This window comes from Desmodus rotundus, chromosome 5 (assembly GCF_022682495.2).
Source record: "Desmodus rotundus isolate HL8 chromosome 5, HLdesRot8A.1, whole genome shotgun sequence".
Classification (NCBI taxonomy): domain Eukaryota; kingdom Metazoa; phylum Chordata; class Mammalia; order Chiroptera; family Phyllostomidae; genus Desmodus; species Desmodus rotundus.
Genome location: NC_071391.1, coordinates 64442474 through 64586652, shown reverse-complemented (window position 1 = coordinate 64586652; position 144179 = coordinate 64442474). Strand labels below are relative to the sequence as shown.

At 38.4% G+C, this 144179-nt stretch overlaps 2 protein-coding genes and 3 pseudogenes across 9 annotated transcripts; 4 read left to right on the top strand and 1 right to left on the bottom strand.

The window, feature by feature from the left end:
- Positions 1–15643: 15643 nt before the first annotated feature.
- Positions 15644–19228, top strand: LOC112317523 (PAT complex subunit CCDC47-like; annotated as a pseudogene).
- Positions 19229–38358: 19130 nt separating this feature from the next.
- DCUN1D5 (defective in cullin neddylation 1 domain containing 5) lies at positions 38359–103882 on the bottom strand. 8 transcript variants are annotated; one of them, XM_024574583.4, is made up of 10 exons: positions 103741–103882; positions 87393–87451; positions 67352–67856; positions 65388–65479; positions 60888–60958; positions 60385–60476; positions 42013–42121; positions 41821–41925; positions 40146–40248; positions 38359–38702 (listed from the first exon to the last, which is right to left on the bottom strand). In XM_024574583.4, the coding sequence occupies exons 3-10, from the start codon at positions 67435–67437 to the stop codon at positions 38647–38649; spliced, it is 714 nt and encodes a 237-aa protein (XP_024430351.1). In that variant the 5' UTR covers positions 67438–67856; positions 87393–87451; positions 103741–103882; the 3' UTR covers positions 38359–38646. The 8 variants fall into 8 exon arrangements, with proteins under 8 accessions (XP_024430351.1, XP_045039499.1, XP_045039500.1 ...); XM_045183564.3 differs by lacking the exon at positions 103741–103882 and adding an exon at positions 68738–68873 and having other exon boundaries at positions 87393–87424; XM_045183565.3 differs by lacking the exon at positions 65388–65479.
- LOC112317507 (tripartite motif-containing protein 5-like) lies at positions 46506–47738 on the top strand (annotated as a pseudogene).
- Positions 103883–106117: 2235 nt separating the features above from the next.
- On the top strand, positions 106118–107248 carry LOC112317522 (kelch repeat and BTB domain-containing protein 3-like; annotated as a pseudogene).
- Positions 107249–123506: 16258 nt separating this feature from the next.
- On the top strand, positions 123507–124815 carry LOC139440947 (putative nuclear envelope pore membrane protein POM 121B). Its single transcript, XM_071221598.1, has 2 exons — positions 123507–123697; positions 123798–124815. The coding sequence occupies exons 1-2, from the start codon at positions 123507–123509 to the stop codon at positions 124813–124815; spliced, it is 1209 nt and encodes a 402-aa protein (XP_071077699.1).
- The last annotated feature ends 19364 nt before the right edge of the window (positions 124816–144179 follow it).

The following is a 144179-nucleotide window of genomic DNA, read 5'->3' as shown; positions in this document are numbered from 1 at the left end:
ATTTCTATAAAATTAAGATATCACCCTCCCCTCTATTACAGAGGTGCCACGGAAATCAAATGATTCTTTGTGTGAATGCACTCTGTAAACTCTCCAGTGCCCTACGCTGACTAACTTGGTCACGTGGCATCTCTGTCAGTGAGGACAGCAGGGGAGGAACTCACCGAGGCCCCTCAGCACATTGTACTTGTATCTTTTCTAGGCAGAAGGGATAACCTTCCTTCCTGGGAGGGTCTGAGGCACAGAGCACAGGACAACCAGAAACCCTCAAAGCACAACATTCATTCCGGTCTCACTAAGAACTGACATAGGAGTAATACCTCAAAAGAAACAAAGCCTGTTTCTCTAGATAATAAATATATAAACTTCAAAAAGAGATTAAAAATTGGGTGTCCAGTTTGAAAAGAGACTTCATCATCACTTAAGAAAGAGCAGTACAACCTGGCAGAAAGCTTACCTAGTGGCAACAACACTGCCCACAAAGTGAGGAAACCTTGTGGTCTTGCCTCCTGCCCCCACCCCCAGGCTTCAGGATCCTCGGCTGTAAAACAGACTGGCTTGGGTCAGCTCCTAGTTTCCTTCCAACTCTTCAGTTCCATGATCCCAAACGCCCTGAAATCCAACAGTCCTGCCCAAGATTGCCTAAATGTTCCCAGCAACTAGCAGAGCATAAAGTGGTTTCATGCTTAGTTGAGAAATACAAAGATGTGTCTGTTAACTGTGGCCAGAAAAACACATCACTCTGACACAGAGACAAGACCGAGGGTGAGGAATCAACCCAGTGCAGTGAGTCTAAATTGCCAAACCAGAAATGATTTTCCAGTTCAAGGTTAGAAACAAAGCAGTCTGAGGAAGTTACATGATGGCTTGTCATTCTCTCACTCTCTGGCTTTCGCTCTGTGACAATGAGCGCCTCTTCTAGACGCCCTGGGAAGATGGATGCCAAGAGCCCTAACTTGTACTTGAGGCTCTGTTACCAAATTCTCCCATAACCCTAGGTAAGTCATTTAGCCCCTCAAGGCCTCAGTTTCTTCAACTGTAAAATGGTTAAATTGAACAATTAATAAATTTATTAATAAATTAGGTGAAAATTAGGGGACAGAAACTAATAGCAGCAGTATACTCTGCAACATGTTACCATGATGTGATTTTTATTCATCATGGTACATTTACTTACTGTGCCAAGCATTAGAGATTAGAGGTGCTGTGGATGAGGGAGTAAAAACAACAACAAAACAAACAAGAAAACAACAGGGATATATATCCTTGCCTTCTTGGAGCTTAAAGTCCTGGATACACAAATAAGTGAAACACATAGCCTGACAGGTGGTGATGAGCGCTATAAAGGAAAAGGGCAGGGAAGGGGCCTCGAGTCCAGGAATGGGTGGAAGTGTAGGGTGCTGCGATGCCTGGAGGAGGAGAAAGTGAGCCAGGGCTGTTCAGGGCTGTGGCTCGAGCCAGTGAGCAAGGCAGAGAGTAGTAGAAATGGGTCACAACTTAAAAGGGGACAGACTGTATAGAGCTCTGTAGGACTTTGGTTTTTACCCAGGGTGAAAGAGGAGGAATTGGAGGATTTTGAGCAAAGGAACAACTAAACAAATTTAATTTTTCAAAAACAACACTCTGGTGGAGAACAGACTATAGGGAGACAACAAATTGCAGCAATGGGGGCACCGGAGAGGTTATTGCAATCAGGAAAAGGATGGCACCGGGATCAGTGCAGGGGGAGGAGGGTCAGATTCTGTGTACCTCAAAAGCCAAAAGGATTTGTTAATGGATTAGATGCAGAATTGAGAGAGAAAGAGGAGTCCAGAACAAGGGCAAGTTTTTTGGCCTGAATACTGGATGTGGTATGTTACCACTTCATACCTACTAAAAAGGTTATAATCACTAAAACAAAAACTAACGAGTGTTACTGAGGACATGGCTACATTGCTGCTGGGAATGTAAAATGGTATAGCCACTATGGAAAACATTTTCCTGGTTCCCCTAAAAGCTATACAGAGAATTACCATACTTTGCTGTGTACAATGCACACTTTTTTGGCCAAATTTTTGAGGGAAACATAAGGATGCATATTATACATGGGTATTACTATTTCCATATCTATAGAAATGCTTGTACTTCTTTTATTTATGCTTATGCATTAAAGTGTAACTCTAGAAAGCAATAACAATATCCATATGTTCAAAATTAAATGCTAAAATTCCTTTATAATACAAAGACAAGTACCCAAATATAAATTAATTAATTAATTAAAAAATTAATACAAAAGTTTTTTTCCTGAAAATTTGGGCCAAAAACGTGGGTGCGCATCATACACGTCAAAATGCAGTACCATATTCCACAGCAATGCCCCTCCTAGGAAGGTGCCCAATAGAACTGAAAGTAGAAACCCAAATAGATACTTGTACAGAAATGTTTATTGTAGCATTATTCACAACAGCCAAAATGTGGAAACAAGCAGTGTTCATCAACAAATAAATGGATAAACAAACTGTAGCATCTACATACACAGAATATTATCAAACGATAAAAAGGAATGATACATAGTACAATGTTGATGAATGTTGAAAATATTAAGCTAAGGAAAATAAGTGAGACATTTAAGGCCAAATATTGTATGATTCCTTTTCTATGAAACATCTAGAATAGATGTCAAATTCATAGAGACAGAAAGTAGGTTAGAGGTTACCGGAGGCTAAGGATTGAGGAGAACAGAGAGTTACTTGCTTCATGGTTACAGAGTTTCTGTTTGCGTTAATAAAAACTATGGAAAAAGAAGATGGTGATGGTTGTACAACACTGTGGATATAATTAATGCCACAGAATGGAATGGTTAACATGGCAAATGTGGTTATATATATACTGACCATGGTTAAAAAATTAATATTGTAATATGCCCCAAACAATTGATTCATACACTTTAAATGGGTGACTTGTGTGGTGTGTGGTTCATATCTCATTAAAGCTGTGTTCAAGTTAGTTATGCAGGAGAGCGAGGGGAAAATTTGCTAGAGTCCTGTCCTTGGGAATGCAAGAGAAGATGAGATCTACTACATCCCTGCAGGGGTGTGGCTTAGATGGAAGTGTGGATAATTCATTCATAGTGACAGCATGTAAGTCAATGAATATGGACAGGAATGCAGGTAGTAGTTGGGGTTGGGAGCAGATTTATCATCTCAGCTACCTTAAAGGTATTGTCAAGTTACACCTTTCTTACAGTGTTCATTTCATTCTACCTAGTGGATCCTTCCTTAGCTGATCTTCCCCTTACCTATCATCGCTCAATTGCAAGTTTCTTAAAGGTGAAGACAATGACTTATCATTTTGAATTTCCATAGAACCCAGTATAATATGTTCTTAAAATATTTATTTTGAATAAACGAGTAAATTATGGATACACTAGACAACTGACTCCCAAGAGTTCAGTGGTTTTCATTTCCCATCTTCAGTTTAGTTCATATTCTCTACTTCCGTGTCGTACATAAGCCAAATGTGCTTGGTGAGAAAACAGCCCCCACCCAAACATAGTTGTGTGACACTATTCTCCCATTCCTGTTTTTAAAAAAATATATTGTTATTTATTGCAGGATCTTCTGTTCTTAACTGGAATCTCATTAAGTGATAAGGAAAATCCTGGGGAAAAAATGACCCAGCCCCTGGAGAACTGGGTATCTGGCTGGAGAGAGAGACTATATAAGGTATACTTAAAATATTTATGAATATTATGATGAACAAATACTAACTGGTATAAGTTTCAAAGGGCTTCTACCCTTTGAGCCTTCACAGTTAGGTGAAATCAGAAAAAATTTCTTGAACAAGTTGTTTAAAAAGGTGATGAACATAGATTTAAGCAAAGGAAGTGAAGTTCTCACTAGGGTAAGCGGCTAAAGCATACAGATGTGATGAGAAAGCCAAGTGAGGGACAAGGGCTAAAGGGGGTAAGTAGAATGCAGGTAAGTCTTCTTTTAATAAGCCTGAAAGTTAATGACTTAATGTTTTAAACTTGATGTCATCATTCTTGTGAACAGTACATTTAAAGTATAACATTGAGAAAATGGATTCAAAGATAATTCACTATTCAAATGGCATAATCCACAAAATGTTTTGATATATTCAAAGAAACTTATTGAATCTTTCTTATTGTGCCCTGTGTTCTTATAAAATCTGAATGTCCTCACATCATTCTTCGGAAGTGGTATTAGAGCTAACATTGACTGGGTGCTTACTATATTCCATACACTATTCTGTATGTATTTCAGTTAATTTTTGCAACCTTCCTATGAAACAAACTTCATTAACCACCCTTTTCATAGTTCAGGAAATGAGGCACAGAGAAAATAACCAAACTGTTTCAAGGTCACACAACAGGTTAGGATTTGAATCTAAGTGAGTCCGTGCCTCCTATGCTACGTGGCACCTCTCCTTCAAAACAGCAATCTCAGTCAGGTGAACTTTCCCTGTCAATAGTCAGCAAATTTATGCACCAAAAGTGGCATAGACGGTAGGAGAAAAACAAAGTAGGGGAAATAGTCTATACTTCTAAAATATATCATTACTGGGAAAGTATTATTAAATAAAAAGGGCACTGCATATGGTAACATCAGATAATTCACTAGGAGTATTATTATACAGTCACACACACACACAAGGTCTGTCCAGAAGGTACCCAGACATGTAACATAAAAATAGAGACATTTATTGAAGAAGATACAAGATGCAAGAAACATTGTATATAGGACAATGACACCTCAGTCCCCTTCAAATTAGGTACCTCAGGACCTCACACAGTTCTCCCAATCATCATCAGCTGCCCCATCCTATTTTCCTGAATCCCACCAACAGTCTGAAATCTCTTCCCTTTCAAAGATGAACTTAGTTTTGGGAAAAGCCAGAAGTTGCAGGGCACCAAGTCTGGGCTGTAGAGGGGCTGAGTCACCCGTGTGATTTGATGTTTTGCCAAAACTCTGCACAAGACGTGATGCATGAGCAGATGATGAAGCTGCCAATCACCAGTTACTCTTCGCTTTGGCCTTCTGAATCATCCGGATAGTTTCCAGGGAGGAATGTTCAAGCTTAACACAAAATTTTATGCAAATTTGTTGCTCCACTTGCTCATTTTGAATGCAACAGCCCCAGAGTACACATATTCACTCAGCGACATCTGCCCCCACTGACTAGTACAGTGAAGTCTTCATTGTTCACACATGTGCATTCCAGTCCACCCTCCTTGGCTGCCAGGTTACATCAATGTCCATGAACTCTTTTTGTTATATTAACAATGGTTGGATTTTTCTGGACAGACCTCATATGTACATGAAAAAAAGGTAGAAGGGGCTTTGCTCAAGAGAAAAACTATTAGCAAAAAGAGTGAAAAGTGATACACCTACAATAATAATCTGTTAAATTTAACTGTTTATCCAGAAAAAAATATGTAACAAAGGAAGACATGTACAACATAGAAACAACAGAGAGCCTCAACCCCCCGAAAATTGGTAGAGCTGGTTTGAATCTTGCCTCCACCACTTTTATCTGTGTGATCTTAGGCAAATAGTTAACTTTTCTGAGCATTATCTTTTTTCATCTCTTAAATGGATTCGATACCACTTCCCTCCTAGAGTTATTGTGAGGATTAAGTGGGGTGGCCCCTATGAAGTTTTCAGCATGGAGTCTGGTGCAAGTTAGGAGTTCAGAAATGTCAGCTGACTCTTCGCCTTTGTAAGCCGATTTATAGAAAGCTGGGTTAAGCTGATACATACAAAGAAAGAAACTAAAGGTAGTCTTGCAATTTATGGGTAAATGCAGACAATGTGAAAATAAAAGGGGTTGAGGGAGGGGCTCACTAACACAGCTAAGTAAAATACTGGCTAGTGACTGGCATACAGATTTCAAATTCCTTTCAGTTTGCTCTTGCCGCACCCTCCATCTTTGGCTCTCCCCCTTGAACCTTGATTACTAAGCATACTTTTTAGATCTTCCCCAAAAGGGAAGGAAAAAGGGAATTCCAATCAACAGGGACTGGAATGCTTGTCTTAATTGAAATTTGGCGGTATGATTGCTAAGGTCACCTAAGGACTCTGAAGACTTTTTCCAACCTTGAAAATACAGTACTTATGTAAAAACCAATGCTGATCATGTGCATTTTAACCCCCACAAGTACGTTTTTGCTGATGGAGCCTTTAAATATGGAAAATATCACAAGTCTAGTTTGTGGCAGAGCAGTTATTTTTGGGAAAACTTTTCCCTTCTAACCCATTTTCCACAACTTTCCTACCCAGGTTTTCTCCCCTCACAACCTTTATTTCTTCTCTGTATTGTCAACATAAAAACAAAACAAAACAAAAACAACACCCAAACCTGAACGAATTTTGTGAGTTTGAGTCAAGCTGACAACTACCAGGAAGAAAAATCTCAACTGATTGAAAAATACTCCAGAAAATGGCAGTTTTGCACCTTATTTTATGCATTGCAATCGAAAGAGAAGGCATAAGTGGGTTACATGAAATCCATTGGTGATAGATTAGGGAGGCAGGAGAAACCAAGCGGAGAAACTTCTGGGACTCGATAAAAAAATAAAATGGTAGACACATACTTCTTTTACACAGGTGGGTACAGGGTAGTTTACTGTCAATATTAACGTGATAACAATAACAATGAGGGGATTTGTGGTCTCCCTCCGGTGCAGTGCCCGGGCTTTGAGGGGTCCATAAAAAGGAAATTTGACATTCCAAACGTAGGCTATTGAAGATGCAAAAAGACAACAGACAGGAGCAATTAAGGTAAAGGCTGACTTTTGTCAGGGAAGAGCTGAGCCTAGGACATGACTATGTTCATGGCCTGCTTTTAGTTAGAAAGTTTTTTAACTTTACACCATCCTGTGTGGCTGCTCTAGGTCTCCGAGCTTGCAAGGCCATCACCCAGGCTTCCCTGGACTTGTCAGGCTTAGCATGTGGCCCCCTTTCATCCACAGTATATTCCAACTAATGTCATAGTTTCATTTATTCATTCATACATTCATACATTCAACAAATACTAAGTGACAACTAAATTATAGGCAGTCTTCTAGGCACAGAGGATTCAGTAATGAGTAAAATCAAGTCCCTGCTTCCACGAAGACAAAGGGGACAGAATAAACAAATGAATACATGAAAATATAATTACTTGTAATGGTAAGTACCATAAAAAATAATAAAGCAAGTGGTAGAGAGTCATGGGAGGCAGCTACTTGCTTTAGCATTGCTTTTATAGATTCCCAGATGCTCCAGGCTACAAGACTGTTCCAAGTTTCAGTGCCCCGTCCCAGCCACCCCTTACAGAGACTGCAGCCAAAATGTGCAAAGGTGAGGTGTAACGCCCCTACTATCCAGTCCACCCAATTTTACTTAATCCCACAAACTGATATGAGAGCTGAAAACTTGACAACAAATGAACATGTGTTAAGTTTCTAATCAAAAGAAAAAATAGTTTATATTTAAAAAATCAGAATGTATTACATTAAGATATGAGAGAGAGTGTTTTCCTGCCTTTAATGCTCAAGTGCTCTTAGTGACTGATGGTAAAAGGAGACAAGGCATAACCTGGATAAAAAGACAAATGGATAACACCAACTCCGAATACAGATAACATTTTGACACCCATCTGCATTAAATCACTCACAGAAACATCACACAGAGAACAAAACTTCCACACCACGGAAATTCTGTACCAGGCTCAGAGAGAAGCAAAGGAAAAGGTCTAGGTCATCCACCAAAGTAGATCACTGGCATCCAAATAACTGGTTTTAAATCAACTAATAACTGCTGAACTGTGAACTGAGGCAGCATGAAGTGAAGAGCACAGGTCTCAAAGACAAATCAAGGTTCAAAACCCATCTCTATCCTTTAATGGTGGGGTGACCATGAATAAGTCACTTAATCTTTCTGAGCCTCACTTCCCACAGTTTTGAAGTTACAATATAATGATGCCCACTTAATAGGGTTACTGAAAGGATATACAGAGAATTTTGGTGTGTCTGGAACACAGTAACTGTTAAATGAATAGTAGCAATTATTAATATTATTAAAAGTTTTCAGATTCATAACTTCAGTTCAACTTTACTAAAGTAACCTTTTAAGATGACACTAACATTAATAGGCTACATTTTTTATGATTTTTCAATTTGTTTAAATATATTTTAACAAAAGTATTATTGTCAGCTCACTGAAAAGATATTATGATATCCACATAAATCATAAGAAGGAAATGTTAAAAATCAGTCATCTCACTTCTTAGAGACAACCAGTTATATATATGTACTATATATATAATATATATATAGTACATATATAGTATGTATATGTACATATATATACTATACATATATAGTGTGTATATATAGATATATATGTCTTTTAGATTAACTTATAAAAATGAAGTCATACTGTTCATACTGTATTATAATTCACTTTTTTCTGTTTTTAATCCTCATCCAAGGATATGTTTATTGATTTAGAGAGAGAGGAAGGGAGAGAGAGAGAGAAGTATCAATATGAGAAATATCAATTGGTTGCCTCCCATTTGCTCCCAGACCAGGAATCGAACCTGCAACCTTTCTGTTGCACAGATGATGTCCAACCAACTGAGCCACCTGGACAGGACTGTAATTCACTTTTTAAATTTAATAATGTACACTGAAGATCTTCTCAAAACTATTCATCTAAAACATTATTTTAATGCTTGAATTATATTTCACTGCATTAAGAAACAATTTACATATCCAGTGCCCTATTGGTGAACATTTTTAATTTCTACAAATGACTAGATGCATGAAAAATCTTGTGGATAATTTTGGTGCACACATTTAATATTTTAATATAATTTAACACTTACAATTGTTTATGTGAAATTTCTTGCCAAAATGGTTGTAAAATTTCAAGGTCTTAAAAACATATTGCTAAATTTTCTGTGAGAAGGAGGTGCGAGGTGTCAGTTCACACTCTCAGCAGCAGGCAGCGTGTGTGAGGGTCTTTCTCTACACTCGCTCTCAGTCATGGATTACTATTTTCTCGATAACTTTGACAGTTTGATAGGTAAAAAATATGTTGTTTAAATTCAGTCTTGTGTATGTTGATTGGCTACTTGATTTTTTTCTTCTTTTGTTAGCTTAAATCCTTTACATATTTATAAACTGCAGTGTTCACCTCTTATAAATTATAAAAGTTTTTATATATTAAATAACCTTTGTCTATCTCACATTATAATTCCTTTTGCCCAATATGTCATTTGGTTTTTATAATATTTTATCATATTTTAAATTCAGGCTAATTGAGATATAATTTAGAAAAAAGTGGAATTTCCCCTTTTGTATACATTTTAACAAAAGCATACACTCATGTAACCATCACCACAAAATATAGTTTCATTATCCTCAAGAATTTCCCTCTTGCTCCCTTCTCTCCCATTCCTTCTCCCTGGTGGTTCTATAGGGACAGAACCAGTGATCTGTCTTCTGTCCCTATAGTCTTGCCTTGTCCAAAACATCATATAAAAGAGATTGTATAGTACGTAGTCTTTTGAATCGGACTTCGTTCACTTAGCATGATGTATTTAAATTCATCCATGTATCGGTAATTGTTTACTCTTTATTGCTGAATAGTTTTCATTCTATGCACGTCCACAGTTTTTATCCATACACCTGTTGATGGACATTTGATTGTTTCCAGTTTTCAGTGACTGAATTTTTTCAAAAGTCTCCACAAACATTAATATCCAAATTTTTGGTAGACACGTCTTCATTTCCTGTGGTTGAACATCCAGGAGCATGGCAGATGTATATTAAACTTTGTAAGAAATGCCAAACTGTTTTGCAAAGCAGCTGTGCTCCATTTTGCATTCCCTCCAGAGTTCCAGCTGAGTACGAGAGTGCCGTCGCCCCGTGTCCTCGACAGTAGTTAGCATTGTCAGGCTTGTTTTCTTTTTCCTTTTCTTTCCTTTCTTTCTTTTTTTTTTTTTTAATTTTCACCATTCTAATAAGTGTGTGGTAATATCTTATTGTGGTTTTAATTTGCGCTTCTCTAAGAAATAAGGATGGTAAACATTTTTTCATGTGTTTGTCTGTCTTACATCTTCTTTGGTAAAATGTTTAAATCTTTTCTTATTTTTAAAATGAGGTTGTTTTCTTACCGTTAAGTTATGAATGTCTTTACACACTGTGCATGCCAGTTCTTTATCAGGTATTTGTTTTGCGGATATTTTTTCCCAGTCTCTGACTTGTGTTTTCATTCTCCTAACCATATCTTTTTGGAGAACTTAAGTCTTTAATTTTCATTAGGTCAAATTTATCAATTATTTCTTTTATGATTCATATGTTTTGTGTCTTGCCTAAGAAATATTCTCCTATCCCAAAGTTGCAAAGATTTTCTCCTGTGTTTTCTTCCAGAAGTTTTATGATTTAGGTCTATAATCGCCTTTCAGTTATTTTTGTCTCTGGTTAAGTAATGGGTAAGGCAATTTTGGGGGCGAGGGACCGGACATCTGGATGGTCAATTGTTCTAGACAATTTTTTAAAATACACTATCTTCTCTCCATTGAATTGCCTTAGCACCTTTGTAAAAAATCAGTTAACCATACATGTGTAGGTCTATTTCTGTACCGTCTTTCTCCATTTTGGGGGGGTTATCTTTTTGCCAATACCATATTGCTTTGATTCCTCTCAATTTATAATAAGTCTTAAAATCAAGTTGTGGGAATTCTTCAATCTTGTTCTTATTTTTCAAAATGGATTTGACTCTTAGTGTTTTTGCTTTTCCATATGAAATTTAGAATCAACTTGTAGATTTCTACAAAAATGGCATGCTAGGATCTTATTTGGAACTGAAGAATCTATAACTTTATGTGGGGAGAAAATCCATCCTAACAAAATTGTCATCCAACCTGTGGATATCATGTATCTCTCCATTTATGTAGGTCTTTTTTTCTCTAATGAAGGTTTCATAGTTTTCAGCACATGTTTTTTACATTTTTATGTAGGTATTTCATACTTGTTGGTGCTATTATTAAGTTTTCCATATCTATAGTATTTTTACTCATATATTTACTCATATATTTTATAAGTAAAAGACAATGCTTCATCTTTCCTATTTTTTATTAATATTTTCCCTGATTTACCATTTACTTTTTAATATTTATAGCCAAATATTTAAATCTTTTCATTTTTTAAACAAATTCTTTATATTTCAAATTACTTTAATCATTTTCATCTGTATTACTTCATTTTATCTTTATGATAACTATAATAACTACAAAAAGGACATGTTATTATGCCTCTTTTATAGCTTATTACAGTGACATCAAAAGGTTAATTTCTCAAAGTTACACAGTTCATTAGTGGCATTGTTTAAACTAGAGTCTTAGGTTCTCTTTTAAATAGATTTTACAGATCTGGAGTGCAAGAAGCCCACAGTCTAATAGGAAAAGCATAAATAAATGAAATTAATAAAGCTTCAGTGGTGGCCTAGGGGGACTACAGCACTTAACATGTGAGGTGTGGTCAGGGCAGAGCTCGGGAGCCTCTCAGAGTGTGCTCAGTAGTAGATGCAGTCCCTGGGCCACATGTTAGTTTAGTTCCTGATTGAGGCAGAACCTATGAAAGTGCATTTTAAGACCTCCTTTCTGGCCTTTCTGATTCATGCATTTTTTTTCCTACCAGGTGAAGACTTAGAGATTACATCCTGTCCTACAACAACTACCAGATGGAGTAAGCTGATACTCTAACTATAAATTCATCTATTTCTTAAGTGAAAAATAAAAAGCTGCACTCAAAATAACTCAAGTATAAAAGATATTATCATCATGGACAAACTTTTAAAAAAGCTGGCAGGTATCAAAATGTAATATACTAATAATGGTACCCATGGAATTCCCAGTAAAGACGATTGGTAAAGTGTATTAAGATACATAAAGAAGTGCAGCTACTAATTACCTTCAGATTAAAATCAGATTAAGCCTTTAAGGAAATGACACATATTTTCCAACCCAGAAAATATTACTATTTATCAAAATACAGGAAATAGCAGAGGATTGTGTATCCAATTTCAGTAAACAGGGAGATATTTCCTCAAGCTAAACACAAATGCTGATCAACGGCCTCATTTGACTCTATTCCCAGAATGCCAGCCTAAGGCAAAACTGCCTTCTCTTACAACAAAACCTCAACAGTGTGTGACTTAAGAGCTAAAGGCTGATGGTAAATAGGACAGAGTTCACAATGATTTAATACAATATTCTCATTCTTCTGAGGGAAATAGAACTAGCCTTACAAAATACCACAAATCATAATTTTTCACAAGAGTCTTCCTTGGATTTTTGTTAATCGCCCAAATTGCAGTAAGTCCTCTAGAAAGAAAAGGGTCTCCATCTGAGAACCACTGGACCTGCTCATATATCAACAGAATTTAAACAACATGTAATTGAATTGGTGTCAGAGATTTTATTTTTGTTTAGGTAGAGAGAAAAGGTGTTTCTTTCAGCTTTTCATAAAAAATAAAATTCAGAGACACAAAATTTTATTTAACACATTGTATTTATTCAACTTAGTCCAAAGAAGGGAAGAATCCAGGTAGGAAGGGAGAGGGGTAAAATGGGAGAACTGAAGATAAAAAGGTGCCTATTCTCAACAATGCATTAAAAAAACTGTTTAACCTGAAAAGATTGATGGAGCTGAGAATGGAGCAAATATGGGGGGCAAGGAAGGTGTTGGAGGAGAGAATATTTGCATGGATGTACCTCCCACAGGGAGGTACACATGGCAATTAGGTTGGGAGAGGATAAAACAAAAGTCTAAAAACTATAATTAAACAGAAGATCTGTGAATACGTAGGAGAGAAATAGGTGTTAACTATAAATAATATGGATGAGTTCACTAGATTCATGTCATGTTAGTGGATCTAATTTCCTTCCATAACAGGGTTATTAAATAATTAGGTCAAAGGAATGTTTCCATTGATTTGGGATATATCTGACCAACTCTTCCTACTACTTTTAAGAATTAAAAAAACCCCAAAAATGTAAGTTGGATGTTGGCCAAGGTAGATGGCTGGATATCTAGTTGAATAACCATACCCAAAGCATATTACTTAACAGATTAATGTCAATTCATTCATTCATTCTCCAATTACAAACTCTTTGAGTAGCTACTATGTTAAGCCGTACAGATACTAAGAAGACCAAGATGTGGCCTCACAATCTATGAAAGGAGAAACAGTTCTATCACAAATAACTGCAACAAACTCTTCAGTAACTATGAGAGTAATCAACATTCGAGGAAAATCTTTAATGAGAAGACAGTGTTCTTGCAAGCCTTTTCTTACTCAACATTTTTACCAATAATATATCTAATGCTAGAAAGGACTTATTTATCACTTTAGCAGGTATCATAAAACTTAATGGAGGTAGCTTTCATTGGTAGGTAAAAATAAGAAGTTGAGCTCTGGCCAAGTGGCTCGGTTAATTGGAGCATCATCCCATACACTAAAAGGTTTCAGGTTCGATCTCCAGATCCCCATTTGGGGTGCGAACGGGAGGTGACCAATCTCCCCAGTCAGGATGCATATGGTGACAACCAATCAATGTCTTTCTCTCTCTCTTTCTCTCTCCCTCTCCCTCCCTCTTTCCTCCGTCCCTCTTCTTCTCTAAAATCAATAAACATATCATCAGGTGAGAATTAAAAAAAAAAAAGAAGTCAGATTGTAGTGGAATCATTGGCTAAACCCAAGATGAATTAAATATAAGCACATTCAGTGATCTATTATAATTTAGGTTAAAAAATAGAACCACACAAATCAGGACCTGAAAGACCTATCTTGACAGCAGTTAATGTGAAAAGAACCTGAATTGTAGTGAAACACTAATTTGACATAGCTTAGCTATAAAATGTAATAAATGAAAACACTCGTGTAATTTGAGGTTATATTATCAAAGCAATATATGTAAGCCAAGAAGTGTTATGATACTACATTCTCTGCTGGCAAAAATGATTCTTTAATGTGACAAATTAGAGAAGATTCAGCAGGAAGCAACCAGGAGGCATTTTTATACAAAACCCATACATTTTACATTTTTTAAAAACGTAAGGAAATGGAACTCTACAGTCTACACAAAAGAAGATGAAATGAGACACTAATTGTTTCCCTTTAACAATGAATAGAATTGTTCTATGAAGTCTCCGAGGGTAAAATGGAAATAACTAACTTTTCTGTTGGGATTTATTCTTTGCAGAGGACTGTTTTATACATTATAATTTGGTTCTTATTATGACCCTGCAAGTTTGGCAATACAGACACAACCCATAACCACCATTTTGCAGATGAGGAAAGGGGTTCGGAGTGAAAACACTGGGATCCAAATTCCAGTTTTCTAACCCCAGACCCATGCTTTTCACATAATACCATACTGTCCTTCTACCTACAAGCACATTTCATCTCAGTATAAGGAAAGCCTTTCTAACAATAAGAAGAAGAAGAATTATCCTTCTGTGGAAGAATAAAAGAGACAGCCTCACAAATTAATGATCTCTCTTTCCCAGAAAAAGGCAAACAAGGGCTAGAGGACTTTGTGTCAAGGACATGTTGGGGGTGACTTCTACTCATAGAGGAGGTGACTCCCCAAATCCACTCCAATAAATGTTTACCATGGGGAAAAGAAGGAAGCATGGAAGGATGGAGGGAGGAGGGAGGAAGGAAGGGAGGTTTTCAGAGATCCAAGTCATCCATGGAATCCATTCATTTAGCAAAGGTTCACTGACCGTTCACTATGTGATACCAGATCCTGAAACAGTGATAAGCACACCAGACTTAAAAATAGAAACCTTGGTATTTAGTACTAGCTCACTCAGTTATCATCTGTGTGCCTTTTTGCGTATAAATTTTCCCTGTCAGCAGAGGATTATAAAATCCACCTCAACAATTGAAAGGATTGGATGAGATAATATTTCTAAAGTACTAAGCTTATAGTAGGAGCTCAGGAAATATTAGTTCCTTCCTCCTCTTTAAGTGTGAGAGTGAGAGGTGCCTGAAGTTCTCTGGAGATGGTTTGTATGAACTGAATATGACAAGCAGGCAGGACCTGGATAGAGAAAGAGGAGGCCAAGAAGACCATCTCTTGGTGTTCACGTGATTTAGCGGGTCTGAGGGCGACCATTCTGCCTTAACTGTGGAAGAATAGGACAGTGTTTTAATTCACAAGCCTAAAGTATGACATGTTCTGAAACTTTATTTGAACTTGAATTCTCAATCTCAAATTTATCTTTTTTCATTTTTGTCTTAACATTATTGAGCAAATTGGACTAGTTTCTTATTCTCAGACAGAATCGGAGAAAAAGAGATATTTGTCTATTAGATGCTTTTATGATAAAATGAACAGAGAGAACTTGCTTTATAATGTTTTATGCATCCAAAACATTATCCATCTAACAGGCTTATAATCAGAGAAAAATAAATCATTTGACAAAAAATAAGGAATTTTCCACTTAGTAGATTTATCAGTTACACATTTCTGTTTTCAAAATCAAGCTTCTTGGCTATATCTAGAGTGGTTTCGAATGTAATGTTTTTGATAATTTTGCCAATCGCATGTTCTGGCCAAAATAAGAACACATCAGGAGACAATGGCTCAGCTGGTTATGCAAGATGTGGGGTTTGTACATAAGCTTACCCAGCTATGGAAACCAAGTGTGTAAACAAAAACTTGTTCAGCCCTGCTGAGCTGTTCTTCCAGAAATAAGACTGGGCAAAGTCTTGTTCTATTTTTTCCTGTTTTGTTTTAATATATAAATTAAATATGTGCCCAGTTCTCACATTAAAACATTAACAAAAACTGAATTCTTATTGAATACAGCCTGGTTTACTTACTTTCATCTCCTACTATATGTCCACAAGGGTAAAAGATACCAAAGAAATGTAAGTAAATCAATGTTTAGATGTTGCCCATGATTCCCATGTTAAGAATATATATTTAATACACATGATACTTCATATATATTAAATAGCAATATCAACTACATTTCATGTTTATAACAACAAACATTTACTATGTACCTAAAGCATTATGTAACATGGACACCCATTTTTGCTTGAGAAACTTATAGTCTGGTGGAGGTGGGGGGTGTCGGATATAGACAGACTCGTAGTTAACAGTATAATGTAAGACGGGTTTCACTAACATTTAGAGACTACAGGACTGTCAGCTGGCTATGGCAAGATAAAACTATGTGTCTGTGTACACACACCGAAGTTTCCAGATTTCAGAAAAAGCTGTCTTATTGAACCAAGCAATATCCTATCCAAATAGCTTCAAAATCACACAATGCAAAGTTTAACAAGAAATACAAAAATAGGAATTCACTTTCTAACATAGTAAGAACCAAAACAATAATTTTCAACTCTCAAATGTCTAGGACTTACCTGGGAACATGCTTCTTTAATCACAGACTCCATAGTCTTAAAACTCCTCGAACAAAAAATATAAATTCCTTTAAAAATCTTTATGAAATGACTGTTTTTAAAAATCAAAATAATTAACCATGATCATTATCACATTTCCTACTTTCATTTGATGCAGATGAGAACATTAACTGCGAAAGGAATGAATTAGGGTCATTTCTAAGGCAAACTTTCTGACAAAAAGAATATAATTTGGCTGGTAGAATAAATTATATATTAGAAAAGAGAACCTTTTTTTCTGGTATAATTAGGCTATCACTACATGATGTCAAGACAACCATTTGAATTAAATAAAGGGATCCACTCATTGAGCATTTTCTAAGGAGAACCTGTTATGTGTATAAGCTTATGGCAGACACTTGGTGGCAGTAGGAGACACTTGGTGGCAGTGGGAGGGGCGATGGGGTGACTGCCTGAGTGAGGTCTAAGCCACTGAGGAAACTAAAACATCACCTCAGAGAAAATACAAAAACACATAAAATATACACAAAGGAGACAAAAAATTTATGGTATAGACAGTAAGCATTGGCTTAGTTTAATGAAACTTAGAGTGCTCTGGAAGGATCTGAGAAAAGAGCAAGAGTTGGCGCATGGAGAATAGACACAATTTGGAATATTAGAGATAAGAGGAAAACGGTATTAGCGAAAGCACAGCACGCTATTTTGTCTCTCAGGCTGCTAACCTGTGGTCAGCTTCAACTGAGGTGTTTTTTGGGGGTCCCCAAACCAGAACAATGAAAACCAGTAAAGAAAGAAGGATAGGACAAAGAGAAAAGATATAGAAAAATACAGGGGCAAATAAATTTCCATCTAGAAAGAAGGATAATTTCTACTGTTGGGCAGACAAAACCCATGGGTTTATTTAAAGTAATAATTGGAAGAAAATAGCAAACATTTACTGAGCACGTATCACACATCAGACACTATCTTATTCCAAGCACTACAACTATTAGTTCCTTTAATCCTCTGTCAACACTGCGATGTAGGAACTCTTTCCACCTGTCATCAGGGTTCCTAACAGCCCATGGCACTCTAAAATTAGGAGTTTTAAATCAAAGATTAATTTCATTCAGTCATTTTCAATAGTTCCTGTTTTTCTGCATCAAAGAAGTCTGCTTTAGGAAAAGAGCCCTGAACAGGTGGCGGAGGCTACGTGAAGAGTGGCAGGGCTGACTGAGCTATCTGGTGCAGCTGTGTCCTAGAGGCGTGGGGAAGTAAAACCCAGGGACTGTGCAGGTGGCAGCCAGGCCGAGAGGCAGCAGCAGGAGGGCCGGGTTGGTTTCTAGCCCCGGACACAGGCGCAGTGAAAACCTTCCACGCTGTCGTCCTTTCGGTGCTCCAGAGCGTCTCTGAAGCGAAGTTGGATGTTTCACGGCTGAGGGAGGCAGAGAGTATGATGATGACGACTAGGCTGAATTTGAGGATGTCACAGAAGACGCTGTTACTGAATCTCCTCAGTGGCACAGAAGATGATGAAGATGAGACCACTGGGGAGGTGGGAGGGTAAAATGAAAACCAAGAAGGAGATTTTAAAGATACAAGTACCCAGGAGGGAGATAGTGAGCCATACAATGATAAAGAATTTTAAGGTTATGAAAACAAATAGATAGTTCTTCTAGATAAAATAAAGACCAAGTAACAATTGTTGATGTTCCCACACATCTCCAGAACAGTTGGGAGAGTTATACTATCTAGAAATTTTGATGGTGACTGCTCTGCTTCCCTATATCATTGAAAAGAATAAAAACAGTTGCCTTCCTGGTTGCGCCTGGTTTAACACTCATAGCTTTTGGAGAGGAGCTTTACCTTAGCAGAAGCCACAAGCACAGGGAAGTTGGATCAGGAGAAGGAGCATATCTACGACCTGGGGTATTCTGGTCAAGTGCACTGTGAGGGGATACTTATCCAGCTCAGGTTCCTAAAGAAACAGAACTTACTGAGTCTCCTGGCCCAGATGAGAGGTCTGTGAGTGACCAAGTGCAACTAAAAGTAACCATGAATGAGGAGGACATGGATACCTATGTGTTTGCTGCTGGTACTTGGATAGCCTTGGTGAGACTGCAGAAAGAGATGCAGGAGTGAGTTTCGTAGCGACAAACGTAAGTCTGGAGCAGAGTATGGACTGCCAAACTCCTTGGCCAACCCGTCAGAGATGAGAGAAGTCATAGAAGGAACAAAGGATATAAAGAAGGTTCACTTTCTTACATACTGTGCTGACAAGACTGAATCTGTCCATTTTTAGACCAGCTCTTGTGTCCAAAAATCATGCAAGAGGAAGGCCAACCTTTAAAGCTACCTGACACTAAGGGGGCGCTACTATTTATATTGAATATGCCTGGCTCAGGTGACATTTACCCAAAGGATATGGAGGCTTTGCTACCTCTGGTGAACATGGTGATTTATTCAAATGACAAAGCTTAAAAGTCTCTCAAAGGGGGAAAAAAAAAAACCCGGGTAAAAACAGAGCTCAAGTCAAAGAGGATTTCTTGAAGCTGATGCATGTACAAAGACAGGAAGTGGCAGAGTCTCAGCATGAGGAGAAAAAAAGGGCAGCGAAGGGGTGAATCCTAACTGAGGAACATCCTGAGAAAGGGCACAGGCTGCAGGGAGCTGCCTCCAGGAGTGAGCAAAAGACACTGGGAAAGGAGCAAAGGAAAATGAAACAAATCAAGGTGAAAGCCATGAGAAGTCAGCCCAGAGATCTGAGTCCTGATGCCACCTGTAAGCTCTAAACTCACAGGAAGTGTGAAAAATACGCCATTTCTCAACCTAAAGTTCATACACTTCCAGTGACTGGGAAATCCTTATTTCATCATCTGTTTTTCGTTTGGGGTATTATAGAGGTTATATAGAGATACATTGGCAGGACTCTGCTTGAGTAATTGTCTTCCAGATAAGCAAATTGGTGTGATTATTTTATGAAAGGAATGATATATTGAACTCCGTGTAGTTTTAAATGTTTTTAAAATTATAACATGAGTCACCAGTGCTTTTAGTGTTGTGATATTTGAAGAAATATAATGAGTTTATAGATATACAATTGGATTACTGCTTCTTGCCTAAAATTAGGCAGTTAAAATGGCTATAAAAAATGACTCTAAACCAAGATTCCACAAATAACTCTTGGAACATCACAATAAACATTGCTTAGTGTCTTTTTTTTTAAGAAAGACAATAGCTCTTATTTTCCATGAAGCAGTATTTTCAATCAGCTGAAATGTAAATTTTAAGTGTTACCATTAGGAAATTTCCACTGAGTTTTCAATACAAACTTTATATATATATATATCTTATGTATACCTTTTAAAAGTATTAACATTGATGAGAAACAAAGTATATAAACTTAAATCTCAGTGTAAGAGAAGGAGAAGTCAAATAATGTGCAACAGAGGAAGCACAGAGAGCAGTATCAGAAGAAAGTCACTCAAGACTTTAATAAGCAAGGCCAATCAGAGTACACTAGTGATCTAATGCAAAAATGTAGCTACTATAACCTTGCATTTATGGTAATAGATTTGATATATAGGTAACAAGCCAAGTGGTTTTAGGAATTATAGTTTCTATTACTTAAACTTCCCAGAAGTTCAGAAAGTCAACATAATCTTTTTGGCAATCAAGTTTTTTGTGGCTCTTTTGGATGATACTTACAATTCCAAACATCTCTGAATTCTCCTAAATTTACTAAGCAAAAATTAAGGACTTAAATGCAAATCCCACCCTTGTTTAGTAATTACAAGTTTCCCTCTGACATTAGCAAGAATGTCTTCCTGGAAGATTGGTTTCCCCACATCTATACCAAACAAGTTGTCTCTTCTGACTGAATAGGTTCAAACCACCAACTGGCTTTAAAAAAAAAGTTCATTAAAAGGTCAGTAATATGTTAATCATAGGTGTAGAAAATCTAAGGTGACATATTTATTAGACTAGTTTCCAATCACTTCTAACAATCAATAAGTTTGGAGTTCTATAAATTCAGTTACACACACATTTCACATAGTTAATGATGGCAGTATTGATGTTGTTAATTGTTGGGAGCCGTCCTGCCTGGTTTCAGAGACTGTATCCTCGTTAATGGACAAAAAGGTCCTATGGCTAGAGCTGAGTGAAAAGGCCTTGGGGACACGAGCCACTAAGGAGACAGAACATTTCCTCCTGCCAGGAGTGCACCCCTTGCCTCCCCCTGCTTTGCCCAGGTGGATGAGAGGTTAGCTAATGAGGGGTAAGATCCTTCAAGGGAGGGACAACCTAAGACAGGCACAGTTGTGAACGGACATCAGGGAAGGACTTGGGGTCTACAGAGAAGGGGCAGAAAGACCCTCACCCCTCGGCTTTGTCATAGCCTGAGTCCTCATTCTATCTGTAAAAGTCTCCTAATCTCTTGACTGCTTTGCTTCCCCTGCCTGACTCAGCGTGGAAAAAATGCCAGAAGCAGCTTCAGCCTTGTACTGGAATGAATGGCTCCCAGGGGCAAATCTGGCCTGAGAAAAACATACGTTTTGTCCTTTGAAGCCTGCTCTGCCTAGCATAACCCTGTTGATTACAGCGGCACCAGTACCTTTGGTTATGCCGCCATAACAAAAATGGGGGAGATGTTGGGGACCACTCTGTGTGGTTTCTGAGATTGTAGCCCCGTGAGAGCAAGCCTGGAAGGGGCTAGTAAGTCTCCCTGGAAAACCAGGTAAAAACGCAGGGGGCAGACATGACCCAACTCTGACACTGAGGGTTCCCATGGGAACCAGGCCTGATAAATACATTGTATCCTTTGAAGCTTGTTCTGCTTTGTTTTCTATAGCCCTGGTGATATAAACCTGATGTTTAAGCTCAAGGCACAAGGAGTAAACTCTTTATCTCATGAAACACGTCTTAAAGACCCTCTGGTGTCAGTATGACTAACAGGCCCAACCTATGACAAATCTCTGAGTCCCTTTAGTTGTTATCTATAGAGAATACCTGCTTTTGTATGACTATGGCCTTTTGACATTGATTGATGAGCTATGCAAGTTTACACCTACACATACCATTCCCAATAAAAGCCATTTTGGAGAATGGCTTTGGGCGTTCTCCACTGGAGGGAATCACCACCCCTTCCTGCCAGAACAGCAAGATTGTATCCAGGACCACTTATTTACCAACCGAGGCAGACAGGAGGATTCTGCGGGCGGGAGTTTCTCCCACAGTTAATACCACTTGAAAGTAATGAATAACATTTTAGATTCTATACCGTGTTTTGCCATGCCTTATCTTATTAGAACCTTATGACAAACCCAGGATTTCAGGCAAATCATCTAGCTTCTAATCCAGAACTTTTTCTACAGCTAATAAATAAGGGTTATGAGAAGTCAAAGAGAACAGTGGACTCTCAGTCATTAGTGGACAGATTTTCTAGTCTATATGAACTGGTCTTCTCTAGCCTGACTTTTGGAAGGTTCCGACCAACCCATAATGTGGATGTACAAATTCCCCTGACATATTTGTCTCATCTGCCATAAAAACATGAAAAGACATTCTCCCAAAAGTATATAGAGATTAATATTTAAAATATGTAGTTATTGACTGAAATGCTGATTTCTGCTGATCTAATTTACTGTTAGGTATCATGGGGAATTTCTTGACCATTCCCATTTTTTAAGTCATTGATTTTTCACAATTTACATTTTAAGTTGAAGGCCATGTTGCTGCTAGAATCTGGCTCATTATATTCTCTCCCTGGTCGTCATTCTTTCCACTTAATTACTCTCTGGGAATTGGGTTGCAGAGAGTATACAGTTTTCCAATAAAGTAATGCAATGAGTATTTGTTTATATTTCTGAAGTCTTCCCTGTTTTCTTTCACTCACTTATGCATGTCCATCATGTTCTGGGTACTGTGAACGTCAGTGAAGATCCCTGCAATCACAGTGCACTCAGATATGTTTAAAAAACAAAAACAAAATACAGTATAAAACCACTGTAGTGAAGAGTATACAAAACATAGTAAAGCATCTATAAAGCACAGAGCACAGAACTGGAAGAGGACACGGTTTAAAGTGGGCCTTGACGAATGAGGAAATCAGGGTACGGGACTGCTGGCAGAAGAACGGCATGTGCGAAGCCACTAAGGTGCAGACACACAATCAGGCTGCAGCAGAAATAAAGAGCAATCTGGTCATATAAGAAATCCTTAAATAAACTATATATATATACTCTCTATATAACCAAAACACTCTCCCTCTCTCTCTCTCTCTCTCTCTCTCTCTCTCTCTCTCTCTCTCTATATATATATATATATATATATATATATATATATATATATATATATATATATATATTTAACCTGGAGAATAAGAGACTCATGGCTAGGGTATTACTATTGTCTTCAAATATTTGGAGGAATGTCATGTGAAAAAGAGGAACTGCACTCCATAGGGCAAAACAAGAATCAATTCATAGAAGTTACAGAGAAACAAATGTCAAGAGAAACTTGCAATGAGAGTTGTTTCATGCAGAATGAGATGCCTTTTGTGGAAGTAAGATCAAACTACAGAAAATATTCAAGCATGGCCTGAACAAATCAGCGGGCAACAGAGCCAACTCCCATGTTGGGTTGGGCACTGACCTTTAAAGGCAAGTGTAATTGTTCAATTTCGTTGAAAGCTAAGATTGGGTCTCAGTATTCTAAGTGAGCACGGCAGAATTTGAGAGAATCCTGGAGAGTAACAAGACCTTAATTAATAGTGAATCCAATGCTTTTAATTTACCGATGAGAAACTGAAGCCCTCAATAATAAATGGCTAAGGTAAAAATGCAAATCAGTGGCTATGTTTGGACTAGAATCACATCTTCAACTTCCTGTGTGTTAATCATTCCACCAAATCACACTGTTGCTCTGAAATGAATCTAAGTATCTGGAACCAAAACTCTCAGTGAATATACACACTTTTTAAATCTTCACCAAAAGATATATTTATTGATTTTAGAGATGAACATGAGAAAGGAAGGTGAGAGAGGGAGTGAAGGAGAGAGGGAGGGAGGAGGAGAAAGAGGAACAGGATGTGAGAAATATCAATCAGTTGCCTCCTGTACACACGCCGAGTGGGGATCAAATCTGCAACCTAGGTATGTGCCCTGACTGTGGGAATTGAACCCACAACCTTTTGGTGTACAGAACAATGCTCCAACCAACTGAGCCACCCAGCCAGGAAAGTGAAAATATACATTTAATAACCCAAACATAACCTGTAATGTTAAGGTAAAGATAGAAAACAAGCTCAGTTGCTAAAGAACTGGAAAGGGGATACATTTTTCCTGATTTTTCAGAAATAAAGAAGGGGCTTCTGGAGATTTTTATCTCAACCCAGGATAAATATATACCAGACCAATGAATAATAATAAAGAAATGGTAATCACAAGAAGCCAACACAGAACAATTCATTCCAAACTAAGCTTTACTTTGTAACAGCTAAGGAAATGTATTTGTGTACGCCATCACTCATCTCCTCATCCTAATAACAAGGACACATGTGAGTAGATGTTACGGGTCTCACGCTGCACTAAGCACATCAGGAAGATAAAAGACTACATCTCTGGTTTCAAGAAGCTCAGAATAATACAATGTGACATGATCAATGCCATAAAGGTAAGAGGATGTTGGCGTTTTGAAGGGCAAGTGAAGAGGTGAGGACTTTTAGGGTGGAGAGAGTAGCAGGTGAAGGAAAAGTGCATTTGGTAAACCGCAGGTAGTGCAGAGCTGTACTGTTTTTGTACTGTATCTGTATTTCAGCAGTTGACAAAATCTACATAGTAGCCTTCATGCATAATGTGAATGTTAGGTGGATGAATTATGGAGTGGTTGAATGGCCCCTCCCTAAAGGAAAGCAGCAACCATTTGATGCAGATGGCGAGGGGCGGGGCGAGTTTAATAGGCTTTGCCCAATTTTGTGACATTAAAATAAAGTGAATGTATAATTTGAGAGAGAAATAGCTTAAAAATGACTGATATAAAGATTCATAGATATAAATCTTTAGTTAACAACAAATTCTTTGAGGCAAAGTAAAGTAAGTCAAGGTTACTAATTAAAGATATTGTAGGAGATACAAGCATGAAGATTTTTTTTTTTACTTTCAGAATCTATAGTGGTCTATACAACTCTAAATGCCTTACAAAACGAGAGGCCCAAGTGACCAGAAAAAGTACGAGACTAGAAAGCAAATTTCTGAATTCAGATCTAGAGATGTTACTTACTCTCCATTCCATCTTAGGCAAATACCTGGGATCCAGTTTCTCTATCTCCAAAGGGAGGTTTGGACTAGATAGTTAATTGAACTTTTAGTTTAAAAAATACAATTTAGCCTTCAAGAACTTGACACTTATCTTTATATCCCAGCGTCCTAAGCCACAGTAGGGCCTCATTAAGTATTTCCTGAATGAATGAAGCAGTGTTACCTCTGTATAGTGCTCCACTGTATCTTATGAATGCCACAGGCAACTTAGGTGCTCCAGGCAGGGAAAAAGGTCTGCTGCGGTGGGTCCAGATGAAAGCCCCTTTTTTAAGGTTGGTCCCTCTTCCTTCACCAAGAGTATGTGTATAATCAGCAAAGGAGAAAGTATGCTTCTTTATAAAACCTTTATTTACTTTTTTAAGTTACAAAAGTAATACTCATTGTATTACAGAAATAGAGAATGAAGTAAAAACTAAAACTCCTGGTAATTCTATCACCAAGAAGCTACTATTTTCCCCTTTTTGGTATACAGCCTTTCAGTCTTTTTCCTCCACATTTACACATACACTGGAGTAACTAATTGTACATTCTGCTGTTCCCCGCCACCATTGATAATACAGCATGAATTTTTCAAGGCAGTGTATTCCATTGTATTAATATACATACTATAGTTTATAGCCAACTTCTGGTTATTTCCTTTTTTGCCTATTAACTACATTATAAATTACATTTTGAAAATTTTTCTTATTTAGGATAAATTCCTAGCCATTGAATTACTGAATGAGAGGATATAAACATAACAAAGGCTTTTGAGTATATCTTTCCAAATGCCTTCCGGAGAAGTGTCTGACAATTTACATTCCCTTCAGCAAAATATAAAAATCTGTTTCCTTGTACTCTTATTGGCAATGGGTATTAACAATTTTTAAAAATCTGTGCCAATTTGAAAGGCAAAAAGGTCATAATTATTTTAATATGCATTTCTTGCTTTTTTTTTACATTTGTTTTATAACTTCAATAGATCAACATTTGAAAATACGGCTGCACTGGAATGTTGGCCATCCAGCGGGGAAAAAAATACATAAAATATTGACATCTTACACAGGCAAAATCATTGAACAGACCTGTTAATCTTCATTTATTCATCTGTTCTGTTTATTGAGTGCTTCCCCTATAGTTCTGAACTCTGGAGAAATAAAAGGCAAAAATAGTTCTGAACATTGCAGAAAAACAAAATTTCGTAATCCCTACTCTCAGTATCAGAGTTAGGAACACAAGTATGTAAGTTTCACTTTATAATATGGTGTTATCAACACTCTAATAAAAGTATACACAGAACTGGCAATGCTCAAAGATGAGCAGAGAGGAAAGAATGTCTCTTTAAAAACAATCACATCCAGAATAAGGAGGCAAATCCTCAATGCCTACAGTAGGCAACAGAAATACACGGTATTTCAGAGACAAAGAAAGGTGCTATGACTTTTGCACATGACGGAGAAAATTCAATAAATACTATGTTACATCATAAAGTTACAGATCAAGCTTACTACCAGCTTGCACATTCTAGTTCAAAAAGAATCAGATCTCCCTATTCAGCTGGTAGACTGTCAACCTTTTTTCAATTACTTTGTAACATAGACCGTCAATGTAACCATCGTAGGACCAAAGTTAAAACAATTATCAGTTATGGAAAAAGGTAACTCATTAGTAAGTAAAGATGCAAACAGTTAAAGCAAATGAAACATGCATCCTTCAGGAAGCTTTTTTTTTTTAAAGCTTTTCTGCATGGTTAATCTTGCGGTTTGCCTTTTCCAATAAATAAGACAGCACCATTAGAAATGTCAGCTTGAAGAGCTCATGACTTCTTCACCTCTGACGTAACTTTAGAGTCTCACAGGAGTTTCCAACTAATCCGTCTTTCTTCTGATCATGAGATTCAGTGGCTTCACGAATTTACTTTTCTTCCCAACCCATAACACTTAACAAGTTTATTGGCAGATGTAGGAGCTGATATTCCAGTGGCTCCATTCTTCTCCTTAGTCAATATCATTTATTCTTTGTCATTCAGAAAACATTGGGAACCCACAGCATTCAAAGCGTATCATTAGGTTTTACTCAGCACTTCACCAACACTTTGAAGTACAGAGTCAATACACACATCAGTATTACCTCCACTTCACAGAAGAGGAAAAGGCAGCTGGAGTCATCTCAAGGCCACAGAGCCAGTAAGCAGCAAAACAAGGACTCAGAATACAAATCTCTGCACTCCAAGCCCAAGGCTTTTTCTACATTGAGACTTCATTACTGGTCAGCCTGTCTCCAGCCTCTTTCTCTGCTGCTAACTCATGTTCTTAAAATATCAAAGTACCCCCCTCCTCTCCATCTTCCTCAAGTCTTACCAGCAAGCCACCTTGACCATTCCAATCCACAGAATACCATATTGCTCATGTTTTTCGACTGGCACCAACTCAGAAAATGCTTAGTGGATCTCTGTCTCCAATTATGAAATAAATTTTTTGTCTGTTTAGAAGACACTGGTAGACTTTCCTAAAATCTCACACAGGCAGCATCTGGCCTCAGCATGCCCTGTACCTCTTGCTAAGTGGCCCCAGGGCTGGCACTAGTGGCAGCCAGCCTTAGTTCGTATCTTGGCCTCTCCTGGGCACCTCCAAGCCCAGCACAAGTAGCAGCAAACTGCAAATTGCTTTGGAGCTCATGCTGGTGACCCCGGGCAGAACACAGATGGTGGCTGACCCTGCCCTGCACCTCATGGGAGGCCCCGAAGCCAGCACACTCAGTGGACAGCTTCAGACCACGTCCAAGCACGACCCAACCACCACAAATGACACACTCAAGGAGCAGACTCAGCAGGCACCAGAGCCCCACTGAAGTAAGTCCTGCTCTGTGGTATGGGCTCCTGCACAGCTGATCCTCAACAGTGGTTGGAGGTCAGTTGTTGGGGGTCACAGCCAGTCCTCACAGCTGACTGGCCTGAGGGTAAATCCCTCCCATTGACATGCCAAGAGCGATCAAGGCTCAAATGCAACAGGAGGGTGCACACAGCCCACACAGGGTCATACCTGGAGTGCCTCGCTCGTTATTGGGGAGGCTGTGCCACTGGACCCTATAGAACACTTACTGTATTAGGCCACTCTACCAAGCCCTGGAGATATAGCAGCTCTACATAATATATAGAAATGAAGACACGGAGGCTGCCAAAACAAGAAAACAAAGAAACATGTCCCAAATGAAAGAACATAACAAAACTCCAAAAAAGAATTAAGCAAAATGGGGACAGGCAATCTACCAGATGCAGAGTTCAAACTGGTTATAAGGATGTGCATTGATCTCAATTAGAACTTCAACGAAGAGATAGGAAACATAATAATGGAACTAGAAACATAAAAAAGAACCAGTCAGAAATGAAAAATACATTAAATGAAATGAAAAATACATTACAGGAAATCAACAGTGGAGATGAAGGAGAGAATCAAATTAGAGATTTGGAGGATAAGGAAGCAGAAAACACCCAATTAAAACAGCAAAAATAGAAAAAGAATTCTAAAAAATGAGGGTAGTGTGAGAGGACTCTGGGACAACTTCAAACATACCAAAATTCCCATCATGGGGGTGCTAGGAAAAGAGAGTGAGCAAGAAATTGAAAATCTATTTGAAAAAATAATGACATAAAACTTCTCTAACTTGGTGAAGGAAATAGACATACAAGTCCAGGAATCACAGAGTCCCAAACAAGGTGAACCCATAGAGGCCCACACTAAGACAAATCATCATTGAAACGCTAAAGGTTAACAGTAAAGAGAGACTTAAAAGCAGCCAGAGAAAGTTACCTAAAAGGGAGGTCCCATAAGACTGTCAGCTGATTTCTCAACAGAAACTTTGCAGGCCAGAAGGGAGTGGCAAGAAATAGTCACAGTGATAAAAAATAAGGACCTACAACCAAGATTACTCTACCTAGCAAAGCTATCATTTAGAATAAAAGGACAGATAATTTCCCAGACAAAATATATCTAGAGTTTATCACCACCAAACCATTATTATATGAAAATTTAAAGGGTCTTCTTTAAGAAGAAAAAAAATGGGGCCCCAGCTGGTGTGACTCAGTGGACTGAGTGCCAGGCTGCGATCCAAAGGGTCGGTGGTTTGATTCACAGTCAAGGCACATGCCTGGGTTGCGGGCTGAGTCCCCAGTAGGGGGCGCTTGAGAGGCAACCAACACATTGATGTTTCTCTCCCTCTTTCTCCCTCCCTTCCCCTCTAAAAATAAATAAATCTAAAAAAAAAAGATAAAAAATATGAAAGAAATGGCAATAAATACATGTACATCAACAATTGAATCTACAAAGTAAATGAAAAAGTAGAGTAATACAAGAATAAACTGTTTCACATACTCACAATTGTAAATGTACTTTTTGCCCACCCCTGTATATCTCTGTATTGTGACTGTACCTAGTATTACATTTACTTTGGAACATTCCTTGAAACACTGCCATTTGATGAAGATCACCTATTGTTACAAAAGTACAAGAATATGGTCAACCTAATCTCCTCGGGTCTCTTGTTGATACCCTTCTTCTATTATATTGTTGTAATTATTAAAAAATTAAAAAAATAGACACACTGTGCCAGGTTATGTGATACTACTCTGGTACTACTGAAACTTAAGTTCCACATACATTTTTGACAACCTACTATGAGTCAGGCACTATGTTAAGAACTGAAAATATGGTTTCTTCCTTCAAGAATCTTATTCTAGTGGGAATGTATATATAAGGAGGGGGGCACAAGTAGGTTTGCAGTTGGAACCTACAGTAGGTTTTTGTATGGAAAACAACACAATTAAATAATAATGCAAGAGTAAACTCCTGTTTCATGTACTCACAACTGTAAAACTTTTTCCCTACCCTGTATATAAATTTTTGATGTACATATGTGTACAGTTGTCTATTCATTTGTTAATTAAGCAAGCAAACTCTTTAACTTACTGGCCACATACTGCCACTGGGCACTAAAAAGATAAATGGAGCATGCTGTCTTTAAAGTAACTTACAGCTGAGGAGAGATGACAGACTTGTAAATACCTTCATTCATTCAGTAACATCTGTTAAGCCCTTATTATGTGGTAGACAGAGCAGGGAACAAATGACTGACATGATCCGTGCTCACAGAGCTGTTTTTCCTTTGCAGATTATATTCCCTCAAAGGCAGAGAACTAGAAACCAGATTCTTTTTTATCCTATGTTGTAAGGAGCTATGGTGACTCCATCTGTAGACATTCACTCATTCATTCTTGTACTACTCCAAATCTCTCTTGGCAATTATCACCCTTTTAGACCAATTCTAGATAATAAACCTAAAATAGAATTATCATAAACTTTATAGTTCTCGTATAAACACACAGAATGATGCTTGAAATATATCGTATTTCATCCTAAAATGTTGGCTGCTTTTTAAAAAATATTTATTTTTAGAGAGAAGGGAAGGGAGGGAGAGAGACATCAATGTGTGGTTGCCTTTCGCACACCCCCTACTGGGGACCTGGCCCACAACCCAGGCATGTGCCCTGACTGGGAATCGAACCAGCAACCCTTTGGTTTGCAAGCCTGCACTCAATCCACCAAGCCTCACCAGCCAGGCCTGCTTTTTTGGCTTTTATACAGAGAATAAAATAGAAATTTCTGAAGAGAGAGAATTTTCTCTCTTTACTTTGTTCACATGTTTGGCAGGCCAAGGTGCAAATTTGTAAGCAGTGCTTTTCAAAATATTCTAGTCAGAGAGGTAGGGGTTTCTTTGAGGATTCTCAAAATAACAGTAGCAGTGAGGGTTGTGAGTAGGGAAGGACTTAAAGCTTCCTACTTTAACAAGAGCATGTCAGTTATCTCTGTTTTAAATATCGCACTTCTATGTAAAACACCTTTGGGTACTTAAAAATAATCAACTTTAACAGAATCAGACAATGCAATAAGACATTACATTATTTCAGCTTTATAATTTTTAATATGTCTTTTTAAAAAAATAGATTTCTTCCTATGAAGTCAAACTGATCCACTTTTACAGACAACTATATCAGCTAATGTGAGCAATCATTACTTGGTGCAAGGGCACTCTGAATTGATCATCTCATTTAGTTAATATCCCTTTGAAGAACCATTTCACTATTCTACCCCGTATTAATGGAGCAAATAGAACAAGTCAGTTTATATCATTTATATTAGAGACTAGATTCCTAAGAGATCTGCAATTCTAAATACATTTGATTTAGTGAACCACTTTCTTTTTGCCACTTTTTACTATGTAAGAACACTTAGTGAACATAAGTCCATCCTACAAAGTTCAATTGATCTATTTCTCTAGAGAGCAGTGTAGCTAATATTTACAGCATGCATTATTTGATTTCATCCTCAAAACAATTTTAATGAGGAGAGGACCATTATTCTCATTTATAGATAAGGAAACCGAGGAACTATTATGTAGAAATAGGGATCCTAAAAGGAATAGAGGAGCCGAAGAACCACGTGTGGGCAAAGTTTCTGGGTGAAAAGTGGGAAAAGGAGTGCCTGCATTCCAGAAAGCTTGATTTCACTTCAAACTTCTCGAACTGATGTAAGCGACTGAAGAGTTGTCCCTCTTGCACATTTCTCTCTCTCTTCCACTCCGGTGACCATAAAAGGCTACAATACCCTCTCTGGACGCCTATAGGCTACTTCTACTAAGTGCTCTTGATTATGGGGGTAGATAAGACTATAAGTGGGAATGAAGACAGAGAATTGTAATCATCTCCATAACCACTTTTAAATGATTTTAAACTTTTAAAATGTTTCCATGTTTGTTAACAGGAGGTCCTTTGCAAAGATGCTTGCAAAGACCCCAATTCCCTGTGTTCTTACGGGTTTTTTTTTTTTTTTGGTAATTTATTTATATACTATAAACTAACCTAAGTACCAGGCACTATGATGGGCACTGGGCGGTACCAAAGATAAATGAGTTAGGACTTCTATTACAGAAGGAACAAAAGACACTTAAACAAATACAGCACAAGATATTAAGTGCTATAGATGCTGCACCGAGCTTATTTGGCAGGAACTACATTTTACTCATCTTTGAAGCCCCCAACTCTTACTGCAATTGACAACTCCAAGTTAACAGCTCTATACACATCTCCTAAATAGCTGTTTTCATGTCCAGGGTTTATTCTGACAGGCTTCAAATTCTCTCACGTGCATATCTTTGTATCAGATGTCAGTATAATTGTAGTTACACTTCAGTTTCCCTGGACTTTATATACAAATACTATCAACCACCAGTCCCAGATACACTAAAATCAATCAGTAGCCTTATTTTATGCTTTCCTAGAAATAGGAAAGTATATTAGATACTAAACTTGTCACTTGAAAAACAAGTACATTCATTAAATGGGATTAAATATAGGTGCTACTTTAGGCTATAAATCCATTTACTGCTCTTGCTCCTAGAAGCAAGCCTGCCCTCTAGTGCTAAAACTGTCAAATTGAAACAGAATAGCAATTTCCAACTACAAAAAGACCTAGCTCTTCAGATATACTCTTAAAATGTAAAACTGTATTATCTCCAAAAAAAAGGCATTCCCCCAATCAATGCTTCCATAACATTTAGAAATCAATAATTTTTGTGTAGTAGAAAATGTTAACATTGCATTTCTTGAAAAACCGTTATTAACCCTTAATTTCACTAATAATACATCTTAGTTCTAGTTCCTGACTTAAAACAGGTAAACGAGTACATCAATGACTTACACACACACATATATCCAGCTCAGACATCGCCCCTGAATTCCAGACTCGAATATCCAACTGCCTACTCTCTCTTTCCTTTGGTACACCTGATAGCCCTAATAACTACAATATGTTTAAAAACAAGCTTTTGATCTGCCCCCTCAACCCCCATCTACACACCAAACCTGCTCCATTGAGTCTTCTACATCTTAGTTAGTGTTGCTTCCCTCTTGGAGGTGTCCAAACCAAAAATCTTGGAATCATTCTGTCTCATACCCCACAGCAATCCATCAGCACCTACTATTAATTAGCTCTATCAAAATGTTCATAGGACCACCTATTTCCATTACCCTCAGTCTCATTCAAACCATACCATTTCTCACCTCGACTACTACAGATATTACCCTACTCGTACTGCCCACTTATAACCTTGCTTTAATCAGAACCCTAATAGCTTCCCACTTCAATGAAAGTCTAAGTCTTTAGAAAGGCCTACAATGTCCTATATGACTACCTATGAGCAGGCACGATCATTACTCCCAGTCTCGCTAACCTCACTTCTAATTCTGGCAATACTCCTCTTAGTCATTATGGTCGCAATGATCTTGCTGTTTCTTGAAAACACCAAGCACACTATCAACTTGGGGCCTCAACATGTACTAGTCCTTGTGTCTGGAAAGCTCTTCTCCCAGATATGCGTAAGGCTCAACTGTTCGCTTCATCGGATCTCTGCTTACTATTTAAAATTGCAATATCATACTCGTATACCTCCCGACTTCTTTTCCCTTAATAACCTTGTTACCATATGATAAAGTATGTATTTTACTTATCAACTAAAATGAAAATCCCGTAAGGATCAGAAATAATTGTCTATTCTGCACCTATAACACTTCCTGGCATATAATACATGTTTGGGATTTATTGAAATTCTTACTCCAAGAGGAATATAAGTCTGATTATAAAAATAAGTGGTAGAATAAAACAGGAAATACAAGAAATTTCAGTTTATACATAATAGAAAAATTTGTTGTAGAGGACAATTTTAGCTAGTTGTTTTTTTATTCAAATATTAAGGTGTATTCAACATTTACTAAGTGTTGTGGATAAAATCCCTGTTGAACTTCATAACAATGTGGGACATATTATTATCATTATTTTATAGAAGATGAAGCTGACGATGACAGAGGTCAAGTTACATGTCTAAGCAGTCACATAACAAGGATATTGCAAAGAGGAAACTACTTCAGGTTTCTCTGGTACTGCTACTATAAACTCTCTCAATATTCAAAGTACTTTCAAGGAATGATATAAATTCAAAACAGGTAAAAATTCTGTATTTGCAGATAAAAATATTGTGTATGAACTTGCTATAAGCCATTTCACTTGCATGATAGGATAATACAGGTAAAGTACTAGGTAAACAAACTTCAATGAATTCAATATTCACAAGAATTAATGTTCTAAGTTTAATAAGGTGATAATATTAAGTCTCAAATCTCAAGTTGTTCAAGTAGGTATCAGTCATCTACATGGAAAAATCATGGGTAACAGTAATATTCAACTTATATACACACACAGTCTGGGGTAAATCTGGCTTTATAATACATATGTATTTGGCTTATTTTTGTTATCTTTTAAAAATAATTATAGGTATGGTTATTTGAATATATTAAAAAATCCACAATTTTATCTTAATACTTAAAACAATCCATGAAGTATGTAGAAGAATTTTCATTATACTTCAAAGCTGTGAAAGCCAAAATGCAGGATAAATCTTCTTTAAAGTGATATAATTTGGGAGAAAAAAACATTTTTAATCAAAGTATTTAACTGATCCATTAATGAACCATATTTCCATAAAATAAGTATGACAAAGCTCCAATAATACTGGCACTGTAAGACAAAATTCCTTATTCATATTAATCTTATTATTAGATAAATTTTAAAGACTATTTAACACATGGTAAACTAGAGCCCAAGCAAAAATGGCTATTATAAAAGGTTCTAATAAATTGCAAAGCACACACACACACACACACAAATGGAGCATGCACTCTCTCTGAGCACGCCCATGCCTATTCCCCTCTCCTTCCCCCAGGTGTGTCTTGTCTTTCTTTCTCCTAAGTCCCCAGGGCCCTTCTTTTGCCTCTGTAACTTGTTTCCTGTGTCCTCACAGCCCAACTGGCTCACTTCTACCTCTATAACTTTCTAAATAAACTTTTGCCTGTATTTGAAAAAATAATTTTAAAGATTTCATTTACTTCTTTTTAGAGAGAGGGGAAGGGAGGAATAAAGAGAGGGAAAGAAACATCCAAGTGTGGTTGCCTCTCATGCTCCCCCTACTGGGGACGTGGCCTGCAACCCAGGCCTGGGCCCTGACTGGGAATCAAAGTGGTGATGCTTTGGTTTCCAAACCGGCACTCAATCCACTGAGCCACACCAGCCAGGACTGTATTTGAAATTAAAAAACAAACAAACAAACAAACAACCACCACAAAACACTGGTTAAACCAATTTCAACTACAAAAGGAGCAAAGGAAGTACTACTTACATAGGATACAAAAGATTGTGAGGTGGGCAGAGCAAATTTATGGTTTGTTATTAAGCTTGGTGTTTGGAAAAAGGAAAATAAATTGTGCTTTAAAAGCCCTAAAGATACGCTCCAGTGAAGTAAAATCACTAGAACCATCTGCACAATGAAAGAGTTAAGTAGTGATAATTCACCTAAGGCTTGGACAGAAATTCATCTTTCCACAATCTATAATCTATACAAATTTACCATAAAGGTTAGGTAATTACGTCTTGTTAAACAAAGGTCAATTCTTAAAAGTACTTTTTTTTTTTTTTTTGGTCTGGCTATTACCTAATATTTATGAAAGTAATAAAACTACATTCATTAAACAAATTATATGATCCTGAATATTTAGTACTTCAGACTAGCCTTCCCTATTGAAAAATCAATGAGAGTTTGCTGTTATTTCTTCTTTCCCCTGAAGAGAAAATGAACCATTCTTGAAAATGTCCCCTTGTAATGATTTCCAGAATAACTCAAGAAGTAATACTTTCTCAAGAAGGGAGAATTCCTCTTTAAGAATAAAAATTCTTCTTCAGGAATAAGATTAAGAGAGTATCTTGCCTTTCTCTTAGTCTAACAAATGCATTTAAATCATTAAAATGTATTACATTGTTGCCAATTTATATGCTTTAGACATTTGGTAAGCACATGAAATATGCTACAAAACATGAGGCAATAGGAGCCTTAAAAGCCCAAACAAAACTTTATCTGAATATGAATTATTATCACAAGTTTTAAGTACACTTCTACAAGACAGCAGTAAAATTAAGTCAACATTCTATTTGTTTCTCATACTGAGCACAAAATAAATTCCAATAAATCCTTTCACAATTTTACCATTAACGATTAGGCAGGAAGAACACATTCTGTTGAAGAAACACTTAGTTCAAACTAAATGTTTCACTGTTAATGCACTTCATGTTCCAAATCTAAGCTATGCTACCTAACGTGTATGATGCTTTAAGAACTCTAGTTATCTTAAAATTCTATACTCTTCCTCTTCTCATCACAAAGTGATGACAAACATAGTTAGATAAATTTTTGGTTTACTTGGTGAAAGGGCATTTTTACTAAAAAGAAATACTCCTGAGTCAATCTAATATCCCCCCTGGAAAGCCTTCAAATTATAATTTAAGAAACACTAAGGCCAGAGTACACTTCGGTAGAGTAAAACCCAAATCAACAAACCCTATACATTATATATAAAAATACTACCTGTCAAAATTGTATTGTCAATAATTTTACTGGCAGGATTTAAAAAACAAGAAATCATTAGAAAATAAGAACACTGTAACGCAGAAGAAAATTCAGCACATAACAATACACCATTTTTTATGACCGATTTAACACTATGTTACCTGAATTCCTTCCAATGACCTAAGAATACCGGCCTTGTTCAAACTACTAACTCTGAGGGGTTGGGGAAAAGCTTCTCTATCCTTTCACAGCTAAGAATCAACACCTGGCTCTACTTTCTTCAAGTAGTTTTACTACATTTGTACGCTACTCTGTAAGAAGCAGGTCATTTCCAATTATAAAGCACCATCGAGTATTTTATCCTATACAAAGAAATCCTGAAAATTTTACAACAGAATTCCTGGAAAGGCACTTAAAGCTAATTAAACAAGATGGACAACATTTAGGAGCCTTCTTTTTTATACCACAGGCTCCTTAATCCTATATTCTTATATCATTTAATCATAAATTTCCCAATAAATTAAATGCTGTTCAAATATAAATTAAGAAAAGTCACGACAAGAAGGGACAAGCCCACATCCTGACTGATAAATAAGGCAGAGTAATTCTGCCTCCGAAGTAAGTGAATGTTTTGTGACTCCAAGGAGGTTAACAGAACAAGAAGGAGCAAGGGAGTAAAGAAAGCATGGCCTGGGTAGGATTAGGCTCTTTGACTTAAGGGGAAAAAAAGTTTCATTTTAGTTTTCAGATTCAAAAAGTCTTAAAGGTATCTTTGGATAAGTAAGTGAAGTAAATAGTTTCCTGTATTTTTGTTTTATAAAGGTCATCTATAAGTCTTAAGTGTTTTGTTTTTTTTTAACTCAAATAGTGAAGATGACAGAGACAGTACCGTTAGTTTAGGCTATAGAAAAGTTGTTTCCCACTATTGCATCACTGTTAGACAAAGTAATTTCATTAAGAAGGCAAGTAAAACAACAATCATTTTCTCCCAGCTTATGAACCAAAATGCAAACAAACCATAAAAATCTTTATAATGCTATTCTCCCCTAAGTGATCCATACTGAAAATCACTCATTAAATAAATTCACCATCAAAAATCAACCTTCACCTTAAATCCCAATAGAAATGGCCTTATTGTGGAAAAATCACTCATACAATGAAACTAGAAATGTTACTGAGGTTGTGACTGGACTATGAATGTGAACAGTTTTCACATAATTGGGACACTGGATGGTTTGAAAAGCAATGTACAACCCCGCTGCTAGTGCAAAAAATGCTTCCTGTGTGAAATAGAAAAGGCTATCCTTTCCTCAAGATACTTCACTGCCCATAGTCAGAAAACTGTGCTAATTAGCAGTACTGTGATTGTAAGAATGTAAATGGCAACTGTGAGATGTGCACCATTATATCCAGAGTTCTCTCATAATTCCTTTTTCTATTACCTTCTTTTCCTATATCTATCTTAAATAAACCCACAACATCGAGCTAAGGCTCTCTTAAGGGGAGGGAAAAAAGCCTTCAACTCAGCTCCCTGTATCACAAAATGACAGTTAAATGGATACATATGCCACTAATAACAACAGTGATGATGATACAACTTCATTCAATATTGATCTTCATTCTCTCATAAGGCTGTCTGATTCTGAGACCATTAATATATGAGCCTTGCTCGTTCAAATATGAAAGGTACTTGTAAAGTGACAGAATACAGAAAACTTAAAATTCACATTAAGAATATACATGGAATGCTGCTTTATGCTTATTGACAATACTAGTTAATGGCTGGAAAAGAAAACGACTACACATCATCTTTCTAATTCTAAACTTTCCAGATAAAGTATGTGCATCAAACCATGGCAGCTTTCACAGAAAACCAGAGCTGAAAGTTGGAGCACTTCCAATTTCCAAAAATGTACTAGCTGTATCAGAGTATTATTATCCCAGAAGTCAAGGCCGATAAATATTCTTCCTAAGTGAGCAGAGATGAAGACATTAAGCCATACCATCAGCAGACTACACTGTCATATATTAAGATGATTTAAAATCTTTAAAGTTCCACAAATTCATGGTGAATAGAACCTCTAAAGTTCAAGAATTAAAATTTACAAAAATAAATACCACTCTGACACTCAAGGGACATCTTCACTTTAAGGCCTTTATCACAAATCGGAATCTTTATTGTTCTGAAATAAATGTAATAAACATAACTCAAAACAAAAACTGAATATTCAGTCTCAGAAGAGGTGTGGCACAAGGCCCATCACATGTAACAAGAAAAATTCCTTTAAAAAAAAAATGGAAAAAAAAAAGTACTATGAGAAGTCTTTCATATGAATAAAAATGCACCCTTTGGATTTTTTTTCTCATCTCATTTAACTTGTATACACATAGGAATCAAAAGGTTTGCATTTTCTTCACAATAGTTCTTGCTATGATGTTTGACGGATTTTTTGCCATTCAACAAATTCATCGAGAAGAACAGGCCCTAGAAATAAAGAAACAATTTTTGTTAGAATTCAGTGAACTCATCTAATTTGTAAGAGAAAAACTCCTCACAAGCTCTGTGAGGATCATAAAGAAACTGACCTTTCCCTTATTCAGGTGTTTTGCTTCCAGCCTCCCTCTTCAACTTAATGGTGCTGTCTTAGCTTTTTCTTTTGTTTTAAATAAGGGACTTTTACACAATGGGTATCTGTAGCAACTTCTCAAGTTTTAAGTGTTTCATGAACTCTCCAATCACTAAATCAATGTTAACCTCTCCCTTATTGCAACTGCACATGGAACTTGCCATTTCATTATTAAACAATATGAGAAGTGTTAAACATAGTATTTCTATGTTACCTCACCTAGAAGTATGTGAGGTTGTTGAAGGGGCAACCATATTAGGGACTTACACAGTTCTCGTTAAATCTCAACATAAAGTAAATAACTAATAAATTCCTGACCTAAGAACTGAAGACATTTTTATAATTCAGGGGGTTCAAACTCAATTTACCTACAGAAGCCAGACACTTAAGCAATTTAAATGAGCCCATTCTTTACTATTTTTTATTTGCTTGATTTTATTTTTAATGTTGACACTACTACAGATGCCCTCCATTTCCCCCCTCTTCACCCAGCACACCCTCCCAGGCTTCACCACATTGTTGTCTGTGTCATAGGCTATGCATGTATGTTCTGTGGCTAATTTCTTCTAGTTCTGCCCCACCCCCTCCCCCTGAGATCGGCCAATCTGTTCCAGGTATCCATGCCTCTGGTTTTAATTTTGTTCGAAAACTCATTGCCACAAAGAAATATGACAGCCCTATTTTTCTTAAAATGAACAACCCTGTGGTAGTCTCTATTTTTCTCTTGCTTTTTTATAGACTGTAAAATAAATAGCAAACAAGCACAATAATAAATGGCAATTGAAAAACAACCTAGCTTTGGAATACCAGCAAACTGGAAAGCAAGCCCAACATAAGCCACTACTTGGCTCCGCCCACTAATTCCTATGAAAGAATACAGGTATAGTTTTGTCAGATTTTAGAAAAAGCTTTCATGTTAATATCATAAGCTTTTTCTATTACAGTTGATGTTTTGCTTTCCTTTTTAAATCATGAGTATTCTTTTCTTCCACAGAAATATGCCAGGAAAGGCAGACATGAAGCAGAATTTTAGCTTCCAGATACAGAGAATGTAATTTAAATTAAGCTTTATTATGCTGTTACTGAGAAACTAAAAACATTTCATTTATCAGCACAGATTTTATAATATTGCTCAATCTAAACTCTCTGCTTACCTTCTATACCTGCCTCCCCTACACTTCCTACATGATTAAATAAAAGTTACTGTTAGGAAGTTTAAATCCTTTATGGTAATGTTACACAAATGCATATTCTCATTTAACAGTTCAAAAAATTTTATTTCCATAGGAAAACATACTTACAAGCACCATCTTCATCATAGTTACTAAGATCGGCATGGACTGTTCTGCTGAACTCTAATACATTGTACCATTGATCTTTGTTCATAACACGATACTTTGATTGCTGAGGAAAGTAATATAAATATTTGGATTATAGAACAAGCATTATTTATTAGGGTCTGACTTCTATAAATCTAGTCATATTTTGTCATTTGGTTGTTCCTAAAACATTTATTCCTCTTTTAAATTATTTGTGTATCTAAGAGAATCCTCAGGGGCATTTATATTTTAATGCCACCAATTTATTTCTTCCTTATTTTTCTTTCATTTTTGAAGAATAACAAAAGTATCAGGGTACTAATGAACAGTTTACCTATGTATATACTTGTGTAACCACAAATGAGATCAAGATATACACTATTTCCTACATCCAATTAATTCTCTTCTGCTGACTCCCAGTAATTCATTTTTTTGAATGAGATTTACTGTTTAGACACATTTTCAAGTTGGCACCTTTGGAGGCAATAGAAAGACTATAGACATGGGTTCAAATCCCACTCTACCACTTAAATGAGTGACTTTAGGGAAGTTACTTAACAATAGAACCCATCTCCTCATTTGCTAATGGGGATTAAATGTAATTCAGAATGGTGTTCTAAAGATTTTAAAAGATAGTAAGTATGTCAAGCACCCTCCACTGGATAACAAGTGTTTGAAAATATTTAGTCCTCTCAGTTCTTTTTGGAAGTATTTTTATATTCACTTATATTTAATTTTGCCAAAACTACTAATAGGAGGAAGATTGATAACATCCATCAAAAACATCTACTTTATTAGGTTGAAAGATTTAAGTGTGCACTAAATCCATTCACACAAGACCTTTCATACCACTGTCTCTTATCACAAGCTTTAAGCAAAATATTCTGGAGAACTTTCTTTAATAAACAATCAGCTTTATGAGAAATTATTTTCAAAGCAAAAGCTGTATGATCTGTAATACAAAAAATGATGATAACTATATAAAAGTAAAACACAGAAACTGAAAAGGCACAAAAATGGATAGAAAAGGAAGCAATGGGAAAAAAAAGTATCAGTATCTTCTTAAAACCACTGCCTATAGTAGATAAACCTTTTAAAAGAATACTTTCTTCATAAATTCAGCATACATTTTTAGTAAGCAGTATGTACACCATTATAGCCACCCTCATATTTGTGGGTATCAAATATGAAAAGCTTTATTCAAATTCTTTAGATTGAGCCTAAGCGAAAAGTCCTATTACTATAACTGGTTCTTATGTGGATTTCAGCCTAAGACCTTGTATAACAGAAAGAAATCTGACTTACAAACTCCAGATTTGTGCACTAACATTAATGTTCTCCTGCCAAAAGCCCAAGAAATCACTTTTGTGTAAAAACTGTGCTAAAATTATTTCTTGAAGTTCCTTTTTTAATGGAGAGTCAGGGAGCATGGAAGACATAGAATTAAAATAACTATGTACAGGATATATTACTGAACATGAACTTGTATCTAAATATGACAGCAGGTATATATACATTTTAGAAGAAATTTTCTACTAAAGCAGATTTTTTTTTTAAAAAAGCACAGTATTAAAAATCTATTTGCTTTTTCTCAGATATATTGTCAATCAGATTAAATTTTAAAATAATATTTTCAAAATCAAAGAAAAACTCATACCTCCAGGTACTGGTAAAATACTGAAAACAGTGGCCATGTCCTCCCAAGCAGAAGAGCTAACATAGATTTAGCAGTATCAATATCAAGGCTTCTCTGATCTTTATCCTATGAAATAAGTAAAAAAAATTTTCCTAAGTGTGGCCTCAAGATTAAAAATCTATTAGAATTACAAAACACGAATATCCCACTTACCCTTGCAAAATCAAAGGCATATCTGTAGATATTCTTAAACGAAGAAATATCATTCAAATGTGAGCGCAAAAAGTCAAATTTGTTCTGTAACTTTTCTGTGCAGTCACACCTTAAATTTAAAAATCAAACAGATTATATAATCAAGAAAATTAAATAAAAGCACCTTTAGAAAGTTTAAAGGAATTCACTACAAAGAAAGTAGGAGCAAAACAGTTATTTAGATTTAAAAGTCTCTGATTCAAAATTCAGTACAACAAACAAACCTGATGCCTTGTATCTACCAATGTAATAAAAAAGGGAAAAAACCCCTAGAAACCAATTAAAGTTCACTCCAATGACAATTACTAAAAAAAAAATCTCAATAAAAAAACTCCAATAAAATTAAAAATGTCTCTTAAAAAAGAGATGTATTAAAATCTGCTTTTACCACATAGTTAGCAAATGACAGAACAAATGAAATTACTCAGGCCTTTGTCACATATGTCACTGGAAAGTTCTTAGGCACCTGCTTGGTTAGAGATCAGCCATGAGTAGTTTTAAAAGTTTAAGATACTGCACTGAGAAAGTTAATATATATTAATGTTTCAGTCATCAATTCAGACTCCTACATTTTTAGTGAACAAAAAATTGAGGAAAATCAGTGGCAGCACCTGACTTCAAGTAAGGTACATATACACGCAAAAGAATGCAAACCAGTTATACATGTTACTTCTAAAGACAAGACATTACACATAAGAAGCTAAATAAATGGAATGCTCAAAAATCTTTACTTTGACTCTCACTGGGTTGATATATTCCACTGCTTAGCAAGAAGCAAGGCAGACAAAGCCTTTCACAATTGGCCCAAATCTCCTGTTACATCATCTGCCAGGTCCCAATATCCTTAGTGTGCTCTACTTATATGTCACCATACCCAAACGCCACAACGATGCTTTAGTACATATTACTTTCCTCTACTTGAAGTGCTGTTCCAACATTTTCACTAAATATTACTCACCAAAACCTCATTCTGCCGTCTCTGTGAGACCACCTGACTCCCTTCGGTCCAATCAGTTGTGCTATCTACTGTGATCCAGTTATTTCACTCAAAACTGAATTTTAGTACTCGTCATGTAGTATAGACACCTAGCATTCTGTTTTAACTAAGATGTTCACTATTCTAAATCAATAATGTGACATGTGGTAACTTATTTTATTAAGGTGTAAATATTTTGATTAAATTTCCATTGTTCCTTAATCTTGCATACCTACAATAAGCCAAATTTGATGGTGTTACCAGTTAACCCATTGATAGATTTTTTTTTGCTATGTTCCTGTGTGAGACTGGCTTATATATTTCATTCTGTTACATTCTCCTTGCTAGTGTTGATAACAAATTTGTAACATAAGCTTCAGAAAAAATAAAATGAATACTAGTATTATTTCTTTTGAAAAGGTTTAATGACCACTGGAAATAGCATTTGTCTAAACTGTAGTGAAAAACCAACTGGGCCTTTTCATTGAGGGAGGAAAAGACTTTTAACCACTAAATCAGCCTTTTTAATGGTTATAGGCCCATTCAGATTTTCTAGTTCTTTTTCAATCCCATTTGGTCATATTTGTATACTTTTCAGATAATTTGTATACTTCACACAATTTTATTTAAATATATCAATTAAAATTATTTATAACTTCTAATATGCATTGTATTTTTGCCTTTTCTTTGATTTTCTTGACCATATTGTCAGAATTTCTTAATTCTCTCAATTTTAGCTTTGCTTTTAAATTTACTACTAAACATTTTTTCATCTCCTTTTGCCTTCTTTCTTTGGGTAGATCCTTTTTAAAACTTCTTAAATTAGATACTAGCTCATTCAGTTTCAGGCTTCTTTCCTCTAAGTATAAATTTAGCTTCAGCCAGTTTTGATTATCACTGCTTTGATTATTCACTTGTAAATGATGCCTTGCCAAGTGATTTCAGAGGAGGGGTAGGGATAAAAGTCGTATTAGAATAGGTTTAAGAGAAGGAGGAAAGAGGAACTGGAGAAAATAAGTATAGACATATGCTTCCAAAGAATTTGGTCCTAAAAGGGGACATAGAAATGAGGAACTAACTAGAGTGGGATTGGGGCGGCGGGGGGGGGGCACAGAAGGTTAAAAAAAAAAAAAAAGGTAACTTCCACTTCCCGGAAGATGAAGTAAATGTACTTTTCCCTCTCCGGGTAATTCAACTAAAAGTCGTAGACATTACATATAAAACAAGCATAAGAAGTTGTTTGAGGAACAATAGTGAGTTCCCTGGGTTTTCGTTCTGCCTCATCTCTCCTAGCTAAAGGAGTCAGCAAACCAGAAATACTAATGGGGCGGACAAAAGAATAAAGAAAAACCCACCAAAAAAGCCCCACCATTGCCAGCAAAGACTGAATGGAGACCTAAATGGTCCACCCTCACCATGTATAAAGATGCCCTGCTCTCAGCTCCTGCATTGTCAACGGAAACCACATGGGGAATATGAACTTCTCCTCCCACCAGAGAGTAAGGAGTAGCCAATACTCCTCTGCCCTTGGGTAGTGTCAAAGGAGGACTTGTGAAAAGTCAGGGCTTTCACCCTAGTCATGTCAGTGGAGACTTTGTGGGAAACAAGAAGGTGTATCAGTGGAGGCCTAGTGGGGATCTACAACTGTCATACCTGCCAACACTAATGAGGACCTCCCTCCTCAGATATCAATGGATGAAGAGTAAAAAACTTCACTTTCTACCTGCAACTGAAAATAATGCCGAAGTCGTGTTATAGGAAGCTAGTTAAAGCAGTAGGTTTAGCCCTCATTGGTGTGGCTCAATGGGTTGGGCATCAAACCGAAAGGTCACCAGTTCGATTTCCTGTCAAGGCACATGCCTGGCTTGTAGGCCAGGTATCCTGGTTGGGGGCGTGCAAGAGGTGACAACCAACTGATGTTTCTCTATCACATCAATGTTTCTCTCCCTCTCCTCCTCCCTACCTTTCCCTCTTTCTATCAATAAATAAATAATTTCTTTAAAAAAACAGGTTTAAATAAGATCCAGAATTTCATTAATATTCAAAATTTCCAGGTTTTAATAATAAAAAAAATCACTTGTCATACTAAGAGCCAAGATATTAAAGAGAATGCAAAAAGATAATCAACAGATGCAAACACAGAGGTGACATTTAGATTTGACACAGATTTTAAGTTATAAAAATGCTCCAATAATCAATTGTGAATACAATAAAAAAACGAAGATAGAAAGTGTTAAGGAAAAAACATAACATGTAAAAGAGAACCAAATGAAAATTTTTGGATTGTAAAATACAGGACAGAATTAAATCCTTCACATTAAATGTCAGTAGCCTAAAGGTTACCACTAGAAGACAAAAATGGGCATTTAAAAAAAAGACCCAACCACATGCAATCTAGAAAAAAAAAACTGTCTTGAAGGCAGACTGAAAGTAAAATAATGGAAAGTGACATATTGTGGAAACAGTAAGAAATGAGGAGTGCCTATATTAGTGTCAGCTAATGTAGAGTTCAAAGCAAAAAATTATCACAACAAAGGGGAACATTACATGTTAATAAAAGAAAAAAAAAGGTCAATCCATCAATACACAACAATCCTAAATGTGTACGCACCAAGCAAGAACTGCAAAATATGAGAAGTACTTTTAGAACTGAAAGGAAAAATATAAACAAATCAACAATTACAGAGATTTCAATAACCCCTCTCTTAGCAACTGACAGTACAACTAGACAGAACATCAGCAAACACAGAAGAATTCAGCAACACCACCCACCAACAGGCTCAACTGACAGTAATAGGACACTTCACTTAATGACAACAAAACACATTATTCTTTCCCAGTGTCTTGGAGCATAAGACAAGAGACCATATTCCTGAGCCATAAAACAAAAGTCAAAAGATATGAAAAAACTGAAATAGCACAAAATATGTTCTCTGACCACAATTAAACCAAACTAGAAATAGCATAAAGATGACAGCAAAATCTCCAAACACTTAGAAAATAAACAGCAAAGTCCTAAATAATCCACAGATGAGGGCATGTCTCAATGAAAAGCAAAAAAAGTTAAGCTGAATGAAAATGAAAACACAACACATCAAATTTTGTGAGACAAAAAGCAGTACTGAAAGGGGTAATACTAAATGCAAACATTAGAAAAGAGAAAAAGTCTCAATCAACAATCAAAGCTCCCAACTTTAGAACCTAAACAAAGAAGAGCAAAATAAACCTAAAGCAAGCAGGAGAAAGCAAATAATTAAGAGCAGAAAATGATGAAATTAAAAACAGGAAAACAAGAGAGAAAAATCAATGAAAGAATTGATTTTTTGGAAAAGATGAATATAACTGACAAGTCTTTAGCAAGATGACAAAGAAAAAAAGAGAAGACAAAAATTACCAACAGGAATAAAACAAAGAATAGTATTACAGGTGGACAACGGGCCCCTGGTTTGGAGAGTGAATCCTGCCCACAACTGCCCCTCGGGCTGGAACTCCAGAACAAGTGAATAGGCTTTTTTCCCCAGGAAGGTTGCAGAAATCTCTTTGAGCCTGAGGAGCCTCAGATCAGGACAGATTGTGATGGACTCAGGAATCCTATTGAAATTAAAGGAGAAGCTGACCTGCTCCACCTGCCTAGAGCTCCTGACAGAACCCCTGAACCTGGACTGTGGGCACAGCTTCTGCCAAGCCTGCATCACTGCAAACAACAAGGAATCCACAGTCAGGGAAGGAGGAGAGCGCAGCTGCCCTGTGTGCCAGCCTGGGAACTTGCGGTCTAATCAGCATATGGCCAACATAGTGGACACACTTAGGGAGGTCAAGTTGAGCCCAAAGGAGGAGTAAAATAGAGATCTCTGTGTGTGCCATGGAGAGAAACTCCTGCTGTTCTGTAAGGAGGACAGGAAGTTCATTTGCTGGCTTTGTGAGAGGTCTCAAGAGCACTGAGCTTTCCTCATGGAGGAAGCTGCCCAGGAGTACAAGGAAAAGCTGCAGGCAGGTCTGGACAGGCTGAGGGCTGAATACCAAGAAGCTGAGAAGTTGGAAGCTGACATCAAACCAGAGAACTTCCTGGAAGGATGAGAATGGCATCATGGAAAGGAGTAAGACCTTTACTCTCAAGTCAACCATCTCCAAAAAACAAAGGACAGTGTTCCAAGCTCCTGACCTGAGTGGGATGCTGCAAGAACTGTCTGATGTGCACTGCTATTGGGATCACATTACCCTGGACCCTCCCAAGGACAAAGAAAATGTTGCCATTTTTGCAGATCTGAGACAAGTGAAATGAGAACCGTCTCAATACAAATAAGAATGCTTCTACTGTACTCAGTGTACTGGTTATCACATCAGGGAAACATTACTGGGAGGTGGATGTGTCAGAGAAACAGGCCTGGGCCTTGAGGGTGTATGGTAAACAAGACTCTTGTTTCCTCTAGTTGTGAACCTAAAAAATGCTATTAGAATCAGTTTGAGTATGTTTTTGTGTTACCTTCTTCCTCTGATCCCATGGAATTAACCCTCAGTCTGACTGTTCCTCCCCGTCGTGTTCGGGTTTTCCTAGACTACAATGCTGGCACTGTCTCATTTTATAACGTCACAAACCGTGGGTTTCTCATCTGTAAATTCTCTTCATGTTCCTTTACTCAGAAAATGTATCCAATTTTTCAGTCCTATGACATGTACTGCCCCCATGACACCGTGTTCTCCAAGCTCTTAAATCTTACACCCTCACCTATTTCTTTGAAGTGCCTCTGGCCTTGGATGCACCTCATGCCCTGAGCTTATCTGCACCATTCTCACCAACTTTTTATTGCTGCCTCCTTTTTTTTCATTTCAACACCCTTCATTCAACAATAGGGTTTCAATTTGCCTTGTGTCATGCATATTTTTCCCAATGTCCAGTTTGCACAGTAAAGAATCTTAATTCACTATTTTCTATAATCCCAAGTAAAACGACTAATACATCATAAAAAAGCCCTGTATGGAGGGAAATCTATGCCAAATATTTACAATTTCATTTCCTGTGCCACTGAGAAGAATTTTCAACAACTTCTTTTATATATTATTCAAAGTCTTGTACAGGAATCATTCACTACAAAGAGTCCTCAGGGGTATGTCAGTTCAACCATGGTGTTCCTCTCATCAAGGAGTGAGGGAGACAGTATCATAAATAATAGGTACTAAGTGGAAGGTTTGTCTTCAGAGTGTCTGAGTTCAAGTCCATTCTCTCAAAATACGTGCAGTATAACTTTCAATGAGATACTTGAATCACAGCTTCATTTACTAAAAATTGTCCTGGTATTAAAAACACACCATAGTTAGGATCATAATGAGAAGAAAAACTTCATTAAGTATAAAACTGTGTCTCAAATTAATAAACATTTTCTCTACTAAAAAAATGAAAGAACAGTATTACAGACTTGCAGATATTAAAAGAATATAAATTTGACAATGTAGATGAAATGGACCAATTCCTGAAAAAAACAAAAATTACCACAATATACACAACATGAAATAAATAAATCTTTTAGAAAATAAAATATAAGAAAAAACTCCCCAATTCATTTTATAAACCCAGTATCACCTTGACACCAAAACCAGACAAAGACAGTATTTTAAAAAAAGAAGAAAAATCACAAGAAAAAAACTATGTAACTGTGTATAGTTATAGATGTTAACTAGGCCTACTGTGGTGATCATTTTGCAATATATACAAATATTGAATCATTATGGTATATACCTGGAACTAATGTTAGATGTCAATTATATCTAAATTAAGTAAATAAACAGAAAAATTACAGACCAATATCCTTCATGAATCGTTAACAAAATGCCAGCAAACAGAATTCAGCTTTATAATAATTATACACCATGAAAAAGTGGGATTTATTCCAGGTATGCAAGAATGATTCAATATTCAAAAATCAAAGTGATCACAATATTAACAAGATAATAAAGAAAAACTACGTACTTACATGATTTAATGCAAGAAAGCATTTAAAATATTTAACATCCACTTATGTTAAAACTCACAGAAAAACAGAAATAGAAAATAACTTCCTCAACTTGATAAAGAGCATCTATATACAACCTACAGCTAACATACTTAATGGTAAAAGACTGAATGTTTTCCCTCTAAACTGGGGAGCTGGTAAGGATATCCACTCTTACCACGCTATTCAACATAATAGTATAAGTTCTAGCCAATCCAATATATGAAGGAAACAAAATAAAAGGCATACAGCCTAAAAATAAATAAATAAATTGCTCCCTATTTCCCTATTTTATGGCATAAGCATATGCCATGATTATACAAGTAGAAAGTCTACGGAATACACACAGACATACACAAACCTTAGAGAAAGTAAGTTCAGCAAGGTCACATGATACAACACAAACATAGAAAAATCAATTGTATTTCTATATATTAGTAATGAACATGTAAATGATGAAATTAAAAATATTTGTAATACTACTTACAGTGGCTCAAAATACAAATAAAACATTAAGATATAATTCTAAGAAAAAGTATACAGGACTTGAATGCTCTAAACTACCCAAAACTAATGAAAGAAATCAAACACCTAAAAAATGGAAACCTATCTTCCATGATTTGGAAGACTCAAATAGTAAAGGTGTCAATTCTCCCCAAATTCATATGCAGTTTAACCAAAATCTCAGAAAGTTGTTTGTTGTTTTTGTTGTTGTTGTTTTGTAGATATAAAAGATCTGGTATAGTTATAACAATTTTGAAAAAGATAGATCAGTATAAAAATAGTATACACAAGAATATACAATGGGGAAAAGGCAGTTTCCTCAATGAAAACTGAACAGACATATGCAAAAATTAAAAGAGAACCACTTTCTTACACCATCTACAAAAATAAAATCAAGATGGATGAAAGATTTCAATGTAAGACCTGAAAAACCATAAAACTTCTAGAAGAAAACGTAAGTTGTAAATTCTTTGATATTAGTCTTGGCGATATATTTTTGGATGTCTCTCTGGGAAAGAGCAACAAGAGCAAAAATAAACAAGTGAGACTACATCTAACTAAAAAGTTTTTGCACAGCAAAGAAAATCAGCAACAAAACAAAAATACAACCTACTGAATGGGAGAAGTATTCACAAATGTTATATCAAGTAACGGGTTCATACCCAAAATGTATAAAGAACTCAACTCATAGAACTCAACACAAAAAAAAGTTAAAAAAACAGGCAGAGAACCTGAAGAGACATTTTTCCAAAGACATATAGATAGCCAGAAGACATAAGATGTTCAATATCAACTAATTTTTCAAGGAAATACATATCAAAATCACAATGAGATATCTCCTCATACCTACAGAATGGCTATTATCAAAATGTCAACATGGGCAGAGGACCTGACAGACACTTCACTCAAGAAGAGACACAAATGGCCAACAGATAAATATATGAAAAGATGCTTAACTTCACTAGCTATGAGAAAAATGTAAATCAACACTATAAGGAGATACCACCTCCCACCTGTTAGAATGGCTGTTATCAACAAAACATTTAATAAGTGTTGGAGAAGTTGTGAAGAAAGAGGAACCCTCACTCACTGCTGGTGGGACTGAATATAAACTAGTATAGCCACCATGGAAAACAGTACAGAGCTTCCTCCAAAAATTAAGGATAGAGTTACCATATGACCCAACAACCCCTCTTCTGATAAACAAAAATTTGAGAACATTTATTCCAAAAGATATATGTATCCCTATGTTAATTGCAGCATTAGTCATGGTGGCTGAGACATGAGAACAACCTTAGTTTACTTCAATAGATGATTGATAAAGAATATGTGTTACAAAATATAACCAGAGACATCGAAGTTAAGAACAATCTAACAACAGTCAGGGGGGAGTGGGGAGGGGACAGTGAGGAGAGGGGATTACAGGAACTACTATAAAGGACACATGGACAAAATCAAGGGGGAGGGTGGAGGTGGGGGGGGGGGTTCAGCCGGGGTGGGGTAGAGGGATGGGGAGAAAAGGCATACAAGTGTAATTGAATAACAATAAAATTTTTTTAAAAAAGAATATGTTACATATACATACACACAGTGGAATACTAATCAGCCACAAAAAAGATGAAATATTGCCATTTGAGACAACATTAAATGGATCTCAAGAATACCATGCTAAGTGAAATAAGCCAAGAACCATATGATTTCACACGTAACTGGCGTATAAATCTGAAAGCAACAAATGAACAAACAATAAACAAAACAAACAAGATAGGCAACAGCATGGTGAGTACCAGAGGGAAACGGAGCTGGGGTGGGGGGCGTAGGGAGTAGCAAACGGTAAAGGGGGTGAACAGGAGATCTGACTTCAGGTGGTAAACACACAATGCAAGATACAGATGATCTATCATATAATTGTACACATGAAACCTATATAATCTTATTAACCAATGGTCACTCTGATAAGTTTAATAAAAAAAAAATTAAGTTAACAAATAAATATTGGTGAGGATGTTGAGAAAAGGGATCCTTTGTACATTGTTGGTAGGATTGTAAACTAGTGTAGTCACTATGGAAAACACAATGTAGATTCTTTAAAATATTAAAAATATAATTACTATATGACCCAGCAATTCCACTTCTGGGTTATTTATCAAAAAAACTCCAAAACACTAATTTGTTTAAAAGATGTATATACCCCCATGTTCACTGCAGCATTATTTTCAACAGTCAAGATATAAAAACAATCTAGGTATCCACTGATAATGCAGTATTATTCAGCCATAAGGGAATGACATCTTGCCATCTGTAACAACATGGATGGACCTAGAGGGTAGCATGCTAAGTGACGTAAGTTAGAGAGTGAAAGACAAATACTATATGACTTCACTTATATGTGGAATCTAAACAAACAAATGAACAAACAAAACAGAGATAGACTCATGGATACAGAGAACTAATGGTTGCCAGAGAGGGAGATGGGCGAAAAAGTGAATGAGAATGAGTAGAAAATTTCAGTTACATAATGAGTAAGTCATGGAGATGTAACACATATAGGGAGTATGTATACATATATGGCACAGGGAATATAATCAATGATATGGTAATAACTTTGGTGACAGATGGTTACTAGACTTATTGTGCTAATCACATTGTGAGGTATATAAATGTTTAATCACTATGTTGTACACCTGAAACTAATAAAACACTGTACATTAATTACATTTTAAAAACAGAAATGATTTAATATATAACTACAACAAAGCAGACTGTGGTGTTGGCAGAAGGTTAAGACACAGATTAACAGACCAGAATAGAGGATTCAGAAACAGGTCCAAACAAATATGTCCAACTGATTTTTGGTAGAGTTGCAAAAGCAATTCAGCAGAAGAACTTTTTCCACAAATGCTACTGGGGCAAGTGCACATCCATAAGCAAAGAAATAAACCAAAACTTGTCCCACACCTTTTTAAAAATTAACTCAAAATGCATACATTTATTTAAATATAAAATGTAAAAATATAAGTTTCCTAAAAAAAGAGAGAAAATTCTCAGCGTCTAGGGAGAGGCAAAGAAATCTAACACTTGTCACCAAAATCACAATCCCATGAAACGAAGAACTGATAAATTAAACTTCACCAAAATTAAGACCTTTTGCTCTGCAAAAGTCCTTGTAAGAGGTTCAAAACACAAGCTACAGAGTGGGAGAAATTATTTGCAAGCAATGAAGAACTTGTATCTTGCATAGAGAGAAAACTTTCAAAAGACACCAGTAAAAGAATCATCCACTGTCTCTCAGTCTCTCTTTCCTATTTTCCTCAGATACTGTAGGCCACTGATTCCTACTTCTCTACACCTCCTTTGTAGTTCATCCATTGAATTTTAAATCTTTTATATTTTTCACTTTTAGAAATTTAATTTGGTATCTGATCATCTGAGACTATTCCTCTTTTTAAACACATTAAATGTAGTTATTTTAACTGACACTGTGATCACTCACAATACTTGTCTTAAAAGAGTCTGATTCCGAAGTTTAAGATGGTTCCCAATATGGTTAGTGACTTTTTCTTGTTAATTGTTAAGTAATGATCACTGAAACTTTTTCTGCAGACATTAAGGCTTCTGTTTAAAATACATTCTTATACAGAACTACTTCCATTATATATAAGAGTACTACTTATCTGGGACAATTCTAAAATACATCTTTACTTGCATCATACAAATAATGAATTTCATCCTTCAATCTGTGAGACAAAACCTACTGACTCAGAATTTCTCAGGTGGAAGCCTTTTCACCTCCAAATGTATGCAGAACCGAGCAAAAGCAATCAAGTCTCTATCAATTAGGTAGGTTTTGCACTAATGACCTAATGTGGAAATTTTTGTTCTGATTCCAATCCTACTCAGAATGTATGTGCAATTTGTCTCCTGTTCCCAACATGCATGATGAAAAGTTCATAGCCAGACCGTGACTAGGAGCAGATAGTATCCTCCCATAGATCTCTATGAAATCACCACCTCTCACCATTTCTGGCCTGATTATTTGCCTTCATTAACAGTCAAGTCCAGGTATGCTTTTCAAAAGATGTTTTAATATTTTACCTGACATTTAAGTGTCTTACATGAGATACAGTCTCTGCACATTTAGTCCGCCACACTGCTAAAAATGGAAATCAAAATTTGGTTAAGTTAACTTTTGTGTGGGGCCTAGTTCCTTACATATTAATCAGTGTACAATGTGTTTCATGGAGAAACAAGAAAGATTATTCTTATTATTCATTAAAAGTTCATTACTATTTCAATAAGTGGCTTCTACCATAGCAAAAATTCTTCATTAAGGGAAAAATAAAGCTTTAATGAAAGCTGAAATGTAGTTAACTTGTACCAAAAGGATACGCAAAAGAAATAAATTTTCAGGTTAAATGCTACTATAACACTGTTTGAAAACTTGCACACGAAGTCTTGTAGATCTCCAGTTACCAGCTGAGAATAGCATTTTAATGAACTAGTTACACGTACTCCCTTCCTTATCATGATCCTTTCTAAGTACAAGATATTTTCCTTGTAGCATCTGAAGCAGTGCTTTTTACATATATTTAGTAATGCAGTTCATATTTTCACACAAAATCTCAAGCACAATCTTGTTAGACTTGAAATTCAGGTCTAAACAGGGCAAAACAGATAAAGGACACCTCCTCTCATTACCACCAGAGTTTAAAAATCATTCTCCTACCACAACGTAGGGCCTGGCATAAAGAGGCATTCAAAAAGTGTCTGTTAAATAAAAGTATGAATAACAAAAACCACAAAGTAGATAATATATCTATTTGATTACAAGAAGTTCCAAAATTCCTATCTGGGGAAAGGTTAGTGAATAATTGTAGTTCAAACAAAATTGTAAAGTGCATAAACAAGCTGGTAAGTCACTAAGGAGATAAGAATCCAAGAAAGTACAATCTTTTCCAAGTATTTTACATTCCGTAGGTATACAAGGAAACAGTATCACTAAGGATGTGATCTTAAGAGGCTTAAGACAGAGATAAAGTGAAAAAATAAGTTTCAGGTCAAAAAGACAGTGTTTAAAATTCTAACTTCTCCATTTGCAGCCATGTAGCTTTAGCCAAGTTATTTAACCTTTTTCAGTCTGTTTTCTCATTAAAAACAATACATTAATAGACAATCTGTAAGATTAAATGAGCACACATAGAGAGTTCTGAGTGTGATACGCTCCCTTTGAGGCAAATAACTTTAAAAGTCACCTACACATGGTGGCTCTCTCCAAACTGTTTCATACCACTCCTAATGGTCTACGTAAATCTTGAGCAGCGAAAGAATCTATTAGAATAACTGACAATTTTTTCACTCTACTTGAAGAGTAAAAAAAGTAAGCACAAACTTCCACAACTGTTACCAGCATCATTGAGACAGTGAATAGACCTAGCAAACAGTGAACATATGCAAGCAGTCACTACCACAATTCTTAGATTTAATATAGCCCAAAATAGACTCAAAGGAGTTAATGTCAATACCTCACTCATACTTGGGAAGTTTAGAAAGAATATTTCCCCTGAACTAAAAAGAAATAATGAATACTTAACTATTACGTCATGGAAAGCAAAACACAGTCTTTTGAATAACAAAAAAACCTCACAGATTTTAGGGAACACAGACACCGTATGTCACCACTCTCCAAGGCTACTGCAGTTAGAGTAAGTGAAAATGATTTTAAATTTCAACATCAGGATTTGGAATTGATTTCCTCAATATAGGTATCCCTGCTTTTTCTGAAGTTATCATTATGTCACTTCACTACTGCGAAAGGTCTACATAGTACTGTTTTCAATAACTGAATGAAATCTGAAGAGGATATTTGCTTTTAAGAATCACACAGTATTTGTTTTCTGACAATCTTTTATAGAGGCAGCATGTACCCCAAACAGTGCCACCAAGCTCCTTCCCCAGCAACTACACTTAACATCTCAGCTTTAGGTTGCCATAGTTAAGACTGTGTGTGGTACCATTTGTGCTTTGACTTATTCTGTGCACCCACCTATTAGCAAGATATGTTCTAAGTATCAGAGAAGTCTAAGAGAGCTCATAAGGATGTTAATGTTCAGCATAAAACTCTACATAAATAAGTGTATTTGGTATGATCTGGCACATTTAGGTGGACGGGGAATGCTCAAAAACTTTTCCATATAAATTAATGGTAATTGCTTCTTTGCTTTATGCCATTTCGGCTTCCAAAAGGTTGCACAGGAATGCTCTACTTTTGGATAGCAGAGTAAACCTGTATTATTAACAAGAGAGGCTTTCAAATTTCTTCTTCATTAGAGACCTTCAAAAGAAATTCTCACTTATATATTAGGTCTAAGTGAGGTTCTCTTTCTTAATCAGTAAGTCCCAGTAAGTATGTCTGATAGAGTGATGTGTAACAGTAAAAATTTTATTCCCAAAGTCCTGGATTTAGAACTTTCTCTGAATCGGGTCTTTTGACCAAAACAATGTAATCCACCTCTAGGGGGGTATTTGGAAATGTGGAGGGGGCAAATTTTAAAATTGTTATGATGACTCTGGGGTAGAGCAGAAAGAAAGGATACTAATTACAATCAGTAGTTAGGCCCCAAACCCTCAATGAATGATAATGACATACCACATACACCATAACTTCCCACACACCCCACTCTTCCACACCCACCAAAAGAAATCATATACATGTTCCCCATTCCTCACTCCCCTCAAGAAAGTCAAGCTAGATCATGATCTTTAATCTTTGATTTCCACGGCTCAATGTGGAGATGGTATACAGTTTGAAACCTGACAGGCAGCTTAGTTACTACCATTCTTGTCAGATGCTGCTTCCTTGCCTTTTTTTACTATTATAATATCAACTACAGTCTTTTCAACATTGCATGCTCACAGTTTTCTCCACCATCATGGTATTTCACCCTTGCTCCACCACCAAAGCTAGCAAATATGAGAAAACTTCTCCACTGTAAATTTGCAAGTACCCATGGAACACTGAATCCATAAATGCAAGGAGAGGAAGATCCATATGCAACATTTTGTATGTAATGGCACATGTGCAATTAATGGAAATAAGGTCCACAGTTTTCATAAAGTTCTTAAAAGAACCTATGACCTTAAGACATTAAAACAACTGCTCTACTGAAAACTATCCCAAAAATCTTGATGATTCCTATGCTCAAAAATTTCCTATGGCTTCCCAGTATCTACAACATATGCTTTAAACTCTCAACATGTTAGCCAAAGCCCTCCATAATGTAGCTACTATCCCAACCATCTGAAATTTAAACCTATTTTATCCATTTTCTCCATTTACCATTTGATTTTAATAACCAGAATACTTCCTTCAAACATGCTTTCCTTTCTCAAAGCTCTGATCACAATTTCCTCTTTAGAAACATTATTTTCCTATATTCTCAACCATCAAAATCCTAATCATCTTCAAGGTCCAGTTCAAATGCTACATTTAGAAAGATCTTCTTGGCTGTTCAGCTAAAATTAACTTTATGAGCAGATATGCTTCCATAGTATTTTGTGTTTTTAACCTCCCACTTGTCACATTCTACCTGGATTTGTGGTTTTGGTATTGTAATGCCTCCCTTGCTCTATTAGAATGTAACTAGAGAGCATGAGCCATATTTAAGCCTCAATGAAATCACCAGTAAGCGGTACAGTACCTTACATAATACAGGTGTTTAATATAAACATCTACTAAATTAAATCCAATCTGATGAAAACTTTGAATACCATTAAATGATGAAAACTACAAAGAGCACAATACTTAGAAAGAATACTTAGCAATTACATCCCCTAGGCCCTTCTAATCTAATTATATACCAATTAAACATAAATTCTTTCACACAAAGACAACTTAGTTTTGAAAAGTCTGCATGAATAAACAGGCCTAAAATGAATGTAAAAAAAGTTATTCTAAAAGTTGTTAAGCATTATAAAATTAATTTTAATTAATCATGATTAATCAAGTCCACTATCCTTGATCATGGTATATGCTTTAACTACCAGACTGTTTCTACTCTTTAGCAGAGCTCTAGTAAAGTTTTCTAAGGGTTAAAATTAATTAATTTGAAACAACTGACAACTACAGTCAGATAATTTAGGAACCATGCCTAGGTTAAATTAAATTCTAAACCTATGAAAAATCTATAAATGGAATCAAGTCTGTAAAGTTTTACATTTATTATATAAAACCAAACATACTAGACATCTATAAATTTAAAACTTTATACGTAGATTCCTTTGTCTCTCTTATGTTAAATTTTAAACTATTTTTTTCTCAGCAAGCTTTTTTTCTTTAACAAGATTCAGAGCATAGTAGGATTAGCCAATTGACCCATGACCAATATGGACTTCAACTGTGCAGGTCCACTTAGATGCATATTTTTTCAATAAACACGTTGGAAATCTTTTTGGAGATTTACTTACTACCGTGAAGTAATTACACAGATTATACTAGGCTACCATAAAGAAATCATAATGATGCTTCTGCGTTACCAATGCATAAATTATTATACCTGTAAATAAGTATGAATTTCTTTTTTCCATTATCTTTTCATTTTTGATGTCTAGTATAAGTAATACATATAAACACCCAGTGTTTTGTATCATATAAGACAATATTGATGTAGGTAGTAACAGATAATTCAGTTGTAAATCAATGACATAGCATATGGTATAGAGTAATGTGTAGTAAATGTATTCTCTCTTCCTTATAATTTTTATAACATTTTTAATGTAGCTTACATTATAAGAATACAGTAAATAAATAAAACTGACAAAATATGAATTGATCGACTGTTTATCAAAGAGGGTTCAGTTAAAAGTAGGCTACTAATAAAGGTTTTGGGGAGTCAAAAGTTATTCACAGATTTTTGACTAACCCCGGCGCTGTTCCAAGGATCAGCCATACTTCACATAGCAATCTAGATCATGGGGAAAAAACAATTATTTTTGCAGTCAAGTATACTTGCCTAATTTGAGTAATTTTAAGGTTATACAACAAAGAGTTCTAGGCAGATGGAGAGCAAATAATAAATGAAACAGAAACCTCTAACTCAATTTTAAGTGCCATATAACTGTTCTTATTTTGTTAGCTTGTGAACTGCCTATAGGAAAGATGTGCTAATAAAATAATGTTCATGGGTTAGTCAATTTTCATCCTTGGACCCAAGACCATATGCCGGTAATTATTCAGGATAAGTATTAGAAATAATTTGTGTTCACACATTTCTGTTATACAAAGTTGATATATATTATATCAAGTTATGAAAAACATAAATTAAAACCTTTTTGTTTTAAAAATATACAAAGACTTGTTAGTTGGAATATTAAAAACTACAATAAAAGCAGTAAACCGTACTACAAAAAGCAGTTATAATGCTAAATAAGCCATATTAAAACTGATACACATTTCAATAAAACAGGCTGAGCTATGTGAAAACTAGTTTATATCCTTTGCATACTCTTTTTTTGTATATGTATTTAATCTTTCTCTATAAAGTAAATTAAAGGTGGGAAATAGGCCAAAAAATTTCAGAATCAACATTGTTTTAATGCAGCATTTTATGACACCTTGATAAATGACAGAATTCAGTCTTGGCTGTAAATACTATGATTTAAAAAGTTAATAATGGCTTTCTGTTTTATAAAGAATGCTAACACCAATACAAAGAATGTACAAATGAAAGGACAGTATGGAAGACTGGTAATTATGAAATTTAAATTCTAGGTCCTGGCCCTGCCATAAAGGAGCTATGTAAACTTCAGCAAATATTTTCTTTACCTCTCCGAATCTCAGACTCATTATCTCACCTACACATAATGGAAGTGAGAGGGTTGATTTTATGTTCTATTCTAAAAATTATTATTTGGTTACATGAGCAAGGTTTTTACCTAATCTGTATATTAATGCTGGTTAAAATAGGAAAATTACAAAACATTAGATACTAAAAATTCAAATGGGAAATTTTAAGTTTTATATGAACAAATACACTTAAAAATAATCAGGTACTTTGAAACTTAAAGACAGGCAAACAAGGAGTAAAGAATAGTTAAATGTGTTAATAAAAGCATAGTCAGAACAGGAAACTATATAGCTAATAAATGCCCAGTTTGGGGCTCAAAAATACTATAAATTAATGATTCCTCTATTTTAGGATGTTGATAATTAGTAACATCCTGCATGAACATTAGAAGCATGATAAAAAATTACCACATGTATTACTAACTGATTCTGAAACAGCCTACTTTACTCTGGAAAGCAAAAATCAAATTATTTTTATAAAGAAGCAATTCTATTGCCTATGAAAGTATGTAAGCATGCTAATACTACTGTAAAATGGCTACAAGTTGCAGAGGACCCATACAGCATTACTTTCGCTCTTTATGAGATTTGGCCAAAAAGAATTAGTAAAAGTGCCGTACAGCTCTATATTCAAATTTCATTTTTAGATCAAGTATAAAATTTAGGATGAGACAGAGGAAACCCCAAAGCTTAGCACTGCCCCCCAAAAAACTCCTTATATATTAGAATTCTATATTCAAAGAAAATCCTTTATTGCCCAAACAACCTGTGAGCAAAAAAACATTCATCATGGACCTCTAATTCATCCACCAAAAGAGTCAATAAATTTTAATAGGACTGTATTGAGGTTCTTTCTTAGACAGTATGAAAAATGGGGTAACTGTTCATTTTGCCAAACCAAAGTATAAATTCTATCAATTCGATTATATAAAATGAAACCTTACTCCTGAAAATTACAAAGCACAAAATATTAATTAAGATCTTCAAACAGCCCATCATATTTGTTTTTTAAAAAAATATCTTACTGTAATGAAGTCATTCCCTTTAACCATTCTTCCTTGGTAAAAAATCCCATGCTTTCAGCCTCCAATTTCCACGCTAAAACTAACATAATAATCTGGAAAGAACAGAACATAAAGGATAGGGGAAAAGTCAGCATAGAGATAATCATGTCTATATTTATCATGGAGAGCATTTTTATAAACTATTTACTTCTTTCAAATATTAAAGAGTACAACCTTTGGAATTATTAACTATAAAGAAATTTAGATGGACAAATTTCTTAAAAGTAGAAAGTTCTAACAGTTTCTGAAGATAGAATCACCCTCGACTCTATTACAAATGGCATTTCTATCAAGAAAGAGAACTCGTGCCCAATTTAAACTGATTAAAAATATCCTAAATAAAAATCTACAATAAACATGGAGACACAAAATCTTCATGTAAAATTAAAGTGACTCAATTTTTAGAATTTTATGAATGTGCTATCCCCCACTTGTATCCCATTCTACTCAGAAATAAAACATACATTTTCAGGTTCAACACCAATGTCTTCACAAAATTTTTCCATTCCTTCTGGCCCTACAACTTCATCAGGACCTTCAAAGACAAAAATAATTTATATATTTTATTGCTGTAATTTAATATCAACATAAAACATAAGCCATTGTGCTAAAGGCATCTATGAATATACCATAACATTTCCACAAATAACTAAATTTGAATTTTGACATATTTTTGATAAAGTATATTTGCTATAGAACTTAAAATTAAAAAATTTTGAAATGTTCTTTACCACATTACAAAATAAAATTAAGAAAATAAAAAATGAAGCAGCATTAATATCCACTGTAAAATATTTACTGAGAGCCTTCTCTAATGAAGATGTTTGGCAATGCATGAAGAAACCTATGAAGGTTTGAACTTTTTACTCTGCTAGAATGTGCCAGTACCGATACACAATTTAAGACAATAATCAGAGAGTATCTGTTTAATTATTAAAACAGAAGGCCATCCATTACCCTTTTGAATATACCCAAATAAAAACTTTGATAAAAAGATATACATATTATAAAAATGATGCCTTAAGGAAATTACTACATTCCAATTCTAGAATGACATATTTTCCTTATCATTGTGCGTCTCAGACAGTAAAGCATTAGTTATGTCACTTCAATGCAGAAACAAATGTTTAATCCTTCAGTTAGCTTGACAATCATTTGTCCAAAAATTACCAACACTTGTTTCTTATTTTTCTCTCTCAATAATACTAAATGTAAGTCAATATACCCATTTTCACATATTTTGTTATCAGATTCCCGAAATACAGAAATTACATTATTGTTAGGTTCTTTTTGTGACCAGGTAAGATTTAAACAAATTTGTGACAACATGGATGGACCATGAGGACATTATGTTAAGTGATATAAGTCAGAGAGCAAAAGACAAATACCGTATGAGTGATGAACTTATAATGTGAACTATACACTAAAAAAAAAAAACAAACCCACAACCTCAAAAACCAAACTCATAAATACAGAGAACAGATTGGTGGTTGCCAGAGGTGGGAGTGCAGGGTAGACAAAATGGGTGAAGGTAGTCAAAGGTCCAAGCTTCCAGTTATAAAATTATAAGTCCTGGTATGTAATGTATAGCATAGTGACTATAGTTAATAATCCTGTATTGTATACTTGAAAGTCATTAAAAATGTAGATCTTATAAGATCTCATCATAAAAAAATGTTTTTGTAACTATGTGAGGTGATAGATGTTAACTAGAATTATTTTGGTGATCAGTTTGTAATATATACATATATAGAATCATTATGTTGTATAATTGAAACTAATGTTATATCTCAATTTAAAAAGACTACATCAGCATGAAATGTAATAAAAATATGTTTACCACACTTGGCTTTGAAAATATAGTTTTGAAATATTATTGTGAAATTAGCCAAGACAAACTTGTTTTCCTTTCTTAAGGACTAAAACTACTCCAGCTTTATAAATTACAGACTAAACCAAGGCTGCTCAGGTGGCATTTTACATCACCATCATTAGTTCACAAGCACAACATGAAGCTAATGTCCTCAAGGTTTTTCTTAATAGAAGAATGTAGTCAGCCAGTATGTGGCCAGTATATTCTTACAGTTTCAGATGAGATTCAGGCTGCTAATCTCAATGTGTTGGGTACTGCACTTATTTACACAAAGAGGTATTAAATAGGGACGCGGTGACAATTATAGAAAGCTTTCACTTCCTAATATATACCTAGAGGATTTTTTCTTTTTTAATGAGAATGTGTTAAGTAATTTAAGAAGCACACATATACAATAATGCTGTTAAAAATATATCTGAATATGTATCCTTATGTTGTATTTGGTTTGGATGAAATTAACATTAGATAAAAAATTTAGTAGAACAAAGGTTTTTTTAAGGCATGATAGGAATATATTCTGAATTTTTCTACACAAGTTGACTTGCCCTTGAAGCTGCCATCATTAGTAATTAGAAGAGAAAGCTGAAAAGTATGTCCAGAAATATCAGTTATTGTTATAAAATATAGCTTCCCTAGATACTGTGAGGTTAGTGATTCAAATTAGATTAGAACCAAGTTAAAATATATACTAAAATATATAATATACTAAAATATATAACATATATATTATACTAAAATAGATAATATACATATAAGACCTCTCTGTAAATGTTACGTGACTTTCCCAAAGTAATGCAAATAACTAACAGATCTAAATCTAAAACAAGGTTTATACCAATGTCCTTTTCCCAGATTGCATATTACTGGTTCTTCTTAAAACATACTCTTCCAATAAACTACTCCCAGGGAGCTGAATTTAGCTAACTTTCAGACAAAAAAACAGGCTTCCAATCAATTTAAGAAGCTGTGGAAATGATTTAGTTTACTCTACCGGCTGGATACTTTATTAGTACTGCAATTCTATCCCTATTTTTGATTCTTTATAAGACTTTAAAAGTGCCTTTTCATTTTCCATGTTTTTGTCCAGTAATAGGCCCAGCATATTATTGAATCCTTGCTAATTTAAATATCAGTCAAGATGAGAGGTTTTGTGAAAGGACAAAACCACTGGGCTTATCACATATGACCTATTAATATTATATTAACAAGGTCAGTGGTAAAATATTTTAAAATAAGAAAATCATAAAACTGATTTTTAATAACCATAAAGAAATGTTCTCAGCTATGACCGTAGAGCCTAAAACCAAGACAGCCATAGCAGATGATCAGGAAAAAAACTAAACTACATGAATGACACAGCATCTTCAACATGAGCTACATAGGAGCTACACCGGTAATTCTGAAACGGTATTGCAAACATACACAATCAGTAAATCTGATGTGATACTATTATTCTTTTAATAATAGCTAACAGTTATTGAGTTCTGATTATATACTAGGTACAGTGTTAAGTGCTTTGCATGTGTTATCTTAAGCAAATTACTTAATCTAAGCATCAGTTTTCTCATCTACAGAACAGGGATAACACTGTCTACTTAACAGAACGGTCATTGGAAAAAGTTATATAATTAGCATAATTTTAAAATAAAGGTAGCAATTACTATGCTGGCAACTACAAAAATGCTAGTATAGGAAACAATTGTTTAACTAATTATAATCTTCTGCTAACCAGGAAAGTCTCCTAGGAGAGGTAAAACAAGCAAGCATAAGTGGGGGAAAAAAAAAAAGACTAAATTTATGATATCTAGTAACTTTATAAGTAAAATAACATGAGTGACCTTTTGATTCTACATCAATAACAATAAAATGGGCATTTTGAATAATGGGTCAACATTTTAAATGGAGGTCAGTAATAAAATGAATTCCCTTTATTTAATTTGGGTTAGTGGTTGTCTTGGGATGCCAATAATAGCAGTTTTTCTGGTCTAGAATCTGTTCTGTTACTAAACAATTTTTAAATTGTACTTTTGGGATCCCAGCAGTGAAGTTACTGCCCCATCTCCCGCCATAGCCTTACAGTTAGCCTAAGCTTACATTTCAAGTTCAGAGTACACTTGAAGCCTTAACTTGATTACACTACATATAACACAATGACTGCATATACATTGTTCTACTTTAAACAAACACTTAGAATGATAATACACAAGGGGAAAAAAAATAATTAAGAGAAAAGAAACAAGGTGAGAAAAACAGCTTTAAAATCACTAAGACCAAAAGCATTGCATTGGGGAAAAAAATTTCATATATGCTTATGAAGACATTAGTAATAAATGGGAAATAAATGTTCTTTTTCATATTATTTGTTTAACACTTCAGCTTCATCCCTGACTTTGATTTTCACCCCACTCTAGGCCAAAAGCTTTACTTACATCCACCACTTACAGGATTTGGTTTGTTAGCTTCTTCAAGAAGCCTTCCCTGATACTTTCAAGGCTGCGTTACATAGTTCTCCTAGGAAATTTCATAGTGCATCATCCTAATACATTATTTATCGCACTGTATTAGTATCATCCCGTTTATTTTTTATTTATTATCTCTCATAGTAGTGCCTAAATAGCAATTATTAAAGATGTGTTATGCAATGATATGCCTGAGTTTTAAATCTCTTACAATACTAAAAGTTTCAGAAAAAGTTTCAGAAAAAGTCAGTTTCTGCTTCAAAAAATTTCAAAAGAATATTGAAAAGAAAAATACGGACTATGTATAGTATAAAATGTTTTATCACATACTTTATGTTTTACAGAATACCAACTCTGCTTTAAGTAAACCAAGAAGTGAATCTGTTTATGAACTGTATTAATAGTAAATGAGTTTCACCACTCTCACTAAATATACACTGAATTATATATTTAAACACCAAGCCTGAAAGGGCACCAAATTCTTAGCCTACCCACAATCCTCAGTCTTGACCCTGATCCCAGTGCACAGCACTAACACATAGCAGGCTGAAATAAATAATCTGTTAAATCAATGAACCAAAAAAAAAGTTTTAAAGCATGTGACTGATATCTTGTTACATTATTTTCATTACCTGCATACTCATAAAACCAAGCCAGGCACTTCTTGCTTGAAAAATGTTCCTCTCCACTTATTAGTCTACCAGGGGGTTGGGATCTGCAATAGCTTAGAAAACACACAAATGCCTAAGAATTTATCATCTCAACTTTTAGTGAAAAACTAAGTTCAACATGAACTATGTCAATTCAAACTAAACCCAAGTTTTTTTGTTTTGTTTTTTTTTTAACAGCTTGTGTTACGGGGAAAATAGTGTAGTTAAATATTTGCAATTTAATACAGTAGTCCATACATAAAAACTTGTAGCTAACAAAACACCCAAATTCTACTTTGCTCACTATCAAATTCCAAAAATAGCAGCAAAAATTATTTCCCCACATTTCAAAAGACCACACAGAAGTCCAACCTAATGGTCTCAGTGTAGAACTGGTAGTTGGGAAAGTATTAATCTTTAAAATGATTCTTCTGAATTCCATGTAATTTATACTTGTATATAATAGACATACATTTGAAAACAAAATCTTGCAAAGTATATTTTAACAATCTGTCAGTATTTCAAAATAAAATTACATATTTACAGTTGTTTATCATCTACCAAGATTAAATAGCTATTTAATGGTAAAAGATGATTTAAGACCTAAGGGTATAATTAAATTCCACCAATTAAAAAGAACAAAAAAGCCCCGAAAAGATAACATTAGTACAAATAATTGGGCCAAGGTCTTTAATCCAATTCTATTTATCTTTTCCATAAAGCCATTTAAAGCTGAAAAGTTCATAAATTGCCTTTAGGATATAACGAACTTCCGAGAATCGTTTCTCCACGACCTCAAATAGTGACACTATACCACAATGACATAGAAATGCTGTCACTTCTGCAACTGAGCACTGCAATGTAAATGAGGGAACCATATTTAAAGGTTTAAGTCGATAGCAAAGTATCACCTGAGTTCTACTGACTGCTCAGCTATTTCAAAGTGTTTAATTTAAATAACTATATGCTTAAGGTCTCTAAAATTTTATCTACCTCACATTTTAAGCAGATCTTTAGGGAGAGTTCTAGCATTATCTCCCCTTTATAACGCCAGCTAGTCTTCTTTTAATGGTAGCACCTGAAGTTGTCATACCAAGTGCCAACCACAGATACAATCAAAGACACTCCATAAGGAGATTTCAAAAATCCACTTCTCACACCTAAATGGCAGTAATTTTCTGCAGCATACAATGTTGCTGTGAGGCCTCAATGACATGCTACAACGGGATCAAAGAGCTCTATCTACAGCTCTGCTTTGTTTTCTTTTTCTCCAAGAAGACAGAGTACAGTAGCTCTCAATTATTAATATTTATGCTGAGAGCTAATAGTATCCTGAATACTGGAAAATAAAACCCATGGAGGGCCTTCCCAACTCGGCACAGAGGGACGTGGCGCAGGTGGAGGCACTACACTTCCAGAAAATGGGCCCCGGAGATTTAAAACAACAACTGCCTGGGTCCTCCAGGTTAGACTACGAAGTCTGGAGGCCAATTAGAACACGCGGAGCTTTCCTTTCTATCATTCCCACGGCAGCTGTCAGGTCAAGATACCTCCCGTCCCGCTCCTTTCTTCACGCTCTACAAAGCAACTCTAAAAGTGACCCTTCGCGGATCTGTTCGGGGAGAAGGCAGAGGAGGGGTTAAGGGAGTAGGGTGAGGGGAAAGCGCAATTTACGTGCGCATTCCTGGTTCCCCACCCGCCAGGGCACGCAGGCTCTAACGCGAGGCGACCCGGCTCGTCCCTCCAGGCGCCAGGGAGCACACGCACCGAACACGAGGTGGAGTCCGACGCAGACACTCGCGGTGCTCTGCGTCCACCACGTAGCTCTACCCGGGGTGCGGGGTGGTCACCTCTCCCCAGCTCCAGCCTCTGAGACCCAGCCCCCCTCCTTCTCCTCTAGCCATCCAGCAGAGGAGGAAAGATTGAAGGGTGGGGGAAGGAGGTACCTGGAGATTTTACACTTTTTGAGGCCTCCGTCTTCCGCTACTGCTGCTGCCACCCCAGAGGATTTTCTCTTCTTCTTCACCGGCATCTTCCGCCCTCCCCGGCAGGGCGGGCAGGGGAGCCGGGGAAGGGGGTTGCTGTCCGCTGAAGACTCCTCAGTGCTGGCACCCGGTTCACAGAGACAGCAGCAAGCGTAGGAGCAAAGTCTCCAGCCCGTACCACAGCGGCCCAGCCCGGCGTCCGGCCGCTGCTAGGTCTCCTCCTCCTTCTCTCTTCTGGGCAGGGCGGGTCACTTCTCGCCGGTGGACACTGCAGCTTGGTCACACCGGGAAGGGAGAAAGCGGACAGCGCGACACCTCCACCACACTCCCAGAGCTACGGGCTCAGTCTGACCCGGATGCACCCGGCCAAGGGCCGGAAGTGACACTACCAGAGTCGGTCGCCGGGAGGGGCGTGGCTCCGGTTGCAACTAACTAGCCGGCTCCTAGACAGGAGGATGCTGTGTACCTGCCAGGGGTGGAGAAATCGGATTTTGTTGGCCATTTGATTGCCTTTGTTGGTAACCACTAACAGTCTACAGTTGGCCTTAACAATAACCTGGTACAGTAAACCAAGTTAAACTTCTGAACCTTTCCAGAAGCTAACGTGAGGTAGCCTCACGTTAATTGTTACCCACCCCTTAAAAATGCACATTTTCTTTATGCGCCACGATCAGCCCTCCACTCTCACACCCATTCCTCGTCGTCCCTGACGCTTGCCCTTATTAAAACCTAGCTTTACCATTTCTCACCTCTCAAATAAGAGACAGTAGGTGGTTGCTGACCTAGTAAAAAAAAAAATTGGAGAACGTTTCTAAGGGGTCTTCCTCCAAGCTTTATTACCCAAAACATTTGTAATCACTCCTTCATTTCAGTGAAAGTATTTTTTTATAAATAAAGATTGTTGCGTGTAAAGATTATATAATAAAAAGTCGCTTTTGTCAATATTTAAGTTCATATCTGTAAACCAAAGTGTGATTGTAGAGGACGAAAAGTTTCTTTAAATTCAGTAACAGTCTATGTGGCTCTAGTTAGATGACCTCCATCTTGGTGCTCTCATTTGTCCAGTCAGAATTCCCTATTTCTTTAGTGCCATTAATTAGTTCACATGGACATATGACCTAAACCAGGTGGATCAGTCAGTGCCAGTGACATGAAACTGAACCATCAAGAAGCAACTTATTTCCTATGGACTTGAACCTGAGAGGATGTTGGAGAATGAAGCCAAAACTCAGACGAGACCAGAATCAAGCAGAAAGGGAGAAAAAAAACAATACATGATTTTATCATATAGTGCCTGAATCCATGATATGACCTGAAAATGCCAGTTACATGAGCCATTAAACTCACTATTTTGCTTATGCAGTATTCTGTTATCACCAAAAGAATGTTGTTCCTGAATGCTGTAATTCTTCAACTCAAAAATGTATGAGGCCAAAACATCAAATCTGAATAAGATCAAGTCTCAAAAAAAAAAAACCACCATCTGTAAATACGAACAGAGGAACATGTTAACACTCAATGCAATCAGTAAGATCCAGACTGTCAGAAAATCTTCAAGAAAAATGATCCAGATTATGCAACAAATTACCGTATTTTGCCATGTATAATGTGCTCCCGTGTATAATATGTACCCATGATTTTGGCCCAAACTTTCAGGAAAAATGTCTTTAATTTTTTACTTCAATTTCTTATTTATTTATATTTAGATACTTGCTTTTTATTTTATAAAAGAATTTTATTTTTGTATTTTATAATAATTTTAAAGATTTACACTTTTAATGTATAAGCATAAGCCAAAGAATTAAAAACATTTATATAGATACAAAATAAGTACTACTCATGTATAATGCATACTCGTTTCCCTCAAAAATTTGGGCAAAAAAGTGTGCATTATATACAGCAAAATATGGTAGGAAAAGAAAGAAATTTTTTATCAATCATTTTCCATATGTAATTCTTATTTGAATCTAGAGCCAAACAATTTGAACAACATTATGACACTGACAGGACAATTAGAAATTTGAACACTAGCTGAATATTTGATGAAATTCTAAAACAAAGTTATTTTTAGGACAATGTATTTAGGCAATACTTAGGGACCAGGATGGGATGGTAATTGAGAGGGAAGACTGCTAAGAGACACAGTGAACTATTTTGGATAAAAGACATATCTATGTCTTGACTGAGGTGGTGTATATACCTGTCAAAGCTCATTGAACTGTACAACAACAATATACACCCTTATTATACATTATTACTCAGTAAAATTGATACAAAAAAGTGCAAACCAAAATAAAACAAAAAATAAGACAGTATCAGAAACAACAAGGCTTATTTCTTCAAGTCAGCTATAAAAGCTAAATATCCCTTTTCAAAAACAGAACAAAAGAAATGGAATGAAATCTAAATGATGAAGACAAAGACCTCAGAGGACAATGTTCAAGGGATATCCTTCCAGAGAGCAGAATTAAGGCTGAATCAAAGGGTAAGGACCCTTTATAATGCCTGTGTAGCAGGATACCAGCATTGCTATGACCCAATTGACTATTGTGTATCTTCCATTCTTTTCTAAATAGGAATATTTATTGTGATTATCATGTCCCTCCTCCACTATCAATTATATGAGAGTGGAGATCAGATAATTAATTCTTTCTTAGTTCGTAGGCCACCAGACCATAAAGAACCACTTCCAGAGATAAAGAAGAAGACCCTACCACACATGAAGATTCTGGAGATTCGGCTGAATGCAGTGACTGAATGCAGTAACTGAACACAGTGACTGAAAGTAGGATAAGAGCCTACTTGTACATATAGAATTCTCTGGAGAAAAGGTAAAAGGCTGGGTCTATGTATGGTATTCATTCCTTTAGTTTGTTATTCAAACAATATTTAATGATCACTTAAAATAAACCAGGAACTGTTTTTGTTTAGGGATAAAAAAGGCAGGCATGAAACCTGCATTCATGAAGTTCACAGTCCAGAGGGGGAAGTATACACAGCCCACTTGCATTTGAGAGAACTTTGTGAACAAAGAATAGGGTCAATCATCTATGCTTGTTAACGATAATAAAGGGATAGTGATTTCCTTTATTATAGGTAACACACATAACTTCCTTTATCCTTCATCTTATCCTACTGTTACAGAGAAGGATGTAGAAAAAGTGATTAAATAATATTCATCTATAACAGCAGCAAGCATATATTTATGCCAAATAGGGCAGAAGGCATAAGGACTGAGACTGAGCCATAGTTTTGCCATCTATTTGACATGTTGATTATACATGCATCCCTCAGCATTGGGGGCTACGGAATGAAGCTATGAAAAAGATCCTTTAAAATAGGAGTATCTGTATCAAAGCAGCCAAATATAGTGCCCTAAAGTGTGTTGATTGATATAGTCCATACATAGTTCATATTTTAACACCTCTTTAAAATAGGGCATTTCCACTTGCCAGAAAAACAAGGAACACAGAAATTCAGTGATTTGTGAAATGCCACGTTATTGTGGTCCTCAATTTATACAAATACATCCCAGACCATACATTAACATTGATTTTCAAAACAACCCTGTAGGTCAAAATTTTGTAAAATATTTCCATACATGTAAACCCTGAGAAAGACAACTCTTAAGAAAAGGGATGTTAAAATAGGACCTTCTGTTTCTGATCATCAGCAAAGCTCACTGAAACTCCTAGTGTTTTAGAGAGGCCCAAGAGTTCAGGACTATGTAACACATGCCATGTACCCCTTACCTCCTAAGCAGTGTGCTAGAGCACATCTATTGCAGCCTGACTGGCTGTGGTTCACTCTGGTACCCAGACTGAGGGAGTGGCCACTCTCTGTAACATTACTTGTTACCATGATGAAGGGAAAGGAAAAAACATGGTGAGCCCTATGCTGGCTGTTAAAGGTTCTGTCCTGAAATGACAAAATATCACATTTTAAGTCATACATCTGAGTTCCTCGGGATAGGAATGAATCATTCTCCTGCAGAGAGAGAGGCACTAAAAAGATATGGGATTGGAAGGAAATTTAATTCAGGATCCAGGAAAGAGTGAATTCACAGAGTAATTTTAAAGGGGCCGGAGGGAAAACCAGAAGATTGGTATCTGCTTATACCTCACATTGACACATGGTAGTTTCCAAAGATGGTCACAACGATATCTCTCAACCCACTTGTTCTTCTAGAACCTTACCACTCCTACTTAATAAATGGAGTAATCATTATCATCTTCATAATCACCCTTTATCATCAATATTGGTTCACTAATTGTGAAGAATGTACCCTCCTAATATAAGATGTTAATAATAGGGGAAGTTGGGTGTGAAATATGTGGGAACTTTCTGTATTATCACTGCAACTTTTCTGTAAAACTAAAATTCTTCTAAAATAAAGTTTATTTTTAACAAGTCAAAGTGAACAGAAATAAAAATTTAAAAATAATAGAGTACAGGAAGAAAGGGGCTAATAACTCAAGAAAGCTACCTTGATATTCATAAAATTTTGGATGTGGGATCACTGGTAGAAAGCACTGTCTTGTCTATCAAGTAGCCAAAAGCAAAGCACTTTCAACTTGAAACTTACCAGAAGCACTAAGAATTAATTTTCAGGGGGGAATTAGTGCTGGACACCTGATTTGCTTTCCAGTACATGAATATGTACCCCAAATGAAGAAAAATAGCTCACCAAATCAAATTACTACTGGAAAAGCGTGTGCTGTGTTGATGACCTGCTACAGAGGAAAACTGTCTTTGGATGAGTGGTAGAGAAGACCAAAAATGAGTACAGGCAGGTTGTGTTTAGGTATGTTCTTACAAGCATTTGCATATTTTTAAGCTTAGATGGGTGGTGGTCACACTTTCCAAAACAATATGGAAAAGATGGCATAGTGGAATTAGTTTCTTAAAATGAGAACCATCATTGGGCTGATGGATGCCTTTTTAAGTTTTGCAATCTTGAATAAAACATTTATCATGTGACTCAGTTTAATCATCTGTATAATAAAACATATGCCTTATCTAGACACGGCAGCATGGCATTGTTGAAAAAATAGGAACAAATGTGCCTGTGTTATCAAACTACTAAGGAGTACATAATTACTTATCAGCTGGAGTCCTTGAGTCATACCCTATAAAAATAAAGTTCTTCTGGCCTAGAAAGGGGATTTATTTAAGGTTACTCACAGGATCAAAGGATGGGATTGCAAAGAAGGAGACATGTAATTCATCTATTTCCACCCAAATTCTGCTAATGGGTCTTTCCCTTCATATCATCACCACCTTTATTGAATGTCAATGACCCTGTCTATATTTTTAGGGAAATTAACCAAGTTCTAACCATTGAAAACAGGATGGTCTACACAGGGCAGTCTGCATGGGACTCGGCAAATTCTCAGGCCATAGTTAGGCAACACCTCTTTAGAAAAATCCATAGGTGACATGTGGGCAGTTACTGAAGTCCCTCGCTATTCAGCACAAAGCAGATTACTTCACATGACTGCAGCATAGGCAATGATTTCTAGAAATAGAGTGGACGATCTGCAAATAGTCTCATTTACTTGGCACCTACACGGCTGTGGTCACTGGCAATGGCAGTTTTCGTGTTTCTTAATGCTGAGTCTGCTCTTCTCCATGTGTTCCTTGCAGATCTACTCCCTCCATCTACAGCTTCACAGAGATCTCTGCCAAGTTTGAGCCCTATCCAACTCTTGAACCCCTTCCTCGCCAAGATGATCTTCAGTTGTTATGGCATAAACTCTATGCTCTGCTTCTTTCAGGGCCTGTACTTTTAATTTGCAAGAATCTTCTTGTCTCTAAAGTAAATACGGCTCATGAGAATAAAAAATTTTGGCGTTCCATTGCATTTTTTTAATATCATGGGGTTTCAAAGCATATTTTTAAATTAAAAAAACTAAACATCAACTATTTTTCATTTCTGATTTTACAGTCAATTCTTGAGGCAATGAAAATGACACTGGCTATTAAGGTCATGAGCCAGAATGTGCAGGAAAGAAAACCACACAAATTTTTTCAAGGTATTTTCTATCAGCTAAGCAACAAGACAATTCTCAGTCTTCACTGAACCTTCCACATTCTGTATGCAGCTAGAGCTTCCATCTGCACATCCTTCTGGTAAACTTACACCTAGGACCAGCTGCATAATTTGTGGGGCCCTGAGAAAAGTGAAAATGCCGAGTCCTTTGTTCAAAAATGATTTAATGACCTGTGAGAGCAGAAGACCATTAAACCCAGTGCAGGGTTCTTCTAAGCATGGGGCCCTCCAGACTGCACGGTCATGAAGCCAGCCCCGCACACACCTTAAAAGCAAGCCAAGGCCTGGACGACCTACAGTTTCATTCAATGGAGCTCCAGGCTTCTGTGTCAGAGTGCTTATGTTGTAAAAGTCATTATTTCATGTTTCAGAGATACAGATTACATTTCTCACCCTATCTTGCAATCAGGAATTGCCATAACAAGGTCCTATGTAATCAATCAGCCAGATTCAAAATAAACCAGGAGGGAATCCTGTCATTCTAGGGGATAGTGGAGCCACAGAATAGAAGAGGTCTAGATCCCTGAATCATCACATGGAAGATTGCCTGCCAAATACTATGCTGAACTGAAGGAAATGAAGGAAAGGAAAAAAATACAATTCTATTATGTAAAACCACTGAAATTTTGGGGTTATTGTTAACATTTGCCATACTGTGACTGTGTGTCAGGACTAGGCTATGTTAAAATAACAAATGGCACCAAAATCTCAGTATCTTACAACAAAAGTTTGCAGCTTATCTATGGTATGCCATCCAGAAGGCTGTGCCCATAGCTCCTCGGGGAACTAGACTTCATCATGACTTATGCTTCAGCTTCCATGATCATCACGGCAGTGGGACTGCAACCATGATTATACACTGACTTTTAAGGTGGCTGTGTATATGTGATACATCACTTCTACTTACGTTTCAAAGATCCTAAGTCAAATGGTCATGCCTATCTTTAAAGAGAGCAAAAAAGCGCAACCCTATGTGCCAATAAAGAGGAAATTCAGACATATTTTGTAAATGACAGTAATGAGTACCACATGAATACAGATGTTGGTTTTTTGAAGAGAATGCTATCATACAGAAACTTAAAATATGTTCTATAAAGTAAGTAGTCAGGCAGCAAAAAAACAAAAACAAAAAAACACATTAGCAGGCTGATTAGCTAGAGACCTCGGTAAAATACTTAGTAAACCTGTTCCCCATGAGAAGTAGAAGGTAGACCATAACATAACTCTATTTGAAGTAGATGGAGGGAGGGTAACTGTGTGAAGTGATGCAATCTTTTTGCCATCCAAACTCACTGTTTCAGATAGCCTCAAGGCAGCCACCACTAAGTGGAGAGAGGCATTTGTATGAGGAAGAAAAGAAATAAATCATTCTTAAGAATTATATATAGGAAAAACTAGAAGGTGAAGTTTAGAATTTGAAACTAAAAGCAAATGTATCAGAAAGCCTACTAAGTTTTTAAGGGAATTGTATTGTTAATGAAACTATCGGCCTGATCTAAAAAAGACTGAGCAATCATCAAACTCCCAGAGCTTCCCCAGCAGAAAACCCAGGTTAACTTATCTTTGGTTTATAGGTTGTACCTTGGGGACCCACATTTGAACCTGATGGAAAGGTCTGTGTATCACATGGAGATGATTCACTGACTTCATAGCCCCACTCCTGACAAGTACACTAGACGCGTGATAGGAAAAACTTTCATTGGTTTCAGTGAATATGTTTCTTAATGGTGTACATTTTCAAATATCATATTTGTTAGATATCTTCAGGGATCAAAGAGGCCAAGGCAATGCATGAAAAATGGGAATTGTAACTTGGCCTCTTTTCCTTTAAATTTATCCTGAGCTACCCTGTTGAATATAGTGACACTGCCAATTTTTTGATGTTCTATTCTCATGGCAACAGGCTATGATATCATAAGGTTATTTTATCATATAAGTTATCCAAAAAAAGATGCTAGGCTGTAAAGCAGAAAGCTCTGATGTTACTCAACAATCATTTTACATAAACAAAAATAGAAACAGAAACAGAAAGACTCAAAATAAAAGTTTATGTGAACATTTTTATTAATAGTTGCCAAGGTATTAAAAAAGCTTTCTTTTAGCTCTTGACATCAGTGGTTACGTATTTTTTAAAAATACTATTAAAAAGCATTCAGTTACAAGACTCCTGCAAATAAAAGGTAAGCTAGAACATGAACAGAGTAAAGAAAGCGGCCTCAAAGCATCTAAAAGAATAATCCTCATCACGATAAAGGGAAAAATTACCTACTAATATGTTTTGAAAAAAACTTCATACTGAGAACCCAGCATACTTCATTACACTGAAAGGCATAACTAGAAGCACTGTATGAGACAAATTATCATCACGTAATTTGGTACAGGTGCAATGCATTAGGACAGCATTCTGTAAAGCATTGTCACAAACTCACAAGCCTACAGGGTCTGGTAGGTTATGTAAGGTAGTGAAATGGCCTGGATATAGGACAGTGCAGCGGGTGAGAACAAGTGCTATCTGTAGCAGTCTGGATGGGATAGGTTAAGCCAGAGCAACACAGAAGCCAATAGTTCAGTTGTTGAAGACAAAATTTGTTTAATTTGTTCACACTACATGTGGTCAAGGACCAGCTGGGAACTCTGTTCTGTCATTAGAGCAGTCACTATGTAGAACATTACTGGTTACTATGCCAGATGAAAAGTATAGCTTACTTTGCTTAGTCCAAGCAGAATTTTTTTAATTTGAAAGGTATTAGAAGATATGCTAGTCATTAAGACTGTTTTCAGATATTCTAGAGCACAAGGTATTTACCTGCTCACCTGCAGTTATACTGACCATGTGACTTGCCTGGCCAGTAAAATGTAAATAGAACTGACGTGCAGAAACTAAGAGCCAGTTAAGTCCTTTGCCACATGGTTTCTTTTCCCTCAATACCAATAAGACATACTGTCAATTTAAAAAATTATGACTATTCAACAGAACTCTTATAACAAGTAACTGTAAGAACTTTCATTTTACAAGAAGTATAAAACATCACAAAACTATACTAAAAAACATTCTCCCAAGACTGGTGTTCTCTTTATTTTAAGATAGAGCAGGTGCAGAGTACTGTCTCCGTCATACCTCTTGCAATCCTCACGATTCACAGACTAAGGTCAAGGAATAGAACATTGTTAGCACCCCAGAAGCTCATTCCCCATCTTAATACAACTTCCCCCACATTCCCATTCCTAATCACGACTTCCTCCCTCTTCCCAGAGGCAACTATATGACTTTTATGGTAATCACTTCATCTTTTAAAAATACTTTTTATTGTTTAAGTATGTATCCTCAAACAATATAGCTTAGTTTCTGCACATTTTTGAATTTTACATGAATAGAATGTGTTCTTCTATGTCTGTTTTCTTCCATCAACACATACTTTTAAAAATCATTCACCGTGTAGTACACTGGTTTTGTTTCTGTATAGTATTCCACTGTATGAATATTTTATAATGTATTTATCTATTCTACCTTTGGTGGACATTTTGGTGTTTCCAGTTTGGGACTTTTAAAAGCAATACCGTTATGAACATTCTTTTAGGTGCATTTTAGTTTATAAGTACATGAAATAGAGTGAAATTTCTGGATCACAGGATATATTTATTTATGTATTTATTTTATTAGTTATTTTTAGGGAGAAGAAAGGAAGAATGAGAGGGAGAGGAATGTCGATGTGAAAGGGAAACATAGATCCACTGCCTCTCATACATGTTCCGACTGGGGATCGAACCGTAACCCAGGCACGTGCCCTGACTGGGAATTGAACCAGGGACCTTTCGCTTTATAGACAACGCCCAACAAACTGAGCCACACCAGTTAGGGCAGTATATATTTATTTATGACCTCACTTAATAATTTACACACTACCAATAGTATATGAGAGTTCCTACAGTTCCATATCCATGTGTTATCTTCACAGCACTTATTGCTACCTGAACATTTGTTTACTTGTTTAATGTCCATCTTTCCCCAGGGTAGACTGTAACCTCCATATGAGCAGAGACTGTGTCGATCTTGCCCACTATTTTACGCCTCGCACCTAGAACAGTGTCTGGAACAGTGCTTGACATACAACAGGGGCTGACCAAGTATTTGTTGAATTACTAAATGAATAAATGAAAATTCCAGCTCATTAGTAATTTCAGCCAGGGCTAAGAAGAAAGACAACTGGCCTTGCTTGGTGACTCCAAAAATACTTATTATGTTATGTAATAAAAAATGGATATATAATAACTGTTTGGAAACTGTATATATACAAAGAACAAAAGTAGAAGAAAGCAATACAAAACTTAGAAATATTTGTCTTCAAGGCACTAAAGAGTTTTATTCTCCCTTCTCCCCACTTCACCTGTTATATATTTTCCAAAATTTCTTCAATAAATTTCACTTTTGTGAAAAAACGTTAAACTTTAAAATATGTAATTATAATGACAAAGAATGAACTGCTGATATATAGAATAACATGGATGAATCTCATGGAAAAAAAGGTGGAGTAAAAGAGTATTATGCCATTTATCTGAAATTTAGAAACAGGCAGAACTGGCGTGTGGTGACAGAGATAAGACTAGCGGTTACTCCTGTGGGGATCCAGACTGGGAGGGAGCATGATGGAGCTATCCAGGGTGACGGAAATGTTCTGTGTTCTGTCCTACGCGATAGTTACCTAAGAGGGGTACATATGTAGAAAATTCATCAAGCTATAAATTTAAGATTTGTATACTCTAATTGTACATAAATTATACTTCAATTTTAAAACCAGGGACAAACATGTAAATGAAGAATGGATAGGAACAAAAATTAAAATGAATTTTTTGAATTTCTAATGTTTTGCGCAAAATTAATGATTTTTAATTTTTAATTAAAAAAATAATAATAGAGGCCCAGAAAGCTTCTTAAGGGTGTTAGTCAAGAAAGCAGTACTAGATTTGTAAATCAAATTCCCCATACCATGTAGAAGCAAAACCTTCTTATGACAGTTTCTGAGTCTTTTAGCTTTCTTCTTCTTCAGAGCCCCTCATATTTTGCAGCATGAGACATATTGTACATTTAGAATATGTTTGGAAGTAAACTAACAGGTGAGTATGTAGCAGAGCTTTTCTCATTCTAAGCAAATTTGAATTTTCCAAAATCAGTGACAACAGTACTGTTCTCAGCAACAGAATTGCTGAGAGGACTCACTTAGAAAAGGAAATATATGCCAGGTGGCTAATATGTTAGAAAAAATTTTCCCTTTTACTCAGTTCCTTTTAGGAATAGGATATTCTATATTTAACACTGGCAGACATCAAATAAAGTATTTACAAATAGCCTAAGGGTTATTTTAGCAAATTCATTTGCCATTACATGCTCCTGCTGCCAGATCAGAAAATTAATATCCTTCAGAGATAAGCACCAACTGTTATATAAGAACTGGAAAACAAAAATTACTCAGATTAAATGCATATGCCACTATTTACCATTACATAAGGGAGGTGTGGAAGAAATAATGTAAGTGTAGGGTGGTAAGTACTCAAAAACTGCTCAGTGCACTAGAGTAAGCCAGTTTTCTCCCTTGATTCAGTTAGTATTTCCTCATTCATGTTTATCTCTGGAATTTGCACCAACAGAAAAGTTCTTTCAAAAACTGAACAAAGAAATACCTCAGATTACTTAACCTGGCAGTGTTCCCCTGTTGGCTTCATTATAAAAAGCTGTGTATTATTAAGTCCTCAGAAGAAGCTTACAATCTAGTGGAGATAAAAAGGTACACATGAAGACTTTAAATAACAATGAAAGGCAGTATATAGATAAATTCTAAAGTGAGTTGTGCAGGGGAGAACTATAATGCTCTTCTAAGAAAAATCAGTGTGGATAGAATTAATTCAAAAAGACTTTACTGAAGAGATGGAACTTCAGGGAAGCCTCTAAAAAAAAAGATTTGAATATGTGGAGAGCAAAGGGCTTTCTAGGTCTCCAGACAAAGAGATGCACAGATTTGGAACCAGAAATTTACAAGTTCTATTTTGAAAACCAATATGGAGACCAGCCTAGTTATGGGGTTTGTGGACATTAGATCAGATTTAGTCATTAGATCTGGGAATAAATAAGCCCACTGGTCCGTTTCCAAAGTACTGAAGACAGGGCTCAAGGGCTTCCTGCATCTATTACCATAGCAGACAAAACTATGACATGTTTTGCCAATTTCTAGTTTTTATGATAACATTAAATTAATGGTATTTCTCAAGATTCAATTCAATTAACTGACATGCTTAAGGGGATATAGGGAGGATAGAGGATCCTTCAGGCAGAAGAAAGTAATGTGCAAAGTCACTAAGACAGAAGAAGCTTGTAAAATTCAAAGAACTTTAATAGGTATATAACAAGTTAATACAGTAGAATTAAAATCTCAGCCTTTGAAGCCAGACAAAGGTTTAAGTCTTGGTTTTGCCACTTACTGCCTTACTTGCTCTGTGACTTGGGCAAATTGCTTAACCTCTCTCTCTGTGCCTCAGTTTTCTCTATTGTAAAATAGAGATATTAATAGTTCCTATCTTATAAAGTTTTTGAGAGGACAAAGTGACACAGTGTATGTACAGGACTTAGCATAATGCCCAACACATGGTAAGTGTTCAAGCAATGATAACCTTTACTGTTACTGTATTTAAGGCCGAGGTGCACAGAGTGTAATCATCCTTGTTGGCCTTGTTAAGAATCCTGGACTTCATTCCAAAAACAATGGAAGTCCCTGAAATAGTTTTAATCAGACATTTGTTTTTTTAAATATTTACTTATAAGAAATCCCAAAGAAAAAATTTACTACTAACAAAAGTTTTGCTTTCTTTGAGAGATAGGCCCCTGTCTTTCTCTTAGACAAGATTCTGTGTGTAACTACATATTCTTTCACTGTGACAGTCAGGAAGCTTAGAGCCAAATCTGAAGCTCTTGGGCCTAATTGTCTGACATATAGGTCCCTTTCCCCCACCTTTAGTGATTGTTTCCTACCGTTCTATATATTTTCTGAGTCACTTCTTTATTCTTATTTACGTTTTAGAATTATTGTTTCTGTATTATTCTCCTTTAAAGGTGTGCCAGCCACTTACGGAATAAAACGCAATCTAATTACCAAACAAAAATGAAGGGCATACACAGCACAGCCTCGTATGCCTCAGTCCTGCACTGCAGATGCAGTCCCAACACGTCGCCCACTCACTCTTTTGCAGTAAACCTGATTAGATGGAGCAAGAAAACCAGATGGCACAGGAAACCTCTCTCTATGCAAAGAGCGAGCAGCCGAGGAGAGTGGAAAGACCTAAGACCCTTCCTGAATTCACAGGGCAATTCAGGCGGTCAGTGCCAGCCTCAGAAGAGGACCTGTAAGTAAGTGTCAAGGTCCTGGGAAGTTATGTACAGGATCAGGTTAGAGGGGTTTTTTTGTATATAGATGTTTTATCCCAAAAGTACCTCACCTTCTTCATACCCTTCGTCACATCACTGTACTAGTTTTTCAGCTCATGAAACCAACCAACCCCTTTGTTGCTTCACTTGTCTCCCTCCTGAACAAGGATCCCATCGTCAGCCATTTCAACTCTCACCTCTTGGGCCACAGCAACTTCTAGATGCGTCTGTCTGTTCTCCTACCATTCCAATCCCCAACCTGCGTCATTCAGATTCTCTACTTTTCCTCCCCCTGGGTTGGACATCACTCCTGACTCTGAGTCTATCATGAATTTCCTCATTGCTAGTTATCAATGCTTTTATTCATCCCTTGACTAACATATGACCACCACCGGCTGCTCTAAACCTTTCCCCCCACACTACAGTGTCCAATGTACTGCTCTCTCCTGATGTCTCATCTGCTACATTACAGAATGGACCAAATCTATTCTGTAAGAACAAATGCATCTTCCTTCTTGTTTCACTCCGAAGTGCCTTTGTAGCAAAGTGCTACTTGGTTTTCAGAATACTGCATTCTCTAGGTTTTCTTCTCTGACTCCTTTGCTGGTTCTTCCTCTTTCCCCAATCCTTTAGTGTTTGAGTGCTTCAGAGATCAGACATTGATATCTTCCCTAAACATACTCACTATTTAGGTGGTGTCATCTGTCAAAAAATCCCACTGATTCTACTTTCAAAACATTGTAAGTCTGACCACTTAGCACTAGGTATGGAGTACTACTACCCTGGTCTAAGCCATCCTCATCTCTCAAGTGGACAACAGCCTCCTACCTTGTTTCCCTGTTTCCACCCTAGCTCACTACAATCTATTCTCAGCACAGAAGCCAGAAGGATGTTTTTAAATGTTAAATTAGAGGCAATCACTTCTTTGCTCAAACACTGCTAATGGTTCCCTAATTTTATTCAAGGTAAGAGCCAAAGTCCTTACAATGGCCTGCAAAGCCCCCAAATCTGCCCCATTCCTGTCTCCCATTTACCTTTCTGACTTTATCTCCTATTATTCTTTCTCCTTGCTCACTCTTGCTCTTCCCTCTTGCTTGCTTCTCTCTAGCCATACTGACCTCCCTGCTATTCTCTGAACACACCAAACACACTGCCGCCTCAGGACCTTTCCTCTCTCTGGGTCACCTTCTTTACCCATATCTACATGACTGAGCTGGTAATCTTTGCTCAAATAACAGTGAGGCCTTCCCTGACCACTCTATCTAATAATGTAATCAACTTCCCCACTCCCCATCCCCCTTGTCCTTGCTTTATTATTTCCGCAGCACTTACTGCCATCTAATATACTACATAATTTTCTTTTTTATTTATTGTCTCTCTCTCTCTCTCTCTCGCCGCACTAATATGTAAAGTTTGTGAGAACAGGGATTTTTGTCTGTTCTCTTCATTGTGGTGTTCTTACCACACAGAACAGTGTGCGACACAGAGTTGATTTTCAATAAAGGTTTCCTGAAAGACTGACTGACTGATTGACTGAAAGAAAGAAAGAAAAGGAAAAAAGAGAAAGAACAAAAAGAAAGAAGAAAGGAGGTCCTGGCTGGTTACTCAGTTGGTTGGGGTATTGCCCCAATATGCCAAGGTGGCAGGTTCGATCTCTGGTTAGGGTACATATAAGATGCAACCAATAAATGCATAAATAAGTGGAACGACAAACTGATGTCTCTCTCCCTCACCCCTCACTTCCTCTCTCTCTCTCTAAAAATCAATAAATTTTAAAAAGAAAAAGAACACAAAGAAACTTGTCCAAAGCACAGCAACAATTACTATGGTGTAGACAATATTTCCGAACTTTATATGGAACCAAATACGACTCTGAATAGCCTCAGCAATCTTGAGAAAGGAGAGGAAAGTAGGAGGGATCACAATATCTGGTATCAAACTATACTTACAAGGCCACTGTAATCCAAACAGTCTAGTACTGGCATAAAAACAGACACATAGAACTATGGAACAAAATAGAGAGCCCAGAAATAAACTCATGTCTCTATGGTCAATTAATATTTGACAAAGGGAACATGAGTAAACAATGGAGTAAAAATAGGCTCTTCAATAAATGGTGTTGGGAGATCTGGATAGGTACATGTAAAAAAGATGAAACTAGACCAGCAACTTAGACCATACACCAAAATAAATTAAAAGTGGATAAAAGACTTACTTATAAGTCATAACACCATAAAAGTCACAGAGGAAAACATAGGCAGTAAAATTTCAGATATCCCATGCAGCAACATTTTTGCTGATACATCCTCTAGAGCAGGGGTGTCAAACTCATTTTCATGGGGGCCACATCAGCCTTGCAGTTGCCTTCAAAGGGCCAAATGTAATTTTAGGACTGTATAAATGTAACTACTCCTTAACTAGGGGTAAGGAGCTTGGCGCTGCCACTGGGTAGAAACAAGGTGCCAGGCAGGATAAAACAAGGTGGAGGGCCGGATTTGGCCTGCAGGCCTTGTGTTTGCCACCTGTGCTGTAGGGCAAGAGAAATAAAGGAAAGGAAAAACAAATGGGACTACATCAAATTAAAAAACTTCTGCTTGGCTAAAGACAACATCATCAAAATGAAAAGGGATCCAACCATATGGGAAAACATATTTGCTAATGATACCTCAGACAAGGGTTTGATCTCCAAAATATGTAAAGAACTCACACGACTCCACACCAGGAAGATGAGCAATCCAATTAAAAAAATGGGCAAAGGACCTGGACAGTCACTTCTCCAAGGACGACATACAGAGGACCCAAAGACATATGAAAAGACGCTCAGCATCACTAGCCATCAGAGAGATGCAAATTAAAACCACAATGAGATACCACCTCACACTGGTCAGAATGGCCATCATAAACCAATCAACAAACAAGTGCTGGCGAGGTTGTGGAAAAAAGGCAACCCTAGTGCACTGTTGGTGGGAATGCAGACTGCTGCAGCCACTGTGGGAAACAGTATGGAATTTCCTCAGAAAACTAAAAATGGAACTGCCTTTTGACCCAGCAATTCCACTGCTGAGATTATACCCTAAGAACCCTGAAACATCAATCCAACAGAACCTATGCACCCCAATGTTCATAGCAGCACAATTTACAGTAGTCAAGTGCTGGAAACAACGTAAGTGCCCATCAGTAAAAGAGTGGCTCAAAAAACTGTGTTACATTTACACAATGGAATACTATGCATCAGAAAGAAAGAAGGAACTCCTACTCTTCTTGACAACATGGATGGAACTAGAGAATATTATACTAAATGAAATAAGCCAGGCAGCGAAAACAAATACCATATGATCTCACCTATAAGAGGAACCTAATGATCAAAACAAACAAGCAAAATAGAACCAGAGGCGCGGAAACAAGGAACAGACTGACAGTGACCAGAGAGGAGAGTGAAGAGTGGAAAAGAAGGGAAGGGACTAGTCAAGGAACATGTATGAATGACCCATGGACATGGACAACAGGGTGTGGATTGACTGTGGGAGTGGGTGGGTGGGCGGGGCGGATATCAACAGGGGAAAAATTGGGACAATTGTAATAGAACAATAAAATATATATATGGTGTAGAGAGATCTGCTTGGCTTCAAAGCCCATACCATTCTGTTATAACATCAGTTAAGAAGCCTCTAGCTGAAAAAAAATCTTGAGAATTTAAATAAGCTCAATAAGCAGTAACATAAAGAAAAAGAAATAATTAAAGAAGCAAAGCGAACTATCTTTCCTGAACAATTAGAAAATAACTGAATCAAAACTATTTACTTAGATTTCAACTATAAATAACATTTTTTTTCAAAATCACATATGTATATGTAATTCCTTCTTTTAAAAGTAACAAAGTTAAAGATAAATTTAAAAGGACTGGAGACTTCTGCTTTTAATCAAGATGGAGTAACAAGAACTAAATTTACCCTCCTGCCTGAAACAACACTCCTCTTTCAACAAACAAAAACAGACAAAAATATACAAGACATTGGGTTATAAAACACTGAACATGAGGCAAAACAGGAGAGTGATCCCTGAGAGACAGACATAAATGAGGTGTGACCAGTGAATGCATTGAGAAAGTATGGAGGCCAAATCATAGTGAGGGGGGGACCCAGGCTGAGCCCAGCAAAGTCCTTGAGTTGAAGAGACAGAGCTGAGAGTCTAGGAATAACAAGGCGAATAGAGGCTACGAAACAGTGTATCAGAGAAGATAGACCTACACACAGAACACTCCCTTTAGCATTCAGAAGTATACTGATCTGTGTGTGTGGGAGAACTACCCAAGGCCAGACAAATAACCATCTGAGCGGATTAGAGAGAGCAGTGCTGGGTACCAGTACCAGTGCCTGCTCCTACTGGCCAGGCTAGACAAAAACAAAACCTAGACAGAATTCATTAGGCCCTGGGGAAAGTACCCCAAAGTGGGAAACAGACCTAGACTAAGCACTGTTCCCATCATAAAAGGAAGACCCGAATGGATCAAACTGTTTCCAAATAACTACACCCCACAACAAAGATAAAGATGAGTTATAAAATACAAAACTATTTGGCAAGCAAGAAGGGAAAACTGACAATGTCTGCCATCCAACAAAAGACTAGCAGGCATGTTAAAACAACAACAACAACAAAAATAACAGGAAAATATAACCAAAACTCAGAAGAAATGTCAACCATTTAAAACTGATCCAGAAGTAAGAGATGCCAGATAGGAGACATGGAAATTAAAAGTAATTAAAACTGTATTCTGTATGTTCAAAGAGCTAACTAAAGACATAGATGGTGTTTTTTTTTTTTTTAAAAAAAGGCCCCAGTCAAGTTTATGCACCCGAAAATAACAATGTCTGAGATGAAAAATAAACTGGATGAGATTAATGGCAAATTAGACATTGTAAAATAAAAGATTAGTAAACTTCTGCTAAATATATAAGGTTTTTAAAAAACACTGAAATCTCTTTAAAACATAATTGACTTTTGAGACAAAAATAACAATGCTGTACTTTGTGTTTTATAAAATAGGTGTAAGGAAAATGTTTGACAAGAACATAAAGACCAGAAAGGTAAAACAGAAGTATATTATTCTAAGGCTCTTGTACTATATATGAAGTGCTAAATATTACTTGAAAGTAGACTATAAGTTAAAGACCTGTACGTGGATATCCACTGCTGCTCATGTGCACTAACCAGAAACTGAAGCCAAGCCAAATGTCTATCAATACACGAACAGATAAACAGAGTGGGGTACATGCATATCATAGGATTTACTAATAACAAAAAATGACCTGTTAATACATACAAAAAAGTGGATGGATCTTAAAATAATTACACTGAAGGAAACCAGACAAAGAGCACAGAGCGTAGGGTTACATTTACATAAAACTCTGGAGGACACACACTAATCTGCAGAGTAGGAAAACAGATGACGATGGCCCGGTGGTGAGGTGGGATGAGATGGATTACGGAGGGCACAAAGGAACTTCTTCTTTTTCTTTTCTTTTTTTTTCTTTTTTAAGATTTTATTTATTTTTAGAGAGGGGAAGGGAGGGAGAAACAGAGGGAAAGAAACAGCAATGTGTGGTTGCCTGTCACATGCTCCCTACTGGGGACCTGGCCTGCAACCCAGGCATGTACCCTGACTGGGAATTGAACTGGAGACCCTTTGGTTTACAGGCCTGCACTCAATCCACTGAGCCACACCAGCCAGGGCGCACAAAGGAACTTCTGAGAGTGATGGATATCTCGATTGTGGTGATGGTTTCTTTTACATATGTGAAATTTATTGAGTTTTACACATTAAAATATGTGCAATTTTTTGCATGTAAACTATTCCTCAATAAAGCTGTTTAAAAAACAATTTTGGACTTCAATTTAGGTAAAAAACCAAAAAATATTTAGACTACCTAGAGTGCTCTGGCTCCACAGAGTAAAAATAAAACAGATGAAAGCTAGAACTAATAAAATATTTGTAATATTTAAGGTTGGGATGGAACAGAGAAACCAACTACTCAAATACTTTCTTATTTGAGATAAAAGAGTTAAGAGTCCCAGAAAAGTACAGTGACTTGGCCAAGATCTGACAGCTAGAGTCGAGGGCTTACTACACAGTTTAAGATCCACAATGGCAGGGATTGTGTCATGCAGGTCACCACTGTATCCTTTATACATAGTACAACGCCTGGGACATAATACGGGCTCAATAAATATTTGTTAAAAGTGTGGGTAAAAACATGAAAGAAAATGTCCCTTGAAATATGACTGAAAGTTTCTCCCTATCTTCGATTCTTCAAACTCTTTACACACACAAGAAAATTAAGCAGTGCCTTTAATATCATAAGTAGAAGATAATAAATTATACTCCATATTTTTATCTTACTGGATATTTTATTATATTCTAATGCTTAAAAATTTTTAATTCAGGCAACCAACTCTTAAACGGGCAGAAGAACAGAAAACTCTCCATTCATGAAGATTAGTGACATTTTCAAATTTTAAAAAAATTAAAGAAAAGTGCTTACCAAAATCTTCTCCATTTTTGGCATATCTTCACAAGGTGCATGTTTTTGGTCTCCATCACCTATTGATAAAAATGCCGTATCAGTCTGACAGGAAAGAATTTCAACTTACCACAACATTGTATTGAGTTACTTATTTTAAAACTACTAATAAAAGTATCGAAATTATGAACAATTCAAAATTGGCAAAATTTAGAAGACGTGATATGCAGACCCTTGCTCTTCCAAGGGCGCCCACCCACAGAACGGCGGCAGCGGCACTGCCCAGGGGTCTGTCAGAGGGGCCTCCGCCTCCACCCCAGACCCAGGGACACAGAATTTCATGTAACAAAATCCCCAGGGGATTATAATGCACATTCAAGTTTGAAAAATATTAATATAGGTAACAGGAGTTTTGGAGATCAACTTTTTCCCACTTCCTCACTGACTTTTTTAGCCTTGTTCACATGGTAGACTCTGATTAAGAAAAGGATAATAAAATACGGCTCAGTTTATTTGGCCTGTAGCCTAGCTAATATGGCCAATGTGACTTTTCCTACTATAATATTGTAACATAGAATTATTATTTTAAAACACTGTTTAAAAGCTTCTTCGTAACTCCACTGTTCCATATTTTTACTTAAATTAGTTTTTCTACGTTCAGAAAGGAAGCCTGTCATTTTCATAAACTTGATTTTTCAAACTATGCTGAACCAAAAGGAAATGAATTTATAAAATTCAAAAGGAGTGAATTTTAGATCACTTCTATATACTGGCCCATGCTACTAGCATAAGATGGAACTGCTGTGTCCTGAAAGGCTAACCTAAATTTGCTCTCACATGCAGGTCCGAACTATTCCCTATCAGACCACGAAACTAAGAACTACCTACATTTTGGGTCTAAACAAGTCAAACAGTAAATCATTTAACTAATTATTTAGTTCAAATAAACATAGAATTGTCATGTGAAGCTTGGTAATTTTAATCTGAGTTTAGCTTTTGGTTCATCAGAGACTTCTAAGAATGTGATTATTTTCTTCTGACTATCCTCTTTAGGAACTTTTTTTTAAAAAGCTTAACGGGAGAAATACTCTGGTATAAAGTTGACCAAAGAGGTCCTCTATAGTTTTAGAACTTCAGAAATTGTTTTGAGTGGCACCCCACACTCTCTCATTTTCAGCTAATTGTAATGCTAATGATCCCCACACCTTTAACTGCAAATTTCTACCAATAAAATGTTGTTTAAACAAATACAGATATGTATGTACTTAAGCATGTACATGTATTATGTACATAAAATAGGTACATGTATTTATGAATATATGCATAAAGAGACAAATTGCATACTTCTGCCATGGTACAAATATGTTATATACATTAAAAATGTACACAAGGAGATAAATCTAAAAAATAAACATAATCAGCAGTTCTAATATTTTCTTAAATCCCAATGGCACTGTGCCCACAGTGGTACTAGGGCTAGGTCTCACAGGAGGGAAAAAAGGCCCTCCCTTGTAAACCAACTTCTGTGGTGTATATACTGCAGAAGTATATACACCACCACCAGCGAATCTGAGGTGCTAACATGATTTAATCAACTCGCAGATTTTCTGAAAATTTAACAATCTGCTCTCGCCAGCCAGTACAGCTGATCCCAGCATACCACTGCGCGCACACATCATACTTAGGATATCAAAATCATAGGCTACCATACTCTAACATTTTAGTTAAAAACTAGTTTTTCTTTTTTTAAGTATATTTTATTGATTATGCTGTTACAATTGTCCCAATTTTTTCCCTTTACCCCCCTCCGCCCAGTACCCCCACTTCCGCCAGCAATCCCCCCATTTAGTTCATGTCCATGGATCATGCGTGTAAGTTCACTGGCTTCTCCCTTTCCTATACTATTCTTAACATCCCCATCTATTTTGTTCTTACCAATTATGCTTCTTGATCTCCACATTTCCGTTTCTCCCCCTTCCCCCTCCCAGCTGATAACCTTCCAAATGATCCCCACATCTACGATTCTGTTCCTGTTCTAGTTGTTTGCTTTGTTTTTTATTTTTTAGATTCGGTTGTTGATAGTTGTATGTTGTCATTTTAATATTCATAGTTTTCATCTTTTTCTTAAGTGCCTTTAACATTTCATATAGTAATTGCTTGGTGATGGTGAACTCCTTTAGCTTTACCTTGTCTGGGAAGCACTTCATCTGCCCTTCCATTCTAAATGATAGATTGGCTGGATACAGTAATCTTGGATGTAGGTCCTTGCCTTTCATGACTTGGAATACTTCTCTCCAGCCCCTTCTTGCCTGCAAGGTTTCTTTTGAGAAATCAGCTGACAGTCTTATGGAAACTCCTTTGAAGGTAACTGTCTCCTTTTCTCTTGCTGCTTATAAGATTCTCTATCTTTAATCTTTGGCATTTTAATTATTATGTGTCTTGGTGTGGCCCCCTTTGGGTCCAACTTGTTTGGGACTCTCTGTGCTTCCTGGACTTGCATGTCTATTTCCTTCACCAAATTAGGGAAGTTTTCTTTCTTTCTTTTTTTTTCAAATAGATTTCCAATTTCTTGCTCTTTCTCTTCTTTTGGCACCCCAATGATGTGAATATTGGAATGCTTGAAGTTGTCCCAGAGGCTGCTTATACTAACTACCCTTATTTTTCTGGATTCTTTTTTCTTCTTGTTGTTCTGATTGGTTCTTTTTTGCTTCCTTATGCTCCAAATCATTGATTTGATTCTTGGCTTCATCCACTCTACTGTTGTTTCCCTGTAAATTGTTCTTTATTTCAATTAGTGAATCCTTCGTTTCTGACTAGATCTTTTTTTATGCTGATGGGGTTCTCATTATGTTCTTTGAGCATCCTTATAGCCAGTGTTTTGAACTCTGCATCTGACAGATTGTTTATCTCTATTTCGTGTAGCTCTTTATAGTTTTGATCTATTCTTTCACTTGGGCAATGTTTCTTTGTCTCCTTGTTTTAGCAGCCTCCTTGTGTTTGTTTCTATGAATTAGGGAGAACTGTTTTGCCTCTGTCTTGGTAGTGTGGCCTAAGGTAGCAGGTGTCCTGTAGGGTCCAGTGGCAGAGCCTCCCCTATCACCCAACCTGGGTACTCAGGGTGCACCCTTTGTGTGGACTGAGTATACCCTCCCCTTGTAGTCGAGCCTTGGTTGCTGTTGGCAGATCAATGGGAGGGATTTACCCAGACCAGTCAGCTCCAAGAACTGGCTGTGACCACTAACCACCAACCTCTGCCCTCCATGGGTATCAGCTGTGTACAGGGGACAGGGTGGTGGTGCTCCAAAGTGGTTTGTAGTTGTCCACTGGGTGCGTTGGCCCTAGGGGTTCCCGGGTGGTGCAGGCCAAGTTCAGCCCCCACCTGTGCTTTGCCTGGGGCTGCCCTTCCTAAGCTATAAAGCAATCTGAGAAGGCTGCTACTTGTGCTGGGCTTGGATATCCCCAGGCGAAGCCAAGCTGTGAAACTAATCTGGCTGCTGCTATTGACTGGCCTGGGGCTCACTGAGGCCAGCTGTTGCTTGTTTGATAGGATTTAGAAAGCTGTGAAGCATGAGCCAAGACCAGTTATTCACATGGAAAAGCAGCTAGGGGGATCTCTAAGACAGGTCAAACAGTGTTAACCAGTTTGATGGGAGCCTCCAATACCGTACCAGCCTGCAGGCTTAGTGGCTGTATGGGAGAGGGCTAGGAGCAAAGACAATGGCCTCTGCTTGCCCTGATGCCAGACACTTCAGCCTCTCCCAGTATGCCACTGGTGCCCTTCAAGCTGCCACCCTGCACTAGAGCTCAGACGGAGTGAGTTTGAGTAGGTTAGTCTGTGTGTGGGTTTTTTAAGAGGAACTGCTTGGGGCTTCAGAAGTTTCTTCCACCAACTCAATCTCCACTGCTTTTTGCAGCCAGAAGTTGTGGGGACTTATCTTCCTGGCACTGAAACCCCCAGGTCCGGGTGTAGGGCTGGGACTCCTCGCTCCTGAAATTTCCCTCCCAAATTTTTATCCACCACACGTGGGTATGGGACCAGCCTATTCAACATCTGCATCCCTTCTACCAGTCTGGATGGATGTGGTTTCTTTAATTACATAGTTATCAGACGTCCATTCAACTCAATTCCTGAGGTTTCTGGGTGATGGGTTGTTCTATATTTTAGTTGTAATTTTGACGTGGTTGTACAAAGAGGTGAGCGATGTCCGCCTACACCACCGTCCTGACAGGAAGCCAACATCAGGAAATTCAAAAACTAGTTTTTCAATACAAAAAATTCTACATATCAATAAATAAAAACATTACAAGCATTTAGTATTACATTACCATTCCTAATCATGAATTACTCTCTAAAAATCTGAGAAAATCTTCCTTTTAAAAAACATAACTTACACTTAAAATGGGTGCAGTTTCATGTTATAAAAATTATATCTTAATAAAGTTGCTTTTAAAAAGAATGACTCAATTACTTTACCTGATAAAACCCAAACAAAATTTTGGATCAAGGTATTACAAAGTATGTCACTAGGTAATATACTATTTTTGGCCTTTGCATTTCATAAAACAATAACAGTATATTTTTTGAATAAGCAAAACTCCCATGTCCTCATTAATGGTACCACCACCCAAACCCAGCAGGTTTAAGCATAGTATCACAAATACAACTATCAGCTTTTTAAATAAATAACTTACAATCTGAGAGACAACTTGAAATTAAGCTTCTAGTAGTTTTTACCTTCCTAATTTTTTATTTAAATATAGAAAGATGGATGTATGCAACTTAAGCAAAGCATGACATTATCCTTTTTTATACGCTGAAAAAACTAACATAAAAGAGAAAATGATGATGCAAAATAGCAAACTGAAGGTGAGAAGCATGGAGATTTGTAAGGCTAAGTAAGTCATACCTGACAAAGTCTGATTAAGTGAGGATGGCCTAACATTTTCAGTATTATACTTCTCAATAGATTTGCTCAAAGTTCACAGCATCCAGCTGAGATTTAGCTACAATTTTTACCACCACCCAGATCCCATAAACAAATAAACCCAGTTAGTATGTAATGGTTAACATTTTCCAGTTAGAATCTTTTTAGTAAGTGACATCTGAGACTTCGCCTCAAGGTTCCTGTGACAATCACGATAGCTAGTTTAAATTCAATGCTCATTCATTCTACTGATATGTCTGAAACATCTGTTTAAGACACTGTGGTAGATTGTGAAAAGCAAGTGATTGTTCCAAAGATCACACACCTACCTTTCTGATAAAAAGCTAAAGTATTAAAATCCTTCTACACAAAAAGATCCAATTGTGTTAAATTTTGTTTTCAAAATCAAAGTGCATAAACTCAAATGTTAGTAATTACACTAAATTTTGACTTCCTTAAAGAAATTTGATTTTTTAAAATGTGGCCTGTTCCTGTCTTAACTAGATGGGAACTCAACCATCCCAAAGTTAGTAATTTGAAGGAACTGCATTTCAAGGTGAATAACTAGGTAAACAGAAATCAACAATCATACTTTTTTTCATGCAGCCAAAAAACCCTGATTTAAAAAAAAAAAAAGTAGATATTTGGTTAGGAAATACAGCATTCTGATTTAAATAAAATTTTCAGATAATTAGACAGCACCCAAATTTAATTATAGTAAGTTCTGAAGAAACGCTAAAATGTATTTCATAGTCTATGTACATATTCTGAACATAATTTAGTTTTGTGTTGTTTCAGGGTGATTTTTAATATTAATTATTGTATGTGTTATGATAGTTCAAGACTCTTATGAGGTATCCAACAAAACAAGACTCAGCTTGTCAACTCCCTCAGACTCCTGTCTATACAGTTAGTTTTTTCTTCTTTCCTTACCGCTACTCTGTCCTTTGCTGTTATCTGTACTGGAAGGTTTATTTCTTACTTTATCTCTATTACAAATTTGCTGTCACAGCTTGTTTCCTGATTTGAATTAACTGTAACTCACAGAAGAACTCAAGTTCCCAAAGCAATCAGATTACCAAACATAATGTGTAAAATTAAGTTTTTGCCTAAGAAAAGTGATGATACCTTCTTAGCGAGGCAGTAAAGTGCACAGGTTTTGTGACAGCTATTTTGATTATGATTGTTAGTGTTTTGCTTCTAAAACCAAAATATCCTGGAAAGTAAGAAGTGCTAAACTTTGCTAGAAAATAGAATACAACACAGTATTATCTTTTTCCTTAACTAAAAGTTGACAGATAAAAAAGTAAGTGTATACTTGAATCTCCTCACATTCCTTAAGAAGGTAATGTAAGTGTATTTTGAAGAAACTGTGTGGCCCTACAATTTCTGGAGTGTGTACCACTAACCCCTGCCCAACGAAAAGCTTTAAAAACAAAGTGGGTCAACCCATCCACTGCATTTCGCCACAGATACTGCCCTCCCATGTACAATGTGCAACCACGTGGTTGTGCACATGATACACAGGATTACTATGCCCATTGTTATGCCCAGGTATAATGCGCATCTTTCTTTATTTTTTCCCTCAAAAATTTGGGCAAAAAGGTGTGCATTATACCCGGCAAAATATGGTACAAATAGAAAAAGAATTGGAGTTGAAAGAATTATGGTTTTTAAAATTGCAGCATGACTACTGTCATTAAGAAAATTTTTTATTCTATGTAATATGAAGGGAGACCCAAAAACCCCAGAATTATCTTCTAGACAGTGGGACCCCTCTAGCCCAGGCTTCCCCCACTGAGTGAATGTTCCAGGAACCCATCTGTGTCAGCGTGCCAGCTGGCGCTGTTGAGAGGCTGTGTTCAGCTTCAGTTAATTTTTTTCGAAGACTTTCAATGCATTTGCCCATTTCATGAAGCGCACCGGCCCACACCACACTGAGTGTTCAGCAGTTTTTGACCAAAAATGGCATGACCCTGGTGCCCCACCCTCACCTCAAGCAACTTTTGTTTCACCAGATGGAAAAAATCCTCAAAGGGAAACATTTTGCCATGTGGAAGAGATGAAACAAAAAACTGCAGAAGCATTAAAAGGCATCGAAATTGATGAGTTCCAAAACTAGGTATTGCATCAAATAGAGAGTACTTTGAAGGTGACTAAAGTTTAAACATGTAAGAATAAATACACAATTTTTTCATAAATAAGTTCAGGGGTTTTTGTATCCCCCCTTGTATACTGAGTATCATATTTAATGGTAAAGAAAAAATTTGGATACTAAATACCAATTAAAGCAAGGTATTACCCAGAGGTATTGCATCTTTCTACATGCTTTTGGAACCATGGCCTCAAATAATTAAAAAAGTGAAAAAACAGAAATTATCTAATTCTCTCCTCAATTTTATCTTGGTTCAAAGATATATGTATCACAAGTCTATATATTTATACTTTTATATTGTTACCTCTTGTTTATGGCTGCTATAATATTAGGAAAAGGTAAAAGACTAAAGAAAAAATGGAGCATGTGTTAGCATACTTCTTGCTTATAATAGTAGGAGTAACAAGAAGACCCCAAAAGTAATTATTCAAACATGAGAGTTTATTTCTTGCTCATGTAGCAAAACTGAATGGGCGAAAAGTTAGAACATGGCCCTCCTCCATGAAGGCGTACAAGATACAAGGAGGCCTACTACCTTCAGTGGGTAGCTTCCCTGGTTTCCCTGGATGTTGTCTGCATTCCAGACACACAAAGGATAAAATCTTGGAGGATCCCTCATATGAGGTTTTTATGGCACAACTATTTCTGTTTACTCCATTAGTTAGAACCTGAGTTTAAATAGCTAGTTAAAGAGTTATGTCTAAATATAAGAGCCCCCAAATACACACAGAAAGCTTTTCAGTGAAAGAAATCAGTGTTCAAAATATCCTTGGTATCACTGTTGCATTCCATGTTCTCTTAAGGATAAGTAAGTAGCCAGCACCTAGGTGCCATTTTAATAAGATAATTTTCACCCTGTGAAATGTCTTTAGAATTCCATGGACCACATGTTTACGTGTTCTTTAGCTAAGTAATAGAGAGGAATCATACTAAGGAAAACTCAATTATCTGTCATGGAAAAGGTCTGAAAATAACTAATGATAGTTATCACTGGGTAGCCATACTACAGGTAATTCGTTTCATTTATATGTACTTTAAAATTTCTCAATAAACATGATAAACTTGATCAAAAATATGACTTCCTACCATGACTGCAGACAACTGTAATTGAACAATAAAATAATTTGAAAAAAATAAAAATATATGACTCTTCAATATAAAAATAACCTTATCATTTGGTAATTTCCCTTCTAGGAATTTAACCTCAAATCTTCCTTCCTAAAAAAATTAAAAATGCAAAGAGAAACATACACAATAATTATTCACTGCAGCACTGGCCGCTGTGGCTCAGATGGTTGGAGCAGTGCCCTGTAAACCAAAAAGGCCACGGATTCGATTCCCAGTCAGGGAACATACCTACGTTTCGGGTTTAGACCCCACTAGGAGTGGGAGGCAACCAACCGATATTTCTCTCACATCAATGTTTATGTTTCTCTCTCTTTCTCACTCTCCCTCCCTCCCTCTCTCTCTCTGGAATCAATAGCTATAACCTTGGGTGAGGATTAAAAAAGTTATTCACTGCAAATTATTTACTCTAAGTCAACATCATAAACTATATTATGTTCAATAAGGAAATTATTAATAAAATAAGATTCACCTGTAAGGTAGAACACTGGAACTATTAAAAATGTTTTATAAAGTTACATATAATAAGCAAAATGCTTAGGCTATATGTGAAAAAAGAGATGCAATTTAGATAAGTGAACCTACCATGTGATTACATCTATGGAAAAATGCATTAAAAAAGATGACTAAATTCAGAAAGATGGCAGCCAAGTAGCTGGAAGCTGAGTCTACTTGCTCTTGCCGCCAACTTGGATACTTGGCTCATCTTCCAAACAATAAACTGAGCATTCAACGGAATCTTAGCTGATATGAAGTTTGGAAACTGAGGAGTACAGAAGATGCTTCACAATGGGCGGTAAGGAGATTTTACAGGTTAAAGGGGAAATACCCTGTGCATGGTGCCTGCAGCTGCACAAGGCCTGCTTGGAAATCATAGCTTTGCAGCTCCCTACCCTCCCAGAGGACCCCCACACCCCAGCTGGGCGTGACTTGGATACACAAAGTTGGGGGATCCAGGCTACACACACACACAGCAAGCAGTATACCCATAGCTGCAGGGGCAAATGCCAACCAGGAGAGTTCCAGAGAGAGAAAGGGATTCTATCTGCACCTGGGTGGGGCAGAGGAGGTAGACCATGGCCAGCAGTGACTGTGAGAGACTCTCGGCTTTTCAGAGAGGTGATGTGTATGGAAAGCCGGACAGTGACTCAGTGCTGCAGTGGGAGTGCCTGGAGAAACATTTTGAAAGTGGAACAGGGGCGTGCTGGGCAGGGACGCTGTAGCATCTGCCCTGCCAGCAAGGGTAAAGGACTTTGGACATGGTTTGCTCCCACCAAGTGCAGCTGGACAGAGAGATCAGAAAGGTGCACAGCAAGGGGATTTCTAGGCCCCAGCCCAGTGCAGCTAGCAGGGCTGAAGCTGTGCAGAGTGGAGTTCAGGACACTGTCAGTTTAACGACTGATTAGTTTAACTAAGGTGGAAAATACAAAGCAGCCAAAATGGGAAGACAAAGAAGCAGACCCTCAATGAAAGAAAAAGTGAATTTTCCAGAGGAACTAGATGAAATAGAGGCAAGCATTTTATCAGACAGAGAATTTAGAGTAATGATTATAAGGATAATCAACAGCATGAAAAAAGACATAGAAACCATAAAAAAGGACCAGTCAGAAATAAAGGTGGCAATATCTGAAATAAATAATACGCTGTTGGGGGTAATAAACAGTAATTTAGATGACAGTGAGGATAGGATGAGTGTTTTGGAAAACAAGGTAGATAAAACCACCCAGGAAGAGCAGCAAAAGGAAAAAAGAATTTTAAAAAAATGAGGAGAGCCTAAGAAACATTTTGGACAACTTGAAGCAAAACAATATCCGCATCATGGGAATACCAGAAGGAGAAGAGAGTGAGCAAGGGATGGGGAAGCTATTTGAAGAAATAATGACTGAAAAATTCCCTAATCTAGTAAAGGAAAAAGTCACACAAGTCTTAAAAGTTCAGAGAGTCCCAAACAAGTTGGACCCAAAGAGGTCTACAATGAGACACATCATAATTAAAATGACAAGGTTTAAAGACAAAGGAAGAATCCTAAAAGCCACAGGAGAAAAGCAGGGAGTCACCAACAAGGGAGCACCAATTAGATTTGCATCTGATTATGCAACAAAAACATTTCAGGCCAGAAAGGAGTGGTGTGAAATACTCAAGGTGATGAAAAGCAAAGACCTACAACCAAGGCTACATTATCCAGCAAGGCTATCATTTAAAATTAAAGGATAAATAAGGAGCTTCCCAGACAAGAAAAAGCTAAAGGAGTTTCCTAACACCAAACCAGTACTACAACAAATGTTAAAGGACTTGCTTTAAGAAGTAGTGAAAAAAAGCAGAGGAAAAACAGTCTAACATTAAAATGGCACTACATACATACATATCAATAATCACCTTAAATGTAAATGGCTTAAGGAACCAATGATGGCGGCGTAGGTAGACACACTGCGCCTCCTCGCACAACCAGAACTGACAGAGAATTGAACAGCAAGGGGGACCAACACCAAGGAAATAGAAAATAACCATTCATCCAGACTGGTAGGAGGGGCGGAGACGGGCACCGGGGTGAAGAGGACTCTCGTGGCTGTGGCGGGACTGAGACTGGCGGAGTGTGGGACAAATGGCGCAGGCAGTCCGAGCACTAGCAGACCCTGCGGCCCCACATTTGCACAGATAAACCCAGAGGGCCGGACTCAAGAGTGGCGGAGAGTGGGGCAGGCAGAGTGGCGGGTAGCACCCTGCGGCACCACATTCGCCCACAGATAAACTGGACGAACGGTGGGCAGCGAAGCAGACCGCGCAACCCAGGGCTCCAGCTCGGGGAAATAAAGCCTCAAACCTCTGATTGAAAGCGCCCCTGGGGGTTGGGGCGGCAGCAGGAGAGACTCCCAGCCTCACAGGAGAGGTCGCTGGAGAGACCCACAGGGGCCTAGAGTGTGCACAGGCCCACTTACTCGGGAACCAGCACCAGAGTGGCCCAGTTTGATTGTGGGTATCAGAGTGAAAGATTGAAATCCGGAAGAGAGTGAGGCGGGCGCCATTGCTCCCTCTCGGCCCCTCCCCCACGTACAGCATCACAGCGCAGCGACCAGCATTACCCTGCCCCGGTGAACACCTAAGGCTCCGCCCCTTAAAGTAACAGACTCGCCAAGACAAACAAACAAACAAAAAATGGCCCAAATGACAGAACACTTCAAAGCTCCAGAAAAAATACAACTAAGCGACGAAGAGATAGCCAACCTATCGGATGCACAGTTCAAAGCACTGGTTATCAATATGCTCACAGACTTGGTTGAATCTGTTCGAAAAACAGATGAAAAAATGAAGCCTATGCTAAGAGAAACAAAGGAAAATGTACAGGGAACCCATAGTGATGAGAAGGAAACTGGGACTCAAATCAATGGTATGGACCAGAAGGAAGAAACAAACATCCAACCAGGAAAGAATGAAGAAACAAGAACTTGGAAAAATGAGGAGAGGCTTAGGAACCTCCAGGACACCTTGAAACGTTCCAACATCCGAATTATAGGGGTGCCAGAAGGAGAAGAGGAAGAACAAAAAATTGAAAACTTATTTGAACAAATAATGGAGAACTTCCCCGATCTGGCAAAGGAAATAGACTTCCGGGAAGTCCAGGAAGCTCAGAGAGTCCCAAAGAAGCTGTACCCAAGGAGGAACACACCAAGGCACATCATAATTACATTACCCAAGATTAAACGCAAGGACCTACATCCAAGATTACTGTATCCAGCAAAGCTATCATTTAGAATGGAAGGGAAGATAAAGTGCTTCTCAGATAAGGTCAAGTTAAAGAAGTTCATCATCACCAAGCCCTTATTATATGAAATGTTAAAGGGAGTTACCTAAGAAAAAGAAGATCAAAAATTGGAACAGTAAAAATGACAGCAAACTCACAGTTATTAACGACCACACCTAAAACAAAAACAAGAGCAAACTAGGCAAACAACTAGAACATGAGGGTTGTCAATAAGGGAGTGGGAGGGGGAGAGGGGGGTAAAGGTACAGAGAATAAGTAGCATAGATGATAGGTGGAAAATAGACAGGGGGAGGGTAAAAATAGTGTAGGAAATGTAGAAGCCAAAGAACTTATGAGTATGACCCATGGACATGAACTATGGGGGGGGAATGTGGGAGGGAGGGGGGTGGGCAGGATGGAGTGGAGTGGGGGGGGAAATAGGACAACTGTAATAGCATAATCAATAAATATATTTAAAAAAAAAATGTAAATGGCTTAAATGCTCCAAACAAAAAACAGAGGGTAGCTGAATGGACAAGGAAACAAGACCCATATATATGCTGCCACCAAGAGACCCATCTCAGATCAAAAGATACACACAGACTAAAGTAAAGCATTGGAAAAAGATATTTCACAATATTGGAAAAGAGAAAAAAGCTGGGGTAGTGGTACTTATGTCTGACAAAGTAGACTTTACAATTAAGGCTATAGTAAGAGACAAACAAGGACACTATCAGGGGTGTCCAACCCATGGCCCACGGGCTGCATACAGCCCAGGATGGCTACGAATGTGGTCCCACACAAAATCGTAAACTTACTTAAAATCTTTTTTTATTCATCAGTTTTCATTAGTGTTTGTGTATTTAATGTGTGGCCTAAGACAACTTTTCTTCTTCCAGCGTGGCCCAGAGACGCCAAAAGGTTGAACACCACTGCACTACATCATGATAAAGGGAACAATCCAAGGGGATATAACCCTAGCAAACCTTATGCATCCAACACAGGAGCACCTAAATATGTAAAGTAAATCTTGATGGACATAAAGGGAGAGACTGACAGAAATACAGTCAGAGTTGGGGATATTAACACCTATTGACTTCACTGGATAGATCTTCCAGGCAGAAAATCAACAAGGAGACAGGAGCCTTAAATGACACACTAGCTCAAATGGATTTCATTGATATTTTTAGAGCACTAAACCCCAAAGCACCAGACTTTTCAAGTGCACATGGAACATTTTCTAGGGTAGACCACATGTTAGGACACAAAACAAGTCGCAATACATTTAAGAAGACTGAAATCATTAAGGATCAAGGATCTTCTGTGACCACAATGTTATGAAAATACAAAGCAATCACAAGAACACTGAAAAACATGCAAAGACATGGAGGCTAAACAATATGTTATTAAACAATGAATGTGTCAACAATGAGATCAAGGGAATCAAAAGATATCTTGAAAGAAATGCAAGTGAGGACACAACAATGCAAAATCTGTGAGACACTGGGACAGCAATCCTAAGAGGGAAAAATCATAGCATTACAGTCCTATCCAAAAAAAAAAAAAAGCTCAAATAAACTATCTAACTCCACACTTAAAGGAACTTGAAAAAGAAAAACAAAGCCCAAAGTGAGTAGGATGAAGGAAATAATCAAGATCAGGGCAGAATAAAATGACACAGAGACTAAAAGATCAATTCAAAGGATCAATAAATCCAGGAGCTGACTCTTGGAAAAGATAAACAAAACTGACAAACCTGGAAAAGATAAACAAAACTGACAAACCTTTAACCAGACTCATCAAGAAAAAAAAGAGAGGACTCAAATAAATAAAATCAGAAGTGAAAGAAGAGAAGTAACAACCCATACCAATGAAATACAAAGGATGGTAAGAAATTACTATGAACAACTATATGCCAAGAAATTGGACAACCTGAGTGAAATGGACAAATTTCTAGAAACACACAATCTTCCAAAACTGAATCAAGAACAGGCAAACTGCCTGAATAGATCATAACAAGTTAAATTGAGGCAGTAATCAAAAAACTCCCAGCACACGAAAGCCCTGGACCAGATGGCTTCACAGGTGAAGTTTACCAAACATTTAAGGAAGAACTAACTCTGGTTTCTCTCCCTCTTTCTCCCTTCGTTCCCCTCTTTCTAAAAGTCAATAAATGTGCTTGGGTGAGAATTTTTTTTAATTAATTAAATAAAGTAAAATACTACTGGACACTTAGAGCTAGCAAACTAGCAACCACTACTGCCTGAAATAGTTTAATAGTGTAAATACTACTATTCTTTTCCCATTATGCTAATTTTATAAAATTACCTACTCTAATTCATAAACCACAAACCAATACTACAAAGCTTTAATGAAGTTTTATGTTAAGAGGCTGGATTTCACCATCACCTGCCTTCCCTTTTGTGTGCAAAATTTACAGAGGTCTAACATGAGAAACAAAGTGGCGGTATCAGCCCCACTTAAGCAGTGCCCAGATACTGTATGGCCTAAATTCACCTAATAAAGAATAGCTAACTTAATTGAATCTTCCTACTAATACTGATAAGAGCTGGTGAGAAAAAAATGTTATGAACTGATGGGTTTGGAATTCAACCACATAACAATATATAGTTCAACAGTTCTGTAGGAGCTCTCTGTAAAATGCAATTTGCTTGATTGTGGGGTATCGTCGTGCAAGGCAACAGGTGGTCAGTCGGATTCCTGGTCAGAGCAGCGCCTGGGTTTCCACAGGCGGTTGATTGATGTTTCTTTCTCACACCCATGTTTCTCTCCTTCTCCCTCCCATCCCTCCTCTTTAAAAATTAATTAATTAAAAATATATAAATAAATAAAATCTTTAAAAAATGCTAGGCTCAGATTAAGTAATTTCATTATGGTCATATTATTTATCATTACAAACTATCTAAATTGCTAACACAGAAATCTGTTGAGAGGAAAACCTGTGACCTTGGTCCTGATGCTAAAAAAATATGTCTCATGTGAGTACTTCAGGATCTGTAGGGACGTGGGAAAGCGAGGATGACCCAAAGACATGGACCCCTTCTTTTGGGAACTGGATTCCTTAACAAAAACAAAGCAAAAGCGAAGTTAAGCAAAACTTCTAAGAAAAAGAGCTACGAAAATCACTCAAGTTTTCAAATGCCCTTCACCTTACACTGCCATTCTAAAAAATAAAAAGGTCCTAAGTTATTCCACATTCAGGGACATCCACATTAATATGGGGGGAGGATGAAAAGGATGAAAACTGGAAACAAGCAAACTGAAAAAGGATGCAATTCCAGAACTACAATAAGGCAGAGCAGAGTACGTCAAAAACACTTGATTTTATTCTAAAGAATGGCTTTGTTTCTACCGTTTTTCTGAAGTGTTTAATTTGCACGTCTAAAAGTAGAGACCCTAAAGAGAGCAGCTTGAGGCAGTGGGAGGAGGAAAGAACACACTTGTGAGAAAATATGTGCGGTGCATTAGAATGTGCAATGGAGTGGGGGACGCTGAATTCACCGTCGGGAAGCAGTGCGGGCTTTATGAGCAGAGTGTAATCTGCAGCAAGTTAAAAGAACGCGTTATTCGCAGCCAGAAGACACACCTGGTTAAGGGACAACCCAGGATAATAAAGACCAACCCTCCAACCGTGCAAAAGCGAAGACGGCCAATTTAACCAGTTCCATTGTCTGGAGTGTTAGATGAAAATACCTCAGGCACCGGATCTAACTAGCCTGACACCAAATCGTAGACCCCGTGGAGCTAAAGGAAGCTGAGAAGACGGGCCGTGGCCGTCTGGGCATTATCCGCAACGGGGGTCCCGCAGGGCCGTGGGGGACGCCGAGGTCACGAGGAACACGCGATGCCGGGTCTCGGGAGCCCGAGCGCGGGCTGTACTCGCCAAAGGGCCGGCGACGTCTCTCACCGCGCAGCCCAGGAGCACCGAGACTTCCCCTCCCACCCTACTCCCAGGCGAAAGCTGAAAGGACGCCAAACTTGGGCTCCGGAGCGGAGGCCAGAGCCCGGGTAACCTTAAGGGTGGAAAGCTCTGGACGAAATTCCGCGTGGCCACCGGAGAGGCGTAGGGAAGGCAAAGTCCCCGCTGGTCGGGCTTCCAATCGCGCGACACTCGGGTCCAAGCGACCGGCCTCGATCCCCTCGGCGCTCACCGATCCCCTGCACCGCCTGAGTCCTAATAGTCCTAGGCCCTCTCGCCTCAGCTAGCGACCCGGCCTCTCGGGTCTCCCCACGCTCCTGCTGCAGCCGCCCCTTTCGGTAAACACTTCCGTTCCCGAGCCCTCGCCTCGGATGCTCCAGCCGAGCCCCGGGCCACACCTCCGTGTTGGTGATCCGGGGCCGCCCCAGCTTCACCACCGCGAAGCTGCCCTTGCCCAGTGTACCCTCCAAGTCGTAGAACCTCACCCGGACCCGCCAGCTCAGCAAGTGCCTTGGGCCATCCTCCATGACCAAGCTGTACCCCGCTGCTAAACTCAGCAGACTAGAGCTCGGGCGCCTGCCGCGGGGCTAGCTCCTCCGCTCTGTCCCTCCAACCCCGCAGGGCCCAGCCAGGCGCGCGCAGCAGCTGACGTGTTCCTACGTCACGGGGCCGCGGTAGGGGGGGGGCGGGACCGGGGCCTGGATTGGTCACCGTGGCGACCGGAGCAGCGCCGAGGTCACGTGCGGGAGAGAGGCTGGAAGCCCGGACGGACGGGAAGTGGACAGCGCGTTCCTTCCGGGCTCTGGTTCTCTCGGCTGTACCTACCGCCTGGCCGCTGCCAACTGCTGGGGTACCCCAGGCTAAACCAGTTCCTTGTCTTCCCAGCCTAAGGCCAAGAGCGAGCCCTGGTGGGCGGGGCGGAGCGGAGGGGTTGCAGCGCTGGGGAGTGCTGGGCAAGCGGTCTCCTTCCCGGTCCCCGGCGTTTGCCACCCGCTCCGGACCTTTCGGCCGAAACCGCTCACCTGTGACTACAGGGTGTCTTAAATTTGGCAAGGGCAGAGAGCTGGGGCCGAGCAATGCATGGCTCACAGGCTCCTTTCTTTGTATCCTTTCCCATTTTGTTTCTATATAAATCTGTCCACAGTTTGATGTCTGAGTAATCATTCTGACAGCAGCGTGGTCACTTGTAGATTAACAGAAGGTTAGCGTTGAGATCGTTCAAGAGATTAAGAGGTTAGTTTAAGAGATCGCTTAACTCATGGGTGTGTAACGTCAGCTGGGCCTGGAAGCCTCAACCCTCCTAAAACGAATGCAAACTTTTGCTTACTTGAGCTCGTCTCTGGGGATTTGGGACTATAGGTTTTAGAAGATTCCCAAACGTGCAGGTGATCCCGAAGAGGTTGATGTCGGGAACCGCCCTGCCTGGTTTCAGAAGCTGTAAACCCCCATGGTTAAGGCTGAGTCAGAGTTGGGACCATAAGCTACTAAGGAGACAAAGCTTATCTCCCTCGAGGGGGTGCCATCTCTGCCCACTTTACCCTGCTTGGCCCTGAGCTTGACCAGTTAGCCAATGACGGGTAAGATGCCTCAAGGGAGGATCAACCTAAGAGGCATGGTCACAAAAAAAGGCCCACAGGGAAGGACTCGAGGGGCTATAGAAAAAGGGGGTGATGGACCCTCACCCCTCGCCTTTGAAATAGCCTGAGTCCTCATTCTGTCTGCAAGAAGTCTCCTAATCTCCTGGCTGCCTTACTTCCCTTGCCTGACTTAAGCCTGAAACAATAACAGAGGGCAGTGCAGTCCTGTGCTGGGAGGGGCAGATTCCCTTGGGAATCAGGCCTAAGAAAGAATGCATACAATCCTGTGAAACATGCTTTGTTTATACCCTCAGCTTAAATGGTAAGGATCCAGGCCTGAAATGAGTCAGTCTCCCAAAGTTTTATAGCCCTTTAACTAATTGACTGTAACTCAGAATAAGCCCTCAAAGTTCTCTGTAAGTTATGTATTGTTTGACCCTTACTGCCTGACAATGATTGATGAGCTTTATCTGTATTCCTGTGCAAATTGAACCCAATAAAAGCCCATTGAGGAAAAGGCTCTTGGCCCTTCTCCCTTGAGAGATCGGCCACCTCTCCTCCCCAAGCAGATCATGTCTTAGTAGACTGATTCTCTGCTGTGGTGGAGGAAGGGGGTGGGGGCTCTGCGGGTGGAGCCCCACCACAGGTTAAGAAATACATACTTATCTATTCCAATTTCTTTTCACATGAGGAACCAAGCCCCAGGGAGTGAAGGGAATTGCTAAGGTCACTCAGGTAATGCTAGAGTTAGTACTGCACATCACAACAGTCTCCCAAGGAAACAGTTACAGTGTCATTTTAATATTTTGAATATATTAACGTGCCTCCAGATCTCGGTTTCTACATGCCATTCTCCACCAAACAGAGTCAAACTCTTTGGAGAAATGGCTGATTCCTGGGAAGAGAGCAGGAAAATATTAAATGCCTTTGAAATATCTTGCGCAATGAAGCAAGAGTTTTAAAGGATGAGGACATGTCGAAAGGAAAGGAAAGGATAGGGCAGGAGAATATAAAGTAGAGCATAGGAAATATGGTCAATAATATTGTAATTATGCATGGTGTCAGTTGGGTACTGGAAATACCAGAGGGGATATTATGTAAAGTATATAATTGTCTAATTACTATGCTGTCCACCTAAAACTAATACAAAATAATATTGAATGTAAGTAATTGAAAAAAATTTAGAAACATAAACATATAACCCTAGGGAAAAAAGACTAAAATTAATAATAAACAGTAATTATTTCTGGGAATAAAAGGAATTGTAAATTGTCTTAGTCCTAGAATGGAGCATCTACCACATTTGATTTAAAAAGTAAGATTACATCAGTTACCTGGAGAGACACTTCAAGATTGTTTGCTCAGTGAAGAGTGTTTACTCAAAAGCACAAACCGTCTTGACATAATCATGGTTGCGATAAACTATGTGCAAGGTTCTGATGGACTTTTCCCTGATGCTCAGCAATCCACAACTGAAAAATACATATTTTTCACAAAACTAAGGAAAATGAAGAAAATCAATGTACATTTTGCTATAATATTAAAATGGATTCATGGAAAAAACGGCCACAATCATATCTGATTGATTTGCCAGGATCTAGTCTATCAAGTTATGGAGGAAAATATTCTTGACAGGTGGCTGCAAAGGGTCGTCTTGTAGAACGGTTCGGCTTCATGTTCCAGAGTCATATCATGATGCCACTGATCAAACCTGGTGCTACTGTCCAGTCAAAAATGATTTCTTCCTGGTATCAACTATGAAAACACCCAGGACCATGCATACATCTGGTATGGCTCATAATAGGTTATTTGTCATAGGTGGAAAGACTACAGAATCTCAGGACATTAAAAGTCTCTTAGATGTTGAATGTTACAACCCTCTTTCCAAAGAATGGGTGTCTGTGAGCCCGTTACCCAGGGGCATATACTACCTGGAAGCAAGTGCATGCCAAAATGTAATTTATGTTCTTGGATCAGAGGTAGAGATTACAGATGCCTTTAACCCATCACTTGATTGCTTTTTTAAATACAATGCTACAACTGATCAGTGGTCTGAGTTAGTCGCAGAGTTTGGGCAATTTTTTCATGCAACATTAATTAAAGCTGTCCCAGTAAGCTGCACACTGTATGTATGTGATCTTTCCACCTATAAGGTTTATAGTTTTTGTCCAGATACTTGTGTGTGGAAGGGTGAAGGATCTTTTGAATGTGCAGGCTTTAATGCAGGTGCAGAGGGAATTGAAGATAAAATTTATATAGTAGGTGGTGATTATGCACCAGATGAAATCACAGACGAAGTGCAGGTCTAGTCTAAGTGGAGGAAGTCTCACCAATGCCAAGAGCCTTAACTGAATTTTACTACCAGGTGATTCTGTTTAATAAATACAAGGACCTATGATTTTCCCTCCATTTCTAAAAGTAGTGTGTGCTTCTACATTGTAAAAATATTACAGTTCCAGAAACCTACAGTAAATTTGTTAACATTAATAGTTGGTAAAAAGGTCTTTACATCTTCATAAATTAAAATTGTATCTTCTATTAGAGAATTACTATGAATGTACACTATATAAGAGTAAGCAGCTCCCAGAAACTTAAAATACAAAATCCATTTAACCAAAAATTACATTGAATATAATCCAGAATACTTAGTATTTTCATATGTACATAAAACTTAGACTTCAATGTGTTAATTTTTAGATTACTTTATCCATGAAAGACTAGTAAAAACAAAACAAAGTTCACAGATTAATACTAAATGGATTGGAGAAATCTCTTTAGGTGGTAATAATGAATTACATAGAGTCTATATTACATGAAGTGAAAAATTATAGGGAGAAGTGTGACTCCTAACTTGTTACTACAGGTATATGAGTTCTAGAATTCCTATCTTTTCTGACCATGGTCAGCTTCTTTTAAATCCTTCTTTTCTTTCACCATTGTTTTGTTCACAATTTTTTCTAATATGCAATGTGTTTCCCCAGCCTTCTAAACTGCACACAAAACATGGTGAACTTTTTTCATGATTCAACTGTTCATTAAGAGCACAATGCACCATGTAATAATTTCATAAGGTATCAGCAGTTACTGAAATACTTTCAACATGGCTGTTTCTATTAGTCCTTGGGGTTAGTTGGCTTCAATTTCTAGCAGTAATGTCTCAGTTTCTGACTCAAGTTCAATAAGTTAATGTTCTTGATTTAATTATTACTTTTACATTACACTGACCTGAGTTCATCTTAACATGTAACCCCATTTGAGTGAAGTTCTTGGATTCTTGGATAGAAATGCTAAAATACTTTTTCTGTATTTTACAGGTTCCAAATAATTGAGGATATAGAAAATATGACCTCTAGGTAAATGGATCGTTTTTGTTGCATTTCTTAAACTATCAGATGTCCAAATGTGTGTGGCAATTAATAAATTATTAGTAAATAATTATTAGTAAATAATAAATTATTCATAATGAATTATTTTCTAAATTTGAAATGAATGACTGGGCTTTTGGTATTAATAGTAATATTAACAACCTACTTTTGTTTAGATGTTTAATCACTTTTAACCCAAACAGTGTTCTCAGCTAAGATGATTCTGCTTTGCAAAAGGATATATTTCTTTAATCAGTTTAAAAGATACAAGCATTTTAGGTTTTAATACTCCTATTTATAGCTCAGGTAATGTGCAGATTGGATTTCTCTGGAATCTAATGTAGCTTTCCACACTCTGTAGTAAATGTTAATGTGTTGTAAATGTACATATTCTTTAGAAGTATGCTCCAAAGTGGAAATAGATGTAAGTGAATGTTCTTTTATTTTACCATATAAATGCATGCAATCATAAGTTTCAGATATATTTTTCAATATAGAACAGGATATTAGACTACATTATCATGCAATCACAAAATCAAGGACTGTCCTTAATCAGATGACAGTTGCATAAAAACGATTCTGTAGAATTGGTGGCCTTCTTCCCTGCTGACTTTAGGTGGTTCTCTCTCTTTCTCTCTCTCTTTCTCTCACTCTCCTTATGATGGAGTCCCCTTATGGATGGAAAATCCATTGGATGGAATCCCATTTCCATTCATAAGGAGTCCCCTTATGGATGGAAAATCTCTCCCACTGTCTCCCTCTCTCTGTCTTTGAAAACAAATTGAGCCCATAAAAGTGGGTGACCTATACATATGTAGATTTACTGAACTATTAATTTAAGCATATATAAATAAAGTATGTTTAAAATATTGTTTTAATCACTGACTCTAGGAATTGTTAGTCTCTTCCAGAAAGGAGAAACTAATGCGTGCGTGGGTCTCTGACATGAAAGCTTCAGTAATCTATTCTCAGTACCCCCACAAGGAGCTATTTTTCCTGCCTGTAAGGTTAGAGAAGAAGGAATAATATTCTTTTATCATTGGGCCCTTCCTTAAGTTTTTTTTTTTCTCTCTAAAGCCTGATTCCCTTTCATTATCACCCTTCAGCCACCACTGCAGTGTGAGAGACAAAATGATTGTGCTCAGTATCCATATCGCTTTCAGTCCTGCGGGAAATTCCATTTAACGTTTCTAATCCTTTGTCATTTGGCTTGCTCCACTACATTGGGACCATTGATGCAAAAAAAAAAAAAAATTCCAATGTAATATCTTCTAAAACTGACAGTGGGTATATGGCATTATTAAATATACAACAAAAAGTTTAAATTCAACATTTTTATGAAATAAATTCAAAGTTAATGGGCATTCCTAGAGTGATCTTCAAATTTGATTTAAAATGTGGAGCATCTTTTGTTCACCTATTGCTTGGGAGACTGAGCATATGAAGAATATTTGAGTAAGCAAAATTAACTGCGTTCCCATAACACTCAGCTCTAGTCTAGGGATGGACAGAGGTCTTTATCACAGATAAAGTGTGACCTCATCCTGCAATATAATTCTGTTTTTCCCAGACACCCAGAAGAGCAATTGAATGTGTGTTCAGTGTACCAAGCTCAAGTTACACCATTTGGGAATCAGAATCAGGTATAGAGGAAAGCATTTTGCATTTTGAGATTTGGAAGCAAAAAAATGTAATGATTAAATATATGGTTGAATATATAATGTTACTTTTAGATCATCATTCTCAGTTTAATTGAATCCACTGTTTGGGATATCTTTTCTTATATTTAGAATGGAATTTGTAAGGCTCAAATATGCCTTCCAATAGGCAGCTCTAGAGGGCAAGCTAAAAACAAAGGCTGGAATTTGTAGGGAAGCAGATTTCTGTTCAATGTGAGAAACAACTTCACTCCACTTTATAAAGCCATATTTAGAGTAAGACAAATTATCAAAAACTGGCATGTGGCAGATGATTAGTCCAGTAAATTCCTCCACAGGAATGTACAACCAAAGATTTCTATATTCTATTTACATATTTTTATCTTAATGGTTTTCTGACGTAAGACTAATTTCTTCCTCCTCCAATTTATTCAGCATTTTTGTAACTTTATTTCAATGGTTCTATGTACTCAAGATTTCAGTAGGGCTTGAGTCTTAAAACTACATCATTTCAGGAGCATTCTTATTGAAGGAAATTTGTTGTTTGTTTGTTTGTTTGTTTTTATTACTCAGGAAAAAGTCTGTGAATGGCGCTGACATTTATGGTAAGCTGCTAATAAGGATTTTTCCTTCTGCCTACCATAGGTGCACGTTTGTTTTACAGTAATTAGAAACTGAACGACCAGTACCTAAAACTTTCTTCTAAATTGTTGTTTTTGTAGCTGCAAGTGTAGCTATGTAACTACATGTAGTGAATCTAGTTAAAGATCATGTAATTTGAAAGAATATCTATCTTAAAAATCTAGGTGCATTTAGAAATAAAATATATTTGATGCTTCATCAAATTTAATATCTAAATAGGGGATTTATCAGAGGATGATACTATTAAACACATTTAAAAATAACTCTTCTAAATCATATTGACACTTGAAAATAAGCTTGGAATCTAAAACAGCTTTCAACCTGGTATATATATCAAATTTAAGGATAAAATAGGATCAATTTCAATGCAAAATAACTTATTTTATAATACTGTGAACAGATAGTTCACTAGAAAATCATGAGGGTAGTTTTACTAATTTATTTTGAAGCTTTGTGACTAACATGATGCTTCAGGATCCCTGCAAAGCCTCAATCTGCTTCTGGGATGATGAAAGGAAGAAGCATACGGTGCTTGTCCAGAACGGCCGCTGCTACACACCTCAAGTTATTTTGTTTCAAAATAGAAAGCTCTAAGTACCTCTTAGGAATGTACGGTAGGCAAAATAAAATTTAGAAACCATAGCTTTAAAATTGTTGTATAAATCATTTATACATTATGATCATATCAGTAAATATTTATTAAGAATCTACTAAATTCATACATGGTCATATGCTACACAATAGATAAATTGTTGCTAGAGCAAAAAACTTCTATAAAGTAAATCAACTTTACCTTAAAATTTATTCACCACTCCTATAAACCAATATTCAGTTTTCAAAATAAACACAATGATTTATTTACAGGATCCATATATTAAAAATTACATCTGATTCAATTAACCACATACCCAGTTTACTAAAATAGAAATGAAATGACAGAGAACTTTAAAAGCAATCTTAAAAACTCACAGCAGAGGCAGATCACACCTTAATTTAAACACCAGTGGAAGCCCATTTGCCCCACTACTGTACTCTCCTTTGAACACAATAACATCATCGAGTCTCTGGACACATAAATTCGTAGGAACCAGACTCTAGAGTAATAACAGCAAGTATCTTTTCAGTACTTTCTATGTGTCTGTACAACATCTCATTTAAATCTCAAATGGGTGGTAGTATTAATTTCAATTTATAGTTGAGGAAACTGAGGTTTAAGGAGTGTAAAGAAAACTTACATAATATCAAGCCAGTAACTGATGGTTCTAGAATTCAAACCTAGACTTGAGACTCCAGAATCTAACTTGCAACAGCTACATGTTAACCTGACAAAAAAAATTGCCACCCTGGAGGGGGAAACCCTGCCCAAGGAACCATCAAAATTTTGTATTTTAGTTTCTATAATTTGAAGTAGAAGCTAAATTGGTAATTCACATCACTTGGCTCTTGAGAAGATACTTTATTTGTTGACTCAATTTTCTCAGCAAACAGATTATTGGGAGCCAGTCTCAAAAGCCAGCAAAAGACGGCCAGGTCACTGACGGTGGTCACGGTGACTGTGTGGTTGGGGTGGTCCCACTACACGGACTCTGACTTTGCCATCACTAGCTGGGCCAGTTCATCGCCTCCTCCAGCAGCTTCCCTCTTTCTCAATTTGTGCCTGCCTTTACAAGTGCTCCTGGTGACTTTCTTCTTGGAGCTTCGTCTACTCCTCCTTGAGCCCCTGCTTGATCTCCTCCATGGCTCCCTTCTTCTGATCCACCTCGCACCATGGAAGCCCGTGAGGTTTCCTTCCACTCGCACCACTTTTCCTTCTGGGAACTGAGCATGAGCTTCAGAGATCACCATCTCACTTCTTCTTGATGCCACCCCTAACTGGGAGGCCTGCCCGGCTTCCCACTCAACCAGGATGAGGAATGCAAATGGATTTTTGTACACTGATTTTGTATCTTGCAACTCTAACAGTTTTTTGATGGGGTCTTTACAATTTCTATATAAAGAATCATATCACCTCCAAAAAGTAACAAGTATACTTTTTCATTCCCAATTTAAATGGCTTTTATTTCTTTCTCTTGTCTGATTGCTCTGGCTAGGACTTCCAGTATTGTGTGGAATAATAGTGGTGAGAGTGGATATCCCTGTCTTGTTCCTGAGCTTAGAGGAAAAGCTTTTACCTTTCCACCATTGAATAGGGTATTTGCTGAGGGTTTGTCATATATGTATGGCCTCATTAGGTTGAGGTGCTTTCATATATACCCATTTTTTGAGATATTTAACAATTACTGGATAGTGTATCCTGTCAAGTGCTTTTTCTGCATCTATTAAAATAATCATATAATTTTTATCCTTTATTTTGTTAGTTAATGTGGTATATCACATAGAGTTATTTTCGTATACTGAACCATCCTTGTACCCCTGGAATGAACCCCACTTGATCAGTATTGTGTTGAATATTAACTTTTTAATACACTGTTGTATTTGATTTTCTGGTACTTTGTTTAGGATTTTTTGCATCTGTATTCATCAGAGATGCTGGTCTGTAGTTTTCTTTTCTATATGTTATCCTTGCCAAGTTTTGGCAGTGGAGTTAAGTTGGCCTCATAAAATGTGTTAGGAAGTGTTGCCTCTTCTTCACAATTTTGGAAGAGTTTGAGAAGGATAGATTCCAGTCTTCTTTGAATGCTTGGTGTAATTCACTAGTGAAGCCATCTATCTGGTCCTGGACTTTTAACTCTTGGGGAAGTTTTTGATGGCTGTATCAATCTCTTCCCCATTGACTGGTCTATTTAGATTTTCCAGGTCTTTGTGATTCAATCTAGGAAGGTTAGATATTTCTAGGAACTGATCCATTTCTTTTAAGCTATTGAATTTGGTGTCACATGGTCTTTCATAGTGTCCTTGTAGGATCCTTTGTATTTCTTGTGGGGTCTGTGGTAACTTCTCTTTAATTTCTGATTTTGTATGAATCCTTTCTCTTTTTTCTTTAGTGAGTATTGCCAGAGGTTTGTCAATTTTATTAATCTCTTCAAAGAACCAGATTTTTGTTGCCTTAATATTTTGCTTAGTCTTTTTATTCTCTATATCATTTAATTCTGCTCTAATTTTTATTTTATTTTTTCCCAATCCTCAGTTCAGGATATGCATATTGATTCTAGAGTGAGAGAAAGGGAGAGTGAGAGGGGAAAACATTGATGTGAGAGAGACACTGACTTGGTGCCTCGCTTATGTGCCCTATCTGCGGATTGTACCCGCAACCGAGGTCTGTACCCTGACTGGGAATCAAACACATGACCCTTTGCTGTACTGGACAACACTCATCCCTACCCAGCCATTCAGCTAGGGGTCCTCTACTTGTTGTAATATTTCCTTTATTTTGCTGACTTTGGGCTCCTCTTGTTCTTCTTTTTGTAGTTCTTTAAGATACAATATTAGGTTATTTACTTGGGATTTCTCATTGCTTGATATAAGCCTGTAATGATATAAACTCTCTTACTACTACTTTTGCTGCATCCGCAAAGTTTTAATATGATCTCATGTATAGGAGGAATCTAATGAACAAAATAAACTAATAAGCAAAACAGAACCAGAGACATGGAAACAGAGGACAAACTGACAGCTGCCAGAGGACAGCGGGGATAGGGAATGGAAGAAAGAAGGGGAAGGGATTAGGCAAAGAACATGTCTGAGTGACCCATGGACACAGACAAACGTGTGTGGGGGGGGACTGGAAGGAGGAGGACAAAGGGGGAAACACTGGGACAACTATAACAGAATAAACAATTTAAAAAAATAGATGGGCCCATTATGGCCAATTTCAAAAAAATTAAAAATTGAAAAGTTTTGGTATGATGTCTTGCTGTTCTCTTTTGTTTTCATATATATTTTGACTTCACCTTTTATTTCTTCTTTGACCCAGCTGGTTTTTAGTAGCTTGTTGTTTACTCTCCTCATAGTTGTGGGTTTTTCCACTTCCTTTTTTCAGTTGATTTCTAATTTCAAAGCATTATGTTTACAGAATATGCTTGGATCACTTACTGTTTTTGAAGTTCTCATGATTTAAAACCTTTTCAAAAGATTTTATGTCAGTTTTTCTGGTCAGATAAACATAATATGTAAGCAAAGAAAAGTGCTATCTCCATTATAGTTTAATGTTTTCAAAACTGCTCCTAGATAACCCACAAGATGGCACAACAGTGATGCTCATTGTTACTTTATTACAGTTATTCAAGATGGCGTTAACTCACACTTGCAAAGGGAAATTTTAGGTAAATTCTTTGGCTGAATAGGTATGAGCTCTGAGTTTTTTGTTTGAGTGGTCGTTACATAATATTTTCAAAATCAGTAAAAGTTTGTCACTTAGGCTATTGGGGAAATGTGGGATGTCAGCTAAGCAATATTTCTACTTAGTTCAAGTGTCCCAGAGCCACCCTCTTTCATGGTTGTCTTTCTTAGACATGCATGCATGTATATGTATAAAGTAAAAAGTTACTCATTTACCCATGTTCATAACTGTCCATATGAAAATGATGCCCGGTAAATGTTTAGTAAAATTAGATATACCTATTTATAGCAAAGTTGCAAATAAATCGACTTCTGATATATATTATAAATGATGGGTACTTTTGGAGAACCAAGATGGCGGCGTAGGTGGACACACTGCGCCTCCTCGCACAACCAGAACTGACGGAAAATCAAACAGCAAGGAAGTCCGACACCAAGAAAATAAAAAAATAAACATTCATCCAGACCGGTAGGAGGGGCAAAGACGGGCAGCCGGGGCGGAGAGGACTCGCGTTGCCGTGGCAGGACCGAGACTGGCAGAGTGTGGGACGAACGGGGCAGGCAGTCTGACCACTGGCAGACCCTGCGGTCCCACATTCGCGCAGATAAACCGAGAGGGCCGGACTCAGAGTGGCAGAGAACGGGGCAGGCAGAGCGCGGGTAGCACACCGCAGCCCCACACTCGCGCACAGATAAACCAGGACAAACATAGGGGAGCGAAGCAGTCCACGTAACCCAGGGCTCCAGCGCGGGGGGGGGGGGGGGGGGGGGGGGGGGGGGGGGGGGGGTGGGTGGGAAATAAAGCCTCAAACCTCTGATTGAAAATGCCCGTGGGGGTTGGGGCAGCAGAAGAGACTTCCAGCCTCACAGGAGAGGTTGTTGGAGAGACCCACAGGGGCCTAGAGTATGCACAAGCCCACCTACTTGGGAACCAGCACCAGAGGGGCCCAATTTGATTGTGGGAAGCCAAGGGAGTGGCTGAAACCCGGTGGAGAGTGGAGCGGGCGCCATTGCTCCCTCTCGGCCCCTCCCCCACGTACAGCATCACAGCGCAGCAACCAGCCTTACCCTACCCTGGTGAACACCTAAGGCTCCACCCCTTAAAGTAACAGACGCGCCAAGACAAAAAAAAAAAAAAAAAAAAAAAAGGCCCAAATGACAGAACACTTCAAAGCTCCAGAAAAAATACAACTAAGCAAGGAAGAGATGGCCAACCTATCAGATGCACAGTTCAAAACACTGGTGATTAAGACGCTCACAGAATTGGTTGAATTTGTTTGAAAACCAGATGAAAAAATGAAGCCTATGCCAAGAGAAACAAAGGAAAATGTACAGGGAACCAATAGTGATGCGAAGGAAACTGGGACTCAAATCAACGGTGTGGACCAGAAGGAAGAAAGAAACATTCAACCAAAAATAATGAAGAAACAAGAATTCGGGAAAATGAGGAGAGGCTTAGGAACCTCCAGGACATCTTGAAACGTTCCAACATCCGAATTATAGGGGTGCCAGAAAGAGAAGAGGAAGAACAAAAAATTGAAAACTTATTTGAACAAATCATGAAGGGGAACTTCCCTCATCTGGCAAAGGAAATAGACTTCCATGAAGTCCAGGAAGCTCAGAGAGTCCCAAAGAAGCTGGACCCAAGGAGGAACACACCAAGGCACATCATAATTACATTACCCAAGATTAAAAATAAGGAGAGAATCTTAGAAGCAGCAAGAGAAAAGGACACAGTTACCTACAAAGGGGTTCCCATAAGACTGTCAGCTGATTTCTCAAAAGAGACCTTACAGGCAAGAAGGGACTGGCAAGAAGTATTCCAAGTCATGAAAGGCAAGGGCCTACATCCAAGATTACTGTATCCAGCAAAGCTATCATTTAGAATGGAAGGGAAGATAAAGTGCTTCTCAGATAAGGTCAAGTTAAAGGAGTTCATCATCACCAAGCCATTATTATATGAAATGTTAAAGGGAGTTACCTAAGAAAAAGAAGATAAAAAATATGAACAGTAAAAATGACAGCAAACTCACAGTTATAAACAACCGCACCTAAAACCAAAACAAAAGAAAACTAAGCAAACAACTAGAACAGAAACAGAACCACAGAAATGGAGATCACATGGAGGGTTATCAATAGGGGATTGGGAGAGGGGAAGAGGGGGGAAAGGTACAGAGAATAAATAGCATAAATGATAGGTGGAAAATAGACAGGGGGAGGGTAAGAATAGTGTAGGAAATGTAGGAGCCAAAGAACTTATAAGTATGACCAATGGACATGAACTATAGGGGGGGAATGTGGGAGGGAGGGGGTGGGCAGGACGGAGTTGAGTGAAGGGGCGGAAAAGGGACAACTGTAATAGCATAATCAATAAATATATCAAAGAAATGATGGGTACTTTTTATCATTTTTATATAACAAATAAGAATTGAGGACTTGAAGTGCTAGATTAAAGTCAAATATTAAAAGTGTTCGAGTCCTCTACTGTCACCACTTGGGGCAGCCTGATGTAAGCTGAAGAGCGAATATCATGACTAGTGTAGGTGTTTAGGTTTGGTGATGACAGAAGGGAAAAGTCACATGGAAATCAGCTTGAAGGTGACATGACAGCATGTTTCAAATAAGAAAAATGAAAGAATAAGAGCTGCTTTACAGACCTTACTACCTCTCAGGGGAGTCTTTCTTCTCTTTGGAGGTCTAACATCTAGGACACTTACTTTTTGTTAATTTTTTAATTAAAATAAATCCTGTATCAGGAAAGTATACAGATCATATGTATATACCTTCAAGAATTTTCACAACTAGAACACAGCTGTGAGAAGCAGAACCTATGATACCCTAGAAGTTTTCTTTAATCAAGAAATTGACCCCATTGCCCACAGTAGTACTGGTTCTGGGGACAAACACCATTTGCTACAAGAACCCTAAGTGACTTTCCTGTGTAGATGAAATCTTTGTACCCATGACTAACATCATACTTAATAGTAAGAGATTGAAAGTTTTCTCCCCAAATAAGGAATGCGAAAATTTTGCCCACTTTTACCACTGCTATTCAACATTATATTGGAAGTTTTAGCCAGAGCAATTGAACAAGAAAAAGATATAAAAATTATTGAAATGGAAGGAAGAAGTAAAATCATCTCTATTCACAGGTGTCATAAATTATATATCTCAGAGAATCTATAAGAAAGCTACTATAATAGAGCTAATAAATGAATTTAATAAAGTTGCAACTTACAAAATCAACACACAAAATTCAGTCAAAAATAAAACTATCTCTACTTACAGGTGACATTATCTTATTATTTACAAAGTCCCAAGAATCCACAGGGTGGCTTCTAAAGTTACTGAATAAGTTCAGGAAAGTTTCAGGGTACAAGGTTAACAATCAAAAATGGATTTTATTTCTGCATATCCACATTGAACAATCTCAAAGGGAAATTAGTATAGCAAATCCATTTACAAAAGCCCCAGAAAGAATTAATACTTATGAATAAATCTCACTAAGAAAGTAAAGGACTTATATGCTGAAAACTATAAAACATTGCTAAGTAAATTAAAGAAGACCTAAATAAATAAAAAGACATCCTGTGTTCTTGGGTAGGAAGCTAAATATTATCAAGATGTCAATACTATACAAAATAATCTCCAGTTTTAATGTAATTTTTATAAAATTTCCTTTTTTTTAAGATATGGAAAAGTCTATCCTCAAATTCATGTTTAGTTGCAAGGGACTCTGTATAACCAAAAGAATTTTGGTTAAAAAGAACAAAATTGGAGGACACACATTTCCTGACTTGGAAGCCTAACTAAAAAGCAACAATAGTTAAAACAATATGGTACTAGTGTAGGACAGACACCAATGGAACAGAATAGAGAACTCAAAATAAATCCTCACATAGATGGTCAATCAATTTTCAATAAGATTGCCAAGACAATTCATTGGGAAAAGGGTCTCTTCAACAAATGGTGCTGGAAATACTGGATATTTACATACAAAAAAATGAATTTGGATTCTCACCATACACAATATTTAAAAATTAACTCAAAAGGGATCAAAGACTTAATCTTAAGTGGTAAAACTCTAAAACTCTTAGAAGAAAACATTGAGAAAAATCTTTATGCCATTGAGTTTGGCAACAACTTGATGGAAATAACACTGAAAGCACACGCAACAAAAAATAAAAAATTTGACCTCATCAAACTTAACCACTTTTGTGGAAAGTGAAAGTGAATGGCCATCCTTTAAAACAGAGGGAAATATTTTCAAATCATGTATCTGACAAGGAATTAATATCTGAGATACATAAAGAACTGCTAAAACTCAACACTGACAAAGCACCATGAAACCCAAAACACTAATTTGAAAGAACATATGCCACCCCTCTGTTCACTGCAGTGTTCTGTACAATCACCAAGATACGGAAGCAGCCCAAGTGTCCATCAATAGATGAGTGGACAAAACAACTATGGGACATTTACACAACGGAATACTACCTGGCCATGAAAAGGAAGAAAATTTTACCTTTGTGACAGTATGGATGGAACTGGAGAACATTATACTACGTGAAACAAGCAAATCAGAGAAAGGCAAGCACCATATGATTTTACTCATGTGGAATCTAATGAACAAACTGAACTAACAAGCAAAATAGAGACAGACTCATAGATGGAGAGCAGGATGACAGCTAAGGTGGGGGTGGTTAGGAGGTGGAGGGAGTGAGCATAAAGGAAAAAGGACTCATGGACACGGACAACAGTGTGGTGATTGCTGGGGTGTGGGGGGTATAAGGGGACTAAATGGTAATGGAAAACGTACAATAAAATTGTTTTTAAAAATACTGAAACAATGAGCAAAGGACTTGAATAGACACTTTTTAAAGGAGGTAATCAAATAGTCAAGAAACACAGGAAAAGATTTCACATGTCAAAGTTGTTACATCATTAGATGTTACAATCCTCAGCAAATGACTGGGACTCTGTACTCAGAACTTTTGGAAGTCTGTGCTTCCTTGAAAGTCCTGCACAGAACCTAATAATATTTATTAACTAAGCAGATAAAAACTATGGTCCAGTGGAAAGAACCTGGGATTCTTATACTTATTTTATTATCAGTTAGCTCTGGAAACTTAAATGAGTTGCCTAATGTGCTTCTATTATCTCAGTTGAAAAGTGGGAAAAATAATATCTTAAAAATCCTGCCCTCCTTTTTAAGAAAGGGTTGATTCTCCAACTGGGGCAGGAAATCAGATGAGCCTGCAGCATTTAGTAGTGCCAAAAAAATTAATGTAATAAAAAGCAAACAAACACCAACCTACATTGATGGGGTTATATCAAAGGGATCTAGGAGCCAAGTGAAAGAATTTCCAAAGGCCAAAGCTGGAACAATTTGAGCAATAAAATAAAGAAAAGAAGTATTGGCTTATAACACAAAGTATAAAATAAATATCTTGACTTTTACTACTTCAAATGTTTTATCTCCTCCATTCTCTCCATTTTCCCCTTGGAATAAAATTAGATTATCAGACCTTCAAATTCTGGGTTTCTTATTATTTCACTGCTTTATTTGAATGTTCTATTTCTTTATATATCTGAGCTGGGAAAATGTGTCAGATCTATTTCCATTTCTATATTTCTTTTTTCATCTATCTCTAACTGGTATAACTCATGAAATGAATGTTTAATTTTAATTTTCATATTTTCACTTTTAAGTTCTAATAGATTTCTTTTATAATCTGTCCTTTTATAAATTTAGACACTTCTGATAGTCTATGACTCTTTGACTTTTTTTAATTCTATGCTTAGTCTTTAAATATTGAAAAGATATGCATGATTCTGACAATTATAGAACCTCGAGTGCTTGCACATGCAATGTGACAGAAGGGTGTAGGTGACGTACAGCACGTTGGAACAACCATGCACCCTTATCCTCCCCAGGTGTATGGGCCTTGCATTTAGTGGATTCCAAATCTCATTTCCTTGTCTTGTTACTGTCACTGTATAAAATAGGGTTCATTGGAAATGTACATTTTGTTAAAGTGTTTCTGAATCTGAACTCATATTTGGACATGTTTCTATGGGAGGAAAAAACAAGCTAATTATTTTCTCTTGGTATCATAAGCGACTAAATTAGCCATGAGTCTTAATAAACATGGTCATGTATTAGTACTTAATTTACATGATCCCATTACTGTCCTGAGATAAAATTAGGATCTTCTTACTAAGGAAGAAGGGGAAATGGAGGAAGGGGAAAGCCACCCGTATAGCCTCCTCCACAGCATTATTGAGTTCTCATATGCTGTATGTGTAAGGATTCCTGAAAAGGGCAGTACCCATGCACACAGTGTGCTCAATAAATGTGGATGAAGTCATGGAGAATTGAAGTCTAACAGGCAGACAAAAGTAATAAAAGCCAATGCAGTTTTTTAAATGCCCTAAGAGTTATGCTTTTCTTGTCCTTAGGAGATTCCCTTGTCTGTACCTAAGGATTCAGAGTGAGGGCGGGCAGTGCTGCCTTGGGCAGTCCTGGCCACGAGGTTCAGTGACTGTGAATGTCAGGAGGCTCCTGCAGCGGTCCAGGGGCTTTCTGGTGTCATGAAACAGTCACTGTAAGAGTCTCAGTGTGGTGGCTGCCCCTGGGTATGGAGGTGCAGAACTGGATTTAGGATAGATCGCTCAGCTACCCTGTCTGCAACCACGAGCCAATGCTGAAATTTTCATAACATATTTAAAACAGTCTCCTTTCTTTTCTTTTCCTTTCCTTTCCTCTTTTCTTTTCTCTTTCAACTTTTAATGGAAGTATTATGCGTGTACAGAAAAATCTTTGATACCATGATCAAAGAGCTCAATGAATTTTCACAAACTGTGTAAACTTCCTCTAGGTTAAAAAAAAGGCAAAAATCAAAATACGTTACTGGAACCCATCTCTGTTGGTTCCAGACCCAGGATGATGCCCAGAGCAGTGAGAAGGTGCTCACCTGCTACCTGCTGCCCCAGCAGCCCCCTCACAGCCTGTAGGATCGCAGTCCAGCAGTCCTTCGAGAGCCAGGCCCTATTAGTGTCATCGAGATTGTGAAGATGCCCAGTAGGCTGCTGCCAAGAACCAAAAAGTGGGGCCTGCAGTGTCAGGCCACAACTCTCCCAGAGCGCTTAAGGGATGAAGAGAGGTGTGGAAAAGCATTGGAGCAAAACCTCCTGCAGGCACAACCCTAGGCATCCCTTGCCTAAGGAAAAGAAGCTAAGAGGCTGAGTCTAGACTGAGCCAGGACTAGCACAGCCTCCCAGGATGAGCATGAAGGACCACCCACTGAGACACAAGTGCCCAAAAAGCAGGAAGCAGCACCTCTTGTCCATGAAGTGGCTAAAGAGGAGAACAATGAAGACGCCACAATGACATTCCCCAAGGACAGGCTGCTGCAATCTCCAAGAGAAGATGGCCTGAGAGAGCAAGGGCCACTGGAGGCCCCCTGACCACTAGTTGTGGGGAAGCAGATGCTCACACACAAGCACACGCTCCCCTACTGTAAGCACTGTGAGCTCCCCAAGCAGACCAGCTTGAGGCTGTGGTGGCCCTGCTGCAGGGGACAAAGCCTGAGAGAAAGGGCCCAGCAGGGCCTGGGGGCTGGCAAAATGCCCGCACTCCCCCTGGGCTGCTGGGCTCAGGAGGAGGAGGATGACTGTCTGAAGAGGAGGAAGGGGAGGAGGAGAAGGAGGAGGAGGCCATGGCCTCTGTGCCCTCCACCAAGACCAATAACCTACTGATGGAGCGTTCTGGCACTGAGGAAGAAGAGCTGACACTTACCATGGAGTGGAAGACAGGGGTGGGGGGAAGGATAGGCATCAGCTTCGCTGGTTGCAAGGGCTTCACCCCCTTAAACGGTGACTGTGAAAGCACAGGCATCTCTCACATGCGTCAGGAGGGGCCCTGCAGACTGGCCTGCAGTCCCAGGGATCCAACCTCCTGGCCTTGCAGAATGCCAAGCACCACCAGGTAGAAGCGGTGCTGCAGGGGCAGGCACTGAGAAGAAGCGGCCATGGTGGGAGTGGGGAGAACAAGGTCACCATCAGGCCTCTGAGGCTCCAGGAAGACTACAGTCCCGAGGAGTAGAAGTTTGGTGGCTGTTTCCTGCAAAGGCCTCAGATGAGGATTAAGAAGCGCCTAAGGGTCCTCGAGGGGCCTCTGGGTGCACCCTCCACTCCAGAACCTTGGCAAGCACAGTCCTTCCTCGCGCCCATCCCCCGCCCCCCAACTGAGAGTTCTGAGTGTATCCTAGCAACAGGCCCAACAGTCAGCTCTTGGCTTTCAACAGTGTTGTTGGCTATTGAAGGAGCTAACTGATACGTGGCTATTTGTTCGAGGACACACCTCCCCGAAGCGCCCAATGGGCACTTACCTGGGCAGACTCTGCCCCCATCCCCGACCCCGGGTACCGGGGGGCCAGCATGGTGCTCACTTCGCCCACCAGTTGGTCCCCCAGCGGCACCCAGTTGTCCATTCTCCTCCTTGTTGCCGTAATTATCTGCGGATTTGGCGGGCATGGCCTGTTGCAGCATTCCTAAGACTCTGTGTGAGGATCCCCTGGGCCCTGTGCCTTTTCCTGGGGATCCTTACCTCGTTCTGCAGGCGATGCCATCAGAGGGCCTGTGGACAAAGGAGAGTAGTGCCTGAAGAGGACGAGCACCCCAGAGTGGTAGAGAGGGAGGCCCATCAGGAAAGGGGCCCAGAAGACAGATGCCACCAGCAACCCCAGGCCTCTGTAAGGAGCTCCGGCTGCCGAAGGAACGCAATCACCAGTTCCTACAGCTCCACTCGAGGCTTCCCGCCAGTGGAGAAGAGGAGACAGCCCGCCACTTGCCACACCAGGCTGTCCCAGAGGGCCCCAAAGACAGTGAGCCAGCAGGGCCCTCAGGCTCCCTCCTCCAGTGGCCTCACATCTCAGAGGCAGAGCCAGCCTGACAGTGGCCCAGGGGACACCCGCCCTCACAGACCATCCCCAAGGAACCGCTCACCCTCCTGTGACAGGCCCCGAAAGAGGAAGTTTCCTCTGCTGCCACACAGGCGAGGGGACCCTCTGAGGCTGCCACCTGCGCCTCAGCTGGGTTACAGAGTGACGACCGAAGACATCGATGAGGAGAAAAGGGCACTCTGGCGGCGCATCAGCAGGGCTCTGTCGGGTGACCCAGAGGCCATCTCGGGCCGCGGGGCTCCAGAGCCTGTGCGGTCTTCCCAGCAGCCTGCGGCAGGGACGGCTCCTGTCTGTTCTCCTAGAACCCCTTGGTTCCCCAGCCTGCCAGTCACCTCTGCAGGCAGTGCAGGCCCCTCAGCCTGCACATCCACAGGCTTGGCTCCCAAACCGGCTTCCGACACCGACATCACCCCAATGGACACGACCCCGGTGGACATGAGCAGTATGGACCCGACCCCTATGGACACGACCCCACCTGCCTATGCTCTTTCCTCAGGGGCTCCACCAGACTCCAGAGGTGGAAAACAGGCAGCTGCGGCCCCAGCCCAGGCCCCAACCTCTACTCGAGGCCAGCCAGGCCCGGGCAGCACCACCACACAGGCCACCTTGGGCATACAGGCCAGCACCAGCTCAGCCACTGCTGCCCTCGGTGCCTCTGGCACAGCCACTCAGAGCTTTGGGGGAAGCGTGCGCCAGACCTCCCGCAAGCGCACTCGCCAGGGCACCCTCGTGGTGACCACAGGCCCCAACCCTCAGAACAACCCTGTGCTTGGGGGCACCACTGCCCCCACCTTAACTCCCATCCGAGGAGGTGCCCCCAAGCACAGCGCCCACCCTTCCAGCGGAGGGCTGGGCGCCACAAACAACGCGGCATCCAGTGTGGTGTCAGGCCCAGCCTCCACCTCCAGCTACCCTGCCACTGCTATGGGCACCTCCAGAACTGGGAGGACCACCAGCCTACCCATGACTTGGGCACTCAGTGCGGTCCCGTCAACGAGCAAGACATCAGGCTTGGCTCCCAATCCTGCCTCCAGCACAGACGTCACCCCCATGGACACCACCCCACCTAAATAGCTTCCTCTGGGGGTCTCCTCTCTGTCTCTACCAGAAAACCTTGCAGTTAGGGCCCCACCATGGCTTTGCCAGAAAACCTTTGGATCATCAACAAAGTTTTACTGAAGAACGAAGAACTTTGTTTGAGGCCCAGTGCAGGGACTTTTTTCTGCCAGCTGCCGGCAAAGAAAATCGTGGGACCCAAGTCAGTGTCACAGCACAGGCTTTGTTCAGTGGCCAGAGATTGGCGAAGAGGGAGCTGAAACTTTCAAATCTGCTTCTCGTTTCGCTGGGGTCCCAGAGGTTGTACTGTCTGTGATAGGAGGTTGGAGATGAAGGGGTGGTCCAGGCAAATATGAGGAAGGAAACTTCGTGGTCTTTCCAAGATGGAGGGAAGGTCGCAACTGCAGAAGCAAAGGGAGAGAGACAGAACCGGTAAGGGTCTGCAGCAGTGGGATGGCCAACTTGGTCCTGTCACATTATGTAACAGAGCTGTGACTTGAAGAGACCCAACAGGAGGCACAGTCTCACAGGTGCTGTTGCCAAAGCTGCCTCCTGTGTTTGGTGGCTGGGCCAAGGCCCCTGCTCCCGGGAGCTCCCCCTCAGCCTGGCAGACCCCTCCCCTCTTTAGCGCTGCACAGGCACTTCTGCCTGGGCTGCAGAGCCCCCCAGGGAAGCAGGGGCACAGTTACTTGTTTAAAATTGGTATTTTAGAAGAACTGAGAATAGTTTATTTAAGACTCAGTCATGTTTAAATCAGTAGTGTGTTACTTTGAGTTGTTTAGTTGCACCCCACTGTGTGGATATATGCCAGTTTGTTTATTCACATGCCATGAAAGACCTGATGACTTTCAAAATGGTTTTTATGCTAACTATTCCAATAGGTAAACATTGGTATTTCATTTGGGGCATTAAGTTGTAGTTTCTGAAGAACTAATGAGGATTTTCTTATATGCTTTTTAACATCCATAGATTTTCTTTGGGGCAGAATCTTCAGATGTCTGTCTCACTTAAAAATGCACTTTGGGGGTTTTTTAATTAAAAAGTTTTTCACATATTCAGGGCACATATCCTCCATCAAAAGTCCTCTGGTTTGTCCTTTTTCAACTTTACTTTGGCTATTTTGGGGCTCCTTGCAATACCATGTGAATTTGATGACCAGCTTTTCTATGTATGTAAAAAGGTTGGTGAAAGTTGCTTGAAATTACTTTGAATATGTCCTCCGTTAGACAGTATTGTCATCTCAGTTGTTTGTCTTCTGATCCATGAACACAGGACGTCATTCTCTTTATTCAGAGATTTTAAATTTATTTCACCCATCCTTTATAGTTTTCAAAGTACAAGTGTTTCACATCCTTGCTTAAGTTTATTTCTGAGTATTTAGTTCTTTGAGATGCTGTTGAGAATGGAATTGAGTTTTAATTTTCCTCATGGATGGTCATTGCTGATATATAGAAACCCAAGTGCTTTTTTATGTTGATATTAGGCCTGCAAATTTGCTCAGTGTGTCCGTTGTTATCAAAAGTAAATTTATGGTGGAGCCTTTGGGAGATTATATATATATATGGAATCATGCCACCTATGATATAGTTTACTTCTTCCTTTCTGATTTAGATGCCTTTTAATTTCTTTTTCTTGTCTAATTGCTCTGGATAGAAGTTGGGTATAATATTGAATAGCGGTGATGAAAATGGGCATGCTTGTTTTGTTCCTGATCCCAGTGGGAAACATTTCAGTCTCTCAACATTGATCACATGACTACCTGTGGGGTTTTCCTTGGCTCCCTTTATTACGTTGAAGATGTTCCTGTTTATTCATGTTTTTCTGTGTGTTCATCATGAAAGGGTGTCAGGTTTTGTTAAGTACCTTTTCTGTATTTATTGAGGTAATTAATAATTGAGTTCATTTTATTAATATCTATTAAATAGAGTGATTTTCTTATACTGACCTCTTCTTGCATTCCTGGGATAAATCCTTCCTGCTCATAGTATTTCATCCTTTTTCTGTGCTTTCCATTCAGTTTGTTGGCATATTGTTGAGAAGTTTTTCATATATATTCATAAAGGATTTTGGATATTATAATTTTCCTGTGGTGTCTTTATCTGACCTTAGTATAAGAGAAATGCTGGTCTCATCAAATGAGTAAGAAATGTCCCTTTCTATTCTGTTTTGGAAAAGTTTGAGAAATATTGGAGTTAAATCTTTTTCAGTGTTTGTTAGTGTTCAACTCTTTGTCTTTCTTTTTCTGTCCTCACTGGATGATATATTTTTATTGCTTTTTAGAGAGAGCAAGAGGAAAGTGGAGAGAGAGAAGCATCAGTTGGTGGACATATGTGTTCCCTGACTGAGGAATGAACTCACAACCTAGGTATGTGCCCTGACCAGGATTCAAACCCACAACCTTTCAGGTTGCAGTAACTTCCTGTCAGGATGGTACTGAAGTAACGTTTTCTAAAGTAACTTACTTCAGAAAGTTGCCTTCGTGTTATTGTTGGCACACTTACACCCCTTGTGGATGATCAGGTGGAGGTTCAGGAACAGGTGATTTTGTAACTCATCTTCAAAATGATATTTGAAATACTTGTGTACAGTGTTCTTTGGAAGAGCTGAGTGTTCTATGGGTCTTGGGTCTAATTCACAATTGTGAAAATATTTTTTGAAATATGATGTAAAAACTTTCTCAATAATTTAATCATTGTAAACATTTAATTACTGAACACCTCGTAATTTTGATCATAAATAACCTGATAGCTTCTGTCTTTTTGGTGAAGTGCAGAGGTAGTCAAAACTGGGGATAGGAGTACGTACCACTATGATACTATGCTGGTGTGTGAGACAGTACTTAAAGTAAATGTTTCAGTAATATGGGCATTTTTACAGCTCAATGCCCATCCTGTAGAAGCACTTTAACAGTTTTTTGAATTATTTGAAAGCACAGAAACTGTAATAGATTGGTACCTTAGAAGAAATTGGAATATTGTATCTGAATTTGGTTAGCAGAGTTGTTATCATTTATTACAATGTGTTTGGTTATTTTACTTTGAAATATAGTTAAGGCATTTCTCGCTTTTTGCTTTGTTCTTTTTAAATTGCGTTTAGGTATTGGACTTATTGAAACATTTAGTGGTAGGTACCAAGGATAATGGAGACCTCTAGATCAAGATTAAACTTTTAGATTCTTTTCCTCATTGTGCTGTCTCTGAGGATTTACGTGTTACTCAGCAGAAAATCAAGTGCAGTAGAGGACTGTTTTCACTTTTGGAGGTAATAATTATTCCATCATCTTAGTATTTCAGGTTAGAAAAGACAGGCAGTGGTTCCTTTTGCAAACCTCTAATGCTCTGAATGTGAAAGAATGAATATTGGGTGTTTTTTAATTATGATGAAGAGAGCCCTGACTGGTGTGACTCAGTTGACTGGGTGTCATCCCACAAAGCGAAAGGTTGCCAGTTTCTTTCCAGGCCAGGCCAGGTGCCTGGGTTGCAGGACTGGTCCCCAGTCAGGCCCCATACAAGAAGCAGCCAATCAATGTTCCTCTCCCACACAGATGTTGCTTTCCCTCTCTCCCTCCATTTCCCTCTGTCTAAAAACAAAGAAATAAAATCTTTTAAAATATTATGATGACAAGACAAACTGAGTTCAACCCTCTTAAATAAGAAACTGTGTCTTAATACAATTTCTTGCATTGCAGTGAAAGTATAAATATCAAAGTTTCTTAACAAACATTTGAATTGAAATATTAAAGAGGGGATACCATGTATGGTTGAAATGGAAGAAACCATTCACTTCTAACTTATTTGACGGGTCAGTGTTAGTGAGGCGAGACAGTGTTTATTGAAGGCACTTACTGATTTTTTTCAAGTGTTAGTTCAGACCTAACCAATAAATGTCAAAGGTAATTCCATTTTTAACTAACTTCTTTTTTTAGGAAATCCACCGTTTTCTCTAGGTGTTTCTGACACCCTTCCTTTGACAAGGATTGAAGGACAGAAGGATCTTCCAAGACAGCGCCAAGAACACAAAGATCCGAGGATGGAGCTGGTGAGAGCATCTCAGGGTCCTTATTTCATTTTATTTTATTTTTTTATTTTTCAGGTTCAGTTATTTAATTTTTTATTTTTTAGAGAGGTGGGAGCGTTTGAGAAAGAGAGGGAGAGAAACATGTTGTAAAAGAGAGAGATCAATGGGTTGGCCTTGCACATGCCCAGAACCAGGGACTGAACCTGCAGCCTCTGCATGTGCCCTGACTGGGAATCAAACCCGTGACCTTTGGCTTTGGGGGACAGTGCTTAACCAACTTAGCCCTATTGGTCAGAGTTAAGGGTACTAATTTTAATGGGCGGATCATTTGTACCCATTTCTTTCCAAAAGAAACTTTTATAAATTCATGCTCTGGGCTTAATTGCCACGAACTTATACTCTCATCATTTACTTCAGGCCCTCATCCTTTCTCCTCTAACAACACTAGTCTTCCTCATGTTCTCCTCACCATCCACTACTCCCACTTTATCCATCCTACACCTCTGCCAGGACGGTTTCTCCAACCCACACATGGTCACTTTATTCTACTGCTTAAAAAGTGTTAACTTCCTGCTGCCTGAAAGGAACATGCATTCCTAAGAGCCAGGCACACAAGGTAATCTGTGTCTGCCTACTGCTCCAACCTCCTCCTTTCTGTTTTTGCTTCTCTCTAACATATTTAGAGAAAAGTAATCTGCTTCATTTTAAACATCATGTAAGTATGTGTGTTATGTGTATGTCTGTCTGTACATTTACAAACACACATATGTATACATGTGTCCAGGTTTCTTTATCCTAAGAAACCATGTTGTGTTCATTAGAGTTTGGATTATTATGCTATTGTCCCTGGGGCAATCTCTTCCTACTTCTGTGCCGAATTTCATCGTCCTGTGTGCCCTTTAATTTCATATTTCTATCATGCTCCTTTTATGCTGAGTACTTTTTAAGACTTATTTTAATTTTAGCCATCTGAATTCAGAGTTTCTAGTATATCTGTTTAGAGATCTACATATATAAATATATGAAACACTCTATCTTTTATTGTCATTTGGGTATTTTATTGTTTGAGAACTGCCTTGGTTAATACAGCACCTAGCCATTTGTAGCTACTTCAGTGTGAATGAATGAAAACGTAATACAATGTAAAATGTGCTCTCTCCGTCGTACTAGCACATGTCAAGTTCTCAGGAGTAACATACAGCTAAGTGGCTGTCATTGGACAGTGCAGATTATGGAATATTTCCATCATTGCAGAAAATTCTATTCCCAGTGCTGGTCTAGACTGAATGCTAGAGGTTAAAAAAGAAGAGCATGCTCCAAGTTTTTTGTAGCTAAAAGTTGAATGATTTTTATGTTTCTGTTTGTGATTTTGCTAAGGTATTAACTTTTCTGTACAACCTAAGATGTTTATCTCTCTCAATCTGCTAAATGTTGCTGATCACTTTTCCGTGATTTTATTATAGGCAATTTCAAGTACATTTCTTCATCTTATTATTTATGACTTTATTAAATTTTGGGGGGTGTCATTGTTTAATGAAATTATATAGGTTTCAAGTGTACAATTCAATGACACGTCATTTGCATATTGCACTGTGTGCCCACCACCCCAAGTCCAATCTTCTGTGACTATATCTTTGGCCCCTTCTACCCTTACCTAACCATGCCACCCAATACCCTTTCCTTCTGGTAACTACCATAGTGTTGTCTGTGTCTATGAGTTTTTGTTTGTTTGGCTTGCTTATTAGTTGCTTTCAGTTTTATATCCTATATATGAGTGAAGTAATATGGTTCTTGACATTTTTTATCTAACTTATTTCTCTTAGCATCATTATTTTTAAGATCCATCCCTGGCAGTATTTTATCTTTTCTTATGGCTGAGGAACATTCCATCACATACCCCATTACTTCTGAGGTAAAAGCCCCAGGCTTCTATGCAGGCTGGTATTGGGGGACAGCCAAATGGAGACAGGGCAGACCCTGGCAGCCTGGGCTGGGGCCTGGCCTGGCTCTCAGGCTCACTCTCTGCTGTGCGCTGTGTGGGGCTTCACTGTTCAGCCGGCAGTGCTGGGTCTTGCTGGTTGAGTAGCGTTTGGGCTTTCGTAGGGGAGTCCCGGGCCTGTTGGAGATGATTCCTCTTGACTCGTTGCTACTGGGCGCCGCATGGATGCAGATGCCCTGAGAGAGGAGATGCCCTGGGCCAGCAGGGTGACTCTTGACTTCCTGAGGAAGGCTTTGGTCAGCTTCTCTGTGGATGCCACTTCCTCCTCAGATCTGGCCCCACTCATTGCCTAGGCAAGGCAGCCCACGTCCCTGACGATGGTCACACTGACTGTGTGGTTGGAGTGGTCGCACTGTGTGGACTCTGATGTTGGTGTCACTATCTGGTCCAGGTCCTCCCCTCCTCAAACAGCTTCTCTCTCTCTGGCTGTAGACCTCTGCAAGTATTCCTCTGGCCCCACTCTTGGAGCTTCTTCTGTTCTGCTTGAGTCGCTGCTTGATCTCCTCCATGGCTGCATTCTTCCTCTCCCCATCCCATTCTGGAAGCCAGTCAGATATGGCAAGGCACAGCTTTTCCTCGTGGGAGCTGGACACGAGCCAAGGTGATGCCCATCTCGCTTCTTCCTGTTGCCGCCCCTACCTGAGAGGCCTGCCTGGGTTCCCACTCCCACAAGATGAGGGATGCAATGAATTTTTGGTCACTCATTTTGTCACTTTACTGTATTGTTTTTTTGCTTCTGACAGTTTTTTGATGGGGTCTCTATAGTTTCTACATAAAGAATCATATCATCTACAAAGAGTGACAAGTATACTTTCCCATTCCCAGTTTGGATGCCTTTTATTTCTGTCTCTTGCCTGAGTGCTCTGGCTAGGACTTCCAGTAGTACTGTGTTGAGTAATAGTGGTGAGAGTGGACATCCCTGTCTTGTCCCTGAGCTCAGAGGAAAAGCTTCACCTTTTCACCATTGAGTAGGATATTCGCTGGGGGTTTGTCATATATGGCTTTTATTAGGTTCTGGTATTTCCCTTACTACCCATTTTATTCATGTTCTCATAATAAATGGATGTTGTGTCCTGTCAGGTGCTTTTTCTGCACCTATTGATATGATTATATAATTTTTACCTTTCTTTTGTTAATAATTTTGGAATATCACGTAGTTATTTGGATACGTTGGAAGCATCCTTGTACTCCTGGAATGAACCTCACTTGATCAGTGTGGTTATGAATGTTATCTTTTTCATGTGTCCTTGTATGTCATTTGCTAGTACTTTGCATCCTTATTCATCAGAGATACAGGTCTATAGTTGTCTTTTTAGTGTGTTACTCTTCCCAGGTTTTAGTAGTAGGGTTACGTTGGACTCATAAAATATGTTAGGAAGTATTGCCTAACACATTTTTGGAAGAGTTTGAGAAAAATAAGTATCCAGTCTTCTTTGAGTGCTTGGTTTAATTCACTAGTGAAGCCATCTGGTTCTGGACTTTTAACTTTGGGGAAGTTCTTGACGGTTGTCTCAGTTATTCCTCGCTGTCGATGGGTCTATTTGGATTGTCCAGTGCTTTGTGGTTCAGTCCAGGGAGGTTATACATTTTTAGGAACTGACACATTTCTTCTAGTTATTGAATTTGGTGTCATAGAGTCTCTCATAGTGTCCCTGTAGGATCCTTTGTGTTCTTGTGGTGTCTATGGTAACTTCTTTCTCATTTCTGATTTTGCTTGACCTTTTCCCTCTTTTCTTTAGTGAGTGTTGCCAGAGGTTTGTCAATTTTATTAGTCTCTTCAAAGAACCAGCTCTTTGTTGCACTAATTTTTTGTATAGTCTTTTTGTTCTCTATATCATTTAATTCTGCTCTAATTTTTATTCTTTATTTTTTGTCCCAATCCTCACCTGAGGGTATGCCTGTTGTTTCGAGAGAGAAACAGGGAGACCCAGGGAGAGGGGGAAACATTGACATGAGAGAGACATGGATTTTTTTGCCTCCCTATGTGACGTGTCTGCAGATTGTACCCACAACCGAGGTATGTACCCAAGCGAGGAATCAAACCCAGGACCCTTTGCTGTACAGGACAACACCCCTCCCTACCCAGCCACTTGGCCAGGGGTGCTCTACTTCTTATTACATTTCCTTCATTTTGCTGACTTTGGGCTCCTTTTGGTTTCCTTTTTGTAGTTCTTTAGGACACTATATTAGGTTATTTACTTGGGATTTATTGTTTCCTGATATAATCCTATAAGTATAAAAACTTCTCTCTTACTACCACTTTCTCTGCACCCCAAAGTTTTGATATGATCTCACTTCTAAAAGGAATCTAATGAACGAAGTAAAGTAACAAACAAAACAGAACCAGAAACATGGAAGCAGGGGACAGACTGTAAGCCTCAAGAGGAAAGGAGGGAGGGAGAGTGGTGGAGAGAAGGGGAAGGGATTATTCAAAGAACATGTCTGAGTGACCCATGGACAGGGACGACAGTGTGGGGATGGGCTGTGGAGTGGCAGGGTGGGCTGGAGGAAGGAGGGGAAAAAGGGAAAATTGGGACAACTGTAGTAGAATAAACAAGAATTCTAAAAAATAAACAGGCCCACTGTGGCCATTTTCAAAAAGATTATTTTTAAATCGAAGTTTCAGTATGATATATGGGCATTCTCTCTTGTTTTTATATATATATTGACCTCACCCTTTATGTCTTCTTTGGCCCAGCTAGTTTTTAGTAACGTGTTGTTTAATCTCCACAGATTTGTGGTTTTTTACCACTCCTCTAAGAGTTGATTTCTAATTGCAAAGCATTCTGATTAGAGGATATGCTTGACATCACTTAATACTTTCAAGTGCTCATGATTTAAAACCTTTCCAAAAGATTTTATATCAGTTTCCTGGTCAGATAATTTTAACGTGTAAGCATACCGCAAAGAAAAGTGCTGTCTCCATCATAGTTTAATTTTCTCAGAACTGCTCCTAGATAACCCACAAGATGATGCAATGGTGTCGCTCGCCATCGACTTATGGCAGTGATCCAAGATGGCGCCCACTCACCTTGCAAAAGGGAAGTTGTAGGTAAGCTCTTTGGCTGAGTGACTGTGAGCTCTGAGTGTTTTGTTTGAGTGCTCATTTCATAACATTTACAAAATGGTAAACGTTTCTCATTTGTGATATTGGGCAAGTGTGAGATGCTAGCAAAGTAATATTTCTATTTAGTTCAAGTATCCCAAAGCCACGTTTATTCCTATTTTTCATTCTCAGATAGTCATATACATATGTGTATATTTATATATATACACACATATATGAATATATATATGAAGAAAAAAGTTACTCACTTCTACATGTGCATAACTGTCCATTTAAAAATGATGCCCAGTAAATATCTAGGAAAAGCAGATATACCTATATATAGCAAAGTTGTAAATAAGTTGAATTCTGGAAATGATGGGTACTTTATATACTTTCATGTCACAGAAAGAAGAATTAAGGACTTGAAGTGCTGGATTAAAGTCAAATATTAAAACTGTTCGAGTCCTTTACTGTCACCACTTGGGGCACCCTAATGTAAGCTGAAGAGCCAATATCATGACTAGTGTAGGTGTTTAGGTCTGGTGATGACAGAAGGGAAAAGTCACACTGAAATCAGCTTGAAGGTGACATGACAGCATGCTTCGAATAAGAAAAATGAGAGAATAAGAGCTGCTTTACAGACCTTACTGCCTCTCAGTGGAGTCTTTCTTCTCGTTGGGAGTCTAATTATAGGACACTTTCTATTGGTAAATTCTTTATTGCAATACATCTTATATCAGGAAAGTGCACAGATCATGTGTATAGAACTTCAAGAATTTTCACAAGTAGAACACACCTGTGTATTTAGGCCCAGCCCAGGAAGCAGAACTTATGATATCTGAGAAGTTTTCTTTAACCAACAAATGGACCCCTTTGTGCCTAGTACTAATGGTTCTGGGGACAAACTGCATTTGCTCCAAGAACCCTAAGTGACTTTCCTGTGTAGACGAAATTGTTGTACCCATAACTAACATCGTACTTAGTGGTAAGAGACTGAAAGTTTTCTCCCCTAAATCAGAAATGTGAAATGTTTGCCCACTTTTACCACTGCTATTCAACACTGTATCAGAAGTTTTAGCTGGGGAAATTGAACAAGAAAATGAAATAAGAATTATTCAAATTCCAAAGAGAAATGCAAAAATCATCTCTCTTCACTGGTGACATAATTATATATAGAGAAAATCCCTGAGAATCTATAAGGAAGGTACCCAAATAGCATAAATAAATGAATATGGTAACATTGCAGGATAGAAGATGAAGACACAAAATTCAGTCGTGATTCTGTACACCAGCAGTGAACAGTTCACAGAGGAAAGTGCATTTAATTTACAATTTAATTTGTAACAGCATCTAAGAATTAAAGGCTTGCAGATAAATCAGATGTTTAAAGATCTGTACAGGTTCTCTTTGTTAGAAGGGAGTCAGTGATGACAGCCCACACTTAAAAGAGGGGTAATCAGGCTTCACCTTTGAAAGGAGGACTATCACAGAAATTGTGGGCATTTTTAATCAATTCCACCATGACTGGAAAAGGGCATGAGGCAGTTGTTGGCATGCAGAAAACGTTCTGTTTTCATCTGGGTAGTGATAACTCACATGGGAAATACAGTATGTGTGTGCACCCGTGTGCATTTGTGTATGTGTGAGATTTTGCTGAAGTGAGGTTTCAAGGTTTGTGGTCCTTATGACCTAAAACCTTTAAAATTGTAAGTTTTTAAAGACTGTTGATACTCTTATACTGTAGCTATGTTTAAACTTTTACCTTTATTACCTATATTCTTTTACTAAATAATATATACCTTGAATAAAAAAATATAGGGGAAAGTATTGCCCACATGGATGATTTATAATGGAAATGATACAATATTCTGTAGCTCCTTCAATTCATGAAATATATTTGAGAAACACAACTCTAGAACGCTGACAGAATGGCATTATATTTTGGAAAGTAGGAAATTTCTGTTCTTTCCATGATCTCTTAGCTGTAACTCTACTGAAATTTAAATTCTACATGTAGATGCTTGGGAGAAGTGGGCCCTATAGATTTCTCTAAGGTAGGTACCCAGCCTGGTAAAGGTACATCTCACCCCAAGGCCTTGGAGTTGTTTGAACATAAAAACTTCAGTGGACCCTCATAATGCAGACCTACCTGAATAATAATACACTGGAAGAAGATTGGTGAGTACTTAATGATACTTTATTGATGAGAGCAGATACTTAATCTGACATTCAAAGAGAATGATACTTCACATAAAGAAACTTTTCCAATAACTTTAGAGCTGTCTCTTTTAAGTTGCCATACTTTCATTTCAGCCTCAAGTATTTTAATGAAAATTGTTGTATTTTGATTAGAGTATGAAATTACTGACACCCTATAATGTACCAGGCATTTGATATAATGATGAACATACCAGACAAGGTCCATGAGAAATTCTGGTGAGAGTAGACTAGACAAGTAGATACTAGGAAAATTGCCAGGTGCTTCCACATACACCTTTAAGATAGGGGGATGCAAACTGGGATGTTTGGGGCCTTTGTCAAATTTAGGTGGGCCACTTTTTTCTGCTAGACTCCTTTGGTACTTTTCAAGTTAGTCTAGAGCAGAAATTACATAACTCAAAAATTCTGAAGCTGGTCAGACAGTTTTCCTTTACCCACTTATTCTCTGCCAAACAAAATCACAATTGACATTAGAATAATGTCAGCTTGCTGGTTATGAGATTACTTTTGCTCTCTTTCTTTTCCCCCTCCCCATTTATCTACCTGTTGATTTATTGATTTTTGGTATATTTGAGCACCTCATCACCATTTGGGGCATGTGTGTTCAAAGAATTTTTCCCACAACTGAGCATCTGTTTAAGATCAATAAGTGTTTTGCAGCTGTTTCCACCGAACACTCCCTCCTTTTTCTGGGGGAATGAATGATTGGCAGTTGTGTCTACCTGCCAGGTTTTCATTGTGGATTTAATGGAGCGTTTTATCCCTAATCATCTTCCAGCTGATTTCTGATCAGTCAGATCAGCATGATGCCATTTCCTCAGCACGGCCTTCCATGACCAACTGTTGTGGGAATTCCTTGGTCAACAGCCCTCTGTAGATCTGAGGGGCTGTAAACCTGTAATGCTACTTTCCCTCATACAATAACGTAGGAACAACCAATTATACATGGTATCTAGGCCTCTGAAGATTAAGTCAAACTCCTATCACTGTGTACCTTTTTTAAAAAACCAATAGCAAATTACTGGGTAAAAAATGAAACACTTGAGGAGTGCAAACTTTCTATGGGAAATCTCTTCAAAACTGTGCCACATATAATTTAAAATACACTTTTAAAAGGAGATTAGTAAATTAATTTTGTTTACAGCAGTGACATAATTTCCCTTGTAAGTTCTATTCTGTTTCATTATATGCAAAATGCCTACACTGGAATTGGACAATTAACATTGTAACTAACCACATAGTATGATACAGATATTGTAGGTTAGTGTGAATTTTTTCTTGGAAACTACTGTCTGATACACATGGTCTTTGTATGTTTTTAACAGTACGTTGAGCTTATAGTATATGCACCTATCCGTTTATTAATAGCTTATAGGCCAGTAACATAGAATGAAAGTTATTCATTATTTATTTATTAAATTAATTTTTAGCTTTTATTGTATTTTTTCCCATTACCCTTCAGTCCCCTTATAGCCCCAGCAATCAACACACCATTGTCCATGTCCATGAGTCCTTTTGCCTTTTTGCTCAATTCCTTCACCACCTAACCCTCCCCCCATCTCTAGCTGTCATCCTGCTCTGTGTCTATGAGTCTGTCCCCATGTTTCTTGCTGGTTCACTTTCTTTGTTAGATTCTGTACATGAGTGAAGTCATATGGTATTTGTCATTCTCTGACTGGCTTATTTCACTGAGCATAATGTTCTCCAGGTCCATCCACACTGATGCAAAGGGTAAAACTTTCTTCTTCTTTTTGTGGCTGAATGGTATTCCATCGAGTAAATGTTCCATAGTTGATTTATCCACTCATCTCTTGATGGACACTTGGGCTGCTCCCATATCTTGGTGATTGTAGAGAACACTGAAATGAACATGGGGTGCTTATGTTCTTTTGAATTAGTGTTTTGGGTTCTAGAAGTGGGATCGCTGGGTCCAAAGGAGGGTCCATTTTTAATTTTTTCAGGTATCTCCATACTGACCTCCACAGTGGTTGCACCAGTCTGCATTCCCACCTACAGCGCTAAAGGGTTCCCCTCTCTCCACATTCTTGCCAGCACTTGTTGATGGTCGGCTTATGGCTTAGAGCCATTCTTACAGGTGTGAGATGATATCTCATTGTGGTTCTAGTTTGCATTTCTCTGATGATTAGTGATGTTGAGTAACTTTTCATATGTCTACTGGCCATCTGTATGTCCTCTTTGGAGAAGTGTCTATTCAGATCCTTTGCCCAATTTATAATTGGGTTGGTTGTTTTTTGCTGTGGAGTTTTGTAAGTTCTTTATAAACTTTGGATATTAACCCCTTATCAGAAGTATTGGCAAATATGTTCTCCCGTATTGTGGATGGTTTTTATTTTGTTGGAATGAAGTTTTTAATATATTATTTTAACTTACACCATTGACTGAACGTGTTCGTGCATTGCAGTGAAAGCTGACTTTGTCAGACTTGCTTCCATACATGACTCATGGTACTTTCCTCCAAGATACAGATGAATCATGGAGAAATCTACTTTCCACACACATTCAGGGATTTTTCACTAACTGGTTGGACACTTGTAACAAAAGAACTGATTCACACCCCCTGCAAGTTTGGACTCAGGTATTCTGTTAAATTTCTCACATTTATACTGTTAATGTCTCAGTTCTGGGGAAGAGAGATTTGTTTGAATCTCATCAAGTTGCTTTGTAGGCTTAATTCCATAACCTCTAGACATGAGTTTCTTCACCTATAGAATGGGGATAACAATTGTAGGAAGCTTTCAATGAGATCATACTTGATGGATACTGTTCCCTCGGTAAATTTGACTATCAGTCCTGGAGCAACTCATCCAGCACTCAGTATGTGTCAAGCACTGTGCTTGGCACTGGCAACATATGTGTGAACAAGACACACCCCATATTCTAGCAAAGGAAAAAGCAGACAGATGTGCAGCCAATTATTACAGGTGCTGTGTTGGAGATATGATGGAATTTTCATATTAAAGCTCTGACCGACTCACTTTTTAAAAGCAACCTTTCAATTAAAAATCATGTTTATTGTGGAGAGCATAGAAAAAATAACATAAATTTAAAAATTACCCATAGTCCTGTGATCTAGAATAATTACAAGTATCATTTGCTATGTATCCCTCCAGTTTTTTTATATCAAAAATTGGATTATACTTTATTTACTTTTGTAACCTAATTTTCCCTCCATGCTCTATAAGTATAATGTTTCCCATGCTAAGAGCCCACAGCAGGAGAAATGCCACCAGGGACTGGGTACACATTGCATGTGTGTGCAGAGCTGAGGGCTCATTATAGGTCAGGTTTTCAAACTTAAATTTGAAAAAAAGAAACATTCATAGACCTGTAGTGTTAAGTAATTGTTTTCAATATATTGTATTTGCGTATTTTATGTGCAAACATCAAACTAGGTGCAAATTCACTTACTGTATTTAAGACCAATACCGTTACAGGAAAAGTACTGATTTAATGTGATGTGTGCTTCACCTAAGTTGCCTTCCCAGCCTGGACTAGTGACTTTGGCGTACGTAGGTCGTGGTTTCTCGGCTTCTGACTTTCACTGGTGCAACTTTAATTTGACACGACCGTGATGGCATTAAGGCTTCACTTTGCTCTGTTCATGTTTTATGTGTGTTCTTTTCTATTGGCTAAGCAGCTGCAAATCTCTTTGAAATAACAGAATTACAAACATATAGGGATGCCCATTCTGTGGTCCTACTAGATTATAAATTGGTCATGTACCTAATCCACTATATGCTTATATGAATTTTCCTTAGGCCTTTGTAATGAAGGTCCTGAAACAAAAATTCTCACAGCAACTTTGCAAATTCTCTAGATCTCCTTTTATTAATTTGGAAAGTACAGGTATAAATAATACACAGTTACCAATATACATTTAACTTTAAGTATTATGTAATTTAAAGCAGTATTAAAACCAATTTTAGTATCTACCAAGCTTCATATAGCCGCTGCCTGTGATAACCTGACACGTCATTATCCTGAACACGGCCAAGACATTTCTCACGTGTACCATTTGTGCCTCCACACTGATGCTACAAACCCTCAGAGGCAAATCAGCCAGCTTTATGTCTGTGGAGAGCACCAATGTCTTCACTGTCTTCATTGAAAATGTGAGCTTTACATGTAAAATTCTATCATTGAAAAGGAAAGTAAACGTAGATTTCTATCAGATGAAGTGGCTTACCTTTTCTGATGTCTGTAGGTCTCACTGCCTTCACTCGCATGTCCCATGTGAGTCTCACACTCAACTGGCCGAAGGGAAACTGATCCTCTTCATTCCCTTCCCCCAGCCTGCTTCTCTGTTCTCTACTCTTCCTGAACGGCATGCCCTTGCCCAAGCCAGACATCTCTATCTCACACCTCTCATCTCATTACTAATCCTGCCAATTCTGTGTTAAATAACTTCATCCCCAGCATCCTCACCTCTCTACGTCTCTGTGGTTCAGCCCTACTGAACTTCTCTCATTAAGTTCTCCAAGTTCTTTCTTGTTCCAGCAGCTCAGGTAGTATCACTGATGCCTGGAACACTGTCCTTTCCTCCTCTCCTGCTGGACCACTTCTCTTCTTCCAGATCTCACGTTTTCTCTGGAACTTACTTTGTTGAGATCACGTTCCTTTCTATACTCCTCTAAGGTATTTTAAACTTTTCCTCTCATAGCATTTATCCCATTGTACTAAGAGTCTCTCAGGCTACCTAGTGATTTCCAGGTGGTCGGAAATGTCTGTCTTCATTCGTTGTTGTGTAGGGTACCTAGAACCTAAAAGAACCTAGATAAATATTTATTGAATCATGAATTAGTCTTCTTCAGAAAGAAAATATAAATCACATTTAATTTCTTAGTTTTATTAAGCACAATAGTTTCTTTTAAAAGAAAAAGAATGCCATTACATTCCAGGTGTCTGACAGAGTGATTAGACGTTTATATAATTTGCGAAGTGATCACCTCCATAAACCTATTCAATAGTATCCATCTGACACCATACAGTTATTACAATAGTATCGACTATATTCCCTATGTCGTATTTTACATCACCATGATCATATTGTAACAACCAATTTATGTTTCTGACCCCTGCTTGCAGAGAAGCAGGGGCTCAGACTCAGGGTCATGCCCCCCTACTAGAAGCACTGTGAGCTCTCCAAGCAGACCACCTTGAGGCTGTGGTGGCCCTGCTGCAGGGGACAAAGCCAGAGAGAAAGGGTCTACCAGGGCCTGGGGGCTGGTAAAATGCCTGCACTCACCCTGGGCTCCTGGGCTCAGGAGGAGGAGGATGACTGAGGAGGAGGAAGGGGAGGAGGAGGAGGAGGCCTCCTTGGCATCTGTGCCCTCCACCAAGACCAATAACCTACTGATGGAGCGTTCTGGCACTGAGGAGGAAGAGCTGACACTTACCATGGAGTGGAAGACAGGGGTGGGGGGAAGGATAGGCTTCAGCTTCGCTGGTTGCAAGGGCTTCACCCCCTTAAACGGTGACTGTGAAGGCACAGTCATCTCTCACATGTGTCAGGAGGGGCCCTGCAGACTGGCCTGCAGTCCCAGGGATCCAACCTCCTGGCCTTGCAGAATGCCAAGCCCCACCAGGTAGAAGCGGTGCTGCAGGGGCAGGCACTGAGAAGAAGCGGCCTTGGTGGGAGTGGGGAGAACAAGGTCACCATCAGGCCTCTGAGGCTCCAGGAAGACTACAGTCCCGAGGAGCGGAAGTTTGGCGGCTTTTTCCTGCCCCTGCCTCCGCTGGAGATCCACAAGCACCTAAGGGTCCTCGAGGGTCCTCTGGGTGCGCCCTCCACTCCAGAACCTTGGCAAGCACACTCCTTCCTCGCGCCCATCCCCCGCCCCCCAACTGAGAGTTCTGAGTGTATCCTAGCAACAGGCCCAACAGTCAGCTCTTGGCTTTCAACAGTGTTGTTGGCTATTGAAGGAGCTAACTGATACGTGGCTATTGGTTTGAGGACACACCTCCCCGAAGCGCCCAATGGGCACTTACCTGGGCAGACTCTGCCCCCATCCCCGACCCCGGGTACCGGGGGGCCAGCATGGTGCTCACTTCGCCCACCAGTTGGTCCCCCAGCGGCACCCAGTTGTCCATTCTCCTCCTTGTTGCCGTAATTATCTGCGGATTTGGCGGGCATGGCCTGTTGCAGCATTCCTAAGACTCTGTGTGAGGATCCCCTGGGCCCTGTGCCTTTTCCTGGGGATCCTTACCTCGTTCTGCAGGCGATGCCATCAGAGGGCCTGTGGACAAAGGAGAGTAGTGCCTGAAGAGGAGGAGCACCCCAGAGTGGTAGAGAGGGAGGCCCATCAGGAAAGGGGCCCAGAAGACAGATGTCACCAGAAACCCCAGGCCTCTGTGAGGAGCTCCTGCTGCCGAAGGAACGCAATCACCAGTTCCTACAGCTCCACTCGAGGCTTCCCGCCAGTGGAGAAGAGGAGGCAGCCTGCCACTTGCCACTCCAGGCTGTCCCAGAGGGCCCCAAAGACAGTGAGCCAGCAGGGCCCTCAGGCTCCCTCCTCCAGTGGCCTCACATCTCAGAGGCAGAGCCAGCCTGACAGTGGCCCAGGGGACACCCGCCCTCACAGACCATCCCCAAGGAACCGCTCACCCTCCTGTGACAGGCCCCGAAAGAGGAAGTTTCCTCTGCTGCCACACAGGCGAGGGGACCCTCTGAGGCTGCCACCTGCGCCTCAGCTGGGTTACAGAGTGACGACCGAAGACATCGATGAGGAGAAAAGGGCACTCTGGCGGCGCATCAGCAGGGCTCTGTCGGGTGACCCAGAGGCCATCTCGGGCCGCGGGGCTCCAGAGCCTGTGCGGTCTTCCCAGCAGCCTGCGGCAGGGACGGCTCCTGTCTGTTCTCCTAGAACCCCTTGGTTCCCCAGCCTGCCAGTCACCTCTGCAGGCAGTGCCGGCCCCTCAGCCTGCACATCCACAGGCTTGGCTCCCAAACCGGCTTCCGACACAGACATCACCCCAATGGACACGACCCCGGTGGACATGAGCAGTATGGACCCGACCCCTATGGACACGACCCCACCTGCCTACGCTCTTTCCTCAGGGGCTCCACCAGACTCCAGAGGTGGAAAACAGGCAGCTGCGGCCCCAGCCCAGGCCCCAACCTCTACTCGAGGCCAGCCAGCCCCGGGCAGCACCACCACACAGGCCACCTTGGGCATACAGGCCAGCACCAGCTCAGCCACTGCTGCCCTCGGTGCCTCTGGCACAGCCACTCAGAGCTTTGGGGGAAGCGTGCGCCAGACCTCCCGCAAGCGCACTCGCCAGGGCACCCTCGTGGTGACCACAGGCCCCAACCCTCAGAACAACCCTGTGCTTGGGGGCACCACTGCCCCCACCTTAACTCCCATCCGAGGAGGTGCCCCCAAGCACAGCGCCCACCCTTCCAGCGGAGGGCTGGGCGCCACAAACAACGCGGCATCCAGTGTGGTGTCAGGCCCAGCCTCCACCCCCAGCTACCCTGCCACTGCTATGGGCACCTCCAGAACTGGGAGGACCACCAGCCTACCCATGACTTGGGCACTCAGTGCGGTCCCGTCAACGAGCAAGACATCAGGCTTGGCTCCCAATCCTGCCTCCGGCACAGACGTCACCCCCATGGACACCACCCCACCTAAATAGCTTCCTCTGGGGGTCTCCTCTCTGTCTCTACCAGAAAACCTTGCAGTTAGGGCCCCACCATGGCTTTGCCAGAAAACCTTTGGATCATCAACAAAGTTTTACTGAAGAACGAAGAACTTTGTTTGAGGCCCAGTGCAGGGACTTTTTTCTGCCAGCTGCCGGCAAAGAAAATCGTGGGACCCAAGTCAGTGTCACAGCACAGGCTTTGTTCAGTGGCCAGAGATTGCCGAAGAGGGAGCTGAAACTCTCAGATCTGCTTCTTGTTTCGCTGGGGTCCCAGAGGTTGTACTGTCTGTGATAGGAGGTTGGAGATGAAGGGGTGGGCCAGGCAAATATGAGGAAGGAAACTTTGTGGTCTTTCCAAGATGGAGGGAAGGTCGCAACTGCAGAAGCAAAGGGAGAGAGACAGAACCGGTAAGGGTCTGCAGCAGTGGGATGGCC

Coding starts and splice junctions, on each gene's coding strand:
- DCUN1D5 (XM_024574583.4), bottom strand. CDS start 67,437: ATGCCGGTGAAGAAGAAGAGAAAATCCTCTGGGGTGGCAGCAGCAGTA. Junction 42,122..60,384: donor AAGGGAATGACTTCATTACA/GTAAGATATTTT, acceptor TTTAAATTTAAG/GTGTGACTGCACAGAAAAGT. Junction 40,249..41,820: donor TATTTTACCAGTACCTGGAG/GTATGAGTTTTT, acceptor TACTTTCCTCAG/CAATCAAAGTATCGTGTTAT.
- LOC139440947 (XM_071221598.1), top strand. CDS start 123,507: ATGCCACCAGCAACCCCAGGCCTCTGTAAGGAGCTCCGGCTGCCGAAG. Junction 123,698..123,797: donor CCCTCAGGCTCCCTCCTCCA/GTGGCCTCACAT, acceptor CTCCTGTGACAG/GCCCCGAAAGAGGAAGTTTC.